This window comes from Panthera tigris, chromosome D1 (genome assembly GCF_018350195.1).
Source record: "Panthera tigris isolate Pti1 chromosome D1, P.tigris_Pti1_mat1.1, whole genome shotgun sequence".
NCBI lineage: Eukaryota > Metazoa > Chordata > Mammalia > Carnivora > Felidae > Panthera > Panthera tigris.
In genome coordinates this window covers 104,650,966-104,766,793 of record NC_056669.1, presented here as the reverse complement: position 1 = coordinate 104,766,793, position 115,828 = coordinate 104,650,966, and the positions used below count along the sequence as shown (strand labels likewise).

The 115,828-nt window shown below is 58.1% G+C and overlaps 3 protein-coding genes and 2 long non-coding RNA genes across 9 annotated transcripts; 1 reads left to right on the top strand and 4 right to left on the bottom strand.

Moving 5' to 3' along the window:
• The first annotated feature begins 4,449 nt into the window (after positions 1-4,449).
• Positions 4,450-65,652, top strand: SYT7 (synaptotagmin 7). 2 transcript variants are annotated; one of them, XM_042958480.1, is made up of 13 exons: positions 4,450-4,563; positions 29,418-29,521; positions 33,885-33,964; positions 37,979-38,110; positions 39,016-39,240; positions 42,594-42,965; positions 46,900-47,022; positions 51,873-52,008; positions 56,115-56,385; positions 59,789-59,958; positions 60,408-60,522; positions 61,054-61,253; positions 63,694-65,652. In XM_042958480.1, the coding sequence occupies exons 1-13, from the start codon at positions 4,533-4,535 to the stop codon at positions 63,796-63,798; spliced, it is 2,064 nt and encodes a 687-aa protein (XP_042814414.1). In that variant the 5' UTR covers positions 4,450-4,532; the 3' UTR covers positions 63,799-65,652. The 2 variants fall into 2 exon arrangements, with proteins under 2 accessions (XP_042814414.1, XP_042814413.1); XM_042958479.1 differs by lacking the exons at positions 37,979-38,110; positions 39,016-39,240; positions 42,594-42,965; positions 46,900-47,022.
• On the bottom strand, positions 11,154-21,772 carry LOC102953448. The gene is made up of 3 exons (XR_446305.2): positions 21,725-21,772; positions 12,531-12,758; positions 11,154-11,398 (listed from the first exon to the last, which is right to left on the bottom strand). It is a non-coding gene; the product is annotated as an uncharacterized LOC102953448 (long non-coding RNA).
• Positions 65,653-65,705: 53 nt separating the features above from the next.
• LOC122231174 lies at positions 65,706-69,161 on the bottom strand. Its single transcript, XR_006208350.1, has 3 exons — positions 67,155-69,161; positions 66,311-66,378; positions 65,706-65,791 (listed from the first exon to the last, which is right to left on the bottom strand). It is a non-coding gene; the product is annotated as an uncharacterized LOC122231174 (long non-coding RNA).
• A 790-nt stretch (positions 69,162-69,951) lies between these two features.
• On the bottom strand, positions 69,952-72,076 carry LRRC10B (leucine rich repeat containing 10B). 2 transcript variants are annotated; one of them, XM_042958158.1, is made up of 2 exons: positions 70,666-72,076; positions 69,952-70,418 (listed from the first exon to the last, which is right to left on the bottom strand). In XM_042958158.1, the coding sequence occupies exon 1, from the start codon at positions 71,985-71,987 to the stop codon at positions 71,109-71,111; it is 879 nt and encodes a 292-aa protein (XP_042814092.1). In that variant the 5' UTR covers positions 71,988-72,076; the 3' UTR covers positions 69,952-70,418; positions 70,666-71,108. The 2 variants fall into 2 exon arrangements, with proteins under 2 accessions (XP_042814092.1, XP_042814093.1); XM_042958159.1 differs by having other exon boundaries at positions 70,948-72,076.
• Positions 72,077-85,714: 13,638 nt separating this feature from the next.
• Positions 85,715-93,985, bottom strand: PPP1R32 (protein phosphatase 1 regulatory subunit 32). Of its 3 annotated transcripts, none has more exons than XM_042958126.1 (14): positions 93,879-93,985; positions 93,234-93,376; positions 92,516-92,714; positions 92,157-92,310; positions 91,304-91,432; positions 90,601-90,664; positions 90,044-90,156; positions 89,372-89,431; positions 89,149-89,235; positions 88,493-88,606; positions 88,317-88,411; positions 86,535-86,699; positions 85,987-86,068; positions 85,715-85,842 (listed from the first exon to the last, which is right to left on the bottom strand). In XM_042958126.1, exons 2-13 carry the CDS (start codon positions 93,340-93,342, stop codon positions 85,999-86,001), a joined length of 1,359 nt encoding a protein of 452 aa, XP_042814060.1. In that variant the 5' UTR covers positions 93,343-93,376; positions 93,879-93,985; the 3' UTR covers positions 85,715-85,842; positions 85,987-85,998. The 3 variants fall into 3 exon arrangements, with proteins under 3 accessions (XP_042814060.1, XP_042814059.1, XP_042814061.1); XM_042958125.1 differs by having other exon boundaries at positions 85,715-85,812; XM_042958127.1 differs by lacking the exon at positions 89,149-89,235 and having other exon boundaries at positions 85,715-85,812.
• Between the last annotated feature and the right edge of the window lie 21,843 nt (positions 93,986-115,828).

The window sequence follows — 115,828 nt, the reverse complement described above, 5'->3', positions numbered from 1 at the left end:
CAGCTTGGGGCAGAGTCCTCGGTGCCTGGGAGGTGTCAGGTGCCTTGCTGCAAGGGAGCCAAGAAAGACACCCAGCCCCTTGCCTTCCTATCTCCCCAGTATATTCTCCATACCCATGTGGTGCATTTATAGCCCCGTTTTATGGATGAGAAAATTGAGGCCCAGAGTGGTCGAGTCACTGGCCAAAGCCAAACACCCAGATGGTGGCAGAGGCAAGTCCAGAGTTGAAGTCTGGAATGCTTCCCTGGATGGTGGATGCCTCCATAGCAGAGGCCGGCAGAAGCGTGACACGTGGGACACAGCCTTGGCTAAGCGTCCGAGATTCCGTGGTTCCCCGGGTCTGGGGACAAGAGGCGACTGCTCAGCGAGCATCGATTCAGTCTCCATTGGGACGAGGTGGCCGTAGAAATGGCCAGGGCTGCCTTCTAGGACTCTGTGGCCAGGTCCTTCCCGGGGAAGGTGATGTCTGTGCATTTCACGCTTCTGCCTTCTCCAGACTCTTGCCCTCGGCGGAGGAGGGAGGGGGAGACGCAGCAGGGACAGGGCCGAAGAGCTCGTCCTCGCTGCTGCTGTCTCACATCAGCGGGCTCTGCTTGCTGCCCTTCAAAGCTGCCCTCTGGCTCTGGTCTCAGCCCGTCCGTCCTGAATCAGGCAAATGCCCAGCCCGAGCCTCTCGCCACACGGCTGGTGGTAAGGAGAGAGGTGTGTTTGTTCTGTCATGGGAGCTGTACAAACAGCTTCCTCAGCATTTTTATTAATAATTCAGCCCGTGGCGCAGGGGGTAGGGTAGGGGGGACAGGAGCTGTGGGGAGACAGCGGCAGCGGAGACAGTGTCAGGTAGAGAGACCTGAGGGGAACCCAGGCGCCCTGCCTCCAGCCGCGGCCTAGCAACAGAGCCGGGCGGCCTCGGGGGCCCTGTTGAGGAGGGTGTGGGCCTGGTCTCTGCTCCTGAGGGACAGAACGTCCCTCCCAGCTCGTGCTGCTCCGGAAGCTGAAGCCGAGGTCGACCCGGGACATCTGGGCCCTAATGACCACACCAGATCGGAAATAGGCCTGAGGGGCCCACTGTACTCAGTGTGGCATTCCTTGGGGGAACCAGGGGCTGCAAGCATTTCCTGCCACGTCACGGAACCCGGGGACAAAGAAGCCGCACAGCACAGCGTCACAGAACGGGAGGCTGTCTCTGGGCCCCCCTCTACTGGGGGGAAGGGGTAGGGGAGAGGCAGAAAACCAGAGGCCCGGGCCCTCACCTTTGAGGGACCTGACCTGAGGGCAGAAGAGGGCTGATTCCCACCCTCTGATCTCTTTTCTCACAGGGCCCGCTCACGCCGCACACTTCATTTCCTGCCTGTGCCCAGTCCTCTGTGAGTGCTCAGGAAACAGGGACTCACAGTTGGCTTGGCTCTGATTCACGCTCCAGCAGGAGAGAGCAGCCTTCAAATGCAGCAGAACGGTTCGAGGTCAGACATCTGGAGGAACTTCCTTGACAGGCAAAACATGGCACTGAGGAGTGTGTTCAATATCTATCAAGAATAAGTTTCTATGTTCCGAGTGTCATTTTAAGTGCCTTCCGGGTACCATTTCATCTTTGTGACAACTGAAGGGTATAGGTGGTGTTTTTCTCTCCGCTGTGTGGATGAGGAAACTGAGGACCAGTGAGTGGCGACAGGTAGTCTGCCTCCGGCCACACAGCTATGAATAGCAGGGCCACATAAGTCTGTATTCTTTCTCTTCCCCGTGATTCTGCATGCCCTAGACAGAGCGAATGAGGCCCAGAGAAAGGGTGTCTCCAGAGCTTTCCCTGTGTCAGTGATGCAGGCAGGAAATACAACCCCGCTGAGATTCCCAATGTCCCAGAGCCTCGGTTTCCACCGCCGTATCTCATGGGATTTATCCAGTATGTCTGAGGGACTGTCCATCTCTGACGTTCTGGAACAGTGGCTGTCTAATACCTCCCGGGAGCGAATGAGACTGGGATTTTTATGTTCGAAAGGGACAGACTGTAAGCTCTCAGATGGGAGCAAACACTAGGCCTGCTGGTGAATCTCATAGTGGTTGGCAAAAGGCTGGAGCCAGCACCAAGGGTCTCCTCTCGGTTTTCCTGCCAGCTCCCTGGGCTGCTAGCTCTGGGCCCTTGGCCGCCTGGCCGGTTCTTTCCCCCTATAGAGACTCTGTCTCCACCATCTGTCGCCGGAGTGGTGGCCTCTCAGAGGTTCCGTCCCCGCCAACTCTGAAAAGCTCCATGATTCTAAATGCTTACAAAGATCTGTGGAGTTGCAGTGATGAATTCTGCTGTCGCCATCTGGACTCTCAGGTCGATAGGTGGGCAGATTCCTGGGCAGGAACCTTGCTATGTGGTGCCCGTTGACGACATGAGGCAGGGGTGGGAAGAAGTGGACTATTTGGTCTTTACCAGCTAGAGCGCCGAGAGGGGCACCTGTAGGAGGGGGGTGGGGGAGCAGGAACAAGTCAAGACTGGAGACCCCGGAGTCCCAGCCTGTTGGCTTGGCTTTCTGGGATTTGCCAAAAAGGAGTGTGTGGCTATATCCCGGATTCTTGGCTGCATGTGGGTAAGGACGGCTGCAGTGTATATGAAACATAATGGCCCTTGAGCAGGGGACGAGGGCTGAGATTTCTGGCCAGGGACTAATTATGGGCTAAGATCTTCGGATGCCTTTTTTTTTTTCCCCCTTCCATTTTTAATTAGAACATTCAATCCAAGGAAATCTGTTCTCCACCGGAACACTCTTCATGGAGGTTTGCTTGGGGGAATTTCCTTATCTGTTTCTAAACGGAAAAGCTGTGGGTGGAGGTGAGTGCATGTGTGTATAATAGGCTCCATACAAGTTCAAGGGTACAGGGTGTGTGTGTGTGTGTGTGTGTGTGTGTGTTCGAGAGAGTACTGGGGGAGATGGAGACAGGTTTGGCCCTGTGGGTGCTGGCTGCCTACTTGTGCTCTGGGAAGGTGGAGGTGTGGCTAGTTGTGAGCTGTGCAGTATAAAGTCAGTTAAGTGCATTTGTCCGGGTGGGATGAGGAATCTTGATTTTAGCTCACCTTTGAATTTCATTCACAGTGGAAAGGAGGGCAGGATGCTGCAGCTGGGCCAGGGGGAAGGGGGGATGGTTTGCCCTCCTGCCTAACCCCTTCAGTTTAGGGTAGGGGCGGGCCCCTTACTGTGCAATGCTTCAATGTCTGTATCTCCTGTGTTTGTGTGGCTGTGCATGTGTGTGTAGGGGGGAGGCGGTGGTGTGGTTGATTAGGTGTGTATGCATGTGCAGGGAGGTCTCTGTACCTGAAACCACCCAGAGTTCAGTTCCAGGCTTTGAAACTTTGGGGGAGAAGGGCCCCTTCTCCTCTCTGCCCCGGAATCAAACACTTGCCATTCTAGAGTTCACCTGATTCCCACTGGGCTGAACTGACAGAGGAGCTGAGAGAGCCAAGAGAGCCCCCAGGGTTGGAAGGAGGGAATTCTTTCTTGCCTTGAAGTGCTGGGATCCAGGAAAGGGAAAGGGGACCAAGTGAAGGAGCAGCACAGGAGAGGGATGGATGGACGGCTGAAATGTCTGTTTTCTTCTTTTTTTGCGGCTAGGTTGAGTGAAGAGGGTCACTAGGTCCAGTCTGCCAGTGGGGGTGGCGATTCTGGTCCTTCCTGCCCCAACTGTGTTCAAATTCAGGGGATGGCCAGCGTGGCGGACCCAGGCTCAGATCTAAAAAAAAAAAAAAAAGAAATCCACTCCTGGTTTTCGCGCACACCAGCCCGGCTTCCCGGGACCGCCGCGGTGTCGAGTCCCGAGCTGACGCCCTCGAGCCGCCACCAAGCGGAAAACCCGGAGTGGGTTTCCACGCCTTTTGGAACGGAGTCAAAGGGCACCTCGGAGGAGGCGGCCGGCTCCCCCGCCCTGCCGGATTCGAAGCCGCTGCCTTCGGGGGCGCGCCGGCCGGGCTGGTCGCGCCAGTGCGGCGGGTCCCGCAAGCTCGCAGGACCCACCCGAGGGCTCCGCGCCCTCCCCGCGGGGGCCGCGGGCGGGGCGCGCGGGGCGGCCTTGGTGCCCTCGGGGCGGCTCCGGGCGGCGGCGGGCGCGGGCTGCAGTGCGGCGGCGCGGCCGGCAGCGGGCAGCAGCGGGCGCAGGCGGCAGCGGTGGCGGTGGCAGCGGCGCTCGGCAGCGGGCGGGCGGCGCCGGCGGTGCCCGGGGCGCGCTCACACACGCGCTCACACACACACATACACACGGCCTCGTACACACTCACACACGCTCCGGCGCGCACACGCGGCGCGCAGGCCGGAGGGAGGAGGCTCGGCTCGGCGGCGGCGGCGGCGGCGGCGGCGGCGGCAGCGTGCTCGGCGGGCGGGCGGGAGGGCTGGCGGGCGGCCCCCGCTCCCCGGCTCCGCGGCTCGGTGCAGCCCGCGAGGCCCCCGCCCTCGGACCCGCCCCCGGGGGTCGCCCGGCCCCATGCCCTGCAGCGGCGGCGGAGCAGCGCGCGGCCGCGGGAGGCTCTGAGGAGCCCGGAGGGAGCCGGCGACGAGGGGACCATGTACCGGGACCCGGAGGCGGCCAGCCCAGGTAAGCGCGGCCCCGCGCGGGCTGGGGCGCCCCGCACCGGCAGGCAGGACGGCGGCAGCGCCGGGCGCCGTCTCGGAGCCCCGGCCCGGGAGCCGCACAGACTCCCTCCCCCCCACCCCCCTCCACGGGGTCATCCCAGCCCCGGGGGCGCGGGCTTGAGCTGCAGCGGCTCGGACCCCGGCCCCCGCAGTCCGGGCGCTGCCACGCTTGATGCCCGGTGCCGGCTTCGCAGTGTCCCCACAAGGACCTCCCCCCCCCCTCACCCCCCAGCAGCCCAAGGACAACGTGTGTGGCGGAGCGAGGAGCCACTGCCCCCGCGGGAACCGGGCAGTACCCTCAAGAGGCACCCCCGGGTCCCCAGCACCAGTGCCCCCCGGGTGCCGGGGCTGGGGGACCCCAGGAGGAGGATCCCAGGCAGCTTTGGGCCAAGGTTGTGGGCACCGAGGAGCAGACTGACATCGGCGGTGCCAACTGTGAATTGAGAGGGTGCCAGGGGGCAAGTGGGAATCTGGTGCAGCAACAGGGGAGGGGGGCTTCGGAGAGGGAGGGTGGGGAACCGCAGGAGCGTGGAGGAAGGAGATAGGAGTACCTGAAGGGAAAGAGAGCAGAGATTGGTGAGATTGGGGGTGCCAGGGGAATGTGCTCCAGAGCTTGGGGGGGGGGGTAAGCAAAGAACCCCAAACTCACTCCGGTCCTGTCGGGGGAGGGAGGGAGAGAGGCCGGCTCCTTTGCCTTTCTCCCGAGGGAGCCCGGGGAGTGGCCCGGGAGCCCACGTCTGCTTGGCATCCTCAAAGCCAAGCCGAGGAATCTTTCCTCCTTCCTGGGGAAATTGCTCTGCCGTTTCCTCCTTGGCTCCTGACGCCTCCTCACACGGTGCCCACCTGTAGGCAGGTCCCCTGCAGCTCCTGCCCAGGCTGTCTCAGCGCCCACCTGGGGTGCCCCACCCCAGACCCAGCACCCCACCAGTCTGCCAGCTCTGGCAGCGGGAGGCAGTGGCGGCGGCGGCGGGGGGGGGGGGGGGGTCTCTGCTTCTGGGTTTCTCTGTGATGCTAAAAGCCAGACACCCGAGCCCGAGGACTTGCTCCCAAATGAGGAGCCTCCAGGCTTACTGTGCTGACCTCCCAGAGTTGGGGGTCCTGGGGGAAGGGACAGCTCTAAGGCCCTCTGCAGAAGGGGCCCAGAGCCCCAAGGCTTTTGAAGGCAGCCCGGTGGACACTAGCTTTGTCCACTCTTGTCCCAGCCCCACATTTGTTCTCCCTCTAGGGGCAGCCTCAGCCTGTCCCTGCCTCCTGAGGACTCAGGCTCTCACCACCATCAGATCACTGCAGCCCAGTGAGTCCTCTGAGCAGGACCTACTGGGTGCCAGGCATTGCACTCACTCAGCACTTGGGTGTAAGGGTGAGAGAGACTCAGTCTCCCTCTCTGGAACCTCATGCCCATCTATGAGTGTCCTCGAGGTGATGGCTGAAGGGACATGGCCTTTGGAGACCCTTCCCTTCATCTGTCTGAACCCAGGTCACCGACCCTGGCATCTTCCCCCAAGAGGCTGCCAGCTTCCAGCGCTTGGACCAAGGGCAGAGGCATTCTCTTGCCTGGATCACCCTCAAAGGAACCAGTAGCTTAGTTCAGAGGCCAGCTCTAGGGTATGAGAATGGAAGGAGTGGGTACAGTGAAGACACTCCCTTCCCCCTCACTCTGCCATGCTGGCGGCCTCCCCTTTCCTGGGAGGAACCCAATGGCCTGGGTCTGTGCCCTCATCCCCTCTCCCTCCTCCCTCTTTCCACCCACGCCTGGGCACCATGACATCACCACTCCCCAAGTACCTCTATCCCCTCCATGGAGGCCAACTTGACGTGCTTGGCATCTTCTGGGCGAAGGGCCTGGATCCCAGCGCTGCCCCTAGCACGCTGGCAGCCCCCAGGCCTCTCCCTCTTCCCCCTCCTCAAACAGGCCTCCCCCCGGGGGTGGAGACCTGTGGTGCCCAGATGCAGGTTCAGGACCCTCCAGTGCCTGGGGCGGGGATAGCACTGACTGGGAAACAGGCTGGGTTGAGGTTCACACCTCTCTGGTGTGGCTGCTGGTCTGATGGGGCCAGAAATGGGCTGGAGAGGGCAGAGTCTGCCTATGATCCTGGTCCCCTGGGGCTCTCTGAGGGGCCCGAGTCATCAGTCTAGCCTTTGTACCCCCTGGCATCCCTGCCCACCTCCTAGAATCCCTACACCTCCTGCCAGACTACATCTCCCCTCTACCCCCAGCTTCCCTCAGGCCCCTCCAGACTCTGCTCCCCCAGGGAGGGCTCTGGGTCCCCCATTTCTGTCCCCCACCTCCCCTTTGGCTGGCACCTGGTAGGAATGAGATATGCAAATTAATTCCTGTGTGACTCAGGCCCCTCCTTCTGGTGTCCCAGGGGCCAGTACCTTGTCTGTCCGATCCCCTCTTCCCACTCCCAGGAACACCTGTGGCCCAACCTTTTTACAATTTTCAGTCTCCTATGTTCTCCCACTTCCCAGGCTGGTTCCAGAGTGTCCCCGAGGTACCCCCTCCCTTAGCCAACTCACTCTGGTCTCCACAGGATTCACCCTGCCACTGAGACCCTTCCCGGAGTTCCCTACCTACTTGGGCCCAGGGCCCCAGGCACTTCTGGGATCTGTCTCTGCAGAAGCAAGGGACTGTGGGAAAAAGCCAGAGCCCAGTGAAGAACGAAGACCAGCCCCCTTCCCACACATCCCATGGGCTTCTGCTCCAAACTCTGTCCACCCTCCCCCAGCCGTGCCTGCAACCTCCTCTCTGTCCCCTCTCTGTGCCCTCCCCAAGGCATGTGGCCCTCTCCCTGCCCTCAACCATCATCCTGTGTTCATCCCGAAGCTGGCCTGGTCTGGCCTCCCTGTGTCCCTTGGACCCAGGCCCCAGGCCGGGCAGGGCCTCAGCAGGCCTGCAGGGGTCAGCGTTGCAATGGGCAGGCCAGGCGGCTTCAGGGAGGGAGGAAGGGAGGGAGAGGTGACCTTGCAGTGAGTGAGCGCACAAGGCCAGAGAGGGAAAGTCTGGGCCAGTGCAGCAGGGCTGGGAGAGAAGTCCGATCCTGAGGCTGCCTGCCCTTCGAGCTTGTCCCTGGGGGTAGCAGTACTCCAAGTCTTGTCTGGCCCACCTGTTAGTAGGCCCTGGCCTCCACAGCAACTCTGCCACAAAGGTCATTCTTAGGGAGTGTAGGGGACACAACGCATGGGGCAGTGGGCCTTGGCATGGTGGGTATCCTCTCTCAAGGCAGAAGGATCCGTGAGATTGTCCAGGCCAACCCTCCACCCACTGGGCACAAGTTAAGGGCAGAGGCCATTGGGTGATTCATGGGGCAGGAGTTAGGGTTATAGCTGAAAGGGCCACCAGGATTAGGGACCAGGGTTGGGGTATGGGAAGGTCCGATGAGGCCTGACTCTGACCATTTTGCTGTCAAACTCTAGCCCCACCCCTATCTACCCCTCCACCCCTCCACACCACACCCCCCCACCCCCAACGGCCCCATCTGCACAGGCCCAGACCGCCCTGGCTTGTGTGTCAAGCTTGGGCCCCAGGCTAGGACTAAAGAGCAAATGATCTCCCAAGAGGCCATGGCCGGGAGTGGGGGCCTGGGGCTGGGCAGATCTGAAACCCTGGGTGAGTGGGATGGCTTCTGTGGGCCTAGTGCCCCCAAAATGTGTGTTAGTATGGAGACAGGACCCTCCTGGGCCTTGGGTCATGCTGTCTGATGGCCCTGCGGGAATAGCTTGACCAACGGGGCTGGGTACTCAAAAACTGGGGGCTGGTGGGGAGGGAGATAGTTACAAAGCCCCTCCCAGTTGGGGAAGAGAGGCTACAGCAGGCTGGATTGGGATGGGAACACGCAGGCCAGCAGGTGACAGGTGAGGGACAGCTGGAAGGCAGGGGAACAGGTGGGTGTCAGGCCCTAGGTACCTGGGCCCTGCCCCTTGCCGACCCCGAGCTTGGGCCCAAGGTGCACGGAAGGCAATATAGAGGACCAGGGAAGGGCTGTCCTCCTCCGCACCCCCTCCAGCCCAGCCCAGCCCAGCAGGAGGCCTTGAGGGAAAGGCAGGGGAGGAGTGGGCGGTTCCTTCCCTGTGGCACCCCTCCTTTTCTCCCACCCCCACTGCCCGCCCACTCTCTATTCTCTGAGGGACTTTGAATCCTTATTGAATCTGATGGACCGTTTTCAATAACTGCTTCCCCCAGGGGAGTGAGCAGGGAGAGGAGCAGTGAGGGGGGCCTCGTGGGGGGCAGGAGGCCCAGTCCTGAGCCAGGGACTCTTGGCTGGAAGGGAGTCTTTGGGACCGTCTCCTCAGAGGCACCAGTGCATCCCAGGTGGGGGTGGGCAGCTCTGCTCCGTGGGCAGCACCCAGCAGGTGGCACATGAGGCCGGTGAGGTCAGCTCTCTCTGTCGTGGCGGTCACTGGTCTGGCCAGGTGCCGGAGCCAGCCCGTGCCAGGTCCGGCCCGGGTGCCCGCCTGCCTTGCAAGGGAACCCCAGCCGGTGGTGCCAGTTCCACGGACACGGAGGTGCCTGACCGTCCAGGCAGTAGGGGGCAGCCTTGCTGGGCCCCCGTCCAACTCATGTCTGGAGGGCATGGCTTTGGTCTCACCCAGCAGAATTCCCCAAGGGTTGGAACGGAGTGGGCAGACAGCTTGGGACCTGTGGAAGGGGCTGGATGGTGCCCAGAGCGTGCGCCTGGAATCCTGGACCCCGTTGGTTTGGGAGGTGGGCTGGCAGTCGTCGGGCCTGCTCTGGGGGGGCTCTGTAACAGCTCCCACCTGGAGGGCCCCCTAGGAAGGGGTGCATCCCCTGTGGGGCTGGGCGGGCGCTTGGATCAGGAGCCGGGATGTTTGGGGAATTGATGTATTCTTGTCATTGAACGTGTGGGGCCACAGCGCGGGTGGAAAGCGAGGGCGGGGCCAGCGGGGGAAAGCACTGTGCCGTGTGTACCTACGTGCGGGTGCGGGTGCCAGCTGGACTGGGTAATAGCTGCGCTCGCTCGTCTGAGTGCCGGGCGGGCTGTAAACAGCAGCTAATGAGTGTATTTGTAGTTAGGTGCCTTGAGGTGCACGGGGAGTTGTGACGGAGAGCGCTGGGGAGGGCGCCTCCCTTGGCCCTATATATACCCAGGCAGGCAGGGCCTGTGCCCTCCAGGGGCCCCGCCTGCCCCCTGCCACACCCTTCCACCTGCTGGGTCTGAGGCTTCCAACTCCTGGGAGCAGGGAGGGCGTCACCTGGCTGTGCGACGTGCATCGGTGTGGGGTATTGGAGCTTTGGTGGGTACAGATACGAGCATTTTCACGACAGCATGCGGGTCTGTCCAAGGGCACGTGCGCACACGCACACCTGTGTGTACTACATCCGATTCTCTGCATGTGTACGCGCCCCTCCTTCCGAGCCCTGAGAGGAGGCTGCCCCCACCCCCATCTTGGTAGTGGTCCTGGCTCCTTTGATGCCCTTCTTGGAAGCCGCAGGAAGCTGGCGGCTCTTGGGCAGGCTTGGGGGGACGGGGGGTGACCTGTTGTATCCATCAGAGGAAACAGGAGGGAGAGGTCTGAGCCCCAGCCCCAGGGGGCTCCCACAGTTGCTACTTGCATCAGAGAAAGGGGAGACCTTGGGGCTTACAGAGAGCCCAGCCAACTCTCTGGTTCCAGAACCCTCAGGAGCCCCAGGAATGAGAGAGCAGGTGTGCCGCCGGGCGGGGGCGGGGGCGGGGGCGGGGGGGTCAGCCCTAGTAGGTAGGGGTCTCACAGTGCTGGTTGATGAAGTGTGAAGCCTGCCCCCAGCCAGGATGGGGTGGTGTGGGGTATGGGAGACCACAAGGGGTGCCTGCGTGAGGCCCCGCATGGGGGGGAGCAGAGAAGAGAGCTCTGTGGCTAATGTGTCCAATTAAATTACTTCAAACCCTGCCGCGGCAGCTGCTCCCGGCGGGGCCCTGGGTACAAATTGGATCCGTCTCATTACCACGGGTGGTGTCAGCGGGGCCAGAGAGCGGTGGCCAGCTCAGCCAGCACTCGGCAGGCCTTCTCCCCCTCGCTCCGCCTGGGCCCCCGACAGCCCCCTTGAGCCTTTGCTCAATCCAGTACCCCCTCGGGTTTCCCAGGTCGTGCACACCTCCTCGCCATCCTGACCCCCGTCCCTGGCAGCCCAAGGGCCCCTCTGAGCCCTCACTTTCTTTCTCCAGGTATGGGGTTTCATGCTTTTAGGGGGTCCAGCGTAAGGAAGCCCCTCTCAGGTCACCCAGCACGTCCTGCGCCCTCCCTTGATAATAACAATAGCACGATAATAACAGCAGGAGTGCCTAGTATTTGCTAGGCACTCTGTGCACGTGCAGCAGGGGGTGGCTTGCTTAAGCGAGGTCTCTGGGGTCAAACAGCTATCTCTGAATCCTGGCAGAGACACTTGCTGCGCTGTCCCTGGAGCCCGTTACTCCACTATTCTGGCTTCAGTTTCTTTCTCTGTTAAATGGGTATGATGATGATTCTTATTTCCCAGAGGGTTGGAGGGTGAGGCTAGGTAAGGCGGGAAACATCTTTCGCAGAGAGCTCAGCACATAGTAAACGCTCAGCCAATGACAGCTGTTATCTTGTCATTATCCTGCACCAAGTGATTGATGTCTGGGATGGGGGTTCCGGAAGCTCCAGGGGGGACATGCCTGCTTCAGCCCTGGTGGAGGAGGAGTCGGGGGGCGGGGGTTCCACTGAAGCAGTGCCAGTCAGCTACCTTCAGAACAGCAAAGATGTGTTGAGTGATCACTACGGGCCAGGTGCAGTTCTAAGAACATGACCTGTGTTAGCTCTTCTATCCACAGATGACTCTGGAAAGGGGGAGCTTGCAGTGAGAAGTTGGCTTGGGGTTCCAGCAAACACCAGCAGACCCAAAGAGCATGAGCTTTAGTCCGGGGCCTTGGGTTTTGAAGAAAGGCTAAGAGCTTGCCACGTGAGCAGTAGGGGTGAGGCGTTCGGTGTGGCGGGGGACAGCACAGGCAGTGGCCCGGAAGTGGGGTCTCGTTCAGTTGAAGCAGCACTGAGTGCTTGGACGTGGCCAGAAGGGAAGCTGTTAGGGGACACTAGCCGGAGTTGAGGCTTGGGAAAGGTAGGTTGGGCCAGATTGTGAAGGTCCTGGCATTCTGAAATAGGAAAACTGGATTTTTTTTTTTTTTTTCTAATTAGGGCAATGGAGAGCCATGGACGACTTTCGAGCAGATCTCTATTAAAGAACTTTTAACTCTGCAGCAGTGTGGAGGGTAGGAGGCCTGGAGCCAGGCAGGTATATGGAGCCAGAGTCGCAGGTTAACATATCTGTTCCCACCTTTGCCCGGCCCCTCCTGGGTCTCTCCCCTGCACAGGGCTGAGTCTGAGGCACCACACCAGGAGGTCTGCAGCGTTCAGCTGGCCTGGGACCCTACCCTTGGAAAGCCCGTGGCAGGTAATGGGCCGTCAAGGGGACACCAGGTGACAACAGATGCAGATGGACACTGCCAGGGGACTTCCCTAGGGATCTGGGGCATCAGAAAAAGCTTTCCAGAGAGGGACGTAGAGCCAAGGTGGGCCAGTCCAGGGCCCAGGGGACATGGCAAATGCTCCTGGCGGTTGGATGTGAACCGTACCCCACACCACAGGCCTCTGGGCCAGGCCCCGGGAGAGCCGCACAGCTCACGCTGCCAGGCCTGAGCTCCAGAGCCCCACCAGAGCCAACCTATCTCCACGGCAACTAGGCAGGCACCTCCCTCTCCGTGCCCACGGCCCCTGGCACAGGGGCCCATTCACAGCAGGACTTGGGTACGCCTTCCCACTTCCCTGGGGCCTCGTCCCAGGGCAAACGCCCTCACAGCCGGCGCTGAGTCGCACACGCGTGTTGGTATTTGGGTCCATGTGCACACAAGATGTGTAACGTGCCCCCTACAGCAGGAAGCAGGGAGGCGGGGATGGTCTACACTGCCTACCCACCTTAGCTGGGGACTTGTTCCCTGGGGGTGAGGGTCAGATGGGCACCGAAGAGCATGATGCCAGGATGATCCCTCGGGGGCCACGGCGAGGAAGGCAGCCCAGAGGAGTGGTTGGGCGGGGCTGCAGGTCGGGGAAGGTGGTGAGACAGAATCTCCCAGCAGGGCCTGGCGGGTCCACAGACCCCCTCGTTCTCCACGTTCAGCCTTGCATTTCTTCTTCACGGCAGTCCTGCGAGGGAGACAGCATTGCCACTGTTGTCCAGATGAGGATGCTGAGGCCCAGAGAGGTCCCACCGGGGACCTGAAGTGTCCCACAAGGTCACTCAGTAGAGCAGGGGTGTCAGCTTCACTCCAAAGGCTGGGTCTTGACCACCAGGCTGCACTGCCCGGTGCCCCCCTAATCCCACTAGGATCCAAGCCAGCCCGTCTCTCGACCCATCACTTGGAAGGGAGTGCTGGGAACTGGTGTTAGGACACAGAGGGGTCCCCAGTGCCTCCTTCAGTGCTTGTGGCATCCCCTAAAGCCTTTGTTCTCAGGTCCCTGGAGTGGGGCGCAGCTCCCTTCCCACCCTGTCTCCTCTCCCTCTCGGCAGGCTCAGTGGAATGTTCCTCTCAGTCAAGGGGAGGCTCTGAGGAGAAAGGGAGGAACCCCTCACTCGCTGCTTGGCACCTGCCAGCCCTGGAGGAGCCTGATGAATCGGCTGTGTGTGGCCCCCCCCCCACCGGCCCCATTCCTCCCTCTCCAGCCCCCGCCTGGTTGGGGAGGTGCGAAGGAAGCGATTTCACAGCCTGTCAGCTGAGACCTAAAAATACCCAGAACTCCGAGATGCTTGGGCAGGGGGAGGAGAGAGCAGGGACCAGGCTGGGGTGCTGGGGGGGTGCAACAATGCTAACTTGGCCAGAGCAGCCCTCACGGCTCGAGAGCCCGAGTCAGACGTGATGGGCAAGGATGCCCTACATCCCCCACCTGACCCCATTTCTGGGTCTTGAGAGCTCCGGCCCTCAGACCCAAGGGAGGGCTTAGTCTCAGACAGGAACCGTGGCACCCAGGCCCTTCAGAGCCTCTGGTCGATGGCTCTTTCTCCCTCTCCACCCCTGAGTTGGCTGGCATCTTTAGGCCGTGGGAGCCAGGCTGGGCCTGTGCCTGCTTCCTTCCTGGAGAAGGTGCCTGCTTCTGTTAGGGGAGAGGCGTGAGGAGGGCAGCGTGGATGGGGGTGCTGGCAGGCGTGCAGTGTGATGTGCGAGCCACCCAGGCACTGGAGGGGGGCAGAGGAGAAGGGGCGTGGCGGCCCGCGTCACTGCCACGTGGCTGTGTGCGAAAGCCTGGCACAGGCCCCCCCGCCCCCACCGCCACGAGGCAGCCAGTGCCCGGAAAGGGGGGCACGTGTGTGTGCACGCGTGGGGGCCCGCTGGAGCTGGCCCGATCTAGGTCCCAAAAAGCTCATGGACACGTACGACCGGGCGGACGTAGCGAGTCCAGACAGAAACTGGGCGAAAGCTCAGGTGCAGGTGGAGAGGCATCAGCAAACGCGTGTTGCATCCGGCAGACACATGAGGGTGTGTGTGCTTCCCGTGTGGAAACATGATGGCATGTATGCCCGGGCACAGGAACATGGGAAGACCTCTCTGGGGCCCTAGGCGGGAGCTGGGAGACTCATCAGGGAAATAATGGGGTTCATGGGGTGCCCGTGTGGCTCGATAGAGCACGCAGCTCTTGATCTTGGGGTCGTGAGTTCAAGCCCCACGTTGGGGGGTTGGAGGTTGTGGATAATGCATACGTTAATTAATTAAAAGAAATTGTAAGTAATGGGGTTCAAATCCCAGTTCTGCCATGTACTGGTTGGCTGTGTGACCTCGGGCAAGCCACTTAACCTTTCAGTGCTTCATTTCTCCGTCTGTAGAGTGGAGGTGATAACAGCACCTACTTCAGAGGGCTGTTGGGAGGATATGATGAGTTGATGTATATAAACTGGCTGGAACTGTGCCTGTCACCGAGTCAGCACCATGAACATACTAGCTCTTATTATCGGGTTCTCCCCTTCAGTGACACAGGTGGGAGCACCAAGTCCAGAGAGGGCAAGTGACCTGCCCAAAGTCACACAGTAAGTGAGTGGCAGAGCCAGGGTTAGAACCCAGACTCCAGTGCCTTAGGACGGGGCTTGTTCAAATTTAACTTCATGAGACCGCCCCCGCTTTGGACCACAAGAAGTCCCTACAACACAGAACTGTAACCACATTGGCATCTGGGGCCTAGATTCTGCCAGGGCTGGGCTGGATCATGGGAACTTGGGGATCTGAGCATCTTCAGATAATGCCAGGGTGGATGGGTCCTCAGGGCAGTGGTTAGACGCCTGATTTAGAAACATGCCTCTGATTAGCCTGTGGACTTGGCCAGTTACTCAGCCTTCCCGAGTCTCAGTTTCTTCCCTATAATGGAATAACAGTAATACATACTTTATGGGGTTATTGTGGGAAGAAAATGAGATCCTGCATGCAATGCTTTAAGTGACTGGAACATCGTGCCTAATAAATGCTCGGTAATGTTAGCTGCAATTATAACCCATGCAGAATGCTCCCACCCAGTGCTCCATAGATGGTGACTTCCTGGGACGCCCGGCTGGCTCCGTCGGTTAAGTGGCTGACTCTTGATTTCGGCCCAGGTCATAATCTCATGGTTTAAGCCCGGTTCGGGCTTCACGCTGACAGCACAGAGCCTGCTTGGGATTCTCTCTTTCCCTCTCTGCCCCCGCCCCGCTTGTGTTCGCTTGCTCACTCGCTCAGTCTCTCAAAATAAATAAACTCCTAAAAAATGGTGGCAAATTGCTTCTCTCTCAGCCTCTGACTACCCTTACTCCCTTCCATACTTCACAGGGCTTAGACTGCTCAGGGGCAGTTTGCAAGCAGCCAAGACCCGTCTCTGCCTCCCGTTACTGGTTTTGCCCAGAAAGGAACAGGACCCACCACTGACACTTAGCCCCTGAGCCCTCTACATCTGGCCTCATCACCCACTTGGTATATGAACTTGGATAAGCACCATTTCCTCTCGGGTCCTGGCTTTTTCCTTCTGTAAATTAGAAAGCCTGGACCCCATAGTCCCAGATCCTCCTGGTCATGTTGCTGTGTGACCCAGGAGAGTCCCTGGCTCAGCTCACTGGAGGGGGTGGCAGGTTGACAGGAAGAGAGGTCGGCTGGCTTCCCTGAGTGAGCGGAGCATCTGGGGCCTGAGCCGACTGGTGGCCTGCCATCATGCCAGCCCGCACCTGTGGCTGCGTAGGAGGGCATGTGGGCCCGACTGGCTGGGCACTGACATTGGGGAGGCTCAAGGACGATGACTAGAGAGAGCCCTTCTTGGGGCCCTGGGAGCTGCCACTCCAGCCGTCCTCCCCCGCTCTCCTCCCTGTCTCCCCCGGGCTTTCCTTCAGCAATTCCTCCTTCCTCCCTGTCCTTCCTCTCTCCTTCTCCTTCCTGGAGTCTCCCAGTATCTCCTTCTCTCTTTCCTCCTCCAATTTAGTAATTTTGACCATTTTCCAGGGCGCCTCCTTCCTCCCTCTCCCTCTGCAGAGGGGAGATCTCTCCCCCCTCCTCTGTCTCTCAGTTTCCTGAGATTCCTCCTTTTTCCTTCCTACAACATGGAAGAAATGTCCCTGTTTCTCTCGATCTTCCTGGCTGCCCCTGCTGCTCCTGAGCCTAGGTCTCTCTCTTACTCTGCAGGGGCATGTCTAGGCCCCTTCATTTCTTGTCCCCTGGCTCTCTCCCACTTCACAGTCCCTCCTTCCCCAGTGTCCCCACCTCTGCCTCCATTCTTCCAGTTCCTTGGTGCTCCTTACTCCTCCACCATCTCCCCTGCCCTCAAAAGTTTCCCAGCCTCCTTCAGATGATGGGGCTGATGGGGCTGAGCCAGGCAGTTTCTGTGGCTGGTGCTGCTATTCAGTACCTCAATAACCCCCCACCCCTGTGAGTTCAGAAAGGGGGTCAGCCCAGGGCCCAGGGACTGGCAGCCTTGCCTCCTAATTAGTAGGAAGTAATTGCCTGGAAAAAAAAATTTCATTTAGAATGAGACTCTGAGATTCCAATGTAAAGCAGAGCCAACTGATGGCCCCTGGGGACCAGGAGGAGAGAAGCAGCCGAGGTCAGGGTCTCGGGAAGCCCCCGGATCCCTTCCCTGGCTTGCCCCCAGGACCCCAGCCTTGCAGAAATAGGGAGAGAGCCCTGGGCTGGGAGTACCACCATTGTCATCTGAGTTTGGTTCCACTACTCCTTGTGTGACTGAGGGCAAGTCACTTATTTCTTTGTGCCTTAGTTTTCTGTCCTGTAAAATCAGAAAAACGCCTCGGTATCATGAGGGTTGATTCGGACAATGGCTATGAAAGCACTTCGCGGGCTGTAAAGTGCTGTGGGAGTGTGATGCGTTACTGTGTTCCTCCAGTCTGCCCTCATAGGAGATGTGAGGATGTGGAGGGGTGGAGCAGTGAGGCTTCCAGAACATGGAAGGATGGCGAGGTGGATCCTGCGGAGCTGAAAGATTAAGGGCAGACAATGGGGTTTTCTATGGCAGTCTCAACACACGCCAGCTGCACCACCCTGAGTGGTCACCTCACCTCTCTGGACCCCACTTTCCTCATCTGTAGAATGCTGATCGTCATGCTTCCTCCCGGGGAGGGGTTGTAGTTTTAAAGATGATGAAGTCTGCAGAGCTCTTAGCAGTTCTTGGCCTATAGTAAGTGCTCAATAAATTATATTATCTGTATCTACTGTAATTGAAGACTGTTATCTTTACTCCCTACCTGGACCCAGAGAAGCTGTGATTTGGGGTATTGTCTTAGGGTGGTTTTATTTGTTTTGCTGTTTGTTTTTGGAAAGAGGGGAATTTCTACACCCAGTGGGGCTAAAATAAAGCAGTCCCTAGAAACACCAAGCAGATCTGCTTATCAAAGAGGCCCAACCTGTGGCGTAGGGAACAGGAGTGGGGTGAAGCTGTGGCCTTCTTCCCTGACTCCCACTTTCTCCTAGAGAAAGGCTTTAGCCAAGTTTCTCATCTGGGTGGGTGTGAGGTAGGGAGCCTTTGCCCTCAGGGAGGCCTATTACAACCCTTTGTGTTCCTTTTGGTAGGTTTGGCTCTACTGCAGGGAGGAAAAGTGTTTGTTTAAACTGATCTACCCCACCCTTCTGGGAAGAGGGAGCAGGAAGTTTAGCTTGGTCCGGGTTGACCACTGGGTTGAGTCTTTGCTATGAACCAGGCAGTATGGTGCCCCAAGGCGGCCAAAACGCGGTCGGACTGCCTGGAACGTGCAGGTTATTAGGCAGCGCTGCAAGCACCGAGCGCCATATTTTCCCGGAATGGCTGAGGGGACGGCGACGGGGACTGTCTGCCACTCCTTCACCCGCCCAGTGCCACCGCGGGGGACATTCTGTTTCTGCTCTAAGCGCAGTACCCGCACCAGCCGCCAGGAGGCAGTTCGGCGGGCCCCACTTGAGGGAATGGGATATGGCATTTACTTTACCGGGGAGGCCTTTTTTTTTTTTTTTTTTTTTTTTTTGGTCATGAGTCGGACTGCTAACTGGGTTCTCAGTATCTGAGGACCTCACTGGGGAAAGGGAGCTCTTGAAGTCGCCTGGTCGCTTCCGTGGCTTCAGCTCATGGCTGATCGGGAGCGATTGGCAGAGGAAAGTGGAATCACTATGCTGCAGTCCTGGAAACAGCTCCGGTTCTTTGGATCCTGCTCGTTAGGGGCAATGCAAAGGGCAGCCTGGAGGAGGGAGCATTCAAAGGACAGAAACGGGTTTCAGCACCAAGGACAGGAGTGCTGCGACCCGCCCCTGCTTCAGCACCGTGGACAGACCCCAGGGCGGCGCACTCCGTGGCTCCTTCCTAATATTTGTGGTGCAAATGATAGCCCAGAATATGGCAGAATGGCACCTCCCAGAGGGAATCTCAGTCACCCTATGTTCTAACGAGAAGACTTAGGACCAGAGAGTTGAGTTAGTTGCCTAAGGCCACACACCCACAGCGACACAGTGGGTGGCAGAACTGGATTCAGGGCCCCAATGGTCTCTCTCCAACCATTTCTCCCCACCTGGATTTCCACTAGATCTCTCCCTCCTTCCTAAACATCCCCGGGAGCAGCTTCACATTCGGTTCTATCCTTAAGAACCCTTGAGCTGGCAACTATTAAGTGTGCTCTTTCCCCCACCAAAACCCCAATCAAGAATCTGAATCCCAGGATGGAAGATTCCTAGCCCCTGAGGTTTTCATGGCTCCCAGCATCAGGTGGAAGGGTGTCAGGGCAGGACAGGTGCCCTGGCCTGTAAGGAAGGCTGAGACTTGGGGAGCTGGAGTTGAGTCATCAGCGAGAGGAACTCTTAAGTGCTCTGAGATCCTCAAATAAAATAGAGCGCACCATTCCAACCTCAGCTTCTTTGCAGCCGTGTATTATTAATAACAATAAGATGCTGACTTAGGCCAAGGCACAACAATGCATTATTCATAGGAGTAACTAGTGGTCAGGGCCTGCACTTAATCATCACACGTCCCTGATCCTGCCCCTGCTCCACACTCCTGGTGGAGAAGCCCTCCACCTGAGCTCCTCCTTTGTTGGGCTTCTGCTACACTGATGGACATGATCATTTTCACGGCTGCCCAGGTGGCTCTTCGGCTTTGGGATCAGGGTGGGTGGGGAGGGTGACTGATTCTAGGCTAACTCAGAGCTGGCACCTGGTCATGTTCATCCTGAATGGCTTTGACCCTGATGACTTCCAGACTCAGCAGCTCTCTGGAGTCTGCAGATGGTCTTTCTCCCCCTCCCCATCTTTTGAGGCTGAAGACTGAAGCCAGATACACCAGGCTTCCATAAGCCAGGAATTGTGGGAGGTGGGGGTGACTGAGGGGAGGGGTCACCAGGCAGAAGATACCCCATCACCACTAAATATGGCAAGAGATGTGACCCCCTAGGTAAACTCTGGAGCACTTTGTAAACTCTTCTGCACTGAAGAAATGGGAGACATTATTACCAAAGCCATGTTCTCTGCTGGAAGAGAGAACCAAGGTAGAGAAGGCATAGAGAATGCATGGATGAGGCCTTTGTAGCTCACCAGGCCCTGCTCCCTTGATGAGGAGTCAAAGTGCTTGTGGATCCTGACATGTCCCCGTCCAATTTCTTGCTGGAATGGCTCCTGGCCCATCCGGACAATCCTTCATTCGCTGTTTACTCACTTGGCATCTCCTCTGAATTCTAAACCGTCTGCATCCAGCCGGCCTCTGCGGCCCCTGCCAGCGCTCTCTCCCTAGCTCACTCACGCATTATCTGTTTTTATTACAGTCAAGGTTGAGGAGGCTTGCTCGTGCTAAGCCCCTATTTTCAGCTACTTGTAACTTTCCAAAACAATTCCCCTTGGGCCTCCTCTTTCACCAGCCTTGCTCTGGCCCCAGGTGAAGCCTGAGGGGTTGTGGGCGTCTCCTTGGATTTCTGAAGGACACTCAGGGAGACTGTCCGGAGGGCATGGGGGTAGGGTGGAGGACCAGCTTTCCTGGGAAATGAATGCCAGACTCTCTTTCTCCTCCTTTTTCTTTCTTCCTTTTACCTACCCATCTTGTTTTCTTTTTCCCAAGGTGGGTAGCCTGGAGGGGGAGCTTTAGAGTAGAGAGAGGGCAGAAAATTTGGCATGACAGGCAGCCCGGAGCCTGGCAGTTTAAGGTTCAGAATTTTGCTCACTGGTTTTCTGTTGCTTTCTGCCCAACTCTGCCTTCTTCTGACTGTGTGTGTGTGTGTGTGTGTGTGTGTTGGGTCGGGAGGAGGAAAGGAAGGTGGGAAAGGTACTGAAAATGTCCCCCCTTCCCGTGCCCAAATGTCCCTAGGGATGGCAGGCTCTGCACTTGTAAATGCCCCCCCCCCCTCACCTTCCCCCATCTCTATCTGCTCAGTAGGCACGTGGAAGGGTGCTTCCTTTGAAAACCTGTGACTCCAGTTTTCACTGCTTTCCACCTCTAACGTCATCACGCAGCCACCAAAGGATAGGAGGGAGGCGCCGGGGCATGATGTGTCGGAAGTAGTGCAGAATCAGGTGGGAGGAGGCAGGATTAGGATAGGAAGGCGCTGGCAGATGTAGCCCCAACCACCCCCAACATCACTCGGCTTTATCTCGGGAATAGTGGTTGCGCCCTAGGCAGTATCAGAGACCCGGCTGGGCACGTCCTGGGCTACCCCACCCTTCTCTGTTTCCTGCCCACCTGTGTCTAACCCCAGGGGCCCACCCCCCAGACTGTTTGGGGACGTTTAGGGGGACTGAACCTCTCTCTAATGAGGGTGCTTTACTAAGGCTGCGGGCTGGGCCAATGGAGGGAAAAAGGGTCCCCGGGAAGGGTGTGTGTGAAGTGAGTCTCTGAAGCACCAGGAGGAGTAACTCAGGCAGGGCTCTCTTTGGTAAAACTCTGGGGGGAAATTCCTCTCCCTGACCGCTTTTTTATTTTGTGTTCACTCAATTTCTTTCTTCTCTTGGCTCTGTCCTCAGAGTGACTAGATTCAAGGCTCAGCTCCCCTCGGGTGGAACAAGAGAGAGAACGAGCTGTAGGGTTTGAGGTTTACAGACTCTAGGTGCATCCCTGGCTTTACCTCTCTGCTGCTCTGTGCCCTTGGGCAAGTATTTAACCCTTCTGAGCCTCAGTTTCTCTCTTTGTGAGGCGAGCATGAGAGTATTTAGCTCCAGAGGGGTGCTAAAGACTGTAAACATGATTCAGTGTTGAGCACACATCGGTGCTGTGATGAAAGGTATTTGGTCAGGAGAGCAAGGGCCTGGGATCTGGGGATCCCCAAAGAGGGAAGCAGTCTAGGTTGGGAGGGTGTGGGGACAATGCCGGAAGGCCTGGATATGGAGAGTGTGCGTGTCACCAGCCGAGAATGCAAGAGCAAGCAAAGTGTGGGGGAAAGAGTCTGTGTGCACAGATTTCAGCATGTCCAGCAGCTTCCCTGTGTCATATCCTGGGCTGAGGGCTGTGGGAGACCCCAAGCGATGGGGAGACACGATCTTACCCCATTGGCTCCAACCCCCAAGGAAAGAGCATTGGACAGAAGATCAGTTAATTCAAGCTTGGAAAATGACGAGACTGCTGTGAATCCCTGGCCATAAGGAAGGGCTTCCCGGAAGAGGCTGGCTTACCTGGGGCCTTGAATAACTTCATGCATTTGTTTGTCACTTACTTACCCAGCCTCTCCCAGGTACCAAACCTCAGGCTACAGAGATGAGTGGTGGGGGTGGGGGTGGGGGGGGTCTCAGCCCTCCAGGTGTTCCCAGTTGGGGGTGGGGGTGGGGTGGAGACCAAGTGCTAATTATTAACCCACAATGATGAATTGTCATAGTTATAGGGGAGGCAGAAAGGCATGTGGGAGGGAACGAAGACCATCTTGGTCTAGGGATATTAATGGTAGAAGATGGAAGGAAGGTATTCTAGGCAGAGCAAAGAGCTCGTGCCACAAAGCCTCAAGAGTGAAAGAGGTTAGCCTTCTTGAAGGAAGCAGAAAAGTTAGGTGTGGCTAGGTCACGCCGTAGCCCCTTGTGGGAGGCTGTCACACCCTTGCACTCAGAGGGCAGTCTCTGCAGCTGCGGTGAAGAGCAGGCTCACATTGCCTTAGTTCTCCATACCTGTTTCTTCCTCTGTGACATGGGGCCAACAATGGTACCAGGTTGTGGAGATGACGTGGGATGGCATGTGTAAGCTTCCTGTCTGCCACAAAAGGTGCATGCCCAATTCACGTGAGCTGTTATTTTATGTCGACGGGACCCCAGCATGAGAAGGCAGGTCCTGTTCTCATCGCTTGAAGGTGAACCTCTGAGGTCCCCAAATGGGCTTTAGCTGAGGTCCCAAAAATGGCTCTGAGCTCAGGGGCAAAGGTGTGACTTGAATCCAGGTCATCTGCCTCCAGGTCTATTCCCTGTCCTGCTGCTCTGCCTCAGGACAGACGCGGGGGGATGGCTCGGTCAGTGAAGCCTCCGACTTCAGCTCAGGTCACGATCTCATGGTCCATGAACTGGAGCCCTGTGTCGGGCTCTGTGCTGACAGCTCGGAGCCTGGAGCCTGCTTCGGATTCTGTGTCTCTCCCTCTCTCTGCCCCTCCCCTGCTCACGCTCTGTCTCTCTCTCTCTCTCTCAAAAATAAACATTAAAAAAAATTTTTTTAAAACAAAAGGACAGACGGAATTTGAGTAGACGAATAATGGGCAGGGGAGAGAATCGCAGGCCAGAGGAAGTGCGTGAACACCTAGGCCACATGATGGCAGAGTGGGCTGGACATCTGCTTGTGGCCAGGCCATTGGTGTGTGTGAGCGTGAGCACAGGTGTCCATGCAAGGGGTGAGTCTCACAGCTAGTGCATGTGTGTGTATTTGTGTGTACATGGGTATCCGTGCACAGGTGTGTATTTTTGCACATGTGCGAATGAGCACGGGTATCTGTGCAAGGGGTGAGCCTCTGTGGCTTCTGTGTGTGTGCGTGTGTGTGTGCACGTGTGCGCACCTGCATGCACATGTATGGGGTGTGGGTTGCACGGCTGTCTGTGTCAAGAGTGTCTCTGAGGCGTGTGCATGTGTGTGTACGAGCTGTGGGTGTCCATGTCTGTGACCTGTGTGGGTGTGTACCTCCTCCCCCTCTGGGTCCCCTCCTGTTCTCCCCACCCCCCCGGGCAGCTGGGGAGCGTGCCCTCAGAAGTCCATTCCCTCTCCGGCAGCTCCCCAGGGCATCCCAGCAGCCAGCAGTCCTGTTTGATTCTGTTCATCCATAAATTATGGCTTACTGAGGAGATGAGAAGGAGTTGGGAGTGGGGGCAGAGCTCTGGCAAGAGACGGGCTCAGGTCTGCAGTTCATACCTGAAACCCAGCCTGGCTCCCAGCTGTTGCCCCACCCCCACCCCCACTGGCCTCGGCCCTCCCCCTTCCTGCCATAGGGATTCACTGATGCTCTTGGTCGTGGTCGAGCCCTGGGGCAGGGATTGGGGTGCCCAGAATTGAGTAAGACGTGACCCCTGGCCTCTGCTGTCCTGTGGGGAAAAACTAGATGTGTATCTAGTTCAGTATTTTATTCAACACTTGTTGAGCACCAGCTCCGTGGCCCAGACGTCTCTAATACAGGGCCGACGTGGTAATGCTATGGTAATAGCTAGCATTTATTGCCTACTTATTTTGTGTCCGGCACTGTGCTAAGCGCATCATATGTGCTAATTCCTTTAAACCTCACAATTGTCCTATGAGGCCCGTACTGTTATTAGCCCCCATTTACAGATGGGGACACAAAGGCACGCGAAGTTTAGGTCACACGTCGCGGAAGAATAAGAGCCAGGAGTTGAGCCCAGAGAGTCTGGCTCCAGAGCGCTGGTGCTTAATCACTGCACCCGAAAAGAAGGGCGCAGGCGCAGGATGATGGGAGCTCAGAGGCAGGAGAAATTAATTCCCACTGGGGATATTATGGAAGGCTTCCTGGAAGAGGTGCTTTTCATCTGGGTATAGAAAAAGCAGGAACTGTCAGGCAAAGGTGGCATGGAGGAAGAATGAAGGAGGTCCTGGTGTGTGTGTGTGTGTGTGTGTGTGTGTGTGTGTGTGTGTAAAAGAGAGAGGCTCAAACTCTGTCCTGCAGTCTCTCCCATCTCTTCCTTCCCATCTTGTGTGGGTGACAAGCGGGATACCATGCAAGCACTGAACATTTAACAATATTTACTGAGTACTTCCCATATGTTAGCCTGTCACAGAATATCCAGAATGAGCAGAGCAGATACAGCCCTTGCCTTTGTGGACCCTGTAGTCCGGGACAGAGTGGGTGCTTAATAAATGGTAACCTCTGTAATTATTATTCTTAGAGGCCTGAGGTTCTTACTCACCCATTCTTTGAACAAGCATTTGCCAAGCACCTGCTGTAGGCCCGGCTCCCTCCTTGGTTCTGGGAAGACAGTAGCGAACAGAGAGCAAGCCCTACCCTCAAGGAGCTGACATTCTAGAGGGAAGACCGCGCATGAGCGTCTCGTCCACGCTCAGAGGCGGGCTGCCTTCTCGAGCACACAGGCTTTACCCTGAGAGCTCCTTGGCTGGTGGCATGGCCAGGAACACAGGCCCCATCCACAGGACCCCGCCGGATTATCTTTAGTTCTGAGCTCTAGTCAGCTGATGTGCCCGCCACAGGCCTGGGCAGAGAGGCAGCAACAAACCTGAGCTTACACCTCACTCCCAAGACACCTCGGGGATCGGACCCGGGAAGCCTGGCTCACCCTGCCGCCCGGGCCTCCTGATGTCATCTGTCTGCCCTTGTCTGTGTCTCAGCCCCGGGACCCAGGATGTCTCCTCTGTCCAAGGGTAGGTTGTGGAACCCGGCCCTGTCAAAGGCTGACGAGGGCTGCAATATTTTCTTTCCCCAAATGTTAATATGCTGACGCTAAGGGGACTTGAAACCATGTATGTCATCGGAGGAAGGGTTAGAAGGGCCAGAGCGGCTTTGCCTGGAGAAGACCGGAAGGGGACATGAGAGCTGTCGGCAAGGATTTGGAGGCCTGTCATGTGGCAGAGGGAGCCGGCTGGTTCCCAGCAGCTCCGGAGGGCAAGCTGGGGAGCGAGGGGGGCCCGGTGGGGGGAGTTCTGGGGAGACAGATTCTGCTCAGCACGAGACACAGCAACCCTCCCTAATGATGCCTGTTGGTGGAGGGCCTGCCTCCTTCCTGTCACCCACAGGGCTGCCCAGAGGGTTTGCGCATTGCGGGGGGCCAGACTCCACAGAGGCCCCTTCCAGCCCCCAACAGAGTGGCTCCATGCTGTGGGAATGGGTTCGCTCCGGCTGGCAGGCAAGAACCCACGCCAGCACCCCTTGATGGCAATGTCACTTGCTGGCTGAGGACACCATGTCACTTTCGGTCACAGCGTCAATGCAATTTGCAGTGACATGCATTTGTTCCACCCTGACTCCGAGGGCTCTCTGGGGGAAGCTGGGGGCCTGGGCGGGGGAGGGGTCAGACTCGTTGCCTGTAAGATGACAGCATCCACCCTGTGCTGTCGAGGATCCTAGGCTCCCCGATCTAGGGGGGTCGGCTTTTCCTTAGCAACCCATCTCTTTCTTCAAATGGAACTTTCTACAAAAACCCAAGATGTGAACCAGGGAGATGGTGCTGCCTTGTTGAAGAGAGCTTGAGAGACCATGGCCTCATCGGCTCAGCATCCGCCTCCGTAGCCCCAGAGAACCCTAAGGAACCCTGAGAAATTCCTGAGAACCCTAAGAGTTCCGAGGGGCACCCAAAGCAAAGAGAGTAGCCTTTGAACTGGGCTGCCTGGGTTTGAATCCTGGGTCCCCGACCTGCTATCAGAATGACCTCGGACAAGGTTCTTGACCCTCTTGTGTCTCAGTTTCCCCATCTGCAAAATGGGGACAACCGTAATGTTTACTAAAGTTGTTTGAAGGGCTGAGCTGTTACCCCGCGGGGAGCACCTAGGACACCTGGCTCGTCATCAGAGGAAGGGGCAGCTCTTTCACAGATGAAGGCATTGACATCCGAGAGGTTGATGGCCTTGCTCATGGCCACATCTGGTTAGTGGCCAGAATGGCCTCAGGCTCGTTTTCCTAGACTCCAAGCCCAGTGCTCATTCTGCATGCCCCCAGAATGCTAATTGTTTAAGATGGGCCCTCCCTGGGTCTCTGGGGACTGTTCCAAGTGTGTGCCCCCTGGCTTCTGGGATTGATAGGCTTTGTCCTCAGGGGCCCTCTTCCTACAGCAGGGGTTGAGAAACAGTTTTGAGACAGCCCTTTTTTGGCAGAGAGAGGAGGTAGGCGCCTTTGAGAATCGCCCCATGGCCAAGATGTATGGAGGGGGGGCGGGGTGCATGAAGAGCGTGTTAGAGCAGAGGAACCCAGCTGGAACGGGCCTCCTACCACAGCACCACAGCTGCCAGAGCAAGAGCTTGCTAACACCCCCTCTGATCCTGCTCAAAAACCTTCCATGGCTCCCATGGCCTGCGAAACACAGCAGGCCCCTCAGCCTGACAGACAAGCCCCTTCCCCATCAGGCCCCACTGACCTAGTCCAGTTCCTCATACAACGTGCTCGACTCCTCTTTATCCCTTCTCCCCTTGGCTCTTGCTGCCTCCTATGCCTGGAATATCCTACCTCACCTCACAGCCATCCGCCAGACCACACCAAATACCCCTTCTCGCGGAAGCCTCCCCGGACAGCTCCCTAGTCCAGCGGTCACTTCCTCATTTGTGCTCCCAGAGCCCTCTGTTTACACCGGAGAGAAAACAAACACCATCAACCTTAATAATAATACCTATCTGTTGAGTGCTAACAATAACCCCACGGGTGGGCACCATTTTATCTTTACTTGAAGACACTGAGTGCTTAAGACCCTTGTCCAAGGCCGCTCGGCTATTAAGAGGCAGAAGCTTCACTCACACTTGGGTCTTTTCTTGGGTACTTTGGAGTCTGGAGCCCCAGGCTGTCTGTTCTGCCACTCACTGGTTCTGGGGCACCTGACATGCTAAGAAATAATTAGCTGAATTCTTTTTTTTTTTTTTTAAGTTTATTTATTTTGAGAGGGGTGGGGAAGGGCAGAGAGAGAGAGAGAGAGAGAGGGAGAAACCCAAGCAGGCTCTGCACTGTCAGCACAGAGCCCGATTCAGGGCTGGAACTCATGATCTGTGAGATCATGACCTGAGCCAAAACCAAGAGTCTGATGCTCAACTGATTGAGCCACCCAGGCGCCCCGCCCCTCATGATAGATTCTTAATGGATAGTGGCTGAAGAAAGCTCAGTCCAAGAATGGAATTTATTTTATTTAAAAGCGAGTTCAGGGGCACCTGGGTGGCTCAGTCAGTTGAGCGTCCGACTCCGGCTCAGGTCATGATCTCGCAGTTTGTGAGTTCGAGCCCCGCGTCGGGCTCTGTGCTGACAGCTCGGAGCCTGGAGCCTGCTTTGGGTCTCCCTCTCTCTGCCCCTTCCCCGCTCATGCTCTGTCTCTCAAAGATGAATAAACGTTAAAAACATTTTTTTTCAATAAAAATAAAAGCAGGTTCAGCAGAGGAAGGTATAAGGTCACCTGCTTTCCCAGACCCTTCCAGCAGGGCAGGGGAAGTTCCTATGGAGCTGGGGAAAGTGCAGGCCCCTTTCCTGGGACTTCGGTGGCAAGACCTATGGTTACTATGGCTACCACTGTCCCCACTTGTCTTGCCCCCCTTCCCTCAGAAGCCTGGAGGTTAAAGACGGAGGCCTGCCATTTGGCCTGAGAACTTTGGCAGATGTGACCCCTCCAGTCTGGCAGAGCTGTGTTCCTCCACCCCGGGCTGGGAAGGGCAGGACCAGCTCCTTGGTGCCTGCTGGTTGTCCAGGTCAGAGCTCCTGGGTACTGTGTGCCCTGAGGTTGACAGTGAACTGGGTGCAGGGACTTCCTGGGGGCCGAGCCTGTGGACCCCCGGACAGGAGGAAGCTTAGTTGGCCTGGCAGGTGGACAGGTGGGGACCAGATCAAGGTGGCCTTTTCCCACAGCTGGGAGGCTCAGGAAGTTGAGAAGGGAGAGGCAGGACCCAAGCAGGATTCTAGGGAGACCAAGTGCTAAACTGGCTGCCTACAGCACTAGAGTGGTGGCAGGAGGGAGCCCCGAGGGCCCTGAGAGCCGGGGGAACCGCTGGGCCCTTCTCCACGAGGCCCCACAGCCAAGCAAGAGAGACTGGGAGCCCAGAAGTTAAAACCGCAGGAAGCAGGACCAGACAGATACCGTCAACTCTTAATTACCACCATCGCTGGCACCGAAAAGCCCACGCAGGCTCCTCTGTAAATAAACAGTGTCTACTTGTCTTTAGGACGCATCCTAGTGCACACATATTTACAGTGCACGTGTGATCTATGCTGCTCTCTTTCGACTCACTCCCCCACATGAGAATTTCTGGTGAAATTTTGCTTTCCTTGCATTTGGTTTGGGCTCGTGTTTGCAACCACCTGGGAGAAGGCAGGGAGGAGGTTTAATCCACGTTTCCACAGGAGAATACTCAGTGGTTATGCGACTCGTCCAAAGCCACAGCTAGCGAGTGGTGGGATTTGCACAGAAACCTGGGATCTTCCTCCCAGGGCAGGTGTATCATCGTTGCCACTCCTGAAGTATGAGACCCCTGAGCTCTTGGAATGGAAGCTGCCGGGTGGCCCCTGTGAGCATTTAAGACAGGAGCCTGTCTTAGGTGGGACTGGAGCCTACAGGGTAGGACCTGAGGCTGAGGCTTGGTCAGGGTGTACAGAGGCCACTTGGGTGGGCTTCCAGCCCAAGGAAAGCTGAGCTAAAGGGAGTGAGGGCTGGTCTGAGAATTCCAGAAATTCCCTCTTTGACTACACATGTCGCTGTTGAGTTTGGGCCAGATACTTCTGAGGGTCTGTTAGTGCCCGTGGGGCACGTGGCCTGAGAGAGACTGTAGGAACTAGTCATTGTCCTTTGGGCAAAGTCGGCTGGCATTGTGGCTCAGTGTTGGAGGGGATGGAAGAGTGCTGGGCAGGAAGGTTGTGCAGAGGCAGTGGCTTTTTTAGGGGGGTTGGAAGTGTCCACTGAGGCCTGGCTGGGCTGGGGGGCACACTTGGCCTCTCCCTTTGAGATGTCAAGTTTGGGGGATGGTGTGGATCCTCTGGACTCAGCAGAGCCCATGCAGGGAGGGCCTGGGAGGAACGTCAACCTGCACAATTCCCCCATTTTACAGATGAGGAAACTGAGGCACAGAGAAAAGAAGGAACTTCCTAAGGTCAGCCAGCAAGGTCTCGCTGGGAATAAAACTTGAGACTCAGAACTCCCAGTGGGGGGACAAATGGAAGGACCGGGTGATTGTTCTGGGGGGCTCTGAGCCAAGGGAGGGTGGCTGGCCCTGGCCAATGAGGGTCTGACCTGTGTGTGTCCTCCCCAGGGGCGCCCACCCGCGATGTCCTGCTGGTCTCTGCCATCATCACCGTCAGCCTTAGCGTCACTGTCGTCCTCTGCGGCCTCTGCCACTGGTGTCAGCGCAAACTGGTGAGGCTCTTGAGGGCCCGGGGGTTGGGGCCTGGCCCTGCACCCCACCCCCCACAACTACTGGCTCGTGAACCCGCCCAAGGGCGCGCGCAGATGATCCACTTGCCCACGTCGTCAGCCACGTTTCCGCAGAATTTCACACGCATGCACGCACTGCGTTTGCCTGGATGTCGGCCCCATCTGTCTGGGTGTACACCCAGAACCACACACCTAGGGACACGTTTGTGGACAGACGTGGGTCTCAGGCGTTCCACACGCTCGCAACTACACGCACACACGGCCCACCTGCGGCATAAAGAACCTTACGCTTCCGCGCAGACGGAGAATCTAGGCCCCCTCCAACCCCAGCGCCTCCCGCCCCACTCCCTGCCGCCCACTGCCCCACCTCCCCAGGGCTGGGCGTGGCCGAGCCCTGTCTCCTGGCCAATGAGGAGGCGCTTCCCGCCCCGCCCCACCCCCAGCTCCCGCACATCCATCCTGGTTCTTGGGGTTTGTACAAGCACAAACGGCTTCTTTTCATTTTTAACGAGGGCTGGGGAATTAACGAGCAGGATTAGGCCATCAATAAGTAACGAGACCATCAGGAGGGACATTCATCACCCGAAGGCCCCGGGAGGGGGAGCCGGGCTGAGCCGTCTACCCGCCTGCAGCCACCAGTTCCCCAGAAGTGGCTGCAAGGCTAGACGCCCCCCTCACCACCACCCCGCTTCCCCTCCTCCTCCCCTACCCCAGTCCTGCTGTCCCAACCCAGAAGTGCAGTGGGGACTTTGGGGGGGGGGCGGTGCGATGGGGCACTCCTAAAGGTGGACCCGGAGGTGTCCCAGATGTGGGGACTTTCCTAGGCTTAGGTGAGGAAGGGTCCCTGGCAGGTACCTCCATTTCCTAGATTGTGCACGGTGGGAGTGGGGGCCAGGTGTCACTGCCTGGTCACAGAGGGGCCTTAAGGACGAGGCGAGGAGGGCTGTGGCCGTGGGCACTGTGTAGGTAGGGGCTTCAAGCCCCAATCCTATGGAAGGAAAGGGGGCAGATACCTCTGGGAAGGACCCGAGAGGCCCATAACCCAGCAGGTCTCCTTCAGGAAAGGCACAATCAGGAACTGGGAACACGGCTCTCCATCCTGGGATATTCAGCTTCAGGTGGCTCCTTCCTCTGGGGAGGAGCCATGGAGAAGGCCCCCTTGTGCCCCAAGTATGAGCATATGCGTAACCTGGGCCCACTCTGGGTGTGGGAGCGCAGGTATGTGGAGACAGGCTGGCTGCCTGCATTGTCCCTGGATCTCCCGTGTCCGCATCTGGGGAGGTGGAGGAGGGGGCTTGGCCACGTGCCTACGTATGCGAGTGTCCTCAGAGGCCGTGGGAGTGGCTGAGCACGCACACACTGCAGCCCTGTGCGTCTTGTTGCGGGGCCTGTCGGCCTGTCGGCCTGTCGGGCTGTCCATCTGTCTGTATGTGTTTGAAGACAGAGGAAAGTGTATGAGCAGGCCCTGCGGGTGACCTTGAGTGGGGGGCTTTGTGCTGAGTGCATCGACTTTGAGGGTATTGGTGCAGTGTGTGTGTGTGTATGTGTGTGTTCACCTCTGCATGATGGGATGTGCTTCTCATCAGATCCCCACCGGAGTGAGCTGAAGCTTGCTTCGTCCCCACTGTCCCGGCCTCTTGTGGTAAGTGCTGCAGTGTGTGTGTGTGTGTGTGTGTGTGTGTGTGTGCGCGCTGTGGTAAGAGCCTCACCCCCACCCCACTCACCTGGGGACCAGCATCCGAAGATGACAGCTTTTTGTAGCAGATGGGGGGCTGTTAGTGCGGGAAGCCCCTCAGGCATCCTACAGCCCCAGCCCCTCCTCCCAGCCTCCAGCCAGGAACTTCTCCAGGGGTCCAAGCCACAGTCTGTCTGTCCCTTTTGACTTTCTCCCCTGAGCTGCCCAGCCCCCAACCCTGCCACAACCCCTCCCACGGCCCCCCACATCAGAGGGACCTGGGGGCTTTCTGCCTGGACTGTCTCTGTGCTTTATGGAAGGGGCTTTAAAACGCTCCCTGCACAGTTACTGGGCTCTCCTTGCCCGCCTGTCCCCCCAGCAGCAGTGATGTGATACCCTGACAGCCCAGATCCCATTTCCAAACATTAATAACTTCCTTAATCTCCAGCTGGCTTTTTCCAGATCAGCCTGGCCAACCCCCTCCCTGAGAAGCAGGCTGATGGTATTGGGTTCCTCTGGAGCCACCCAGTGTCTCCTGGACGCTGCCTGGGTTTCCTATCGTTGCCCCATTAACATCCCCCTGCCCCCCAAGTCAAGTCCTGACCACGTTCCTGTCCCCCATAGTCCCACGGCTCCTGCTGCAGAGTGATCATTGCAGCCAGAGGGGAAAGTTCTCTGAGCTGTGGGAGAAAGAGGGGCAGGCCCTGGATGAACTGGGGACAGCCCACCCCAGCCAGGCCTGGCCTGGGGGAGGGGCAGCTGACCGGCCTTAGAAGCAGGTGCTGACTGAGGCAGGTTCTCCAGCCGAGGCCAGGGAGAGACAGGAGAGGGAGTGAGGGGTGGGGTTGGAGGGTCCTCCCTGGGCCACACTGCCTGAAGTGTGGGGGAATGCTGGGGATGGGGCTCTTCCCTGTGTCCTGCCCAGAGAAGGGCCCTTGGCCAGCATGGAACAACCCCAGGCCCTGATCTTCCCAGTCCAGACTGGGCATTGTTCGGGATTTGAACTTCTGGGTAATGATGGGACAGAGCAGAGCTGGAGCTGAGAGAGGGCAGCTTTTGTAGACTCAGAGGATCCAATACCTCTGGTTTTTTTAACTCTTAAAGTTTTGGCTCAGAGGCAACAGCTGGGGCTGAGTCCCCAGGGCAGGTGGGGCACTGCAGGGGTGGGGGGGGGGGGCGCTCCCACGTGATCATTTTTTTTGAGAACTGCTGGGTACCAGCTTCGATACCGAGTACTAGAGACCAAACAGTCCCTGCCATTTTGGGCTGTGTTCCCCCGGGGTGGGAGCTAAAGTAAAGCCAGGAGAGAAGTAGTAATTTCTGCGATGAGAACCTGGAAGGATGAGGGACCTGGGGCTCATCTGGAGACAGCACACCTTTTCAGAAAGGAGGAAAAGGAGGTCAGAGAGGGCAAGGAGCTTCAACCGGGGTGACGTGGGGAAGGTGTGGCATTGCTGGGACCAGCACCCAGTCGCCCCTGAGACCTGGGGGCGCTGGAGATGGAATGAGGACCCACCCCCTTCCCCACACCATTCTGGGGGGTTCTGCTACCTCTGCCCAGCTCCCCAAATGGGCGGCTCCCGTGCCCTGGCAGGGGCTGCGGCTGGCAGGAGTGTCGGGGGAGCACGGGGAGCACCGTGGTGCAGCTTTCATTTTGCTTTAGGGCGGGCGGAGTCATCGAGTGTTGTGGCTGTGGTGTCGGTGCACATGTCGGATGTTGGGGAAACGTGTGTGCACGTGTCAGTGTGTGTGTGTGTGTGTGTGTGTGTGTGTGTGTGTGTGTGCTGCCACCCCACTGCCCGCATCAGCCCTGGGCCCGCCCCAGGCCCATGGCCCATTGGTGCACGTGAGGACGCTTGGTGACAGTCAGGAATGTTAATGGTGCTGGACGCTGCATGAGCTAAATTTAGAAACCCAAACCGAGAAGGTGAATGGCACTCACCTTCCCGGCAGCAGGCCCAGTCCCCAGCTCAGCCATGGCCCTTCCTGGAGCCAGGGGACCCAGAGCGCCTGGACAGCAGGCCATGCCCTTCCCCCCCCCCCACCTCTGCTCAGGCAGGCGTGAGGAACTCTGGGGTGCTGGTCGGCTGCCCCAGCCTCAGAGCTGGGGGGCAGCCTTTCTTCCCAAAGCTGCCTTCCTATAAAGGAGAGCGCTCCAGCCCCACTCTGCCTTACTGCCTGAGGCAGGAGGACCCCAGGGAGCCCCCAGACAGTGCTGGGCACTGTCCTGGGCACGACTGGGCACGAGGCCCTCTCCCCGCCCCCGCCGTTCACGTCACTGGCCACTGCCAACCTTGCCCTGCAGGATGCCACCCCCACCATCTGGGAGCGGTGACGTGGCCAGGCGCCTGAGAGCCGTCTGTCCGTGGCAGAGGGAGATGTGTTTCTGGGAGCCGGGCCAGAGCCCCAGGAGACAGGCAGACAGGAGGGGCCCCGTCCCTGGGGGTCAGGGATGGGGTGCCAGTCAAGGAGCGGAGTCGGTCCTAGAGCCTTATGGGGCCAAGGAGTTACCAACCGGGGAGCAGGTACCGTGGTGACGCCTTCACACCTTGGCCTCAGATCTTGTTGCCAAGGCCGGGCCCAGCCCACTCCCCTCCCCAGGCCCGTTCTGGGGAGGCAGGGAGGGTGCAGTCCTGTCTCCCAGGAGTGACCCTGGTGCTGTCTCCACAGGGCAAACGCTACAAGAACTCCTTGGAGACCGTGGGCACGCCAGACTCAGGGCGTGGGCGCAGTGAGAAGAAGGCCATCAAGTAGGTGCCAGGCTTCGAGTTTGGGGTGGGAGCACCCAGGCAGCCCGAGTGGGAGGAGCCTCCCCCCTCCCCAGAGCTGGCCACATGCATTCAGTTTCCCCCTCACGCCTTGGGGCCATTCTCTTTCCCTGCCCCCCCCCGCCGGCCCCCACACACTTCCAGCACCTCAGGGTGGCCCCAGGGCTCCACCCTTTCTGCCTGTGTCCCTCAGACCCTCACAGCGTTCCAAGGACCCCAGCCCCATCTTCCGGCTGCTCTCACTCCCAGCACTGTCTGCCTCTTCCCTCAACCCTGGTTGCTGGTTCCTCCACATCACACACCATCCCCACCCCCCTCCTAGCTCCCCTGCATATCCGAGCTCCTCCCGCAGCCCCTGGGCTGGGATCCCCTCTCCTGGGGTGCTCAGGCTCTCATTGAAGACCTCAGCAGTACCCTGAGGGTGACTTGGAAGGTGGGCAGACCTCAGTGCCGGGCCACTTGGGGAAGCGGAGCAGTGGGGACTCTTCCCTTCTCTGTCACTCCTGGCCCCCAAGGCCTGTCTTGCTGCCTCTGAAGCACCCAGACTTCCCGCTCTGAGATCCCTCTTCAAGTAGGCAGGCTTGCCTTCCCCGGACCGCCTTGGCCACGGTTGCTGGGATGCAAAAAGGGAAGCCCCCCGCCAACCTCCCCACCTGGCCAGAGGCTCTGAGCGGGAGGGTTCTCTCGAGAGCCTTCTCTGCTGAACGCAGGCCTTCACTGGGGGGGGGGGGGGGGCTGTCAGGCTGAGGGAGGGCTGGGTGCCCCTCCATTCTAGCCTGGCGAGGGCCGAGCCTGCCAGCAAGGGGCTTGGCCTGAAGGAGAGCCGCCCCACCCTGCCTCCCTTTAACTCAGAGCCCCCACCAGCCCTGCCCCACACCTTCTCTCCTGCCCCCTTCCCACTGCCTAGTCTGTCCCCCTTCCTGTCCATCCTTCTCCCTTCTTCTCTTCCCACTCCCTTCTCCCTCTCCCCTGCTCCTGAGGGCTCCCTCCCTGTTCCTCCTCTGTTTTCATCTCTAGCTCTGACCCTGTTTGGGGCCTTCACAGAAGCTTCCGGTGGGTGTGTGTCTGTGTCGGTTGGGGAGGCGGGGGAGGTGGGCAAGTGGCGGGGTGGGTCTGCCGAGGTTGGGGGTGGGAGGAGGCTCGGGAGGAGGCCTCGGGGAGCCTTTGAAGCTGGGTCTGGTTGCGCACTCTCCAGTCTTCAAAGCCAAGAGCTGGCAGGTCTCAAGGGCTGTGGCAGAGCCCAGGCCCCAGGCTTCCCGAAGGCAGAGAGGGACCACGTGGGGCCAGCCCAGCACCTCCGCCGCCTCCAGACCAGGCCCCTAACCCAGTTTGCAGCTGGGCCAGGGGGTCTGTCTCTGCCAGGTGACCGTAACCTGGGGTTGTATGTGTTCTGGATAGTCGTGGAAAGGGCCTGTGAGAGGAGACGGGATGCCCAGCAAGGAGGAGGGCAGGCAGCAGGCTCCACAGGCTGGGACAGCATCCATGAGTGCTCTAAGACCAAGCGGGGGCAGCAGTGGGTCCCCCACTTCTCTGTAGCCCTGCAGCCCCTGCCCCCTCCCACCCTGCTGAGCTGTCACAGCCTCTGCCTCAGAACCACCACCGGTTCATGTCTATATGCCCTTAGGTTCCTACGCCTTTAACCTCTTGCCAGGGCCCAAAGCCAGTACAGTGGCAGGAAGTAAGGCTCACCCACTGCACGATCTCCTCCTGGGCTTAGGACCTCTTCCGAAGGGATCTTTTGTCAAGGATCCCAGGAAGTTGCATTCTTCAGCAGTGCTTCCCAAACTGTGTTCCTCAAAGCACTCCGTCAATGATTAATAGTCACTCTATGAATCATTGAGGTTTCATGGGTTCCATGACCAACTAAGTTTGGGAAACACTGCACACTGTATCTCCCTCTTGGAGATACTGGTATTCATTGACACATTAAAGGCTCTGAGAAGTCCTGCAGTAGAGGAACCTGTGTTTCCCAAACTTTTAAAATTAAAGATCCTCTTTTCCAGTATCGCAACAGACAACATGAGGGACCCTGAAGCTCCTTGGAACAGAGGGTGGGAGACCAGCCTTGCAGTGATGACCCTGGTGGCTCTTTCTCTCCAGGACCTAGGATTGGATGGCCCTCGATTTTGGAGATCTGGAGGGGGCAGGGGGAGGGAGGCCTTCCAACTGTTCCATCTCTGTTATGCTGGAGGAGGGGGACCAAAGGATGTCTCTGGCAGGGAAAGGGTCTTCTGCTGAGGGATCTTCCCCAGGCAGGGGCCTCCCAGTGCTGAGGTCTGTCCTGCCTCTCCCACCCTAGCCTCCACTGCCCTACTCACAAACTGGCTCAGGACTTTGGCTTTGAACCCCGTGTAGGCGGTCCTTGTGAGACATTTCCAGGGTGCACTCTGGACAGACATGTGCTGTCCACACCCCCCCTTGGGCGGGGACCACCATCTCCTCTGGGCCTGTGGTGGCAGCTCAGCTTCTCTCCTTTGTTCCCAAGTCTAAGGCTGAGAACCAAGGTCAAGGTCAAGGTGAAGCTCCAGCGGTTGGGGGGGGGAGAAGCAGGCCCCCCAAGAACAAGTTTGCTCCATCTCCAGGGGGTGTGCCTCCCCCGCAGTGCCCTCCCCCGCTCCCAGCAGGGCCCTTGCCTTGGACTTGAGCAATGGCACAGCCCCAACACAAGCCGGGCCCATGCCCCACAGCCCTCCCTGGGGCCCCTTCCCCTAGATGCACTTCTGAGGTCTCAGGCATGGCTCCCTTCTGGAATGTTCCTCTGGCCTGTTTCTTCTGCCTTTCCTCTCCCTGTGCTCCCAGGCCTGCTCCTCGGGGCCCCAGGAGCCTGACAGACAAGCTGATGGAGCCCCTTGTCCTTGGCTCCTGGGATCTCCAGGCTGTGCCTTCTGACGGCTGAGGTTTCTGCAGCCCGCCCCCAACGGAAGTCCCCACATTCTCTGTGCTTCCAGCATATCTGCTTCGTTGGTATGACTTGTCTCAGAGCAGGAGGGGGTGGGAAGACTGGGGCCGAGGATCCCTTCCAGACTCCACCTTGGAAAGGGACAGGGGCACAGGGAGAGGCTGCCGTGGCTGGCAGGTCAGGTACGTGTCAAGGGCCCGAGGTCGAGCGTGCCCATCAGCCCCCCCAGAGAAGGGCAGGCTCCCCGCCACCACGGGCCCCAAAACATTGGACCTGAAGGGCTCCTGGTGACTTTGGTCACACCCTCAGCAAGGTCAGGGGCCTGGAGGTGCTTCTCGTTTCTGGGGGCGGAGGGGGCGACCCAACCACCACGTCTGCAGTGAGTGCAAAGTGCAGCTCCACCGAGACCCCACCAATGTCACGGAAAGGCCGTGTCCTAGGACGGGAGAGAGCAGAGGAGGCTGGGGGACCTCAGGCCAATGGGAGGAGGAGAAAGACAGGGCCGGGCGCCCGGCCTGCCCCAGGAGTGGCTCAGTGGAGGTGGATGGAAGAGGGGAGAACCTCAGGTCTCCCCTGGGAGAGCTGACAGCCCAGCGGTTACAGCCAGCCTTCTGGGTTTGGCAGGCAGGGAGGCCGAGGCCAGGCGGGGGGCAGGGAGGGGGGCCACCCAGCCAGTTGGCGGCAGGGTCTGATCTACCTTTCCGCTCTTTCCAGCCAGAAACCGGTACCCTCTCCTTCTCCCGCTGCCCTCGCCATCCCGCCCCAGGCCTGTCCCCCGCCCGCTCTCCTCCCCTCCTCTCTCAACATCTTTCTCTCTCCCACCAGCTTCCCGGGTGCGAGGCTCCAGTGGTGCCTGCCTGCAGCTCGCCTCCTTTCCGCGCGGCTTCTCCCGGCCCTCGAGTGTGTGCGCGTGTGCGGGCGCGTGCGTGTGTGTGCCGGCCGCCTCTCTTCCTCCCGCAGGAGCAGACCCTGGCCCCCTCCGCTCTGTGTGCGCCCGGCCCCCGGGGCCCCGGTCCCCCCTCTGCCCCCGCAGGACTTGCAGCTCTTGTTTCTTCTTGTATCTCCCTGTTTTCTCCCCTCTCTCTCTGCCCCTCCAGCGATCTAGACAGAGACTTTTGGAATAACAATGAGAGCACAGTGCAGCAGAAATGGAGCTCCTATCCTCCCAAGGAGTTTATTCTAAACATTTCACCCTACGCCCCTTATGGCGACCCACGACTGTCCCTCAAGTGAGTGACTTTACCTGGTTTGATCATATGTACCGAGTATCCGCGCACGCCCTCCTCCCCCTCCCGGCCCTCACCGCCCCTCCTGCTCCTCTCCCCGGACTTCCCCACCCACGCACCCATGGGCAGGCTGACCATGGAGACGAGCAACCCCTCCTGCCTCCCCTCGCCCGCCTGCCCCTCTCCCGTCCCCTCCCCCAGGGCCAGCCACGCAGGAGAGCCCCCCCGCAGCCCCCCCCGGGGCCCCCCACCCCACCCCTCTGTGCAGTCAGGATGGGGTTGCCCGTTCGGTCCCTCCCTCTCGGTGTGGCTCGCTTTCTCCTCCCCGCTGTGTGCTGCTGCCCTGGCTGCTCGGTGGTCGGTGGTCGGTGGTCGGTGGTCGGTGGTCGTGGTCGTGGTGGCGGTGGCGGTGATGGCGGTGACGGTGGTGGTGGTGATGAACTCTGACTAACACGGCTTTCTCTTTCTCCCTGCCTTGGGGCCTCCTGGCCTGGACAGCCCGCTCTTCCTCCGTCGTTAACCCTTCGTTGTCCTGTGGGATAGACTTGGAGGTGGCTGCCCTCCCCCCACCCCCGCCGCCCCTGCCCCAGGCGGTGGGGAGGGGCCCCCCCTCCGTTGTCGTGGTGCGTTGTTCTCCGACCCCCCGCCCGCCCGGTCCCCTCTCTCCTCTCTGCAGGCTCTGCTGTTAACCCATTTGCAGTGCTGATGTCTCTCTCTCTCTCTCTGTCTGTCTCTTGTCCGTCTGTCTCTCTCTCCTCCTCTCTCGCTGTCTCTCTCTTCCTTTTATCTGTCGTTGTTTTTCTTCCTCTTCCACCCCAACCCCCCCACCCCCACGTGTGGCCTGCCCTCTCTCCCCCACCGCCACCCCCGGTGCCCCTCTGGCCCGGCTGCCTCCTGCGTGCCTCCAGTGGCACCCTCCTGTCGGGCGCCAAAGTGGCCGCTGCGGCGGGGCTGGCGGTGGAGCGGGAAGGCCGGCTGGGGGAGAAGCCGGCACCGGCGCCGCCACCCGGAGAGGACGCCTTGAGAAGCGGCGGGGCCGCCCCCAGCGAGCCGGGCAGCGGCGGCAAGGCGGGGAGAGGCCGCTGGCGGACGGTGCAGAGCCACCTGGCCGCAGGGAAGCTCAACTTGTCCAAGTGAGTGATGGCCCCATGGCCGCCGGAGCCGTGAGCTCGGGCCTGCCCCCGTCCAGGGTGGACAGCGGGACCCCCTGGCACGCCCGCTGCTGCCCCCAGAGGTGCCGTCCTCGGCCCCTGGCTCATTCCATCCCTTCATGAGACTCCCGTCATCCTTGCCATCGGGCGCAACTAACAGCCACACGGTGTCGCATCTCGGCCTCCGGCTGCTGCTGCCCTCATCGGTCTCTTTCCTTGCCAGTGACCAAGTCATTCCATTTCCTGCCCCCACGGCAGCTTCATTTCAATCCTGGGGTCATCCCATCCTCTTTGACCGGCCGCCCCATCTCAGCCGTCAGTTCATCCCTCTGCAGGCCACCGCAGTTGCTCGGCCATCGGACCATCCCATCCCCCCGGGGAGCTGGCCCACTCTCAGCCTGTGTATGCCGCTCATCTGCCACCGCGCCTTCCCTCTTGCAGCCAGCAGATGGCTCTAGACCCAGTGGCTGAGCCATTCCATTTTTGACCGTCCGGCGCCTCCATCGGCTTGCCCCACTCTTGCTTGCACCATGACACCATCCGTCCTGCGAGGCCACCACGAGCAGCGGGGCCATCGCTATCGGTTCATCCTCACCTCGGCCATCCCCACTGGCTGTCCCAGTCTTGGGCAGCGAGCCGTCCCACTGTCAGCGGTTGGGTTGTGTGTTCCTGGCGGTTGGGTTGCTGAGCCCCAGCGAGCTTCTTTTCTGACGAGGGCGGTCTGGACGTCGGACAGAGGGCCGTTTCCTTTTGAAGAGCTCTCTGAGCTTGCCGAGCGAGACAGTGCCTCTCGTGGGCCATGGACGTAGGGCTGCCCACCCCCCCGTTCTCAGCAGAGGGTGGTCTCTCCTCCTCCACCATGGGGCAGCCTTATTCTCATCTGGGCTTGTAGAACCTTCCATTGCCCCAGAGCTGAGCCCTTTCAGGCTCTAAATCCTTTGAACTGTGACCCTTCTCATCCACTGGGACTCAGGTTCCCTTTTTGGCTGTTACAATTGCCTCCTTCCCAGCTAAAGGGAGCGGCCTCTCACTTAGAAGACCAGCAGCCCTGACCCTTCCGTAGCTGTGGGCTGTCCTGTTCCCTCCAATCAGGCTCCTCCTGGTTCTCTTCAGCAGGCCTGTGATTCCCGCCTTTGGGACCACTGACGGCCCCCGTGTTGAGACCATATTTGCTTGTCGGCCTGAGGGGACACAGGTGGATTTCTGCCCTGACGTGGAGCCTCGGGAAGGTCTCCGAGGGAGGCCCCACACCCCCCCCCCCCCCACTCAGAGATCCAGGCCCAGCGCCCCGCCCTCCCCAGCCTGCTCCGGCCACAGACTCCAGGCCGGCTGAAGCCTTCGTGCCATCCGCTGGCTCCGGGCCTGGAGGCACCAAGTTTAGTTTCCTGTGACTGAGAGGTTGTAAATTGGACTAATTTTGGATGTGATAGGAAATCAAAATGAGGCCAGCAAGGAGGAGGAGGAGGCCATCCGAGGATCGTCCTCCCCTGCCTCAGCCTGACCCCAGGGAGCTGCGGGCCTACCTGGCCGGCCAGGCCTGGGCCTGTCCCTGGTGGTGGCCCCCACTCCAGACCTGAGCCAGGCAAGACTGCTGCCCTCTCCAGGACCCCAGCCAAAGCTATGTTTTGCCTCTCTCTCTCTCTCTCTCTCTCTTTCTCTCTTTCTTTCCCTTTCTCTCTCGTTCTCTCTCTCAGCCCACAGGGGCAGCCTAACTATTGTGCTTTGGTTCCCAGGGTAGGCTCGGGATGAGCAAAGCTGAGGTCTGGCTGCAGTGGTGAAAGTGGTTCCAAGGCCCTGGGGCCCCTCCCTCAGGCAGCCCCCTCCCCCCGCCTCCCCCAAGGGGACACAGCTGCCCTGTGGTCCTAGACCAGGAGTCGGCAAGCTTTCTCTGTAAAGGGCCAGATAGGAAATACTTAGGCTTTGCAAGTCACATAGTGCCTTTTAGGACTACTCAAGCCTGTCACAGCCATAGACAGGATGTGAATTAATGACAACGCGTTCCAGTAAAACTTTATTTACAAAGACAGGTGGTGGACCGGATGCGGCCCCCAGGCTATAGTTTGCCAACCCCTGCCCTAGACCACTGGTTTGGGAAATGGAGGGAGAGGACAGAGAAGGAGGTTGGGACCTCTGAGCTCTGGCCCTGCCGGTCGGAGGTGCTGAAATCTCTGGCCTGGGGACCAAGGAGACAGGTTGCCCGGGGAGGCTGGTGGCGGTGTGTGTCTCTAACCCTTCTTACCCCCATCTCCTGCGATGTTTGCGGGTGCCACTGGCACGGGGAGCATTAGCTAATACGCATGTCCGTGGGCCAGACCTCGTCAGGTCCTCGTGGCAACCCTGGGGCAGAGGCAGCTCAAGGATTACTTTTCACCTGGGTTTTATGAAGAAACTGAGAGGTGGGCTCACTTTTCCAAAGTCCCACGGTCAGGAAGCAGCGGAGATGGGGCTTGAACCCGGGTCACTCTGACCTCATACTACCTCTAATCAGCCGGGTCCTGTTCCCTGTCTGTCCTCGTCCCCTTACTGGCACTTTTCAGGGATGCCGGTGGGCCCGTTAGGAGGGTGGCCTCTTGCAAATGCACGGTCACCCAGTTTTCCATCAGAACAGTGGCCGGAGAAGTGGTTCCCGGGGCTCCCGGCTCATCTGCTCCTTTCCTGGGTCCCCTCCTCTGCCTGGGAGGCATTCCCAAGATATCAGGAAAGGATGCTGAACCTAGAAACGAGGAGGTCTGGAAGGAGGGCAAAGAACTGCACCGATGGCCCTGGCCGTAACGCGGAGGTCTGGGAGTCCGGGGACAGTCCCCAGCCTCCATGGACCAAACATACAAATCGCTGGCTCTCCCAGACTCGCCCCACTTTACTAGGCCAGCCCTGTGCCGGCCTGGATTTCCTCATGCCTCCAAAGGCCAGCCGTGCTTAGATCACAGAGGCAGACTTTCCTGGGGTCCCCCAGTGAGACCGCAGCAGCTCCCTCCTACACGGCAGGCACAGGGCCCTGGGGCCGCCTTCACCACGCGGCCTCCAGCCTCCACAGCTCCCGCGGCCACTCAGACAAGGAGGTGTTCGGGGCGCCAGCCGAGCCGAGGCCGGAGGGTGGGCTGGGCCGGGCGACCTGGGCACCTCAGGGCGGGCTCGGGGTTTGGTGGCCCCCCCCCCCCCGGGTGAGGCGGCGGCGGCAACGGCAGCGGCGACCACCGTGACGGAGGCCTGGCGAGGCCTGGCAGCGCGCGCGCCCCGCACCGGGGCCTCCTAGTCCTGACCCTCGGCTTCTCTCTCCTCCACTGTGATCCCTTCACCTGCTTCTCCTTTCTCTCCTCTCCTCCGCCCGCCCCAAGTTTCGAGGACTCCACCCTGTCCACGGCCACTACCCTTGAGTCTATCCCCAGCTCCACGGGAGAGCCGAAATGCCAGCGACCCCGCACCCTGATGCGGCAGCAGAGCCTACAGCAGCCGCTAAGCCAGCACCAGCGGGGCCGGCAGCCCAGCCAGCCCAGCACCAGCCAGAGCCTGGGCCAGCTGCAGGCCCACACGGGCTCGGCGCCGGGCCCCAACCCCCGGGCCTACGGCAGGGGCCAGGCCCGGCAGGGCGCCTCGGCCGGCTCCAAGTACCGGGCGGCCGGCGGCGGCCGCAGCCGCTCCAACCCGGGCAGCTGGGACCACGTGGTGGGGCAGATTCGAAACCGAGGCTTGGACATGAAATCCTTCCTGTAAGTGCCCCCCCTGAGCGGGCCGGCCCCCACCTCCCGACCCAGCCTCTTTCCCCTCGTCTCCTTGGGAGCGGCTGGTCCCTCGCGACTCTGGCCCTCCGCGGCCAGGGTTGCGGGAGCAGACTCGGCTGACCCCTCCCCAGCCTCTTGTGGCTGGAGGCTCCTGCCCGAACCACCCCCACCCCACCCCCGGCCCCCCACCGCCCCCCATCCCCGTGGAAGGATTCTTATCTGAGCCACCCCTCTGGAGGCCGCAGCTCCCCCCACGACTTCGTTCCCTTCCCGGGGCTTGGAGAAGGTCCCCCCACCCCCACTAAAAGTCAGTGGGGACACTAGACAATGCCACCGGGTCGGCCTCCTCTTCCCGCTAGTCCCAGGCTGCTCCTGGCCTCCCTGCCAGCCTCCTCCCCTCCCCCCAAACCTGGGCACCGGCCCTGCCTCCAACCCTCCAGATCACCTCCTCCCTGTAACCCGACTCCGCTCACCTTCCCGCCCCACACTTCCTCCCTCCCTCTCACTTCCTCTGTCCCTGCCATCAGCCCTGTCCTCTGCCTCTCTGACCTTCTACAGCCACCTGTCCTCCAGCTCCCAGAGTGACCCATCCCCTGAGGACAAACCTCAGATGTTCCCCCCAAAGCTTTGGAAACCGTACTTTCTCAATCAGAGCCTTTCAAGTGTACGGGTCTGGGAAGTAACCACACACCGTGGGTATCTTAGCCATCCCTCATTCCCGCCAACCACGCGCTGCCCCGAAACCCCCTCACAGGTAGGGCCCCCACCCAGGGCACCCTCTCTCTGCCATCACTCTGGGCATCTGGACTCTCAGAGCCCGGGGCAGACCTGGGCTTTTGTCCCTGGTATCAGTCGCCTCCTCCGGCCTAACATGACCTTCCTTCCAGGCTCTGGGGATTATTCCCATCACCCAGGCCTTCCTGGGAGCACTTTTCATGGAGCAAGAGACCAGCACTAAGCCTGGGAGAGGAGAAAGGGAGGAGGAAAGGGAAGGCCAAGGTCAAAGCCCAGCTCATTGGCAAGATGTGGGGATTCTGAAGACAAGCAGGGCAGGTCCCTCCAAGCATCCTGCCTCTCCAGCTGAGACTCCAGGCCTCCAGGGCAGACAGGAGTGCTGGCCGTGGCAGAGGCACCCCGACGGAAGAGGCCCTGCCTCGCCAGCTTCCCATATCCGTGCAAGTGGCCTGTGGCCCTGGCCCGGGAGCACGTGCTGCCTGTGACTCTACTCGGCAAATCCAGGCGGTGCCTCTGCTGGGGCTCTCCCCCGTCCAAGGACCCTTGGGGATCCAGCTGGTGCCTGCAGGCGACAAGATGCCCAGCAGAGCCTCCTGGCTTCCAGGTGGTGGTTTGTTTCCGGACGGATGCGGTGGCACTGGTGTGAATTAGGAGAGTGGAGGGAATTGGTTCCGCTGTGGCTTGAACAGAACCGGGAGCCCGCGGGCCCCGCACCCCTCGGCTCCTCCTGAGCTCAGACTGCTCTTTGCACAGCCATTACCCTGCCTCCTGTTCTAGCAGCCATCACACCGGGGCAGGGGCCGTCCCCAGGCCCTGGGAAGAAAGGACCCGGCTGCAGGAAAGCCTCTGTGTACCAACTCTTCCCTGCCCTCTGAGCCCCCGGCCAACTGGGATTTGATGAGCCGGAGCTCAGACACCAGCATCCTTTGTCCACACTCCTCTGCCCGCCTCTGGGTTTATGGGCCCCTCTCCTGCCACCTCTGGAGCTCACCCAGCTCCCCACCTCCGCCTCTTGTCATTCCTCACAGCAGGGGTCGGCAAATTTTTTTCTGTAAAGGGCCAGATTATAAATATTTTAGGCTTTGTGGGACACGTGGTCTCGATCACATTTTTTAAAGCAACACTTTAAACACGCACAAGCCATTCTTAGCTTGTGGGCTGTAGGAAGACAGGCCACCAGCTGTCCTTTGCCCACCTCTGACCCCTGCCTTCCAGTTTCCCTGGTGTGCTTCTGAGGCCCTTTTCTTGCCCCAAATGCTGCCGTCCAGGTAGAGAGTCAGGGCGGGAGGGCTGGCCAGGCCTCCCAGGACCCCACCCCCTCTCGCGGGGAGGGTGGCCATTCCTCCTGCTTAATGGGTGTGAACTCCCCTCCCCAGTAACACCAGCTTCTCCCCAGACCCTCCTCTTGTCCCTCGTTCTCACCCTTGCAGCCTGTGTTGCTGGAGAGAATGACAAATTGGGAATTTATGCAGAGGAGCCGTTTTGTTTTTAAGAAGAGCGAAAAGGAGTATCTGAAAAATGCATTAACCGGGGAAAAACATGTTGTTTTCGCTGGGTTCTCCTTCCCCCAGCTCCACCAGCTCCCGAGCAGCCAAATGGAATTTTACCAACTCTGAAACAGTACCGGTGGGCAGAGAAGAAAAGGAGGATTTGTCCTGAGGGAAGTGGAGTTGTTCCCCGAAAGTTAGATGCCGGCACGAGGGTCAGCCTTGGAGTGACAGGCCCAGGACAAAGATGCCTGACGTGGAAGGACAGTGCAACCACGTAGCTCCCCTCCCTCCCTCGGCCCTCACGGCCATCTCCCACCCACCCCCCCACCCCGAAGGGCCACCCCTCTCCTACTCCAGTTCCCTTTCTGACCACCCTCTGGGAAATAACCACAGCTGGCCCTTCTTATCTAAACCTTGCCCTCTCCGACTGTGGTTGAAGGGGCAGACTTCCTGACCCAGGATCCCCCTCCCCCTTCCAGAACATTCCATCAGGCTTACCAGCTTCCCCTTGGCCCTTCCTGAGACATGCTTTCCTGCCTGCCCCATCCGAGATTCCCCTCTTTCTTTGTTTGGATGAGAGACCCAGCGCTGGATGAACTACAGAAAATGCCCGTGAACTCCGATGGCTTTGAGGGGCAACAGGTCATTTTTTTGGCCCTGGAAATTGCAGGGTGACCCCACAGTTACCCAGGGGTTCTCTGAGAGTGCCCCATACGAAACTTGTCACACCTTGACCGCTGGCCCCATGCTGCTGTCCACATAGCAGCTCCTTGTCTGCCTGGACTGAGCCTCCCTCAAAGCAGGATGGTCACAGCCTCTTCCAGACCTTCCTCCCGACACACACGAGTCTGCAGGACTTCTCCAGACCTTGCCAGGTTCCTGCACGTTCTCTCTCTCCACCTTTGTTTTTTGGTGACTTCTGGACTGCTTCTCCAGGGAAAGGCCCCAGAACTGGACCCAAAAGACTTGGTGGTTATTCCCCGCATCTCCAGGAAGGGGGGTACTCAAGAGAAGGCCCGTGACGGCCAGCGCACCATATGCCAGAAGGGACCTCCATTCTCCTCTGATGGGCCGTGTGTCCAGGGACCCTTCCCAGTATCAAGGACATCTGGCTGACCATGACCCAGAGATGTCTTTACGAGGGGCTTCCCTAAGTACAGGGTGCAGTGCCCATTGGATTTCCAAGCTTTCTAAGAACCTCTCACCTGGGAGCCTAAACCTGCCTGCACAGTCTCAAAGCAAGATGGAAATGGAGCCCCTCCCTCTTCTCCCAGGGGCCCAGATGGTCAGAGCAAGTAGCCTCTGACCTTTGTTCCGCTGGTGATGAATTAACCTTGGCCGTCTGCGTGCCCCCAGGGCCTGTGCTCTCCTCCCCTAGCCTTCCAGCAGGCCTCTGCCCGGCCCCTTCCCCAATTCTCTCCGGAGAACCTTGCTACGCTCCCAAGGCAGGCTGGGTCTGGGGGCTGCGGACACCTCCCCTCATCCCCTCCCTCCCTCCCTGACTCCCCCCGACTCTGCTCTACAACTGTTGACAGTGCTAAAGTGTGGTTTCTCTCCTGCAGGGCCAGTTTCTTACGCTTTTTTCTTCTCTCTCTTTGTCTCTGTCTCTGTCTCTGTCTCTCTCTTTCCCCCTCCCCGCCCCCACCCACGGGGCCTCCTCGTTTCCTCCCGGCCGGTGGGCTGCCCACCTCGGGCAGGGAAGGCAGGATGGTGGTGCTATCCTTGGTCTTAGGGCTTTCGGAACAGGATGACTTTGCCAATATCCCTGACCTGCAAAACCCAGGAACCCAGCAGAACCAGAACGCTCAGGGGGACAAGAGGTACGAGCACAGGCAAGGGCCTGCGGCGGCAGCGGCAAAGATGGAGGCGTGGAGAGGCCACCTGCCTCCACCAGCCCTGGCCCGGCTGCTGGACGAGGCGGTGGCACCCTCAGCGATCCTGGAGCGGGAGGACTGCCCCCTCCCCAGCTGGTGCCCTCACATGCACCACCACCCCCCCCCCCCCGGTTGTCCCTTGGGTCCAAGGCCAGTGTGGCTGTCCTGGGACCATTCTGGATCAAGCCTGCTCCCTGGGCACGCTTGCCCTCGCCCGGAGCAAGCCAGCCTTTCTGCCCCATCTCCCTGCTTGCCTCCCCTCATCCTTCATCTCTGCCCTACCCCCTACCCCGAAATCCCCGTTTCTCTGGTGGTTGGGGGGCGGGGGGGATGCAGGGAAGGGGCACCAGCCTGTTCTCCCTCATCCCCGCCACCCCAACCCCCCTCTTGCCTGGAGATCCCGCTGGGGTGTCGGTAGCACCCCACCCCCCGCCCTGCCGCAGGGGTGCTACAGAGGTGTGGCCGAGCTGCTTGGCTGAATGAAGAGAAGCCCCTGGTGGGGAGGGTCTGGGGCATGGGAGAGGCCTGGTGACCAGAAAGAACTGGAAAGGCAGCCCTGAACCTGAGGGAGCAGGAGGAGGGAATGGACTGAGGGGCCGAGAGCAGCCAGCAGGCGCCGGTCAGGCTCCGTGTTACCAGGTACCCAGCCGCTGGTCCCCAGGAGTTGCCCGTATGGCCACCGCACAGGCCGAGCAGAGGGCTGAGCCTCTAGCCGTCCACAGTCTTGGCCATCAGGAGCTCAGGGAAGCATCTCGTGGTGCCTGCTGTCTCACGGGGCACTCGTGGGGAAGGAGACGGGGTTCAGAGGTCCCGGGGCTCGGGCAGCGTCACAACGGCGGGGTGATCCTGCACCTGGTCTGGCTGCCTCCTATCACCTGGCCTTGGGCTGGGCCAGCCCCACACCTGCAGTCGTGAAGGGAGGGCTCATCACCTTGGTCAGGTCCGCTTCTCGTCAGACCAAAGGCCTGCAGGACAGTGTGCGGGCTGACCGCCAGCATGCCGGCCCTTCTGGCTCTGGTGGTGCCAGAGCCTTGCTCTGCAAACTTGGGCAAGTCGCTGCCCCTGTCTGAGCCTCTGCTTCCTCGTCTGTTGAATAAAGGAGCGGATAGGGTGACCCCTTCCAGCTTGGACATGCTAAGCTTCTAACAAGGGAACAGACCTTCGGACTGGGGGTGGGGGGAGGGCACCCGTCTGATCCTGTCAACCGGACAGGGATCCTGACGGTCCTGGAGGCCCTTAGGGCAGGAAAGACCTGTCCCCGGCTGCCACCAGGGGGCCTGTGGGTTACAGAAGGGTAGGCCAAGTGTTAGACAGCTGACTGCCTGTCCCTCCGGTGACTTCTGGAGACCAGCCCTCTCATTTCATTTTTTCCTGTTGCATGTCTATGGTGGACACAGCCAGAAACCCCCAGAGAGTGGGAGCGGAGAGCGGGACCGGTTCTTTCCCTCAGTGGCACAGATGGTGTCAACCCTCGAGCCCATGTCCTGGGGAGCGGGAGGAACAGAGCCTGCCACCTGGCGCCACAGAAGTCCTGGGCTGGGCCGCGGGCAGGCCAGAGTGCCAAGGGGAGAGGGCCAGGGGGCACGGATGAGAGGCCGCAGGAGGGGGCTGGAAGCCTGCGGCGAACCGAGCTCCTTGCTGGGGAAAGGTGTGAAGCGTGAGGGAGCAGACGCAGGCTGGAAACGAGATTTCACATCACCCATGCGTTCATTAGCTGCCTCCATTTCCACCCACAGCCTATTTTTACCTCTTTGCCATGTAGGTCTAACACGCCCATCCCTTCTGATCATTGCATCAGCTGTCCCTGCCTTCCTGGGAAAGGTGCGTGTAGAGGTGGAGGCCCTGGGCCCTCGCCCCCACCCTGCCTGACTTTCCGGGTGGACACGGGCCATTCCCACCTGGTCACACCCACCCCTTCCATCTCACGGCCTCCGGGGGGGCGTTTCCCGGGTGATTGGGCCCCGCCAGGGTATCCAGAACGGAGCGCTACCTTCCCGGCACTCTCCCCGTCCCCAAGCTTGGCATTGGCATTGGCACCACCCATGGGCCACCCAGCGCCTTAGGGCTCCACTCGTCTGGATTCCCGGCCCTTTGGACCTTGGAATGGGAGGCTCAGGTCAGCTGCCTCTTCCTCTTCAGCTTCTGCCTCCAGACCCAGAGTCTGCCCCTCTGCCCCCGACCCTTCCCTTCCCCACTCAGCTGACCCCTTGGCTGGATGTCTGGGGTGAAGGGTGGGTCTGTCGGCAGTGGGTTCCTGGGAGGCAGAGGGGCCCCGGCAGGAGGCGCAGCCATTCCAAGTCCCTTGAAGCAAGGTAGGGGCGCATCCAGCAAGCGACACGGAGATGGGAAGGTTGGTCACTACCTCCCTCCCAGGATCCTTGGTGGCCTGGAAGCCCCCCATTCAGGATCTCCCAGTCTCCGGGCCTCAGCACCGTGGGTCCCAAGAACAGAATGCTCTTGGAAGCCCGGAGGGAGGGAAGGAAGGAGGCCAGGACCACCCCAGGCTCCCATGCCCTGCCGCCTTCACCCATCCTTCCCTGCATCCATCCCATCATGCTCTCTGCCACCCCTTCCACTGCTCCTCGGGATCCAAATGGTTTCCACCGTGGCCCCACCCCCACCTGAGTGGGGCGCGGGGCTGGGCGGGGACTCGGCCACCCCCATCGCTCTCCTCGCCCCCAAACCACCATGTTTCCTCTGTCCCGGTGTGTGTCCCCCGCCTCCTCTCTGCCTCTCCTCTCGGCCGCCTCGCTCGTCCCCTCGTCCACCCTGCAGCCTTCTTCACTAGTCTCCGACTAACCTTTCTTGGCCTCTCTGTCTCTCTGTCTCTCTCTCTCTCCTCTCCTTCCTCCCATCTGCTCCTCACAGGGATGTCCCTGGGCCGGTGACGGGCCCCTCCGCCTCTCCCTCTGCCTCTCTGTGCACTTGTCTCTCTGTCTCTCTCTGTCCTGTGACCTCCGAGAGCTTCCGTGGCGCTGACCATCTACCCAGGCTGCTTTGCAGCTGTGCTGATGCTGTGGTGTGGCCAGAATAACTCCGACTTTCTCATACCTTCAGCAGTCAATCTGGCGCTCTCCTCCTGTCCCACTCTATTTTTAACCTGACTTTACCTCTCCAGCTATTTCAGTGTCCTCTTCCTCCCCGCGCCTGTCTGCGTGCGCACGTGTCCGCGAGTGTGTGTCCCTGTGTGCACGCGCGCACGTGCGTGGCTACGGCCGCACCTCTGGGAGGGACCCCGGGGTGCGGCCCCGGGCGTGGCGGGGGGGGGGGTGTTTCATGCCATCGAGGCGAGGCCGGGTTCTCCCAGCTGGTGCGTGTGCGTCTGATCCTCGGGGTGTCTGTCCCCGAAGCGGCTCCCTGCTTTTTCTGTTTCAGTTTGTCCCAATTCACACGCACACCTTGGCATGCCTTGGTCTCCCCGAATGTTTCCTCTCGGGATCTAAGTGTGCACATTGCTGCTGTGTGTGGCATCTCACGGCTCTGGTTGACCTGCCTTGTTGCTGTGCCATTCTCTCCCTGGTCCCCTGGGTGTCTGTGGGGCTTGTGTGCGCTTGTGTGTGTGTATATGTGTGTGTGTGTGTGTGTGTGCACACACGTGCACACCTTGCTGTTGGGTCCGGGTATCTTCCCTCCGGGGCCTGGCATATTCTGTGCATGTCTGTCTGCCCGTCGTGGCCAACTATGTGCTGACAGCTGGTTCATACCAAGGGTGTGCGTGTCTAGCCCGTGTGTCTGTGGCTCTGGGACTCTCCGAGCTGTTCTATCGTAGCCTGTCGTGAGCCCTACGCCGCCAGTCTTTCCGTCTTTCCCTCGCTGCCTGCCCCACCTCTCCTCCTCATGAGGTGTTCCAGCCTGGTCCCTGGGCAGGCTTTTAGTGTCCCCTTTCTGAGCCCCAGCTGGATGGGGCCTGGGCTCACCACCCAGCTTTCCGGGATCAGCATGGAGTCAGGGTTGCACACAGGGCCTCCCGCGGAGTGGTCCGATCCGGGGCTTCCCGGTGGTGCCCCGTCTCTCTCTGACCCTGGGTGAGAGCCTTCTCCCCTGCACAGTCCTCAGAGCGAGAGAGGAGTGGGGACTGGGGAGCAAGGGGGTGTAGACTCGCCCTATCCACCAGGTGGCTGTTTAAATCTAAATTAGTTTGAGCCGAACAAAGCTGAACATTCTGTTCGCAGTCGCACTGGCCACTTCCAATGCTCGGTAGCCACATATGGACAGTGCAGAAATAGAACACTGCTGTCATCGTAGAAGGTTCTGCTGGCCAGAGCTGTGTGGACAGTGGGCCTGACCTCACCTGGTCAGTCTGAAGGGCACCTGTGTTCTCAGCCCGAACAAACACAGGTGGGGCCTCTGGGAGCCGGCACCCTGGGCGTGTTTGCAGAGGGTAGTGACGCAGAGGGGTAACATGGATGTGCCACCAGGGGAGCCTCCCCTGCTGGGTTGGAGCCAGCAGGGACGACAGGGGCCTCTGGGGAGGGGCGCACGCTCAGATACCACCATGCAAGCAGTGCCCGGATGGGGGGGGGGATTTTCGGGGGGAGCGGGAAGAGTGGGAATACCCACCAAAACAGCACCCACGGGGCCAGCCACGCCGAATTACGCTGAGGCGAGGGGAATGGGCCCTGAGCGCTGGTTTAGGGGGAAACCAGGCCTCCCCATGGACAAGAGCCTAACTCTTGCTGACCCACAGGAGTGGCAGCTGCTTGGGTCTCAGAGAAGGTCCCGCCGCCACCCAGGCCAAGGTGCCCAGCCCAGCCCACCTCCCGACCCGTGCTCATTCGGATTCCCCCCACCCCCAGGTTGCCTGCAGGAGGGAAGGCGGTGAACACAGCCCCAGTGCCCGGCCAGACACCCCACGATGAGTCTGACCGCCGTACCGAGCCACGCTCCTCCGTCTCGGACCTCGTCAACTCCCTCACCAGTGAGATGCTCATGGTGAGAAGGGCAGGAGGCCTGGGCCCCAGGCAGGAGCTGGATTGGGGGGGTGGGCGGGGCAGGGGAGGGGACGCGTGTGGCAATTGGTGACGGCATGGGAGTTGTCCACTCAGGAAGGGAAACCGGCATGGTGACTGAGTGAGTGAGGCTTGGGTTCTTTTCTGAGCTCTTTCATCAAAACAGACTCTCTGTGCCTCAGTTTACTCATTGGTCAAATGAGAATAAGAACGCCCGTCTTTCTCCGGTCTCTTTCTGAGTTGAGTGGGGGAAAACCTACTCATGTGAGATATTTTTATGATCGTCCGAGGAAAGGCTTGGGGCAGAATGCGTCCCCTCTCTTGGACTGGCGCCCCACTGAGTGGAGGTGTGAGGCAGAGCTTCCAATGGGGTGGGTCTCATACGCCCATTCTTGGGACCCTCCCCCCCCCGCCCCCATTGCTGGGGGCCAGCTGAGGCCCCAAGATAACAGGAGAGTAGGAGCCCCCCTGATCATGATTCCTACGAAGGAACAACTGTGGTGAGGGCCTTCTGTGCACACCCCACTCCACCGGGATCCCAGCCCTGTGGTTCCGGGGCATTTTCACCAAGACGGAGGTTGCAGCTCCACGTTGCGCCCCCTGGTGGCGGCAGCAGCAAGGCACAGCCATCTGCCCCACTTGTGCTCCCCAAAGCGCCCCAGGAGGGCCGCCACAGGGCCGGGACACTGTGACACGGCAGCCAGAGGTTTGCAGGTGGCAGTCGAAGTTTGGCAGCTCCGAAATCCCAAGGAGGCTTAGGGCATCAAGTTGGGAAGCCGGTGCCTGCTGTGTTCCTACTGGACCTGACCTGGGACAAGTCATTCCCGTTCCCCAGACCTGAGTCCCCTCCCCGATCCCTCCTGTAGAGAGAGAGAAGCGGGTGTGCGGGCTCTCAAGCCCTTGCCAGTGCTGACACCATCCAGTTCAGAGTTCCCTCGCCCGTGGCCTGGTGCCACAACTGCCACCTGCCTGAGGCCCCAGAGCCCCAGGCCCCACCCTTCGCCCCCATAGCACTCCAGCCAGCTCTAACCTTCCACCCCCAGTGCCCCTTTCTAGCCCGGGAGCTTCTCACGTTGTAACATGCACACGAATCGCTGGGAGATCTTGCGAAAATGCAGATTCCCGCAGGTGCGCCTCGCTGGCTCAGGCAGAAGAGCGTGCGACTCTTGATCTCAGGGTCATGAGTTCGAGCCCCATGTTGGGTGTAGAGATTACTTCGATAAACAAAACTTAAAAAAATACCGACTCCCGGTCGGCAGGCCTGAGGTGGAGCCTAGAGTCTGCGTTTCTCTTGGATCTAGATTAGGGCATCAGATTTTCTCTGCTCCAGATTTGGTCTCCCTTGGGCCTCGACACCTAGGCCCCTGCACGCCTGGCCCTCCTCTGCTCTCTTGTCCGTCTTCCCCACCCACATGGATGGGCCCAGCCATACTGACCCCTGGATGGGCCCTGCCCCGGCCCATCCTGCCTCCCTGCACAGCCCCCTAATGGGTTACAGCTTCCTGGCAGTCAGGATCCCAGAAGGGACTGGCCCGTTCCCAGCCAGCTCGCTGCCTGCTGCTTGCTGCCCCCAGGGAGGAGCTGACAGCATCAGGCCGAGGAAGACAGTGCAGGCCCGAGGGCCCTCTCACGGGGTAGGCTCCGGCTGAACCCTGAGCTCAGAGGTGGACAGGCAAGGTCTAATTGCCCAACCCTAGCCCAAAGCAGGGTCATGGTCATTAATGATGAAGATAAGCAGGCCCCTGGCTGGCAGAAGCTTGGGGTCAGGAGTTAGGCCCCCACTGCTGGCCCAAGGAAGGGACTGAGGGAAAAGGGTTAGAGGGCACGCCAGGCCACACCCCTGTCTGAGTCACCCCGGCTCTGGCATGCTTTTTGATGCTTGTTTCTACTGGGGCAGGGGCTCAGGCAACATCTCCCCTAGGGCCACAGCAGGGGTGGCCAGTCTGGTTGCCGTGGAAACAGCTCCTCGGGCTGCCCCGGCTGGTTAATTAGGGCTTAGGACTGTAGTTTTGAAAAGCCGGGAGTGGGCACGGAGTGAGGCCCAGCCTGGGCCTCCCACCCCCTATTTGGGAACCAAGAGCCAAGTGACCAGAGGGACCTCAGTTGGGGCTGGGGCCACCTGGGCTCCGGTCACCAGGGACTCCACCCAAACTACAGAAGGAACAGGAGGGGCAAGAGGTCTTTGCTGGCCCTGCCTACTCACGTGAGGCCCCGGGCTAGGCTGGCAGCGGCCAGGGCCAGACTGCAGAGTAGGACGGGAACCCACCGAACCCTCCCAGGAGCCCCGCGGGATACATGCTATGGTCCCATTCTGCAGATGCAGAATCTAAGGTTCACGGGCAGTGAGGCTGGTACCGGCACAGGGAGGGAGTGCAGGGGCACACCGGACCTGGGGAGGGAAGCCACGTTCTCAGTGGGCCTGCGGGGGCCCTGGATCCGGCCAACGGGTAGGAGCTGGAGGGACCCTCTTCCACGGCGAGGAGGAGCAGGGGAGGCCGCTCAGCCCGCCTTCCAGCTCCAGACGGGACCAGGGTGCGGCCGATGAGGCCCCGGATGCTGGATCTGAGTGTCAGAGTGAGGGGAGCCAGGACACCCGTGATGGCTGGGTGCTGACCTGGCTTTGAGTTTCAACTCCCTGTTGACTCAGGGGTGACTTGAGGCACGCTGATCACCTCTCTGCGCTCCAAACCGAGCTGGTACATGGTAGTGCCTGCCTCACTCAGAGGTCGTAGGGAGTAAATGAGTACAGGGCAGAGAGCACAGGGCGAGTTACTGTTCTTCGTGTGATTCAAATCTTCTCACCTGGGGCGGGTGAGTCCTCACGGGCTTGAAGGGGGAGGGGTGGTTCTCGAAATTGCCCTGGGACGTGAGGCTGCCTTGGTGGAAAGAGTGGGCTTTGAGGTCAGAGAGGGTCCATACTGCTGTGCAATCTTGGCCGTGTGACTTAACCTCTCTGAGCCGGTCTCCTCAGCTAGAGAGTGGTGATAAGTGCCTCGCCCGACTGTTGGCAGGATTCAGTAAGAAGGTGATGTAAGAGTCTTCTGCCATGGTAGGTACACACTATATATATTCTTATTATCTGTATTATTTGGTATCTCAGAGCCTGGAGGAAGGACAGGGCACACGGAAGGCTTCTGCAGGGGAAGTGGGGAGAGAAAATGGGCCAGCAGTTTTGGCCTAAAATGTGGTACCATGAGCCCCGACTCTGGCTCTCCTCCAGTCACCGGAAGAGCTTTCAGAGAGAGGGATGCCTGGGCCCCTTGGACCCCTGGGTCTGGAGTGAGACCCGGGGAGCTGGGAAACCTCCCCACGTATTCCCAGTGAGCAGCCACAGCCGAGAAGACTTGGCTGGGAGACCCTCCCCCAAATTACTTCCTGGGTTTTCAACATCAGCGTGGGAAGGGGACACCCACGCCACCCTCCACGTGTATGTCTGTTGCGGGCCCCACCCCCAGAGTGGGACCGAATGCAGGTGGAGCCCTTCCTTCCAGTGGCCCTCAGCCCCGGGGTGCGGTACAGACAGCTGAGGAGCTTTTAAAACAATTCTGCCGCCCGGGCCCTCGCCAGCCCCATCAAATCGGGCTCTCTGGGGACGGGGCCTGGGAACCTGTATTTTTAGCATCTCTACGTGAATTTATGCCTTACACAGATTAGATGTGGCTCCTGAAAACTCGCCTGTCTCATTGCGTAAATCACGTCACTCTCAGAACCCCAGAGAGTCACCTTCCAAAGAAATAGCTTGGCCAACTCTTTTGAGATGGGAGCGGTCTCCCTGATCTGTTCTGTGGGCCCCGCAGAGCTGTGGAAGGGCGGAAGGCAGGAAGGGGACGCTCGGGGGACCCAGGGCTTCCAGGGGAGGCCAGGGGGTGGGGTGCGCACTGCTCTGGGGTTCCGGGGGATGGGGGCTGTCCCGGCTCTGCGCCCCCCCCCCCTTGCGGGACCGGAGCATCCTGGCCCAGATGTGAACGTGAGATAGATCACCACCAGCCCCACATTGCGCCCAGAGGGAGAGCCAGCTCTCGGCAGCGGGGACGTGGCCTCAGGCACAGGGAGACTTCCTAACCCCGCCGGCCTCTCCCCCACCCCCAGCTGTCCCCAGGCTCCGAGGAGGACGAGGCCCACGAGGGCTGCAGCCGGGAGAACCTGGGCCGGATCCAGTTCAGTGTCGGCTACAACTTCCAGGAGTCCACACTCACTGTGAAGATCATGAAGGCCCAGGAACTGCCAGCCAAGGACTTCAGCGGCACCAGCGACCCCTTTGTCAAGATCTACCTGCTGCCGGACAAGAAGCACAAGCTGGAGACCAAGGTGAAGCGGAAGAACCTGAACCCCCACTGGAATGAGACCTTCCTCTTTGAAGGTGAGGCTGGGGCCGCACCCCACCCCCACCCAGAGTCCCCTCTTCCCCGCCACCACGGCCCCGCTCAGCTGCACGGGTACAGACGGGCGCACCCACGCGCGCATCCACACCTGCGTGCACCCGCCCACGCAGGCACGTGTTTGAGCCCAGTGAACCTGCCGCATTTCGCGTCTAGCTGGGATCAGGTTACCGGGGGCCGTGGGAGCCGCACCACGGCCAGAGGCCCGGGAACCGAACTAGACCACCTCCTGGGCTTTCAGCTCAGACACAGGGCTCACCCTGAGTGAGGAGGGCAGGCAGGCAGGGAGGCGTCCACAGGACCCAGGGGCGGAGCACCGGGAGCAGTCACAGGTTAGTGGTTGAGAGCACGAGCTATGCACCGCCCCCCCCTCCCCCCCCCCCCCCCCCCCCCCCCCCCCCCCCCCCCCCCCGCCCGGCTGTCTGTTCGAAATCCGGCTCGGCCACTTCCTAGCCGTGTGACGGGGGCACGTTCCTGAACGTCTCTGTGTCGTGGTTTCTTCGTCTCTAAGACAAAGATAATCCCAGTGAGGGTTGGAGACAAATCCTGAATTGCGAAGGCAGGCACGATATCCAGAGAACCCATGAGCGCAGTTTGTTAAATACACTCTGTCCGCTCCCCTTCGCTGAGCCCTTCCCCTGTACTTCCTCCCGCCCCCACCGCATCCAGATACACGGGAACAACAGCTCTGAACCATGCCCCTGGCTCCTAGAGAGCACTGAGACAAATGTCTCTCCTGCAGACTCTCTCTGAAGGCCGCCTTTATCTCTTATCTCTGAGGATGCGAGGTAACCAGGAAGCTGGGTGCGAGATCAGGGAGTGATTTCCGTCCCAGCCCTTTTTTGGTGCCTGGACTCCACTTAGAGAAGCCATTGCCCTTTCCTGACATGGCTCAACCAGTGAGAATAGGTCCCTACAACTCCAACTGCCAGGTGCCTTGGCACTCTGGAATTTTCAGTGTGTGCCCCGAGGAATCTTCCCTGCCTGGTGTCCCAGCCATTTGACACCCCACCCGTTCCGCAAGGTGGCAGCCAGCTCGCCTCAGATAAATCGTTGAGGGTGAGCTAGTGGGTGCTTGTGTGTTTCCGGACCCTTCTCCTCCCCAGTGCGGTGTGGGGGCCGGGGAGAGGCCCCGCTCTGCAGGTGCGTGTAGCCAGCTGACGGGGCGAGGTTTATGAGCATATCTTCGATCCACTGGTCTCTTCTGCAACATTTATCTAGACTCAGCGATGGGCTGGGCGCTGTTCTCGGCACTGGGGGGTGCAGAAAAGGGCAAGGCACCATTGGCCCTCAAGGCGTTCCTGATCTAATGGAAGACACAGACGTGTAGATAATGAAGGCATATGCTGCAGGGCAGATGCTGTAGGAATCCACTACGAGCTCCCCTTGGTAGTGTTGGAAGACATTCCCCAGAGTGGGAGCCATTCAGGATGGGTTTTGATGGATGAATAGGAGTTTGCCCAATAAGAGTCTTCCTCCTCTGCTGTTGAAGAGGCTGACTCCTGTGCGGCGACCTCCTGGAACCGCCACCGTTTCTAGAACACTTGTCCTCATGCGTTTCACCTGGATAGATGCCAAAGGTCCCCTGGGCAGGTCCCTGGCGGGGGGCAGTGCGGAGGGGGGACTCCCAGATGAGCAAGACAGAGCCCCCTTCGGTCTGAGGAGGAAGCCCTGAAGAAATTCAGAGGCTGGGGACTTGGGGAACATAGGATTTCCCCTTCCAGCACACCACTCCTCTCAGAGGCATTTCTGCTTCTAGCATCTGGCCGAACGTGCCAGAATCCTCCAGAGCTCTTTCTTTCCCTTCATCTTCTCCACCAGTCGGGCTGAGGTATTAAGTGTCCTCTCTCCTTCCTGCTCACACCCTAGTTCAGGCCCTCACCATCTCAGGCCTCCAGGCTGACCTAGACCCCCTGCGCCTCCCAGGCCGGCCCCTCCTCTGACCAAGCCTCCCCGGTCCAATGACTCCGGCTTCAGCCCTTCCCCAAGGCCTCCTACCATCCATTTCCATCCCACTCAGGCTCCCTCCCCTGGCTCTCCCTCTGGTCTTATCTCCCGCTGCACCCCGGCACACTCCAGCAGCTCGGTCAGGCCATTTCGCTGGCATTCATTCATTCTTCCAATTATTGGTCCACTTAAACAAATACTTATCGAGTGCCTACTATGTGCCAGAAACAGCGTTAGATGCTGGGATCCGGTGGTTGAGGGCAGCGATGCCTTCCTGGAAATCCTCGCCTAGTGGGAGTCAGACTCAAGGAAACAGATACATCTCTGTGACAGCCCCGGGGTGTGTGACGTGAAAAGAAATTGCTGGAACGTAGAGCAGGGGATCCGACCCCGTCTGGGATGTCAGGAAGGAAAGCGGTGACCTGTTCAGGAAGAGGAAAGGCCAGGGTGGGTCACGGAGGCGCCACCAGGCAGGAGAAGCCGGGTGCCGAAAAGCCGGGAAGGAGGCTGGTGCGGTGAGAGCCCATCGCCGGCCAAGAGTGCTCACAAGAGGGGCAGAGAGAGGTCAGCGGGCCAGGCTGTACAGAAGGACTTGAAGCCAAGGCAGGGCACGCAGCTTTTACTCTAAGTGCCCTGGGAGCCACTGAAAGGCTTTAAGCGAGGGAGTGTCATGATGTGATTTCTATTTTTAAGGGATCGCTCTGCTGTGTTGACAATGGACGGTAGGAGAAGGCGTGCAAGTAGGGAGGGCGGTTTGGAAACTCTCGCGGCTCTCTAGGCAAAATGTGCCAGTGGCGGGGATGAGGGAGGAGAAGGGGACAGCCGCAGGATCTGTTGAGGAACAGTGAAGGACAGGCCGATGCCCTGGAAGGAAGCAGGGGGGAAGCGCGAGTCCTAGGACAAGCATCCACTCCTGTCTCTCTGTGTCTTTGCCGCTTCCTCCACCTCGAGTCCTCCTGGGACTTGGCTTCTGGTGGCCGTGGCCACCTCCGACAGGGCCACCAGCCCAGGCTTGTCTCGGGATGATCGGCAGTGGCAGGGCTTCCCAGAGAGAAAGGGGCCGCTGCCCGGCCACCAAGACAGCCATGTGACAAACGAGTGGGTCAGTGGTCCCCGTTCTGCTCTCTATCAGCTGGGAGACTTGGGGCAAGTAATTTAAGTCATCCGCAGCTCAGTCTCCTCTTCTGTGAAACGTACAAGATGCCATCCACCTTGGAGAACTGTCAAGAGAGACAGATGTGACGGGGACAGTTCTTGCTAATGCTGCGGGAAGGTCTGAATTCGGCTGCTGCCTGCTGTGCCTCAGTGGGGCGGCAGCAGGACCGCACGGGGGCCGGCCCTCTTCCTCCCGGGGCCTCCCTGCCCTGGAGCATCACCCTGCCCAGGCCCTGTGTGGCCCCTCTGTCTCACTCTTCACCCAGGCTGTCTGTCCCCCAGGTTTTCCCTACGAGAAGGTGGTGCAGAGGGTCCTCTACCTCCAGGTCCTGGACTACGACCGCTTTAGCCGCAATGACCCCATTGGAGAGGTGTCCATCCCTCTCAACAAGGTGGACCTGACCCAGATGCAGACCTTCTGGAAGGATCTGAAGCCATGCAGCGATGGGAGTGTAAGGCCCCACTTGTGGGTCCCTGGCTTGGGGGCTGGCAGGTCAGGGCTGGCAGATCTGGTCCTGTCCCCTGGCATGTCAGGAGGGTGGGGGGGGGGAGGTGCAGCCAGTGCACAGGGCAGCGGAGTTCCCGCCCTGGGTCTCAGAGCTGGTGCACCGCGCTGGGGAGAATTGCCTGAGCTGTGACAAGGAACCTGGACTCTGCTCAGGGAGTGGGGGCTCATGGGGGGTGGGGGTGGCGCCCAGAACTGCCAGATGAGGGGACACCAGGTGTGACAGAGGTGACAGATGGGGGTGGGTAAGCACCCCAGCCAGCCAGAGTTCTCTAACTGTCCCCTCTCCCCTAGTCCCCAAGCCCTCCTGTTCTCCCTCCCAGAGGAGCTGAGGCAAGGCTGGGGGACAACCCTCTCCAAAGCCCAGGCTCACCCCCCCCACCTTATCCCCCCCAGGGGAGCCGAGGGGAGCTGCTCTTGTCTCTCTGCTACAACCCCTCTGCCAACTCCATCATCGTGAACATCATCAAAGCCCGGAACCTCAAAGCCATGGACATCGGGGGCACATCAGGTGCTGGGGCCTGTCATCACAGAGGGTGGATGGACTGGGGAGTTGTGGGGACGTGAGGGTCATGCTGGATGTGGAAAGCAGGGTCTGAGCTGTGGCACTCACCCCTGACCGTCCTACCCCACCTCTGGTCTCAACTCCTCTACCCTAGAGCCCTAGGTGGCCCCCTCTGGAGCACCCCTGGGGTCAGCATCATCTTGGACTCTCCCCTTACCAGAATCAGAGAGAAGGGGAGCACTGTGGTGGGAGACCTGGGCTCCAGCCTCAGCTCGGACACTACTGTGGGGCTCGGCCTCTGTGGGGTTGGGTTTCCTCCTTTCTGTTCACAATAGGGCCCTGGGTGATGGCTGAGGTCCCTTCCAGTTCACCCATCCGCTGGTCCCCAGATCCCTCTCCTTGTTGCTTAGGGCTTTCCTCACCTTCTGGGGAAAGCTTACAGTCCCTCCTGCCCCAGTTTCCACACTTGGAGAAGGAGGGGGATCCTGGGGAGCCCCCCACACTGCCCATCTGACCCTTCTCCTACCCATCTGCCAGACCCCTACGTGAAGGTGTGGCTGATGTACAAGGACAAGCGGGTAGAGAAGAAGAAGACAGTGACGATGAAGAGGAACCTGAACCCCATCTTCAATGAGTCTTTTGCCTTTGATATCCCCACTGAGAAACTGAGGGAGACAACCATCATCATCACTGTCATGGACAAGGACAAGCTTAGCCGCAATGACGTTATTGGCAAGGTAGGGGCCTCGTGGGAGGGGTAACGCACCTGTCCTCACAAGAAGGAGCAGGGGTAGTAGGTGAGCTCAGGGCTGAGCAGCAGGAGAGAGAAGGGCCAGTCTTTTCCCCTCTCTGGGCCTCCATTTCATCTGGAAATGAGAGGCTAGGACAAAATCTCCCTTAAGTGTCCTCCTGTGGGTTCAGCAGCTCAGGACAGACCACTGGGAGGGCAGGGAAAGGAGGAAGTGGGAGAAAGAAGCGCCCTGGATCCCCAAAAGAGGATTTGCTGGACAGGACCCTCGGGCAAGGTAAGGACCTCCGAGCAACGTCACCCAGGTCCCATCTTCAGAGGGCAAGCTATGCGGGCCAACGTCAAGAGCTACAGCGAGACTCCAAATACCTGGCTTCAGTTGCCACCTCATCTGCTACTAAAAGCTGTGTGACCTTGGGCAAGTCACTTGTCTCTCTTTTCCTGCGGTGTCCTCATTTTTTAAAAAAAGTGTATTGATTTATTTGGAGAGAGACAGAGACAGTGCAAGTGGGGGAGGAGCAGACAGAGAGGGAGAGAGAGAGAGGGAGAGGACTCCGGGCTGCCAGAGCAGTGCCCGATGTGGGGCTCGAACTCAAAAAAACATGAGATCATGACCTGAGCTAAAACCAAGAGTCAGACGCTCAACAGGACTGAGCCACCCCGGCGCCCGAAGTGCCCTCGTTTGTAAAACGGAGCTAATAGTACCAACCCTATAGCACTTCACCCAATGGTGTGAGAATTGCCTGAGATATGTGGGTATCCTCCTTGTAGAAAGTGACCTCTTCTCATCATCTACTAACCAAAAAATCCATGCCAGGCCTTCGGTTTTTCCGGGATGTGATTCTGTGACACAAACCCTTCTGTTTCTCTACTTTGAAATGTCTGTCCCTGTGTTCATTTATGGTTTTAGTGTTGAGAGGTTGGGCTTGGGAATCAGACCTCCTGGGCCCAGCCCCCCTCTCGACAGCCATGACCTTTCTGCGCCCCATCTCCTCCTCTCACGATGAGAGTAAGACAGTCCTAACCTCACAGGCGACACCCCTAGTACAGTGCTTAGAAGGTATGTGTTAGCTGCCATTATAATAAAAGTTATTTTTGAAACATTCCTACTAAGGGCATGTTTGTGCATCTGGGCGCGGAGCTTTGACCAGGAGCAGTGCAGGAAGCCAGTGATCAGGGCAGGCCAGGTGAAGGACAGATGCCAGACGCCCGTGAGGAGAGACTATGGATCACCTGGTCTTACCCCTGGCGCGACCCAGGGGTAAATGGGGGTAAATGGGAAAGGATGGCCTGGGCCCCCGCAGGGAAGGGGGCCAAGGTGGAGGCAAGCCTCAGACAGATGGGGTTGAAGAACTTAGCTCCTGGGGCTAAGGGAAGCAGGGGGCCTCAAAGAGGATACCTGAGTCCTGCCCCCCACCTGGTATGGCCCAGGGAGCATGACTGGCCAGCCTGTGGTCACAGGTGGGACAGTTTCTCAGGGTGGCGTCACCCATACCCCAGCAGGACCATGTGTTCCGAGCAGGCCTGAGGCCTGCTAAGCCCCCTCCTTGACCAGCTGGGGCCAAGGGCCACATAGCCACATCTACTTCTAAGCTTTTCTGAAGCTTAGCCTTTTCGAGTTGGGTGTCCTTTAGATACAAATTATAGCTGCTTTTGAAACCATCCTATCTTCTGTTGCCCGAACCAAGGTGAAGGAGGATTGGTTCTCACTTTGGCCTGGGTAGCTCAGGGAGCCCTATGCTTCTAACCGGCCACCGGTCACAAGGCTGGGGTCAGCTGGAGGACCACGTGCACGGCGCCACGAGGCCGCCCCTAACGCAGAAGGCTGCAGGATTGGGCTGATAGTGCAGAGCCAGAAGGACCTAGATTTAAATTCTTCCGCACCACTTACAAATTCCGTGACTGTGGGTGAGTTTCTTCACTCTCCACGCCTTTGTTTCTCCATCTGTAAAATGGGGATCCTATACCTGCCGCACAGGTAAGGATAGGATGATCTGTGTGTAGAAAGCCCCGAACCCGGGGCTCAGTGTGCAGTAAGTGGTGAGGAGGTAGGAGGACTCGTAAGGCAGGAGAGATTGACAGCAGCCAACAGGTAGGGCAGGGAAGGGCGTGGGAACAGACCGTCTCCACCCCCACCTTCGACCCCCATCCCCCACTGCAAAGCAGGTCAGGAGTCTTAACTGGGAAGGGCCAGGCATGCCCAGGCTCCCGGAGGGAAGTGCCACTAGGAAAGTAGGTCATTGCTGGCAGGGAGGAGGCCGGAGGGAGCCTCTGAGGGGAGGTTGTCTCTGTGGGCGGAGGTCCCTTGGTCCCCAAGATCTTGATCTCGGGGTGTCATTGAGGAGATGGAGTGTCACCCCCGGCGGGGGCAGGGGCCGATGCCTCCTCCGAGAGTGTCACTGAGACCGTGCTCTTCCCTTTCTCCCCAGATCTACCTGTCCTGGAAGAGCGGGCCCGGGGAGGTGAAGCACTGGAAGGACATGATTGCCCGTCCCCGGCAGCCGGTGGCCCAGTGGCACCAGCTGAAGGCCTAAGTGGGGCCAAGGGAGGCCCAGGGGGCCGAGGGCCCGGGTCCCCATCATGCCCTCACCACTTTATGCACAATGCCCGGCCTGGCCCCCCGCCGTAGGTGAGGGGAGGACCCTGAGGGCTTGGCCATGGAGGGGTCCCAGGAGTCAGTTGGGCCCCGTTTCTAGGAAGTTCCAGCCTCATCCTCCACTTGTCCAGCTCTGGGGGAGGGGCTCTGGGAGCCATTTTCCTGCTTTGCCCCTTTCCTTCCTGACTTGCTGATACTAAAGAAGTGAGGGAGAGTGTGAAGGCCAGACAGGCAGACGGGCAGATCCCTCCAGAGGCCCGCCAGGTGGGCACGGTCCCCCGTTTTCTTTAAGGCAGTGCCTGGAGTGGAGAGAAGCTGCCTCCTCCCCAGCTCCCGATGTGGGCCCAGGAGAGGGGAGGCCGGGGCGTTTGGCCCCGGCCTGGCCAGGAAAGGCCCATTCCCCGGGCAGTTTCAGGTGCCGACTGGGCCCTGAATGCCAAGGATAGTATATAGCCCGCTCCGGGGTCCTGGAGCCGCAGCCTGTGTCCTTGCGTCGTGTCCACTGTGTGCGCGCGTGCGTGTGTGTGTGTGTGTGTGTGTGTGTGTACGGGGGTGGGGGCGCTCTTACCCTGTCCCCACCCCCGGGGCCGGCAGTGCAGAGAGGGCAGGGTTTCATAAAGTGAGGCAGGGCAGGAGGCTGAGAGAGGTCTACGCACAGAGCCAGGGGGTGGGCTAGGAGAGGCAGGTGAAGGGGGGACTGGGGAAAGGTGGGTGGGGGGGAGAGGGGCAGACAGTGGAGCCGGGCTGAGAACGTGGCTGCCTCCTGCCGCCTCCACCCCGAGCCCCTCTCTGCTCAGTGTTCTCCAGTAGCTCCCTGCCTAGCGATTTCATCTCTTGCACATCATTTCACACCTTTTAGGCACCTACTGTATGCATCACATTCCACCAGGACTCACCTCCCTTCCTTCTCAGGGCCCAAGCCCCCCCACTAGCTCTCTTCTCCAGCACCATCATGCAGACACCCTCAGCCTTCCGGGATCTCATATCCCAGCCAAGCTGGCAATATTCTCCATGCTTCCCAGTTTCCTTCTCCTTCCCTATCTCTACCCCGGTGCCCACCCCCCCACGCTGTAGGAACCTCTGCATCCTCCCCCTCCCCCGTGTTCACAGACCCTCCCTTCCATTCGCAGTCAGGAGTCTCTGGCCCCACCTTCTTTCCCCAGCAGCCGCTTCTGCCCCTCAGGTCAGGCAGGAAACCAGGAAAAGTCCAGGATGCTGCAGGTTCTGAGGTTGCCCCACACAAGCTGTGGTTTCTCTGCCTCAGCGGCTGCAGAGACTAAAACTGGCTTCCCCTTGGAGACAGCAGATTCCGAGATGATCCCTGCTTAAGCCTGCTCATCCCCACCAGGGTCCTGATACTGATACAAGGCAGCTGGCGACTGTCTCAAGTCCAGGGGTCCGCGAGCCTGGGCCTGACATTTCTGACACACGCCACCAGGTGGCGCCCGGATACCACATCTGTGGCGGCTATCTGGGACCACAGTTCTACACCCCATCTCCCCTGCCCCCCCCCCTCCCCTGAGCTGGGCCTGACCCCAGGGGAGACTCTGGATAAGGTTAGGGTCCCCACCTGCGGAGCACGGCAAAAGCATGGGAATTGGGGAACCATTTCCTTCAGTAGGCTTCCCCTTGAGCTGCCCACATGTATTACACTGAATCTCACACCCTGGCCCCATTCCCCTCCCACTAGGATCTGGAGGAATATCACACAGAGTAAGTGAATCATTTTGTAGATTGAGGAGTACTTATGTGAAGCAAATAGTCACCCACATTTCTTGTAAATCCCAATTTTTCTGTTGTAGCTTTGCTTAGAATGAGGGCCGGCCCCAACTGCAGGGTTCTTTTTGGGCGGGCTGGGGACCAGCCCCCCCGCTGGGAGGGCAGCAACTCCGAGGGCTGTGTGGACGTGATCCGAGGGTGCTGTGGAAAGCCTTGAGAGGCGAGGGGTCTGTCATCCTCCACCCCTCCCTCAGATCCCGTGCCCCTCCACCTCTCGGTGCCAGCCCCCGCCCCATGTCCCCTGGCCTGTTGGAGCCTTCAGGGATTGAACCAACCTGCAATGAGTGGGCGGGGCAACTGCATCCCTTTTTTCCCCAGCCCCACCCATGGAGCTATTAACCAATCACATGCAGAGAGCGTCTTTGGGCGGAGTCTGTTCCCAATCGGACCCACCTGGGTTTCCCCTACCCTCAAGACACGCAGCCCAGAGGCGGGGGAGGGGTGGCAAGTGGTGGGCCCAGGGGCCGGTGGGCTGGCACAGGAGGAGGCGGGTGGTATGGGATGAGGAGGGGGTGGGCTAGGCCTATAGGAGAACAGGGAATGGGGGAACTTGAGGATGGGTGGAGGGCACTGGAGCCCTGCCACCATCCCAGGACCTTGGGCAGATCACCCACACTCCCGGGGCCTCAGTTTCCCCATCTGTAAAATGATGGTCATAATACTTCACCTACCTCATAGGGGAGGTTGTGAGGCCGCCGTCACCTGACCTGGGGGTTGAGGCAGGAGGACTGTGAAGGTGCTACCCGGGAGCAAAGTATTATTACTGTAGCCTGAGAGCGAGGCCCCCCTGCCCCTCCCCCTGCAGAGTCTCCAGGGATAGCTGAGGCTGGCCTGGGCCCATCTATCTCTTCTCCACTGTGTCCCAGGTCCCTTCATGAGCGTCATCTGCCGTCTTTGTGGGCACCCTAGATTTGGTTGTTATCTTGTTCAGGTATCCTTTCTTGTGACCATCTCCCTACGTAACTGCTGTACAAATTCCACCTGCCACAGGACCCCGCACCTGCCCACTGGCGCCAGACGCCAGGGAAGGGACAAGGAAAACAGCCACAATAAAAGCCAAGGGGGGGGGCCAGAGCCCCCAACCCGGCTGGGACCCCAGGGGTGGGGTTGGTGGCCGCTGTTTGTATTGTGTTTGAGTCCTTGAGTGCAAGTGTTTTATTTAAAAAAAAAAAAAAAGAAAAAAAAGACAAAACCCACTATCACAAAAAAAAAAAAAAATTGCAGTGAAGAGAAAATGAAGAAAAACTGAAGAAAAAAAAGGAAAAAAGAACCATACAAAAAATTTTCCACCACACGCACCCTCTAAGCCAGCAAGATTTCCTCTTTACAAAATCATATTTTTGTGGGAATGGGCCCTGCTTTTTGTGGCAGGGCCCGTTCTGATTAATAAAGGATCGTGACAAAGTAGGGCCTCGGCTCTTTCCTCTGTGGGTCCCAGCCCTACCTCACCTCCCAGGGGAAGAGGCAGCGGGGTGAGGGGGATGGGGAGCCTGGGACTGAGTCTCCCCTTGTCACCTTCGGGATTTGGCTTCACTGGTGATGAGATCCTCCCTGAGCTTCCGGCTCGTCCTCGGATCTAGAATCTGAACCCACCAGCTGCCCAGCAAGCAGGAGAGCAGCCATATTTCCCAATCAGGCCTGAAGCAAGGCTTGTCGGGAGTAGAGTCTCCCTGAGGTCCTCTAGAGCACACGGCCTCCCTCAGTCCCCAGGGGACCATCACCCCCCTCCAAGGCAGGTCAGACAATCCGAAGCGGGGCCCTCCACCTGCCCTACTGTCCCCTGATGCCAGCTGGGCCATTGTGGTTTCAGACCAGTGTCTCCTTCCCGGTCCTCGCTGGGACAAGGAAAGGGATCCAGGTCTGTGTTGGCTGGATCTTTGTCTTCTCGCCATCCTTTTCTGGTTTAATCCTTTAGGATTAGAAAAGTCTCTCCCACTCAAAAGAGGCCATGGCCAGTCCCGGTCTGAGGACACTGGGCCCCAGTGTCTTCTTTCTCTAGTCACTGTGGTCCCAGGCAAGTTATTTCCTTCCCCAAGACCAGGGTCTTTAGTTCACAAAAAAAGCAATAACCATCCCCACCCCTTCCCTCCCCTCCCCACACACAGCCTGGGGGAAGCTGAGGCCTGGCAGCTCTCAGGGTACTTTAGAAGGAAGGTGCTACATGTGTCGCAGACACAAAAGGGGCAAGTGCACCTGTTACCATGTGTCCACCTGCTGGCCGTCGCGCCCCTGCTCCCCAGCACCTGGGGTGGGCAGCTAGCTGCTTCCTTTCGTGGCACTGAGTACCCCCACCTGAAGCTGCCCACCTTCTCCCCTTCCGCCCCGTCGATTTCTTACAACCTGGCTCAAGTGTCCCATTAAAAGGTGGATTTTTTTTTTTTCCTTTTGGCTTCTGATCTCTGTCCCAGAGATTAGAGGGAGCCCTAGGGTCAGGTAAGTAGCCTCAAGAGCACCCCTTGCCAGAACTTCTGTTCAGGATCTCTCTGGAACAATGGCTCTGGAAAGCTGGGCCGGGAAGCAGGGACAGCTCAGCCTGGCAGACGGGACAGCCCCTCGCCCTGGGATCAGGGGCTCCTCCTGGACTTTTTGCCTTCTCCTGCCTTCACTCTGTTGGCTCTCTCTTCATCCATGCCTTCACCAAGAAATTTGCCCCTCCCTCCCTGGGCCCGGGACCACTGTCCTCTGGTGTTCTCTTCCTCATGCAAGTCCCTCCTGGATGCTACTGCTTTCTGGAAGGCCATCCTGGGCCACGTCCTGCTCTCCTCTCCCTCCCCCACCAAAGACAACGGAAGGACAACGCTTGAACATGCTGTATGCCCCAGCCTGTGGCTCCCCTGACCATCCGTGTCCCTTGAAGATGCCCCGGTCCCCGTGTCTGTGTCCCGCGTGTGTGTGTGTATGTGTGTGTGTTGTGTTTTGTTTAGATTGTAAGCCCCCCCACCCCGGGCAGAGATCCCTGTCTGAATACATGTTCTGTGTGGTGCACCCAGGTGTGCTAATAAATGTCCATCCTCAGAACAAGAGTGCCGGGTGTCTTAAGGAAACTTTGGGACAGGTGGCTGAACAAGCCAATGTGGTGGCATTGGAAGCAGGGAGGGGCTCCTGGGCAGGGTTCCCTGTTCCCAAACACCGTGTTCTGCTTTCCTGAGCCCCTGAGGATGGGTGGGAAGCAGGGCATGACTGTAGCAAAGTTAAGAAAAGGGTCCACATGCACACATACCCCACCCTTTGCTGCTCTGCCGACCAGGTCTGGCCGTGGGGAGGCTCTGGGAGAGAGCAAGAGCACGTCCCACCCATTCCACACCGAGACCTTGACCATCAGCCGAGGACAGAGGGGATCTCCCGTGGCGTGGATTGAGCCCTGGGGTAGGAGGCCTGAAACTCGCCGATGAACAAGTCCCTTCCCTGGCTGGGCCTGTTCCTAGCCCTGCCACTGCCTCTGCTCCTTTGTTGTTACTGTCCCCACTGCCTGCCTTCTTGCTCTTATCCCCGTCTCCCTGATACACAGACAGCTCCTGCACAGCTTCCCTGCCATGCTCCCCCAAGGCCCACCCGCCGCTGACCGCCTCGGACCACGTGGGGCACTGTAGACATGGCCCACCCCCCACCCCCGGCCTTTCAAGGCCCTTCTCTTTCACCCCAAGCCTCCTCCTAACCCGGGCCCAGTCCAGTGACCAACAGAGCTGCTGGGCCAGACCTGACCTTTGGGCCTTGTATGACATCAGCCCCGTTGCCATGGTGATGGTGACCTGGCTTCTCACGGGAGATGAGCCTCTAGGCTTGAGGTTTTAGGATCTTTTTTTCTCTAAATCTTCTTTTTCCCCGTGAACAATGAGGGGAGAAAGAAATACCGTGACTGAGTAAAAAAAAAAAAAAAAAAAGATACAGAGGGGGAGACTGAGAAAAAGGAAAATGGAGCGAGGGAGAGAGAAGAATAGAACCACAGCGGGGCGGGGGCGGGGGTTAGCACCAGCGGGAGATGAAAGGTCAGCCCAGCTTGAGGGAGATTCAAATTATATTGAGAGTCAGGAACCTAAGAATTAAGCTGGAGAGGGCAGAGAACGGTGCCTGGCAGGCAGAGTAAGTTAGAGCGAGACAAGAGACCAGCCTTGAGCAGCCAGAGCTATTTGTAACCGAGGACAAGCACTTGTTCCCCAGACAGGACACAACTGTTGGCCAGAGCCAATCTGACGCAGAGCTGGGGCACATGGACAAGAGGGCAGTGCCGGAGGGAGCCCAGGTTCCCCACAGCGATGGGACCCGGTGCTCCCTCCCAGGGCTTATAAATAAACAGGCATGTGGGAAACGCACATTCTTTCTCCAAGAAATATAATTTATGTTTACAGCCAGGTTTTTTTTTCTTCCTAAAGAAAGCACTACCACATGGGGCCACTGCCCCTGACAGTGTCCCTGAGTGTCCCTGACCCTGGCCCCCTCCTCCCATTATTGCTTGGATGGGAAAGATCCGGCCCTGGGAATTGCAGAGCGATACCCCACTCCTCACCCCGAGGCTGTCCCTGGTGACGGAGCAGAGCCACACAGTGCTTGTCCCTTGCCCCACACCGTGCCAGCTACCCTGTCTGTGCCCATTTAAGGGAATGGAGAGTACAGGCAGTCGGAGAGGTTCTGGAGCAGCCTCCCAGGGCAGAGGACCTCTCTCTTCCGCGCAGGAGGCCCTAGAGGCACAGTGGCTTCTTTTCAAACTCGACAGCTGGAAGGCTCAGGCTGTGGGGAAAGGAGAGAGAGCTCTCTTCTCCCAGCAAGATTCCGGGCCCATGCCTAGAGAACAGAACAGAATCAAAGGTGGGGGTGGAGACCCTGCCCTCTAAGCGCCCCCCTTCCCCCATGCAAATTTAAGAGGGCTTGGGGAGGGAGGGATGGGCAGAAGACCCCCAGCGGAGGGGTAAGGGCAGCTCCGGTGTTAGGGCCCCCATCCCAGTTTCCAGACTTCTGTCCTGGGCCCCGGCCCCAATCCCAAGCCCCCGCCCGTGGCCCAGGCCCTTCTCCCAGGGCAGTTATGTCTCACACAGGCGTGTGGTCCACCCCAGAGGTAGCGGCTCCTGCACCAGAAAGGGTAGGGTCTAGGAGATCCAAACTCCAGGAGGAGGGGGGTTGGAGCGGCAGCCTGGGCATCCAGACTCAGCCAGCAGCGAGCGGTGACCCTGGTTCCAGGAGGAAGCCAGCATCTCTACTGTGCGGTCAGTGACTCTGATGTCAGAGACCCGACAGAGCCATAGGGAACTTGACTGAGTCCGGACTTCTCGGTCCGAGGACTGCCCAGAGATCAGCCAGGCGGCAGTCTCCTTACCAAACAGGAATACTTGAAGATGGCCCCCAGGCGTGCCCGTCCCCTACAGATTGCCCAAAGCGGTCCCTCCGCTGCCCCAAGGTAGGGGACCACCGTTCCCACAGTCCTTCCCGGAGCCCCTCCTCCCAGAACGGCCGAAGTCCATCACCCAGAGCGCAGGCTCAGGTGCCCAGTCCTGGGGCGGCTTCCAGGGCGGGGAGGCTGCCCCCGGGGGGCCCCAGAGCCCGGGAGCTCCCGCCCCCTATGAGTAGGTCTTCTTCCTCCTCATCCTCAAAAGCCCGAGCTGGGCGCCGGGGCGGCGGCCGGGGCGTGGGCTCGTCACGCTCGGCCATGCGCTCGACCGCGCCCTCGCCCACGAGGAAGACGGTGTCGGCGACGCGCGGGGGCCCAGTGACCGGGTTGTGGTCGTAGGAGAAGACGCGCAGGGCGCGCAGCGGGTGCAGGTCGGGGAAGCCGCCCAGGCGGTTGCGGTCCAGGTCGAGGATGTGCAGGCGGCCCATGCGCAGCAGCGCGGGCGGGAACTCCTCGAAGCGGTTGCCGTAGAGCCAGAGGCCGCGCAGGCCCGTCATGCGCGGCAGCTCGGCGGGCAGCGCGCGCAGCCGGTTGTCGCCCATCTGCAGCGACTGCAGCGCCACCAGGCGCAGCAGCGGCCGCGGGAAGCGCCGCAGGAAGTTGCCCTCGATCCAGAGGCAGCGCAGGCTCTGCAGCTGCGCGAAGTCGGCGGGCAGCGCCAGCAGCCGGTTGCCGCCCAGGTAGAGGCGCGTGAGGCGCGGCAGGCGACACAGGCCGTCGGGCAAGCGCTCGAGTTTGTTGAAGTCGAGCGCCAGGATGCGCAGCTCGCGCAGCTCCTCGATCTCCTCGGGCAGCTCGCGCAGCCCCGTGCCGCTCACGTACAGCTTCTGCAGGCGGCTCAGCGCGCACACGGCGCCGGGCAGCCGCCGCAGCCGCCTCCCGCTCAGCTCCAGCTGCTGTTCGCCGCTGCGCAGCTGCTCCTCCGCGTCCGACGGCAGCTCGTCCGGCGTGGACTCGGCGATGCCCATGGTCACGGGCCCCGGCCGGGGCCGCCTCCGCCGCCACCGCCGCCGCCGCCGCCGCCTCCTCCCGGCATCGCCCCCTCCCCGGCCGCTCCCGGGCCTCCCCGACGGGGCCGAGGCCGCGCGGGCTCCGGGGGGGCCCCCCGCCCCGGCCTGCCTCTGCGCCGGGAGGGGGGGCCGGGCCGGGCCGGGAGGAGGCGCCCGCTCGGGGCCCCCGCCGCCGCGCGCCGCGCCCCGCCGCCCGCCCTCGGGCCTCCCCCGCTCCCTCCGCCGGAGGCCGACTGGCTCGCGTTCGCGCTTCCTCGCGGCTCCACGACCCGTCGCCCTGGCAACCCCCGACGCGTGTGCGGCTGCCAATGAGGCGGCGAGGGGGCGGGGCCGGGCGGGGCCAAGGTGCAGCCTAAGTGGGGTCCGGGCGCCCGGGCCCGCCCCCCGCGCCGGCCCTGGAGACCCGCCCGGAATCCGACGCAGGCCAAGGGAACCCGAGGTCCGCGCAGCGAAAGCCTGGCGCTGTGCTAACACAGACCCGACGTCCGACGCTGTCTACACCTTCGGCCCGGCGAGCCTTTGGGCGTGCGGTGATGTGGAACCCAGAGCGGCAAGTAAGAAGGAACCGAGGACCTAGGAAACCCGGCCCGCGACCAGGACTCTGGCCAAGTGGCTCTCGGGGAGGGACTGAGGGGCCCGGTCATGCCGGCTTGCTCCCATTCTGCCCGCTGGGGTCACTTTAGGATAGTAACTCGCAACAGTGTCACTTTCTGGCCCTTTTCGGGGTGGGTCACAGCTGAGGATTTGTGGGGACTTGGCTCCGCCCCCATTCCCCGCCCTCGTTGCCCAACAGGTTCCTTGTTCGCGTACTCGTGTACTCACTCCAGTCTCCTGCCGCATCCCTCCAGCTGTGTTCAAGGTCTGTGCGTGGCTGCGGTGGGCAGAGGACTGGGACACGTGAGCCCCTCCGAGCGCCACCAAGGATGACCACTCCTTCTGTAACTCTCTTGCGCATGCTCCCACCAACAGCGGTGTGCCCCTGCCTTCTTCCCTCCGGTTCAGATCTTGGCAGAAACACCGGCTCCCATTTACTGCGAGCCTGCCATGTGCCCTGCGCTGTACTGAGGGCATTGTACTGAATCCTTGCAACACGTCTGAGGTGGTAGGTACCCTCAATACCCCAGTTGCAAAGGAGAGAAACTGAGGCTCTGAGAATTTGACTTGAGCTGGGGGACTTGCCCAAGGTCACCCCGCTCCTGAGTGGCTGGGATTTGTGCTCTTAATCATGTATCACACCAATAAATAGAAAAGAATGACGGGGCGCCTGAGTGGCTCAGTCGGTTGAGTGTCTGACTTCCGCTCAGGTCATGATTTCACGGTCTGTGAGTTCGAACCCTGCCTTGGGCTCTGTGCTCACAGCTTTGAGCCTGGAGCCTGCATCAAATTCTGTGCCTCCCTTTCTCTCTGCCCCTCCCCTGCTCACGCTCCGTCTCTCTCTCACAAATAAATAAACATGAAAAAAAAAAAAACCCAGAAACAATGATGATCCCCACCTCTGGCAATGAGTTTTCTCACAAGGGAGCCTCTAACTCTTCCCTTGAACCTGGCTGGTGGGACTATGTAAGTGACTATGTCCAGGCAGCAACCTCTCCTTCGACCCACCGGGGTTCCCATCCCCACTGCAAGCAGTGGGGGAGGCCAGCCCAGGGCCAGAGAGCAGTGGCCAAGGCAAGGCAAGGATAAGAACCACTTGTAAACTGCAGTGTAGGCTTCCCCGGTGGCAGACAAGTGCACAGGTGCCTGGCACATAGTAAGCATTCAATGAAAACTTTTAACTTTTTAAAAACGTTTATTTATTTATTTTTGAGAGAGAGCGAGAGAGGGAGACAGAGAGTCCCAAGCAGGCTCCGTGCTTTCAGCACAGAGCCCGACACAGGGCTTGAACTCATGAACCGTGAGATCATGACCTGAGCCGAAATCAAGCATCAGACGCTTAACCGACTGAGCCACCCAGTTGCCCCAAACTTTTTAACATTTTTTTTTTTTAGTGGAGACAAAATTTACGGAGAGTGAAATGCATTGATGGTGAGTGTCCAGTTTGATGAGTTTTGACAAATGTAAACACCCATGTAATATTCCCATCACTCCGAGTTTCCCTGTGCCTCTCTCAGTCAATCCCCCCCGCCGAGAGACCACCATGAGTCCGACCTTTATCACCAACTCTCTCTCTTCTCCTTTGGGAGAACTCTGTGGAAGAGGTGATACCTCAGAGGCTAGAAAGCTGAGGAAAAAGAACCCAGCCAAGATGCAGGGGAAGAGGCTGAGTACCTCCCCCCCTCCCCCGCCCCCCAAGCAGTCCCCCTCCCCCAACCCAGGAACATTCGATGTGGAGGAGGAAGCCCAGCCAGCCCCCACCCCTCCGCACAAGGCTCAGAGCTGGCACTCCAGCACCAGGCAGCCCTCGTGGGCTGTGCCGGCATGGGCAGGAGTCACAGGAGCTCCCGCACCCCAGCCCCAGCCTGGCAGAGCTTCCTGGGGTCAAGGGCACAGGGGACCAGCCCTCTTTTTGCTCCGAGTCTTTTTCTTGCTCTGAGTAGATCATGTACCTTCACCTCCCACCGGGCCCTTCTCAGTGGGTAAAGGTAAAATGTGCTGGCGTTCCAGGCCCACGCAGGCTGGCAGCGGGGCAATCATGTTGATGAATCACGCTGGCACTGCAGGCGCCCAGTCCTTGTCGAGAGCGTCACTAATGAATTAGCTTCACCCCCAGCACGGGGCCTCTCAGCCTGTCCCTGCTCCCCAGGAAGGCAGGAAACTGAGACCTGGGAAGGGGGAGCAGGGAGGGCAGGAGAGAGGGCTCAGACCCTGGCTGTCCCCTCTGCATGCGCGTGCGCGCGCGCGCACACACACACACACACACACACACGGCCTCTCTATGCCTAATCACAAGCTATAACTGCCCTGCCCACCTCCAAATCTGTGGGGTTTTTTAAAATAAATTTTTGAAACGCAGAAAAAGTACAAAGCTCTCTGTGATAAACACGCCTGTGCCCAGTATCCAGCATTGACAATTGTTCACATTTTGTCACACTTGGTATACATCTATTTTCTTTCATATAAAGAGAAGAAAAGCAGTATATGTAACCCAGAAGTCTCCCTCCCGTGCTCCCACCCACGGGCACCCCTTCCCCACCAGGCTGACCTTGCCAAGGCCCCCTCTTTGGGGCCAGAACCCCTGTGGCTGCTGAGACTAGAATAAGATCACGGAGTGTAGGTATCGTGGGTTCTTAGAAAGCAAGGATTTGAGCCTATTGAATTCAAACCATGAAACAGTGGAGCAGGGACGGTGCTTAGCTCTGTTAAATGTCTGCAGGAAGTTAGTGATCCTTACCCTAGAAAAATGTGTGGAGGCAGGAACTCACCATTGATGTACACAATTCCCACGGGCTCATGGTCTCCTGGGCTCTGGTCCAACTCCGTCATTTGGAGAAAAAGGAAATTGACGACGTCCTTCATGCCAGGCTCACTCCTCTGGTCTGCAGCCCTCCCCAACTTGAGTCCTTGCCTCCACTCAGGTATTCATTCAACAAACATGAAGCCCCTATGTGTATGTCTAGGCACTGGGGATGTCTGTGAATGTGAACATTATAGACAAAAACCCCTGACTTTGGGGGCACCTGGGTGGCTCAGTCAGTTAACATGTCCAACTTCGACTCAAGTCATGATCTCACAGTTGGTGGGTTCGAGCCCCACATCGGGCTGTGAGCTGACAGACCCTCTGTCTCCCTCCCCTGCTCGCTCCCTCTCTCTCTGAAAAATAAACATTTTTTTAAAAATTAAAAAAAAAAACCAACACAACCCTGACGTCGTAGAACTTATATCCCTGTAAGTGGAGATAGTCAACAAGCTGCATTCAGGCCACGGTCAGGCCGTGGAGGAGATAAAGCCAGAAAGAGACGGAAGGAGGATCGAGGGCCCCATTTTAAGTAGAGTGGCCAGGGAGACCTCATTGACCGGATGGTCTTGGAGAAAAGATGGGAAGGAGAGGAAGTAGACCATGCAGACAGATGTCAAGGGGAAATGCATCCTGGGCAGAGGGCGTGGCTGTGCCAAGACCCTGGGGCAGGAGTGCGCTGGGGCATTCTGGAGCAGCAGGGAGCCCCGGGAGGGGGAGCAAGGGGGAACGTGGTTACAGATGAGTCCAGAGACAGCTAGTGAGGAGGGGGCGGACCTCACTGGGTCCGTGGCCTTTGTGAAGGCTTTGACTCTGAATGGGAGGTCACTGGGGGGTTTCTTTGAGCAGAGAAGTGCCCTCGTCAATCTGACACATATTTTAACAGGATCCCTTTGGCTGCAGCTGCAAGGAAGGTGTGGGGAGGGGGGGAGGGAAGGAGTTTGTGCAACTGATGCACCTCTCACCTGGGTTCTCTTCCACAAGAGAATGATGGTTATCGCTTACTGGCACCTGTAGGCTGTCTCATTGATCTTTCACTGCAATTTTGCCAGGCAAGCACCCCTTCTTTGACCGCTGAGGAATTGCATTCAGCGAAGTAACTTGATCAAGGTTATGCAGCCGGGAAGGGGCAAAGCCAGTCCATCCTATTGCAAAGTCTGGACGTCTCCTGCTGTGTCTCATGGTCTCCCTCGGTTGGGGGAAATTAGAGAAACCACCCAGCGTTGCCCAAATGACTGCTCCCATCCTCCAAACAGCAAAACGGCTGCCGGGACTGCCCTACTTGGAGACTTTGATCCATGGCCCCAGGGTTCCGTGTGTTTGAGCAGCTAGGGGCACCCTGGAAGCCACAGGACAAACCTAGGAACCTCAACCAAGTTCAAGAGGGCAGAGCAAAGAAGTCCTCAAGTGCAGGGGTGGTGATCTGGGCTCAGGATTTGCCTATTAGCAAATTCCAGGTAGTCTCTGACCCATTATTAGACCAGAGCCCTTCACTGGGTAGCCAAACACATGAGGCTAACTCAGCCTGCTCCCCAGACCTTCTAGAAACTAGAGGCTAGACATGATCTGAGGATCACATTCCCCTGGAACTTGAGCTCTGAGAGTGAGCTGCCTGGTCAGTTGAAAGGTGAGAGTTCTCTCCTTTCCCTTCTAGGGACACCAGAGCTGGAGCAAAAGAGGCCAAGAGAGTGAAGGCCACACCTCCATGCCATGGATGGGAACCTGACCGTCCTAAGAGGTTCTGGGCATGACAGCTTCTTCTCCAGGAAGAGACCACAGTGGTCATGGCTAGCAGCTGCCCTTGCATTAATACATTCCTATGGGGCGCCTGGATGACTCAGTCAGTTAAGCTTCCAACTTCGGCTCAAGTCATGATCTCACAGTTTGTGAGTTCGAGCCCCGCATCGGGCCCTGTGCTAACAAGTGTGGAGCCTGCTGGGGATTCTCTCTCTTCCTCTCTCTCTCTCTCTCTCTCTGCCTCTCCACCCCCTCAAAAAAATAAATAAATAAACATTTTTAAAAATGCATTTCTGGATCCGTGATCAAGGGCAAGCTGGGTCTTCTGCTCTAAGACTATAGATGCCAGTCTCGACCATGACCGCCAAATACTTGCCCGGCCTGGCCCCCTTCCCTGTGGCAGAGGCTGCTGAGGGTCACGACTTCTGTTTTCCTCCTCTTCTCGCTGTGCGGCTAGCCCGCTACTTCTCCCAGGCCGATGGGGTGGGGCCCTGGATGGAGCACCGGGCCCGTGGAAATGGGCAGAAGTGATACATGCCACATCCAGACACAACCCTCTATTCTTTGGGTTTCTGCAGTATTAAAGGTGGAAAGACCCGGATCCCCAACCCGCCACTTGGAGATGAGTGACCCGTGTTAAACTGTGAGGCAAATGAGAAATACGGTTTCTTTAAGTTTATTTACTTAGAGAGAGAAAGAGACGGGGCATACACACGAGTAGGGGAGAGGCAAGAGAGAGGGAGACAGAGAATCCCAAGCAGGCTCAGCGCTGTCAGCACCGACTCCAACACGGGGCTCGAACCCACGAACCGTGAGATCATGACCTGAGCCGCAATCCGGAGTCAGACGCTTAGCCAACTGAGCCAGCCGGGCGCCCTGAGAAACGCATTTTTAATATGTGTAGCCATTTGGACTTAGGGGCTCTTTGTTACAGAATCAGCCCGAACTGACTTGCATACTCCCTCTCAGTGTCCCACACACACCAGCTTCTTTCCACCCCAGGATCTCTACACATGCTGGCTTCTCTTCTTCCTTCTCTATTTGGCTCACGTTCCTCATCTTTAAGGTTTCAGCTCCAACTTTCCTTGCTCGGAGAGTACTTCCAGGACCCTCCAGAGCCCGTCAAGCCTCCATCCTGTAGATTCTTGAGCTCCTACGTGTCTCCTTCAAAGTACTTGTCCCGATTGTAATTAAATAATCAGCTGCGGGTTACTTGATTGGAAAGTGTTTCCCCTGTTACCAGATACAAACTCTGTGAGGACAGGGACCTTATCCACTGATACGCCACACACTCAGCCCGGTGCCTGCGGCATTGTGCCTGCACGGCCAGCACGTGTGAGGCCCTTTCTTCCGCCTGAGCCACTCACCACCTCTGAACCTCGATGTTCACATCTGGAGGAGGAAGCCCAGGGCTAGGGCGAGGTGAGCAAGGCACAAAATTGAAGGGGATGACAAAAATGACCTCAGTAATCAACATAAATAATAGTTCAATGCGATGGTTCTTGGTCCGAAATTAATGCAGAGAATCTACAATGAACAAAACCTTACGGTTTCAAATGAAGATAGGATCAGTATCATTGCTGTGATGAACCCCATTGGAGCCTTTGGCAAGAGGAAAAATCCATAGGTCTTGTCCTGTCTTAAAGTGTTGGTATTTTGTTCACTGTGATTTTTTTTGCATTCACTTTTATTTTTTCAGCGACTGCACTACACTATTATTTATCTGGATTGCAGAGGTTTTTTTTTTTTTTGGTTTTTTTTTTTTGACACTTTTCTAAATTCTGTGCCTGGGAGGACGTCTCCCTCACCTCACCCTACTCCCGGCCTTGGAATGGGCGCAGTCACCCCCTCTTGAAGAATTATCATGAAGCATCGGTGAGTAATATGAGACCTGGGGTTCGTCATTCTGAGATATTAACCAATGCTCCCCTGTAGACAATTTGCACACACCCATTCCCATCTGTCAGATACTAAATTGGCTTCCTATATTCCCTGCTCTCGCGGGCTCTCGGAGGGAAACTCAGAACAAAGAATCAAATCCTTGCCTTTGAGTTGCAAAAGACGCTTTGAAACCCGAGTTCAGACTATAGCCTTGCGGGAGCTGGGTTTTGAGACAGAAATCTTTTGTGTAGGTCCAAAAGCTTGGCTTTGAACTTGGAGAGCGGGGAGTTGATGCCAGAAGCCCTGGAGTGGGCCAGCATGTGTCATCACAGGGGCCAAGATCCCACCCAAAAAGAGAGAAGGGCTCAACCAGTATGTGGGAGAGAAGGGGCAGAGTTGCACCCCTACAGATGGATGGGTACATCGCGCAAAAGTGCTCAGGCTTCACTTGCTCTGGGCTAAGGCAGAGGGTGGCATGAAAACCATTCCAGGAACACTTAGGGGACACCAGGGCAGAGGGAATCCACAATTTCCTTACCAAGTGTGGCCTAAGAATGTATCAGGCTTCCCACAAGTGCCCCTGTCTGGATGGAGAAGGCTCAGGAGAGTCAAAATTCAGGTGAGCTAGCCCCTCCGCTGAACCCTCTACCCTTGAACTGCTGTCTCATGAGAGAGAGCATCTAGAAGTTTCTGCACCTCTGAGATAGACTTGGCGTGCTGACAGCAGCTGATAGACCTCGAGGGGCTGCATGTGCGGCCCCGCTGGAGGCTGGTTCACAGAACCCTGGCAACCAGAGCTCAGAAGGTCCCAGCTGCTTCGGGGCAGGTGCGGGGGGGACACGTGTGGATTGACCAAAACCCACAAAGATCACAGTGGAGGGTCCACATCTCCGGGAGAGTCCACGTAGGTGGCTGCCTGCCCCCCAAGAGCAAGCTCCACACGCTGCTAAAGAGGACAGGAAAGGGAGGAGGGGCAGATTGGATTTGAGTCCCGAATGGACAGAGTTTAAATTCAGAGGGGTTGAGGAAGCTGGCCTGGAGGCCACCGATGGACGTCTTCGCTAAGTTCAGTTACAGACACACCCCGGTGCGTTTCCGAGCTCCTGACTAGGTGTCTGTGAGGTCCACACCCGCCGTGCAGATGGCGCCACGTACAGTGGCACCCCGGCCCAGGGGGCGCCTTTGCATCAGCGACCTCGCAGGTTGGTAGACCAGTAGGGAAGTTGAGGGAGGGGATCTGTCTGTTCCCCATGTCTCCCAGAGTGTCCTTGAAGGCAAGCAGCATCCCTGCGCAGTGCCTAAGGCATTGCACAAACGCTCGCTTCCTTCTCGTTGGTAACCCGGATGTGAAGGATATTTGAAATCCCCCGACCCCTCAGCATTCTTTTTCTTCGGACGATCCCAACCGACTCAGGAAACAGAACCCGTTTCCTCCTGTGGAAGGTGAAAATGCCGGAAACGAACTCACTGTCCCAGCTTCCTCGGCAAGCTGGGTGCAGGCATGGGACCTCGGAGCCACCCAGCAGAAACGCGCCCACCCTTGATCTGGAATCGGAAATCTGAGCTGCGGAGCAGAATCCCTTCTGAGGCTGGGCGGGGGCATCGGCAATGGGGGAGGCAGGCTGTCACCGGGCGCCCGGGCTCCGGGGACGATTTTGACCCCCGTTCTTGGCTGGGTAGCGTCCACGCTTTGTTCTCCAGTCTACCTAAAGATTCCGGGAGCTCGGAAATCCTTGTAGTAAGCTCGTCTTCTGCTTCCATTAGCTGAAGTCGGTTTCTGTTACTTGCAGTGTGGAGCACTAAGGGGACCACATGGTCACAGTGGAGGGTCCGCTGTCCCACACTCCAGGGTTTTCACTGCGGTACCCAGGAGTGCCCACACTGCCAGATGCCTTGGATACACTCGGGAGTCCGTTTGCCCGTGTTCTTTAAAGCCTCCTGCCCCTGGTGCCAGAGCCCTCCAGGACAACGTGTTTCTGCGGCAAGGGTCTTGCCACAGGGACCACCCCTTGTCACTGGGGCCACAGTAGGCATGCTGGGGCCCAGAGTCCCATAAAGTCTTGCCTGGACACAGCTCCTTCGGCATCACCCAGTGTCTCTCTGAGGATAAGTGGGCTAGGCCGATGTCCTTCTGACCTGTCCCTTTAACCTGGGGACCTCTGAGGACATACGCACACTAACACACACTCCTACTCACACATTCCCCCTTCAGCCAAAGAAAACCAAGTCCCACGCCTTGCTGGCTGCCAAGGAGATGCCCGGTTCTCCTAGGAAGCTTCCAGGCCCCGACTTCAGCCCACTTAAGGGCCCCAGGTCAGCGATACCATGGGGAAGGCCTTGTGTTCAGAGCGCAGAGACCCGAGTGTGTGCTCACCAAGCTGCGTGGTTTGGGAGGCTGTCTCGTCTGTCTGGCCCAGGTTAACTGTTATGACAAAGGTCTTTCCAGGAGTGAAGCTTTACGATTCCAAGAACGTTCTTGGCAGAGCAGCCTCGTGAGAAGCAAGGAGTGTCCAAAGGCCCGAAAGACCGGCAGGCTCTCCTCTGACCTTGAACGGAGGCTCCCAGGTGGGGGAAGGGGGGGTGGGATCCTGGGTCCCGCTCCTCCTCTGCCCTTGTGTATTTGACGGTTGGGAAAATTTCCTCGAGAATGGGTGGCCCTCCAGATGGTCCGAGAGGAAAGTGGGGATCGGATTCTGAGTTTCGGGCCCTCCATCTGTCTGGGTTTAGCAAACCCACGGTCCTTCCCACGCAGGCTTCCTCCTAACCCCCTCCCCCACCCCCCCGGGGGCCTCCAGTTCCCACAGACAGGTGCCTTTTCCCAGCTGGCCAGCTGTCAAGCTTGTGAGCTGGTGGCTCTTCCTGTCACCACGTGACCCGGCCAGATGGTACCTGTCAACATCAGCTGCCACAGTGCCATGACGGGCAGCGGCCTCACACACGTCCCCGTGCGTCAGGAGTGGGGCCCGATGGCGTGACACCCAGCGTTCCTCCCAATCCTGCCGTCCCATCAGGCCTCGGGCCTCCACACCCCCACACCGCAGCTGTCAGCACAGCACCCACCTGCACCCCCAAACTACCCCCCCGAGGGAGGCCCCTCCGTGTTCTTGCTGAGAAAATGAAGGCCCACGGAATATTCCCAGCACCCAGCAGGCTGTGGGGGCTTAATAAAGTTAATCATCATCATTGTACACCTCAGAACGGCTTCTAGAATATCCGCGGGGAGGGGAAGGAAGCTTCTGGTAGCAGCTACAATCAGCACCCACTAAGAGTGACTCACCTCAACACCCAAGCCCTGGTTTCCAGGTGAGGGAAGAGGCAGGCCGCTTGCCAGAGAGCCTGGCAGGAGTTGGCCTTGGGGACACGACAGGAGCGGCCTAGGCCTCCTGGCTGTGCAGGTGGATTACGCACCCAAGAGGGGGCTGCTCCCGGACAAGGGTCCTGAGGGCGCCTGTCCCGGGCCAAGCGGGACGAGACGACGGCCAGACCCCGTGAGTGTCCCAAGTCCCCACTCCTATGTGGGCCTCTGGTTCCTCTGCTCCAGCATCAAGCCAGCTACTGTTCGCCAGCCAAGCACTCGATACCTGTCATTTGTTTAGCCTACGACGACGTGGGTAATGCTATTAACTGCAGCTGAGAATGGTCAAGTGGCCTCCCCGGCGGGTGGCAGGCTGTGGAGAGCTGGGTACGAACCCAGACCGTCTCCAGAGCTCATGTCAGGACAGCTTTGCTCCGCTGCCTGCCTGGGCCCGGGGAGAAGAAAAGGCTCTGGGCTGAGGCCGGCTGCGGCCGGGCCAAAGACTCACGTCTCGGAGGGGCAAGGGGACTGGGCCTCCCCAAACAAAGCCACGTTATCCGCGCCCGCACTCACCTGACAGCACGGAGCAGGTGTGCTGTGGCAAAGGCCAGCACTTCAGTGGGGTTTCAGTAACCTGAGTGGCCACGGCGGGGAAAGTATCTACCCCTCCTCCCCTGGGGACACAGAGAGGTTTGCACCGACCCGATCCTGGTCTTGGGGCCAGTGGCGGGGGGGCAGGGGGGCGTCAAGATTAGAATGTGAGGCCCTCAGGACAGGACAGGGGAGTTTGGTTGGGGTTGGTCAGAGGGTGGGCACGGTTGAGGGGAGGGCAAGGGGGCACATACAAAGAGAAGAGGCGGCCCGGAGCCTTAAAACTCAGAGGTCCTGCGAGGTCACAGCTGTGGCATCCGTGCAAGGGGTGGGGGGTAGGCACAGCAGGGTCTCAGCTGCTGGCCTGTACATACACAGGAAGCCTGGATGACTGACATCCTGGGACTAGGGCAAGTGACACCCAGAAGCTCAAATCTGGTGCTCTGCTGACAGGCAGTGTTCATTCACTCGGTTGTTCATTCATTCATTCATTCATTCTCTAATACTTCCTGAACACCTGCAAATGTGTCAGGCACTGTCCTGGGCTTTGGAGTCCCCACTGTGAACAAGACAGACGTCCTCTGTGGCTTTGTTGAGCCCCATCATTGAGGAGGAGGTCAAAGAAGGGCTCCCTAGCCTTGAGCTGGCCCCTGCACTGTGTCCTTGCCCACGGCCTTGCCCCTTACAGCGCCCACAACTGGCCGTGCTGCCCGTTTAATTCACGGTCCGGCTCACACACCCTCCCCCACGGGGCCTGCTCTGAGAAACCTAGCGGGGTGGGCAGAGGCCAGGAAGGCGTGTGTGATTCCGAGGCGACTCACACCCCCACCAGGCTGCTGCCAGTCCGGGCTCCCCCTCCCACACTTACCAGCAGGCCCCCACCCACAGATCTTGCTGCTGCGCGACCCGTGGCCGATGGCGCCGCCTCTGTGTCTGTCTCCTCATCTAGAAGATGGGGACATCCGTGCCCTGTACCGGGCAGGACTTCCGGAAACATCTAGGCTAGGCGTTGGGTCCTCTTGCACCCGCTTTCTGCCACCGCATGCCCTGGGTCACCCCGCCCTCACGCAGCCTCTTGGGCTGGGGTCCAGGATCCAAACGGAGAGGTCAGGATGGGGCTCCTGGAGAGAAGCCACAGGGGGCGAAGGCAGGAGCTAAGGGGAGCAGAGGGGCGCTGCTCAGCCCCCTCTCTGGGGTGGAGTCCTTAGCTCCCAGCTCAGGAAACAGCGTGGGGTGGCCCCAGCTCACATGGCCTGGAAACTGGGTGCCGGACAATGGGAGGGGGAGGCCATGGAGAGAGCGCGTCATCAGTCTCCAATGTCCCCGACACCATATCCCTTACTGAGTCAGACAGAGGAGGGGTGAGCAGGAAACCTGAGCTGTAAAAGGACACTGGAGGGGAAGAAAGAAATGGAGATGTGAAGCGGGGTGTGTGTGTGTGTGTGTGTGTGTGTGTGAGACCGTGGGCTGGAGGGGCTGGTTGATCTCTTTCCCACCCCTGACCTCACCGTGGCCAGGCCACAACGGACACCCAGCCCAGTTGGCCAACCCCTGATTTGGTAACTTGCCCCCAGTACCGGAGGCCATGGACCCGCAGGACGCACCCACAGTCTGGGCGGCTGTCACTGGGTCCTGAGTCTGGCTGGGTTTGTAGCTGAGAGACTCTGTGTCCCCAGTCCCCTCCTCCAGTGCTGGAGCCAGCTGGAGCCACCCACATCCCACATGGAGCCCCAGCCAGGCCGAGTGAGGACAGCCCCCCGGGGCCTGCCACTCAAGACTACTGGTACACCCAGGCCTGGGGGGGCCAGCAGTGCGGCTCACAGATACCCACTGAGGGGTGGGGGAGGGGGCAGCTGCTAGACCACTGAGTCTGCCCCTCTGCACGCAGGCCAGCCTGAAAGGTGCAGGGGACAGCCAAGCCTGGGGCTGCTGCTGCCTCTCTACCCTGGGGACCTCAAGCCACTCGTGCACTCTTTCTGGGGCCAGAGTTCCCTTAATATAAGGAGGAGATGGCGCTGGTGGGGCCACAGCATACAGTTGTACAGTTGTGCACTGTGCAAATGCACCTGGCGGAGGGGACAGGCACTGAGAGGCAGCCCAGATTCTGCCTTGCCGGCCCCGGTGTTAGGCTACAGCTTCTGGAGGAAGGAAGGCGTTTACTTCCCAAGAGAAGTTCCCTCTTGAGGAGCGGTGGGCGGAGCGGGGGGTGGGGGACACTCGTTTTAATTCTCACAAAAGGGCTGCCCCGAGGCACCAGGTTTTTCAACCAGCCTCCACTCCTTCCTGTGTCACTGTCCAGGTGTCCATCCAGTTTCAGACCTCTCTCCATCCGTCTCTGGGGAGAGATCTCTATGACTGCCTTCCCCTCGGTCCTCCCTTCTCTTTTAAACCATCCAGTGTGGGACTCAGAAGGACCCTGGAAGTCCTGCTCAGATTCCCCTGTCCCATTTTATAAACATATTCTTCCTAGACCCGTCTCTGTCCCCCCTCTGCCTCCCCCTACTCTGTCCCACCTGCTCCCTCCTGGGGCTTCCTCCCCCCCCACCCCCACCCAACACTGACTGAGCCCTCAGCACAGGCTGTAGGAGACCCCTTGACCGAAGAGGAAACTGTGTCTGGGTCCATAGCATCACAGTGAGTCCAACACGACCTCCCTGACTCCAGAGTTGGCCCTGCCGCCCAGCACGCCCCCCTCCCCGCCGCCGCCCCGGCCACCCAACTGCAACACTCTGGCCGCCCCCTCCCCAATCCTTCCCCAGCTCCCCTGGCAGGGACTAGACGTGCTGACCCGCTTCAAGGCTCTTTATTTCATTAGGAAAGTAGCCAGGGGAGTCCCAGCAGGGGAAGGGATGGGAATCCGCTCCTGTCCAGCTGGGTTGGCAAACCTGTGGGGAGCGGAGATGCCCCCTGAGGGGCTGCAGGGTGGCTCTGGGCACTCCTCCACCCTGAGAGGTCCCCAGTCTCCCACCCCCCCCCCCACTCTGGGACAGGGTCTCCATCAGGGCTTGCTTGTCCCAGGGCAGGGGAAGTGGGGCCGGCCCCGCAGGGGAGCCCCTTACCCAGACTCAGGCTCAGCTGGATGTGGCAAAGTGGCTGCTGGGAGGCACAGCTCGGTAGAAGGGGTCCTCCGCGATCAGGGTTCTGCAGGGGAGGGGGGAGCGGGGCCGGGTGGGACCTTCTGCTCTGCCTGCCCCTCCCCTGGGGCAGCCTTCAGCCCGGTTGGCCAAGCCACAAACGCTCTTTTGCCCGCCAACTCTGGGCCACTGTCTTACAAATGTAATTTGGGGGAAACTGACCTGAGCCAAAAGGAGTCAGAGTGAGGCTGAACCACAGTCCATTCAGCTTTGTCCCCACCCCCCACGCAGCCAGGCAGGGAGCAGGTGCTGGCCTCCGGGATGGGGATGGGAACAGGGAGGGTGGAGGGCAGCCCCCACAGAGGGAGGGGTCGCTGGGGAGAAGGGGATAGCAGGAAAAGCAGTGAACAAACCTGAGAGAGGAAAGGGGCCTCTCAGACACAGACGGATGGAGGGAGGGAGTGAGGGAGGGCAGAAGCTGGGGAAAGGCCTGGATTCGGCAAAGGGCAAAGGGGGGAGAGAGGGCCAGCTACCTTCCCACGTGGGGGTGCAGGCGCCGTAGGCTCTCCGTGGGGGTGGGGGTGGCCTCCATGCGGGTGACCGGCTGGTTGAGGGCGTAGCCTCCAGGCTTCTGGGGCTGGATGCCACCTCGGGTCCAGCCTTCTCGGTCCAGACCCTTAGGGATGTTCTCAAAGTACCTGCAGCACAGGGAGGGGGTTCTTGGCTATAAGTCGGCCTCTGCCCACCTCTGCGGCCTCTCTGCCCTTCCGGGACGGGAATCTTGAATCCAGCAGGGCAGACTGCCTCCGATCCCTCCAGCTTCTTTACCTTTGCCCACGCTGTGCCCTCTGCCGGGCTCTCCCTGAGCCCCTGCTCGCATGGGGGACGCTGGCTCTGCCGTGAGCTGGATGGCCCTCCTTTGTGCAGCCCCCCATGCCGAGCCAGCACTTGGGAACGTAAAGGACCCTTTAAGTGCACCTCCCTCCCCGGCCTGTGAACACCTCAGGGGTGGGGAGTGGAGACCCCCTCCTTCGTTTCTCTCCAGGGGATCCACTTGGTTTCCGTTTTGCTACTATTCACTGAGAACTGGGCCAGGCTCTGAAAGTGCCCGGAGTATGATGTGGGCCCCGCCCTGGGGCTTACAAAGTAGGGGTGCAGACAGGTAAGTGGGAAAATCAGTGGTTACCACCCCTGGGGAAGGGCAGCGTGCCTGACAACGGGCAGGAGCTCAGGAAAGCCGAGGGGGGGGGGCGGTGGGAGAAGGACCCCACAGAGCTGGCTGGGGCAGAGGTTCTGCCAGAGCAGCCACAGGACGAGGGCATTTGCAGGGACACTGTTGTCCCCCAAAACCCAGAGTGAGTCTCAGCCCCTCCCCCTCGCCCTCCGTGGGACCTGGAACAGATCACGGCTCTGCCGTGTGGCTCCGGCGTCACTTCCCCCCTCTGAGCTTCAAAGTCCACATCCCAAAGAGGGGAGTTAGCCCGAGGATGGGAGGCATCTTGGGAGACCAAGGAATTGGGGGGCAGTGTGGACACAGGCGGACACACAGAGGGCAGATGTTGTGCTAGGAGGCTTTTGTCCAGAGAATTACACCTCCTTGATCCCACCCCTGTAATGCCCTCCCCATCCAGTCCTGGCCCCAGGAGCCCTTCCCAACGGCTCTAGGGCCACTTCCTCCTGGAAGCCCTCCCTGATGCTCGGCACAGAGCTTACTTTCTGGGGAGCACAGAGCCCGCCTGCCATGGACTGGATGTAGGATCTTAGCAGATGGGATATTGTCCCACCCGGGCCCCCTTGAGCCCCCTTGTTCTCCCCCCGCCCACCAGCCTGGGCATCGATGGCCTGCATTGCATCAGAGAGAAGTGCAGAGGAAGGCATCCCAGAGGCTGCTACAGCTCCCTTTGCCTGAGCAAGGAGGTACCGGGGATTCTTAGTATGGTCCCTGGGGACAGCCCTTAACTAACGACCGATGGGTGTGGAGGTATCAGCCCCCTAGCTCTCTCCCCGCTTGGCTGGGATGATCCCGGGTTGTGTGTTTGCACGTTTTCTGGAGTCTTCCCGCGGGATATCTGGCTGATACCACACTCGCTCGGGGCTGCCTTCCTCTCCCCATACCACTTTCCCACTCCCCCACGCTCCCCAGTAAGAGGCTGGCACTCAAATCCTTGGCTCCGGGGCTGCTTCTGGGGGAACCCACATTGATTCAGTGTTGGTCTACCTCACAGACTTGTGAGCTCGTGACTTGTCTCAGTGTCTGTCTACAAACCGCACGTCAGCGTCACGGCCGTCGATTTGCACGGGGAAGGGGGGCTTACCCTTGGTTGTAGGTGGTCAGGTACTGATTATCCATGTCTGGGTCATAGGGGCTCCGGATGTAGCTGGGGTTGTTAAGGCTGAACCCTGTGGGCTCCTGCACAAGAGGTATAGAGGGGACGTGTCAGGCCGGGACGGGGTGGAGATTCGGGAGTGGGGCTGGGCACCCCGGCCTCACCTTGTTTCCCACAGTCTCCCTGCCAAGCAGGGCAACGTTGGTCTGTTGCACCCGCTGGGGGGGCTGGAATTGCCCGTGGCTCACGCTGCTAGGCCGTGGGCCGGGTGGGGGCACCTGCAGAGGACAGAGCCAAAAGAAAGGTGGCCGGTGGCCAGGCCGAGGAACCAAGGATAGAGGGAGCGTAGGCAGATGTGGCCCTGGGGCCTCGCCCTTCCCCCTCCAGACAAACCAAATTCCTGGTTTGAAAGACACCCCTCGGGATGCCTGGGTGGCTCAGTCGGTTGAACGTCCGACTCTTGGTTTCGGCTCACGAGCCATGAGTTTGAGCCTTGCGTCGGGCTCTGCACTGGTAGTGCGGAGCCTGCTTGGGATTCTCTCTCTCTCTGTCTCTGCTTCTCCCCTGCTCATGCTCTCCCTCTCTCCCCCCTCTGTTCCTCTCTCTCTCTCTTTCAAAATAAACAAAAACAAAAACAAAGACACGCCTCACTTTCCAGCTTCCTAGGCCTTTACTCCTCCACCAGGACATCCAAAACATCCCGATTCTTCCCATTCTTTAGTGCCCAAATGCCACTGCGCCCAAGAGACCTCCCTGTCTCCTCCCGTAGAGTGCTCCTGCTCTGAGGGAGCACCCCACCCCCCCGCAGAAGGCCACTCACTCTGGGGTTCAGCAACCTCTCATTCACTCGGCTGTAGCCTGTTTCCCGCTCGGAGCCTCTGGCCAGCACAGGCAGGAACTCATCCCCCTGTAGCAGGAATGCAGCCACTGGCACCACGGCGTGCCTGCTCCCCCCACACCCTTCCAGGTAGTGTCCTAATGGCCCCACAGAAGGACCCCAGGCTGTGGGTCAGACAGCCCTCACCCCCACCAGCTCAGCTTACACGAATGTGGGTCATGGGGAGAAAGTCGGACCTGGTGACGTTCCGGCCAGGGTGGAGGACCTGGAAAGAGGCCCCCAGAGGAACATAAGCAGCGGCCCCTTGTCCTGCGTGCAGGGGAGGGCTCACAAGTGGGTATCATTGGGGCAACTGAGGAAAGGGAAGAGTTTGGGGAGAACAATGCTGAACGGGAATCAGCAGGCCAGGGCTCTGGTCTGAACTCTTGTCCAAACATTGGCTCTCTGCCCCTTCTCCTCTTTGGACCTCAGTCTCCTCATCCATAAAATGGGGCCGTGGGGGGGCTGGACCAAAGCGGTGGTTTTTACCCACACTCATTCATCTTGTGTTTGAACAAAGGGTTCCGCAGCTCACACTTTTATTTTTTTTAATTTTTTAAAAATTTTTTTTAACGTTTATTTATTTTTGAGACAGAGAGAGACAGAGCATGAACAGGGGAGGAGCAGAGAGAGAGGGAGACACAGAATCGGAAGCAGGCTCCAGGCTCTGGGCCATCAGCCCAGAGCCCGACACGGGGCTCGAACTCACGGACCGTGAGATCGTGACCTGAGCTGAAGTCGGACGCTTAACCGACTGAGCCACCCAGGCGCCCCAACTCACACTTTTAAAGAAGCTAGAAGTCACCCTGAGGTCCTAGTGGGCAGCAGCCTGACTTACCGGGTCCCCAGGGACGGTCTGGGAGGGTGGCTGGAAGCCAATGGGGTTCTTGGTAGACTCTTCGGTGAAGCCAGTCTCCTCCTTGGAGCCAATTGATATCTTCTGCAAGAGATCTGCAAAAGACATCCCCCCTGTGCTGTCCCCAGCCCCACCTGGCCCTGCCCACATGGCCTCCAGAGGCTCAGTGTCCCAGCCAGCGGGCACAGAGCTGGCTCCAAGGGTCTGGAGGCCCAAGCTACAGGATCGTGGGCATCTGGAAGACTTCAGAGTCCAAGATAGACAGCGAGAGGGGAGAGGAGAAGAGGAGAAGGAAGGGCAGGGCTGATGAGCCAGGAGGCGTCTATGGTCAGGTTCAACAGCCCTCCTAAGCGAGTGAGGTGTCCTTGGGGGATTGGCACTAAGGCACGTCTCCCCCTAGCTGCCTGTGTGTCCTTTTTTCTCCCGCTGGTGCCTTCTTTGTCCTGTGCCAGCTCATCCGGGTCCCCTGGCGTCTCTCCTAGGGCTCAGGTGTAGGGTAATATAGTGGGAGAGAGGCGTGAGCTCAGACGTGTGCCTACCTGGCTGGTTTGAAGTCTCCTTGAGATACTTGGAATTGTACTCAGAAGTCATGAAGCGCGGGCCCTGGAACACAGAAGGTGAGCCGGGGGGGGACGTAAGAGAGAACAGGGCCCACGAGGCGGCTGGTGGCAGTGGTGGCTCTTCAGTTATCTGTGCTCTGAGTAGACCTGTGTGGCCTGTTCTGAGCAGGGAGGGCCAGCACAGCGCTCCTGACCCAAATCTGTCTCTGATGGGGCACCCGAGCCCCATAAATTCCACCATGAGAACACGGTTCCCCTGTGGCAGTGCCAACTGTGACATCTCACACTGGACTCCCAGGAATGAACAGGGGGCCCAGAGCCCTGGGACCCAGACTAGGAGGGGGCCCAAAGCAAGGAGAGAGGCTGAGGGAAGAAAAATGGGTGCTTACTTCACAATTAACCGCCCAAGGCTGAACAGGTCTGCATGGGAGAGGGGAGGGAAGGGGCCCCTGGGGTCAAGTCCCAAGACACGAGTAAGGAAGCCTGGGAGGACCGCTCTGATGCAGTCTGGGAAATAACAAATGACCTTGGCTCTCCCCACTGTTTCTAGGTATGCTGAGTCCACCTTTATTTAGCTGGCTTTCAGGGTGAGTCAGAGCAGGTACATGTCTCCGGGAGGGGAAGGGGGTGGGTCTGGCCCCTCTGCCCAGGGCACAGCCCTTACTGGGGGCTGCCCACTCACATGCCGGGAGTTCTCCCACTCCAGCGAGCCCTTGCCCTGCTGCTGGTGGAGCAGGGGCATGTCCCTGGGTTCCAGCCCTATGATGGCTTGCGGCCCATAGTCCTGGGTGTCGAAATGGACCTTCCTGACCTGGGAAGGAGAAGCGGCCAGTCACTCTCCAGGTGAGGCGATGGCAGTCACTTCTCAACTCTGATTCTGCCCTTGACCCCTATGGAGTATCTGTAGCCCGAGGGGCCCCTTTATAATGAAGTTGGGTCACGTCCCTCCTTTGCTCAGAGCCCTGCAATCTTCCCACTGCACTGGGAGTAGAATCCCATGGCCTGACAGCCACCTGCGAGGACCTCGGCTCCTCACTTGGCTGCAGCCATCTGCCTCCCTGCTGTTCTTTGTCACATCGCACACTCGCACCGCAGGGCCTTTGCACGTGCTGTCTGCGCTGCCTGGAACTCTCTATCTCTCACAGCGCTGCATTTAGAGGCACACTAACCTCCCTTGACTCTTTGACTCACGTCCCCATAGCAAGCTCTTTTCCGACCCTCCTGCTTTGCCGTTGCAACCCCTTCACTTCTGCTGCACCCCCTGCCTTTTTCCCCCCCAGCACTTGCGCCTTCATATATAGAAGAGACGTTCAGAACAATCTGGTTGAATGAATGAAGGTGGTAAAGGTGATTCGACTCCCAGCCCCCATGTGGCTCCCCTGTGCCCAGTCATCTCAGCCTTGACCAGCCCTTGGTGGTGCAGTTCGCCCTGCCGGAGGGATCCTCACCCTTTCTTCCCTTCGGCTCTTCCTCTACCCCAGCCTTGGGCTCCCCCTCTCCCCCCCACCGGGGGTTGCCCCTAGCCCAGCACTGACCTCTTTAGTGGGGGTCGCCTCGCTGGGCTTCTCCCAAGAATAGCCAGAGCTGGTCTGGTGTATGTTCCAGGGCAGCGGGTATGTGCCATCAGGCACCTCCAGGGGGCGGTAACTCTGACTGGTCACTGACTGGAAATTGGGGCGGACTTGTTCCCTGAGGGTGGGGCAGGAGCGGGAGCGATTACCACCAGGGCCACGTGGAGGCTGCTGTGCTTATCTCTAGAAGCTTCCCACTCCCCTCGAACCTCCCGCAGGAGTCCACCTGCCTTTGGGCCCCAGGCCGGGCGCTGCGCCCCGAGTGCCCCAGGGTCCCAGACCTAGGCCGGGCAAGGGTCAGGGCGTCTGCGCACGGAGCTTACAGTGGGTCTGATGAGCTTCGATGGCCCTGAGAGCTAAGGCTCAGCGGAGCAGGGGGTGAGAAGGGATTGTACGGACCGTGCCCCATGGCCGGGTTGTCCAGGGCATCGAGATTGGCCTGGTATGAGACCACAGGACGGTAATTTGATTTGTAGCCTATGCCTTCGTGACTGCCCATGCGGGGCCTGAACTCCTCCTGACCTGTCAGAGGGGGAGCGAGAAGACAGGACCAAGGGTCAGCGGAGTGGAAAAGCAGTGAGCAGGGCCTCCCAGCAACCCCCCCCCTCCACACACACACACACACACACACACACACACACACAGGGGCCCAGGCCCCTTGGGATGGAGAAGGCATAGAGCCAGGGGCTGGAACAAGTGTGACAGGAGCCATGAAAGCTTGGCCCTTCGAGACCATGGCAGCAGGAAATAGAAACGACGAGGTGGGGACAAGGTCAGTGTGGCAGAATCACAGGATGGAATGGGGGGGGAGGGGGACGGGGACAGCAGGGCAAAGCCAGCCCAACAGTACAGGTGTGGACACAGTCCTTGGGAGGCTCACGGTCCTTGGGAGGTTCCTTGGGGGACCTCGGCATGCTGGAGTCGCTCCGAGTGGTGACAGGCTGGACAGGCTGCTCCTCTCCCAGTGGGAGGGCCTCCTCCCATCCTGCCTCGGGTCCGGGAAGGGGGGGTGGGGGGGCTCCTGCCCAAAGGGGTCCTCACCATAGGCTGTGCAGTAGGTGGTGGCGTAGAATTTCAGGGGATCCGTGCAGCCTCCTGAACTCATCTTTACGTAAGGGGACACAACCCCCAAGGGGAGTTTCCCCATCATGATGCTGTGGGGCAGGGCCCCGAGGGGGGGGCACCTAGGAAGGACACACAAGGAGCCCCATCAGGTCAGCAGCCCAAAGGCCCCGAGCCTGGCTCAGGCCCGGACTGCGGAGACCATGGAGGTGAAGCTCGAACCCCACCCAGCCAGTGCCTTCCCCTTCGGCCTGTCCCTCTCCACCGACACCCGCACCCCAAAGAAAAGAGTCCTCGTTGTCAACCCTTCACTCGTATGCACTCGTTTCGCCTTCCCCACACCTTGTTGTCATCTCCCCAGGGTATAGCCGGGAAACCGAGCTTCCAGAAGATGAAGAATTCGCTCATAATAGGTGGCCGACTGCCAGCTCCTGATCTCAGTCCCCTCATGGCCTCCTCTGCGGACTGAATGGACAGACACCCTCCCACCTGGGGATTCCTGGCCCCCCGGGCTCCAGAGCTCACTCCCAGCCCCGGGCTCGTCTCTCCTCCAGCTCCTGGGCCTTGCTGGAGGAAGTTGGCTCAGCCCTCCTGGGGCCCAACCACAGCTGGCCCCACCCTCACCTGCCCTCTGCTGTGGCTCTGAGGTCTGGTGAGAGAGGCTTCGGGAGGCAGGAGCTGCTCCAGAGAAGCCCAGGCCCTCTGGGAGGTGGCCAGGCCAGGAGAAACAGTGTGTTGCCTAGCAACCGGTGCCTAGCAACAGCGTCCCCACGCCTCGGAAGCCCTTCTAGAGCCCCGGGCCCACTGAGAGGCTGACCTGGCCAGGATGGGGGGGGGGGGGGCGCTGCCCAGGCAAGGTCCTGCCTCCTTTGGTCCCCACCCCCCACCCCCGGCTTCCCTGGGCAGAGCTGGGCAGAGTTGCTGTCTGAGTGACAAGAAATTAAAGATAATCTCAAACAACCACTCACGCTTATTGGGTATGCACTCCTCGGCAGATGCTTTACATCCTTTATCTCCAGTGCTCTGAGTGGCTCTTCAAGGTAGCTATTATTATCCCTCTTTTCACGTGGGGAATATGAGGCCAAGACAGCAGTGCCTGGACTGGCCAGAGATCTCGGGAACCCAAGAATTGAGACTCGAACGTGGGCGGGTCCAGATCCCACCCGTAAGCCTCTCGGTGAATTACTTGAGCCAGATCGGTGCCAAGCTCTTTTACACACGTCACCTCAGACAATCCCCCCCAAACCACCCTGTGAACTGGGCACCACGATCACAGGGCCAATAGGCCACAGCCCCTGAGAGTGGAGCTCAAACCGGACGTGTCACCTTTAGTGAGGTGCCCATCCTCTTAATGTATTCAGCTCCCGGAAGACAGTTGATGCTCAATTTTTCAAAGCTGCTATTCTCAGCCTATTTTTAAAGGTTTATTTTTTGAGAGACACAGAGAAAGAGAGAGAATGAGCGGAGGAGAGGGAGGGAGACACAGAATCCAAAGCGGGCTCCAGGCTCTGAGCCATCAGCACAGAGCCCAACGCGGGGCTCGAAATCACAAACTGTGAGATCATGACCTGAGCTGAAGTTGGACGCTTAACCGACTGAGCCACCCAGGCGCCCCTCAGCCTATTTTGCAGACGGGAAAGGTGAGGCCCAGGGACATTGCCCAGGCCTCAGAGTTGGCGAAGGATTAAGACGGGCGTCAGCCAACTCCGAAGTCCCTGCTCCCTCTGGGCCGGCCCATCTGCCCCACAGGTGCTTTCAGGCTTGCAAATGTTTAACAACTTGATTTCTGGGGGTGTGCTGGGGGATGGGGAGCCCTGATGTGTAGCATTTGCCCATTTCTGCTTTCAAACTGCCAGGGCCATGTCACTAAGCAGGGAAATGGGAAGTCATACTCAACCCCCTACACAGCCCCCACCATACAGGCCTTGCACATCCAGAGCCAGTAGACCGAAGTAGCCTCCAGACCACGAATGGCAGACAAATGTAGGAACGTAATAAGGAGGGGATGACGTCGAATATGTATTGCTTCGTTTTTAATGTAATTGATTCGATTGTAAGTTTCTATCATTGGATTTTTAACAGTGGCCGAGTTCGGCAATCAGCTCATAAATTTCCTAGAGGTTTTGCCTTCTGCTCTCTCACGAGCTGGGGTGCGTTGGCTCTAGAACACCCCGACAGCTAGGGGAAAGCGAGGTGTGAATGAAGACAATGCCGAGGGAAAGGGGGCCGCCCCACCCAGGAGGTGCCCTGGCTGCCCTCAGCCTCAAGTGACTGGACCTGCCAGCTTGTGACCACACCTGACCCCCACAGAGGGGCCCTGGACCCAGAGGTGCCCCGGGGCCAAGGGGAGACCCACCAGAGGAACAACTCTGTTCAGGGATCAGAAGCTGCGAGGCCAGAAGCGAAAGCGCACAGCCCTGCTCTCCCAGTCTGATGGCGGAGGCTCGGGTGAGCTCCATCCACGAACCACAAAGGAGAGTAAGACCGCCATGCGTCCTCAGGATGGAGGGATGCAGTGGCCCTCCCCAAAGTGTGCATAGAAAAGTGGTTACAAGGAAGAGCTCGGACCCTGAAGCCTGATGGCATAAGCCCTTGGCTCTACCACATAATAACTAAGATTCCATGCGTGTTACTTGTGCCTCAGTTTCCCCTTCTGGAAAATGGTACCTGCCTATGGGGTTGTGGTACATTGTAAAGCACTTGAGATACTCTAGGCGCAGTGTCTAGCAGGCGGTAGGTGGAGAGGAGGGAGGGCTCGCCACCTGGATGGCCCTGCGAGGGCGAGGGTGGGTAGCACTGGCATGCTCGGAGCCGCGATGGGTCCCTGGTGGCCGGAGCACTGTGTGGGGAGGAAGCACTCGGCCGGGAGAGGCTGTGCCAGGTTTTCCTTTTAGCAGCTGGCGGGGGCAGAGGAGGTGGCGAGAGGTTTGAAATAGTCGGGAGCGCTGCGAGGGAAACTCTAGAGCTGCCGGAGACAGCCCGGGCTGGAGCCCACAGAGGATGCGGAGGAATTCAGGGAGGTGTCTGCTCCCAGACCCAACTCCCCTTAGGTCTGGGCGCCCGCGACCTGTTTTTTTGTTTTTGTTTTTGTTTCTTTGCTGTGTGGCGACACCCAGCGGCTGCCAGAGGGAACTGCAAGATGTGCAGCAGGTGCCGCCTTCATAGGGCTGGGGGGCTCCTGGAGCGCCCTGAGGAGGGTGCAGGGCCCCCATCGCCCCGGCCACACACCACCCTGCCTCCCCTGCCCTCCAGAACAGACGGGGCCGACCTGGCAAGGAGCGCTCGGGGAGGGCAAGGGCCGGAGCCTAGAAGGAGCAGGAACCTCCGGGCAGTTTACCAGGTGCCGCTCCCCAGTGGTAACCGAATTGCTGTGTGACTTTCGGACCTCTCAGCGGGCGTCCTCCGTATTTCTTTTCTTTTCTTTTTTAAGTTTCTTTATTTATTTTGAGAGACAGAGAGAGAGTATGCGCAGGGGAGGGGCAGAGAGAGAAAGAGAGCGCGCGTCCCAAGGAGGCTCCCCCCTTTCAGCGCAGAGCCCCACGCAGGGCTCGATCCCACCAACCACGAGATCACGACCACAGCCGAAATCAAGTGTTCACCGCTTTAAGAAACTGAGGCACTCAGGCACCCCACGCCTTCATCTTTCTATCTGTAAGAGGAAGCAACGGACTAAAGGATCCTTCCAGATTTAAAGTGGGAAAAATCCAGGGCCCGCCTCAGCCCATCTTCCCAATGCTGTTCCCATTTATCGAGCATTTTCTGTGCAGGTGGAGAGCTGGGTTGTCTCTTCACTCTTCAGTCCGGCCCCAGAAGACAGGAACTGTTATTATTATCCCCACTTTATAGGCAGGAAGGCGTAGAGCCAGCTTTGATCCCAGAATCCGCACCAAGCCGGCTAGAATGTGCTGGAAATTCTCTGTCAGGTGCTGGGACTATAGCAGTGGGCTCTCACACCATTTGGCTGAGCTCTGTGATCTCCCAAAGGGACAGACCGCCCCGGCCAGATGGGCCACCTCTTTCTCCTTTCTAGGCCTGCCTGGTCCTGAGCAGCAAGATTCAGCCCTGTTTCCCTCCTTCGAGGAGGCAGAGCTACAGACACACTGGGGCTGGCCCTGGACACCAGCAGCTGCCTCCCCTCTGAAGCCTGGAAGGTTGAGGCTCAGGAACCAGTTAGAGGACATTTTGGGGCCCTGGCACACGGAACTCCTTAGCTGGGACCAATGAGGGGAAGGCCCTGAATGGGGACAGACATCTGCACACTGCGCTCTGGGCTGCGTGGGCTTTGGCTCCCCAAAGGAAGATCAACTCAGGCGAACGAGGCAGCACAGCACCAAGCAGGTGTCATTTGTCTTTGATTGACGTGTCTTTTTTTTTAAGTTTATTTATTTTGAGAGACAGAGAGAGCACTCGAGAGGGGGGAGGGACAGAGAGAGGGAGAGAGAGAAGCCCAAGCGGGGTCCGCACTGTCAGCACAGAGCCCGACGCGGGGCTCGATCTCATGAACCGTGAGATCATGACCTGAGCAGAAATCAAGTTGGGCGCTTAACTGACTGAGCCACCCAGGCACCCCGGATTGACGTGTGTCTTTATGACAGGTCTCAGAGGGCAGGACCAGGGCTTTTATCAGGAGAAGTTCAAGGAGGGAAAAACTTCCTGACACACCCAACCTTCTAATGGGGGAACAGGTAGTCCTAGTGGGGAGTGAGTTCTCCATCCCAGAAGGCATTCAAGTTTGAATTCACCTGAATCTGGATGACAATAATAGCAAACTCTCTTTCAGGCTTTATTTGGTACCAGGCAGTGTTCTAAGTGCCTCGCATGTATGAACACATTCGAACCCCGCCACGGTGAGATGTGCTCCTGGGTGGGAGTCATAGCATCAGCACCTGCATTTTATAAATGAAGAAACTGAGGCCCAGAGAACCTGTGTGACTTGTCCGGGGTCACACAGCTAATGGGGGAAGAGTTACTGTTTGAATCCAGACAGCCTGGCTCTGAGGGGCATGCTGGTGGCCGCTTTGCTCTTGCCTCATGGGTTGAACTAGAAGGTTCTCCAAGCTGTTGTCAAAATCTGAAAATGGGTTTTCAGGTTTGATGATGGTTTTTCTCTTCTGAGACGCGTGCCTCCCCTGCCCTCTCTCTCACTCAGCTCCTTGGCCTGTGCTAGATGCCTCGGGGTGAAAATCTACAGAAGAAAGCCTTAAAATCATCCAAATTGGCCACGATGACTGAGAAGTGGGAAGCAGGGCTCTGGGGTGCAGCGGAGCGGGGAACTGGGGGTGGCAGGGAGAGGGGACTTTGTTCTCCTTTTGAAAAAAATTGTGCTAAGGGGCGCCTGGGTGGCTCAGTCGGTTAAGCCTCCGACTTTTGATTTCGGCTCCGGTCATGATCTCACAGTCCGTGAGTTCGAGCCTTTGGGCTTTGCACCGACAGGGTGAAGATGAAAAGGTTCTGAAGATGGGTGGTGGGGAGAGTTGTGCAATATTATGATGTATTTAATGCCATTTTTTTACATGTTTATTTTATTTACTTTTTGAGAGAGAGATTGACAGAGTGTGAGCAGGGGAGGGGCAGAGAGAGAGAGGAAGACACAGAATCCGAAGCGGGCTCCAGGCTCCGAGCTGTCGGCACAGAGCCTGACGCGGGGCTCGACCCCACGAACCGTGAGATCACGACCTGAGCTGAACTCGGGCACTCAACCGACTGAGCCACCCAGGCGCCCCTAAACTGTGCACTTTAAAATGGTTGTGATGGTAAATTTTATGTTATGTATATTTTACCACAATTTTTAAATGTTTTAGCTTTTTAATTTTTTTTTTTTTTTGAGAGAGAGAGACAGAGAGAGAGCATGCGTGCATGCATTCAAGCAGGCAAGGGGCAGAGAGAGAAGGAGAGAGAATCCCAAGCCTGACGTGGGCTCCACCCCAGGAACTGTGACATCATGACCGGAGCTGAAATCAAGAGTCGGCTCTCGAAGTCCCTATGCTAGAGGCTGGGGCGGCCCCAAAGGGAATGTTGCCTGGCTTCGGGCTGGCACTAAAACCAGGGGGTGGTGGGGGAGGAGGGATTGGATCAGTGTTGCCCCCAGGGAAGGCCTGGGCTGAACCCTTCAGGTGGGAGAGGACGGGGCAGGAAGGCTGATGTCTTGAGTGAGACCAGGTCGCATCCCTGCTCCTTTCTGAGCCTCTTCCAGAACTTGGGTTTGATGCCCAGCTGTGGCACAAATAGTGCTGTGTGACTTTCCTTAGTTCATCACCCTCTCTGGTGTTGCTGCCTGTGAATCGAAGGGCGCTGGGCCAGAACGGATTTGCTTGCTTAAGTTTGAGATGTGTTGTTTCTTTGGCTTCAGGGCCTCAGAACTCGTTCTTCAAACAGACGTGGAAATGACAGCTACCTCTGCACCTCCTCCTCCAGGCCCTCCCCTGTGTGATAGCAGCACCCCAGCCCATTCTCTTTCAAGGTCCTTCCGCTTGTTCCAGGGGAGGGCGGTGGGGGCTCTGCCTCGGCTCCGCCCACACTCCCGCTTTGGGACCAGCTGGACCCCCTACTGGCCATGTCTCCTGGCCCAGACCCTGAGATGTGGCCACAGAGGCCACGGGGTCTGTGGCACCGAGCTCCCCAAAGCCCTCATTCTGCCGACAGGAACACTGCTTCTGAATCAGGATGCTTCTGAGCCCACCTGACACACCCCACCCAGGCCAGGTGCCTCCCACTGTGGGATCACTGGGATCTCAGTGACCTGGGGTAGAGTAATTTGAAGCTGGAGACACGGCATAAAGAGGATCATGGCAGGAAGGGCTGATGGGGGCAATGGCCAAGCCCACAGGGCCCGCTTGTCCACAGGATGGGGGTAGCAGGGTGGCTGGTGGGGGCCGTCCCGCTCAAGGGCTCCGCAGCCCCGAGGATGGCCCAGGCTGGGGATCAGAGGCTACTAGGTCTGACTTTGGGGCCTCACCCACCTGCACTCAGATCTTAGCTCAGTCAAGGTCAGTGTCCTTGGGCCTCACTTTCCTCTCTGTGACAGCAGGATGCTAGCTGTTCCCTGGGCCATTTTGAGAATGACCCGAGGGCAGTAAGAAGGGGGCACAGCGTGGCACCCACACAGTGGGCACAGCGAGAGATGGGGCTGTGATGATCGTGGGTACAAAGACTGGGTTCAGGCAGAGAGCCAGCGGGCAGGCCAGGGGGCCCCAGCTTCCACTATTTGCCTGTTTCCAGCTTCTCTGCGCTGTGACTGGGGCCCCTAGGAAGGAGAACTGCCCTGGGGACACGGGAGGGCTGCCGGGGACGGGGTCCTGAAACCCTCCCCTTTAAGAAGTGCTCTAGAGTATTCTGCTCACTACGCAGTCACCACCAGGAACTGAAATGGCCCGAGTCTGATGGCCTAAGTCTGCTCGCTCGCTCGCTCTCTCTCTGTCTCTGTCTTTCCTAAAAGGCAACAATTCCCTTGGCGACCTGAGCATTCTCTCTCCAGCTCGTGCTCATTTGATGGCTGTTCTGGTTCTGCCTGTTCTGTTCTTTTACTGTCTCCTCTGGGTGCACTGGTTGATCTTGCACAAAATTTAAAAATTCATGACTCCCGGGAAAGATGAAATGAGACGGAGCAGAAAATAAGAACCCGGTCCCAGTCGTCCAATGAGATGAAGATATTCTCGGCAGCGATCAGCAAGAGACTCGGGGCAGGGGTCGAGAGCAGGGGGTCTGGATACACGGAGATCCGGCTTCAAATCTGCAGCCCTGTCTTTACGAGGGCTGTGCTGTCAGATGCCCTTAACTTCTCGAAGGGCAGAAGTTTCCTTAGCTGGAGTGATGAGGTCACAGTGGTGAGGTCACACAGCAGAAGTCATACAGCGAGGCTGAGGGTTCAGAAAAGACCACAGTTGGGGCGCCTGGGTGGCTCAGTCCATTAAGCGTCTGACTTCGGCTCAGGTCATGATCTCGTGTTCATGAGTTCGAGCCCCGCGAGGGGCTCTGTGCTGACAGCTCGGAGCCCGGAGCCTGCTTCGGATTCTGTGTCTCCCTCTCTCTCTCTCTGCCCCTCCCCCGCTCACGTGCTGTCTCTCTCTGTCTCTCAAAAGTAAATAAATGTTTAAAAAATTAAAACAATAAAAAGGGTCCAATACTTGGTTTTGGCTCAGGTCATGATCTCCTGGTTCGTGAGATAGAGCCCCACGTCCCTGCTTGGGATTCTCTCTCTCTCTCTCTCTCTCTCAAAATAAATATATATATATTTTTAAAAATCTGCCATCCTCCTTTCCAGGCCTCATCACTAACCCCAGCAATGTGTGGAGACCACAGGGCAGGGCCTGGATCACCCAGTCACCCCCTGCAAACACTGCCCCATTCACGCTGGACTTGGCCCAAGTGAGAAATAAACCTCGCTTTGTCAAAGCTGCTGCGATTTGGAGGTTGATTTATTATCATAGTCTAACCGCCCAGCTGCCCCGTGCTTCCAGCCTCAAACAAGAGCCGTTTCCAGACTCTCCAAACATGCCCCGCCCTCTGCCAGCTCCTTCCTTCGCCCATGCAGTTCCCTCTGCCTGGAATGCTTTTCCCTGCCACAGTGCTCTACCTAAAGCACAGATCTGAACAGGGCTGTCCGCCTGGCGGCAGAGAGACCGGGGTGCTGTGGCCGCTGCGCCCCCCACAGTGGCTTCCGGGAGGTGCTTAGCAAGATCCAGGCGGCGGGCACCCAAGGGACAGTGTAGAGTTCCCAAAGGGGACACTCCCCGATGGCGCGCACAGGTTTTTAACAATTTATAAACCGAAATGACCGAGGGACAGGAACGGCCACTACAGGCAGCACGCCAAGCCCTGTTCTTACGAGAGGGCAAAACCGCAGAGGGGTGAGGAGGGCCGGCGTGGAACCGGGCTGCCCGGCTTTACGCGCCACATCTCCCGGTCCCCGGCGGAGCCGCCCTGGCCAAGCGGCTCGGCTTTTCTGCACCTCTGATCCCCAGGTAGAGCGGGATGGCCCGAGAGCCTCCACCTCTCTCTAGAAGTGAGCTGCCCCAGAGGCGCGCCTCACACGGTTACATCTCGCTGTCGTTAGTCTCAGGAGAAAGCTACAAGACGTGTGGTCTTGGCTGTCCCCCTGACACTGGCCGGGACACCGACCACGCGGCCACGTGCCCCTCCTGCCACGTGGTCAACGGGCCTCGTAGGCGATGGCGATCGCCGGTGTGGGCTTTCCGGCGCTGGATTTACACACATGTCACCACAGCAAACGCTCCTGGACGTGGACAGCCATTTTTTATGCAACAAACCAAGAAACAAGTGCATCACAAAAGACAGTTAAAAGCTTCTGCTCTCTCCACCTACATACATATGGGCTGTTGGCATTCTCGAAGCTGGTTAACATCACGGTTTAAAAGGAGAATTACTGAGGCGCCTGGGTGGCTCGGTCGGTTAAGCGTCCAACTTCGGCTCAGGTCACGATCTCGCGGTCCGTGAGTTCGAGCCCCGTGTCGGGCTCTGGGCTGATGGCTCAGAGCCTGGAGGCTGCTTCCGATTCTGTGTCTCCCTCTCTGTCTGCCCCTCCCCCATTCATGCTCTGTCTCTCTCTGTCTCAAAAATAAATAAACGTTAAAAAAAAAATTAAAAAAAAAAAAGTGTGTATATTCAGGGGCACCTGGGTGGTTCAGCTGGTTAAGCGTCCAACTTCGGCTCAGGTCATGATCTCACGGTCTATGAGTTCGAGCCCCGCGTCAGGCTCTGTGCTGACGGCTCAGAGCCTGGACCCTGCTTCGAATTCTGTTTCTCTCTCTCTCTGCCCCTCCCCCCTTGCATTCTGTCTCTCTCTCAAAAGTAAATAAACATTAAAAAAAAATTTTTTAAGTGTGTACATTCAATAATGTACAGGGGCGCCTGGGTGGCTCAGTCGGTTAAGCGTCCGACTTTAGCTCAGGTCACGATCTCGCGCTCCGTGAGTTCGAGCCCTGCGTCGGGCTCTGTGCTGACAGTTCAGATCCTGGAACCTGCTTTGGATTCTGTGTCTCCTCTCTCTCTGACCCTCCCCTGCTCGTGTTCTGTCTCTCTCTGTCTCAAAAATAAATTTAAAAAAATTTTTTTTAAATAATGTACAAATAATTTTGTTTGTTTTCACAGTTACAGATGTGGTTTTTGACAAAGATACAACAGCAAGCCTTTTAAAAAGGCTTAAAAAGGCTGAAAAAAGAAGCCTTTTTAATAAATGATGTTGGAATAACTAGGTATCAATATGTAAAAAAGAAGGACCTCAAACCTTACCTCACACCACACGTAAAAATTCATTCAAGATACACAGATACACCTTCATGGCTCGGGGATAAGCAAGCTTCTGAAACAGGTCACAAAAAGCAATAACCATGAAAGGAGAAGCTGACAAATTGGACTCCATCACAATTTAAAACTTTGGTTCTTCAAAAGACACTTAAGGAAATGAACAGGCAACTCACAGACTGGGTAAAAAATATTTGCGAACATATATCGACAAAGGACTGGTGAGCAGGTATCACGAATACCTACAACTCGATAACAAATTGACAACAGCCAAATTTAAATGTGGGCGAAAGACTTGAACTGGCCCCCCACAAAAGAAGATATATGGAGGGCCAAGGAGCACGTGAAAAAAAAATTCAACACCGTTAATCATCAGGGAAATGCAAATTAAAACCCCACAGTTTATAAAACCAAAAAAATGCATCCGGCTCTGTGCTGACAGCTCAGAGCCTAGAGCCTGCTTCAGATTCTGTGTCTCCCTCTCTCTCTGCCCCTCCCCTGTTGCATGCTCTGTCTCTCTCAAAAACAAATAAACATTAAAAAGAAATTTTAAAAAACCCCACAGTGAGGAGCACCTGGGTGGCTCAGTGGGCTGAGCGTCTGACTTTGGCTCAGGTCAGGATCTCACGGTTCATGGGTTCGAGCCCTGCGTCAGGCTCGCTGCTGTCAGCCTGTCAGTGCGGAGCCTGTTTCGGATCCTCTGTCCCCCCTCTCTCTCTGCCTTTCCCCAGTTTTTGCCCTCCCAGGAAGAAACAAAAATAAATATTTTTAAAATAACAATAATAATAATAAAACCCCACAGTGAGGCACCAGTACTTAGCCAGAAGAATGGCTAAATCTTAGGGCGCCTGGGTGGCTTGGTCGGTTAAGCGTCCAACTTCGGCTCAGGTCACGATCTCGCGGTCCGTGAGTTCGAGCCCCGCGTCGGGCTCTGTGCTGACAGCTCAGAGCCTGGAGCCTGTTTCGGATTCTGTGTCTCCCTCTCTCTCTGCCCCTCCCCTGTTCATGCTCTGTCTCTCTCTGTCTCAAAAATAAATAAATGTTAAAAAAAAAATTAAAAAAAAAAGAATGGCTAAATCTTGAAGGACTGACACCAAATCCTGGCAAGGTTACACCGGGCAGCTGGATCTCTCGTACGTTGTTCGTGAGAGTATAGAATGGCACCTCTGCTCTGGAGAACGTTCTGGCACTTGCTTTTCAGCTAGACATTCGCCCACCTCTGGCCCAGCAATTCTACCTCTAGATATTCACCAAGCGAAATAAAAGCATTTGTTGACAAAAGGAATTGTCTGTAGCCCAATCCTGGAAAGAACTCAACGGACAGATTGAGTGCGGTCGAGTTGTTCCATGGGACACATTCGGCTCAACAATAAAAAAAAACCCAGATATGGTGGCCTAAGGGGTGGGCATTCCATTGGATGCAAATTCTACAACAAAAGGAAACAACTTTAAGTAAATATATGTCTAGTTCATGACGTGCGTCCTGCAGTATTTAGGGGAAGCGTTCTGATAGCTGTGATTTTCTTTGAAGTGAATCAGAAAGTATATGGATTAACAGACAGAGACGGATGGGAAAATGGGCAGATAGGCAATGAACCGAGTACGTAAAAAGTTAATGGTAGGATCTAAGTGGCGGATATACAGGTGTTCGCTGTAAAACTCTCTCGACATCGTGGGGCACCTGCGTGGCTCAGTTGGCTAAGCGTCCGACTTTGGCTCGGGTCGTGATCTCACTTTCGTGAGTTCGAGCCCCGCATCGGCTGTCAGCGCAGAACCTGCTTGGGATCCTCTGTCTCCCTCTCCCTGTGCCTTTCTCTGTGCCACCGCCCCCCCCACACTGCCTCAAAAATAAACATTAAAAAAAAAAACTTGTTTCAACATTGCTGTGTATATGAAAGTTTTTAGAATAAAATGTTAGAAAAAATCCATAACTTTTATGCATTTTTTATAGGTACCTTGTTCGTTTTGGCCAGTGACGCCATTGATACGGTTTTTCCCATTCACGGTTATGATGTAAAGTTTCCTTTTAAAAGTTCTTTTTTTTTTTTTTTTTTTTTAACGTTTAGTTTTAGAGGTGGGGGGAGGGGCAGAGAGAGACGGAGACACAGAATCCGAAGCAGGCTCCAGGCTCTGAGCTGTCAGCACAGAGCCTGACGCAGGGTTTGAACCCACGAACCGTGAGATCACGTCCTGAGCCGAAGTCAGACACTTAACCGACTGAGCCACCCAGGCGCTCCTGAAAATTAATTTGTTTAAATAAAGAAGGTATTCGACTTAAGGAAGAGAGTAAGTATTAGTGTAGATGGTGCATGGGTTTGGCAAGGCTTGTGAAGGCAAGGAGTGAACAGGGCAAGTCCGGGACAAGTTCACACCAAGATCTAGGGAAACCTGGCTTTAACTCTTGTCTTGCTGCTTCCCAGCTAAGTGACCTCCCTGCTTCCGAGAAAGGCAAAGAACATCGCCATCTGGCAAAAGTATCGGGAATAACGCCCACACCTCAGCGGGTGGTGGACGGACCCCCCAACACACACACACACACACACACACACACACACACACACACACTGCGCCCCAGGTTTCAGCACCCCTCCATGCAGCATCTACTTCCTGAAGCACATCTGGGTTTGGGAGTGTGCTTCCTTCCAGAGACCTGGGCAGAGAACCAAGAACTTTCTGCTTTCCACCGTGAGACAGACCCATCTAACTCATGGAAACCCTTCTCCTCAGTCCAAGGGCATCCAGCCACCTAGGAAGCTGGGGACCAATCCTTCAAGCACACAAAACCACTGGAACTAGCGAGAGGAAAAAATACATCATCACTGCAGTGCACCCAAGAGGGCTGCGATCCCTGCGGAACCCCAGCTCTCCCTGCTGGGAAGGTTTGCTTTGAGCTCTGCAATGTGATTGACGCATAGATTTTTTTTTTTTTTTGATTTCTTAAATAATTAGAAACATCTTGGGGCACCTGGGTGGCTCAGTTGGTTAAGCATCCAACTTCGGCTCCGGTCATGATCTCACGGTTCGGGAGTTCGAGCCCCGCGTCCGGTTCTGTGCCGACAGCTCAGAGCCCGGAGCCTGCTTCGAATTCTGTGTCTCCCCCTCTCTCTGCCCCTCACCTACTCGTGGTCTGTCTCTCTCAAAAATAAATAAACATTAAAAAAAATAATTAGAAACACCTTGTATGTGCCAAGCGATATGCCAGGCGCTAGGGATAAGAAGATGAGCACAAATAGATCTAATCCTTGTCCTCATGGAACTTACAATCTGGTGAGGAGACAGTCCTTGATCAGAGAAATCACCAGACAGATTTAAAATGGAGAGGCTAGGGAAGCTTCTCCGAGAAAGTGGCACCTGAGCTGAGATCTGAAAGAGGATAGGGGTGAAGAAGGAAACGGAGGCAAGAGCATTCTAGGCAGAAGGAACTACAGGTGCAAAGGCCCTGTGGTGGGAGGGGTTGTCGTAGAGAACTCTGTTAAGTGTCTCCCTTTTTTTGAAGAGCAGTGGGCAGCCATGGAAGAGTTTTAAGGAGGTGGAAGTCATGATCAGAACAGTGTATCGGAATACAGGGCCGCAGGTGGAGAACAGATTCAAGGGGGTGTCCAGCAGCCATACCAGTCGTCCAGCTGCAGGGTGTGAGCAGCTTTGACCCTGGTGATGGCTCTGGAGACAGAAAGAAGTGGATGGATTCAAGAGCTATTTCGGAAGTAAGTCAATAGGCCTTGATGATGTCATGGGGGGGTGGGGGGGGCATTGGGACAATTTCTAGCTCGAGCATCTGGACGGATGCTGACTCCATTCACTGAGAGACTACAGAGGAAAGCTAGGGAGGTTGGCAGGGGGGTGGACCAGGGATGGGGAATAGCCTGGTTCCCTTTTGGACGTGCTGCGTTTGAAGGACCTTTGAGACTCACTGGAGGAGTCAAGCTGGCAGTTAGATATTCAGGCTGGAGCTCAAAGGAAAGCACAGGTGTGAGACACAGATTTGCCAACTGCCCGCACACAGTTGGTACCGGACAGCCCAGCGTGGGTGAGATCACTAGAGGACATATCAAGAGAAAAGAGGAGTGCTCCCAGGACAACACGATGAGGACCTTCCAATCTGATGACCGGAGAGAGGGTAAATGTGCCTCTACGGAGGCGGGGGTGTGGCTAGAGAGGCGCAAGGAAACGTTGAGTCATGAAAACGGGACAAAGAGGTTTCCCTTGTTGGGCACAGGTGTATAATGTCCACTGCAGCAGGGAGGTCCTAGGGGACCCCGGTGAGAGACGCTCTCGTAGCACAGCAAAGTGGAGAGCTAGTTGGATGAAGAGAAGGAACAGAATGGAGACGAGTGCAGTCAATCCTTCGGGGAAGGTGGGCCATCAAAGGGAGGAAAGGGGAAGGATCCGGCTTGCGAGCTGGATGCAGCGGAGAGAGATACATGAGCGTATAAGGGCTGCTGCTGGATGAGATGGAACACGGTTGGGATGGGCTCTGAACCTGCACGTGGGAGGAGGGACAGCTCTTGTGTTATAACAGGACAACAGCGTGTGCAGCTATGGGAAGGTATGGGGGTACCCGTCTGATGGTTCCAGTTTTCCCGGAAGGAAGTCGGTGAGGTTGTCTCCTGAGAACGGAGGGACGTGAAAGGTCACAGGTTTGAGGATGGGTAGGTTTGACGCAGTCATTGTGGAGAGTGAGACGGCCGATTGGCCAAACGTACATAGCATGTGCAAAGGCCCTGTGGTGGGAGGGACTGTGGAGAGCACAGGCTGAAGGAGCATCTTAAAGCCTGGAGCACCAAAACAGAGAGGGCCTGGCCAAGATGAGGTCTGATATACAAGAAATGGCAGTGATATACAGTGGATCCTTGAACAGCACAGGTTTGAACCACGTGGGTCTACCTATACGTGGGTTTTTCCCCCATAAATACAGTGCAGTACTGTAAATGTATTCTCTCTTCCTTATGGTATTCTTTTTAAAAAAATAACTTCTACACCCAATGTGGCGCTCAAACTCACGACCCCGAGATTGAGAGTCACATGCTCCTGGGGCACATGGGTGGCTCAGTCAATTAAGCATCCAACTCTTGATTTTGGCTCAGGTCATGGTCTCACAGTTCGTGAGTTCAAACCCCAAGTCGGGCTCTGCACTGACAGTGCAGAGCCTGCTTGGGATTCTTTCTCTCCCTCTCTCTCTCTTTCTGTCCCCCTCCCCACTCATGCTCTCTCTCCCAAAATAAATAAACAGTTAAAAAGTCACATGCTGGGGCGCCTGGGTGGCTCAGTCGGTTGGTTAAGCGGGTTAAGCGTCTGACTTCTGGCTCAGGTCACGATCTCGCGGTCTGTCAGTTCGAGCCCCGCGTCAGGCTCTGTGCTGGCAGCTCGGAGCCTGGAGCCTGCTTCGGATTCTGTGTCTCCCTCTCTGACCCTCCCCCATTCATGCTCTGTCTCTGTCTCAAAAATAAATAAACGTTAAAAAAAATTTTTTTTAAGTCACATGCTCCACTGAGCTAGCCAGGCCCCCACCTTATGATATTCTTTTAATTATTATTTTTTAATTTTTATTGGGGGGGGGCGCATGCAAGCAGGGGAGGGGCAGAGACCGAGGGAGACAGAGTCCCAAGTGGGCTCCACGCTGCCAGCACAGAGCCCGACACGGGGCTCAATCTGGGGAACCATGAGACCATGACCTGATCCGAAAGCAAGAGTTGGATGCTTAACCAACTGAGCCAGCCAGCCCCCCGCCATGATATTCTTTATAACATTTTCTTTCTGGGGGTGCCTGGGTGGCTCAGTCAGTCAAGCATCCGACTTCAGCTCCGGTCATGATCTCACAGTTTGTGGGTTCGAGCCCCGTGTCGGGCTCTGTGCTGACAGCTCGGAGCCTGGAGCCTGCTTCGGATTCTTGTCTCCCACTCTCTCTGCCCCTCCCCTGCTCAAGCTCTGTCTCTCTCTCTCTTTCAAAAATAAACATTTTAAAAAAATAACATTTTCTTTCTAGCTTACTTTTGTGTAAGAACACAGTCTATAATACACAACCCAAAAGATGTGTTGATTGACTGTTCATGTTATCTGTAAGGCTTCCAGTCCACGGTAGGCTATTCATAGTTGGGTTTTCAGGGAGTCAAAGCTGTGCGTGCATCTCCACCCCCGCGTGGTTCAGGGGTCTGCTGTGCTGTGTATCTGATACAACAAGACATGCTGGTCAGAGTAGAAAAGGCCGCGAAAAGGAAATCAATAAAACACAAAACCACCCTGACTCGACACCGTAAAGGCTCGTATCTCATCCGTGCAGTATGGGAGCGTTTCGGTGGCCTTCCTCCTTGGCGTGGGCACCCCATCGCGAACGTAGGTCTTGTACGTCTGCAGCCAGGTGGCGGCGGCCTGAGGTCACTCGGGGTGTTCGTAAGGGCCCAGGCCTGAAGGTGGCCTTCGTTATGTTTGCCCACGTCCTACCTGCCCGTGCGGATCACCCAGCACCGCCCTTACGTAAGGGAGGCCGGGAGCTGGCGGTCTTCTAGGTGCTCAGGAGGAAGAAACGGGGCGATGGGCAGATCCTGTAGTCCCTGCCCAAGCCGCCCTTCCGTTCGCCAAACCAGCAAGGTGTCTGCTCCCACGTGGCCCCCACGCACGCTCTCCTCGAGGGACACCACCCAGAGCCTCGCCCAGTCCCTGCATCTGGCTCGAAGCCCAGCGTCCCTGGTGACATCAGTGCAGCAACCTCTTCTCTTCCTGGGCCAACGACCCCTGGCACTGAAAAGCCAGGTCCGCTGTCCCCTTGCCCTGCCCCACACAGCGGTGGGGCAGAGACGGCGCTGCAGGGAAACTCCTTCCCCGACTGGCTCTGCCTTGCAGAGCCGCCCCCTGCTCACATTGGCCCGGCTCCTTCCACTGGGAACTTCCTCCTTGGCCACCATCCTCCCTGGCCACCTCTGACATAGGCCTGTCCTCCTTGGGGGCTGCACATTCTCCCTCCTGCCCATGGATGGTTGGACGTCCAGCTGAAAACTGGCAAGGACTTTTTTTTAATTATTAAAAAAAAAAATCTGTTTTTAATGTTTATCTATTTTTGAGAGAGAGATAGAGGGCGAGTGGGGGAAGGGCAGAGAGAGGAGCCACGGAATCCGAAACAGGCCCCAGGCTCTGAGCTGTTGGCACAGAGCCTGACTGGGGGGCTTGAACCCACGAACCACGAGATCATGACCTGAGCCGAAGTTGGATGCTTAACCAACTGAGCCACCCAGGCGACCCAAGGACTTTTTTAAAGAACATTTTTTTAATGTTTATTTATTTTCAAAGAGAGAGAGAGAGCAGGGGGGAGGGGCAGAGACGAAGAGAGAGAGAATCCCAAGCAGGCTCTGGGCTGCCAGTGCAGAGCCTGATGCAGGACTCGATCTCATGGACCATGAGATCACGACCTGAACCAAAACCAAGAGTTGAACGCTTAACTGACTCAGCCACCCAGGTGCCCCAAAACTGTCATGGACTTTTCTTTTTATTTATTTATTTTGAGAGAGAAAGAAAGCGTGAGCAGGGAAGGGGCAGAGAGGGAGGAAGGGAGAGAATCTCAAGCAGGCAGGTCAGCAGGGTAGCACAGAGCCCGATGCGGGGCTTAAACTCATCAACTGTGAGACCATGACCCGAGCTGAAGTCAGACACTTAACTGACTGAGCCAATGAGGCGTCTCAAGGACTTTTATTTTTTGAGGGGAGGGGAGCCCCGGCTCATGGTTCCAAGGGCAATACAATCCCTCACAGACTTAGCTGGCTTCCACCCCATTTGCTTCTAGTCAGTTCTGTGTGCCAGTAGCCACACTCCCCAAAGTCTTTTCCTAGACAATTCTATTTCATGGACGTGAAACACACAAAATACTTCCATGCTGTTCTGCTATCTTGGCTCCTCCTTTCCTAGACAATTCTAGAACCTAACTTGTTTTGCTGGTTCACTCTCCCTACTATTCCTTCTCCCCTCAATGGCTATCTTGAAGCTATTCAGAATAATAACAGGAGGCATTGCCTCGTCCGGTCCTGTCTTGAGTCACTTTATCCAAGGGAGAAGTTTTACTGGGCTTTTGTTGCCCCCGATTTTTCTTACATCTCATCTTTTTCTACTTAGGGTATAGAAGATTTATCAGCCCTGGAAGGCCTTGGATCTCCGGATTCCACTTCCGTTCCTTACTTCTTGAACACAAGGTAATTCTTTCCTGAGCTCATCTCTTCCTTGTAAATCCTCACCAAACGCACACAAAAGCGGCCAACAGAGATGACTAGTTTTTGGCTCTGCAACCTCTTTTCCGTGGGTCGTCAGCTTGGAAAGCACGCGGGCTTCCTCTAAAGTTAGAGCAGTCAGTAGCTTTACCAAACGTTTTGCTAATGCACACCGTGCTGAAGCCATTACAGTGTATCTTTCAAATTAGTTTCTGGGCATCACTTCCTTTTTGGACCAAACCAGCTGCTTCTTTCTACTTGAGCCGGAGACACATCATCTAGCGCAGCATCTACAAGAACTTCTCACCTCCGCCGGCCCCTGCTGAGGGGGGTGGGAGGCAAGGGGAACAGGGTGAGGGTCCCGCTCACCAGGGGCCTGGCGTCCGAGCCGCTGACTAGGAGCCAGCACTGTCTTCCTAGCAAAAGCCCTGGAGCCAGTGTGGGTGGGCAGCTCGTCTCGGCCCCTAGAATGGGATTCTCGTGGCCTTCCCCACCAGCCACATCCTGCTCTCAGAGCCAGCCTCCAACTTGGAGGAAGAGGACAGACAGTGACAGGAAGCTCCAGAAAGCCTCAGACCTCTTCCCCGCTGCTTGAGGTAAGGGCAAAACCCTCGAAACCAGGGCAGAGTTGGAGCTTCGCTCTCTGGGCATCCCCCAAGTCCAAAAGAAGAGTCTCTCCAAACCATCCTCTGGAGACTGCACCTGTCATGCTTGCAAGGCTCAGGTGGTTGAGGCTGGAGCTGCTGAGGCCATGACGTCATTTCTGCAAGAGCCCGGGCCCGGGAACCAAGGGAGGATCTCTGCCAAGTGTGCCCAGCAGTCAGTCCTCCAGGGACCAAGATGAGGCCCAGGACGAGAAGTCAGTAGCAGAGGGGTACTGGTGGTGGCGTTCCTGTTTCGAGGCACTGGAGCATATGGTGACCAAGGCCGGCCTTCAGACGCTTGTTCCGCCCCTTCCCATCTGTGACCTCCTGCACGTAGCTTCGTCTCAGCACGCCTCACTCTCCTCATCCGTGGAAGGGGAATGCTAACTGTACCCGTCTCACGTTACCGTTGGGAGCATCCCGTGATAGAGCCCACGTGGTCCTCTTAGCAGTGCTGGGCCCGCGTTCGGCACACGGCGCTGTTGCCATGACTACTGAGTGCCGCCAACGTGCGGGGTACTGCGCTGAGCGCCTGACGTGCGTGACCCTTTTGGTCCTTCCCCCCACACGTGCGGGGAGGTTCCTTTCCTTTCCGTTTTACACACACACACACACACACACACACACACACACAGGTTAAATGCTGTTTCCACTTGGCTCGCCAATGGGATCCAGGATGTTTACTTAAGTCTGACTCCCAAACATCTGCCCTGCTCTATTTGCCCTAAACATGTGTTCCAGGGCATCGCCAAATGTGAACATTCCATTCACTACCCACCAACCCGAAATCCACTGGCAAAAAAACCCCACACACCTTAATGTCACCATGTGCTTTAAAACTACCTGCTGTGATGTGTAGTTACGTGAGATGTGTTCACAGTGCCCTTGTTAGAGAGAACGTTCTCCGCTCTGGCAGGGGTATCTGGATTCAGGCAAGACCTGGGACCCAGCAAAAGACCTGGACGCTTCTGTGGTTACAGGTTACAAGGTGGTAGATTTCTTCGCTGCAGCTCTTCCGCTTCGAGCCTGTTATCTTGGAAAGCTTCCACTTTTCTATAAGTCACCTTAAAAAATGTCAGACCGCTCACAGACATGTGCTTCTCGAAGCTGAAAGAGCAGCCCTTGCGTCAGGCCACCTGTCCCACCGGCGCCATTCTACGACTGGGGAAGATTCTGCACGCGACCTCCCTCCCAGAGGGCTCCCCGGCAAACGGAAGTGCCTGCCGACAGGTGGCTTAACTGGAAGCTGTTTGGAAGCTGATAGGCATCACCCCCCTGACGGCCACAGGATGGCGAGCCCACCCCGTCAGACACACTGGGCTGTGACGGGGACCTGACAGCTCAGAAGTCTCCCAGACCTGCTCGCCACGTAAGGCTGCCCAGCTTCCATCCCGCGGACCCTTCCTCTCCATCTCGCCACAGCAGTGGCGGCAGATGGGCAGCCGGGACTCTTAATTCTGCCGGTGCAATCTCTTCCCCTGGGGACGTTTCAAAGTATGAAGCAGGTGCGTGTCTGTGCCACCCTGGCTAGAGCTATGAGTCGGACCAGATCATCTCCAGATGGGGCTCAAAGCCAGCGAGAGGCACGTCCACAGTGACCCCAAGGCAACAGAGCTGGGGCAAAGGTGTTTGGCTTGTGCCTTCTGAAGGATTAAGATGATGGAGAGAGGAACGAATGGAAGAGAAGAGCCTTTATGACCCAACGTGATGCGTCACCTGGCAGCCTGCAATGGCAGGACTCACGGGCCAGACGCTCATCTGCCCGGCTCTGGCCCGCAATGAGGCCACTGAGCACTGAGGGGTCAGACTGAGAGCTATGGGTCAAGCTCCTGTTCACCACAGATCCTTGGGGGGCTGCAGGCCCTTGCTAGACGTTTATTAATTTTTAAAAAATGCACTGTGCCGGCCTAGTTTCAGTTAATGCCTAATAAAGGGAAAAACTGTTGACATAGCACCCCTGAGTCTGACACTGGGCAGCTGAAGTGAGCAAGATCCTTCGCTCTCAGATGACACAAGCCAGCAGCCTGGGAGGAAAACAATCCCTTTTAGAAGCACGCCATTCCCAGGTGGAGGCGGCCTGAGCTTAACGTTACATTAAATGAGACACAATCAGGGTGAGGAGCGATCAGACCCCAGGGGAAAAGAGCTCACGCTGCACACTAGGCTGGTGGGGTGGGTTGCACAAGCGCCCAGAACAGACAAGTCAGTCACTGCCCGGTTCGTGTGTACTTCTTACATCCACTTTGATCTCTATACAAACCCTCCATCTAACGCCCTCCCCACGGTTCACCAAGAGGCCCAAGGGTGGCCAGGGGACGCCTTCTCATTGGCCCTGCTGCTGCCTCCCAACGGTCACTCCTACTCCTTGCTTCGGGGAGAGTGCTTCTCACCCCCAGGGGGGTTTCTGTCTTCACTGGCTGGGAAGATAGCGTGCGGGTCTTTAACAGGTTGCGCTTTCCTACCACCTGCGCAGGAGACAGCCTTGCACGAGCTCCGGTGACCTCACGGACATGCCAGGCAATCTGTGTTAGGAGACAGCTTGAACTCTCAGGCCTCAGGGGCCCATGACCAAGCACTGACACCTAATATCTACTGAGAACTAGTGTGCTGGGGGGGGGGGGGGGGCACATAAGGGCTTTACGAGCTTTTTCTCTTGCTTTTTTATTTTTGAGACAGAAAGTGTGAGTGGGGGAAGGGCAGAGAGAGAGGGAGAGACAGACAGACAGACAGGATCCCAAGCAGGCTCTGCACTGTCAGCAAAGAGCCCGACGTGGGGCTTGAACTCATGAACCGTGAGATCATTCCCTGAGCTGAAACTGGATGCTTAACTTTAGGTGCCCCTAAAGGAGACTGTGAATTACAAATGAATAGCTACTTGACCTGGGACAAATGACTCTGAGCCCACTTTCTCATCTACAAAATTAGCATGACACCACTTTTCCATAGGGGCGCTGTGAGGCTGTGAGGCTTTCACGAAGTCCTATAAGTAAAGACCGGTTCTCTTCTCTCCTCAGCTGGAGGCACTGAAGGGCAGGAAGGACCATGAGGAGGCTATATGGGAACCCTATGGCTCCCCAAAACTGGAAGCCCACACTTCCTCTCTGCAGGCATCTCCTGTGATCACCCACCGTGTGCTCGTCAATCCTGGCCTGCCTTCGTGAGGTCCACACTTTCAGAAGGTCCTGGCGCAGTCTGGGTCACTACTGCTCTGACTGGATCACAGTTCTGAGGGCAAAACCCCTCCAGCGACACCACTGCTGGCCACACAGGAGTCTCCCGGGCTCCAGGGCTCAACACTTCCCACTAATTCACTCCAAGATGCTATTTCTCATGTGTTGTTACTTTGTCAACTACAAATTGACAAATTACTTGCCAAAGTAATTGGCAAGACCGTAGAAATGCAGAAAAAGTTTGCCACCGTGCTACATGGAAATAAAACCTGTGGTTGGGACTCTATAACACTCTAGAGACAAAGGACTAC

Bases quoted from the DNA above. Each gene is read 5' to 3' on its own strand.
- LRRC10B (XM_042958158.1), bottom strand. From the start codon at position 71,987: ATGGGCATCGCCGAGTCCACGCCGGACGAGCTGCCGTCGGACGCGGAG.
- PPP1R32 (XM_042958126.1), bottom strand. From the start codon at position 93,342: ATGATGGGGAAACTCCCCTTGGGGGTTGTGTCCCCTTACGTAAAGATG. The intron at 90,665-91,303 runs GTGAGTGGGCAG...TCTGTGTTCCAG, and splicing joins AGTGGGAGAACTCCCGGCAT to GGCCCGCGCTTCATGACTTC. The intron at 89,432-90,043 runs GTAAGTCAGGCT...GCCTCTTTCCAG, and splicing joins AGACCGTCCCTGGGGACCCG to GTCCTCCACCCTGGCCGGAA.
- SYT7 (XM_042958480.1), top strand. From the start codon at position 4,533: ATGTACCGGGACCCGGAGGCGGCCAGCCCAG. The intron at 4,564-29,417 runs GTAAGCGCGGCC...TGTCCTCCCCAG, and splicing joins CCCGGAGGCGGCCAGCCCAG to GGGCGCCCACCCGCGATGTC. The intron at 56,386-59,788 runs GTGAGGCTGGGG...TCTGTCCCCCAG, and splicing joins TGAGACCTTCCTCTTTGAAG to GTTTTCCCTACGAGAAGGTG.